Here is a 144,179-nt window from a genome sequence, read left to right as displayed (position 1 = left end):
GGATATTAGAATTGGAAGGGAATATAAATTAAATAAGTAGCAGGAGAGTCCTGAGCTCCAGATCCTTTTGGATCTTGATGATGACAATTAGAGATACGTGAGCCTATGATTAAATCCTTGGCCCTGGGGTTTTTGTGATGGCTCATATTCCATTCTGAAAAATCTAGTGCAACCAGTACTGTTGCTTCGGATACCAACCTAACATTCTGACATGAATGACTTGAAGTTTCCTGTTCTCACTGTATTGCAGAGATAGAGTAGGTAATTAGGAGTGGAGACTAGCACACTGCAGGATAAATGTAGGATATATTAGGTTTTGATAATATTTTTGAGAGTAGTAGATTATCAATTGATATTTTTTCTCTATTTTAAGTAAATATCATTTGCATGAATATAAGGTCAGAAGTTTTATTCTGAATTGCTTAAGTACTGGAGGATTATGAATTGTGAACTGAGATATGTGATTAACCCTTGAATACTATGCATGGGAATAGCCAGCAGGGCTCTAAGTGTTTTATCTTCCCACTAAACTTTAAGATCCAGGAGAGCAAAGTCTATTGTTTAACAAAATTGTGCATAGGATAGAGGAGATTATGGACTATCTAAACTTTACATTTCACCTGCCTCTAACATAGTGTTTTATTGGTGCTTAAAAAAACCCCCAAAACAAAAACAAAGATACTAAAAGTATTGAGGTAAAGGAAAGACAAAGGCCCTTTGATCTGCTTTAGATCAGAAATCTAGAAGATAATTATGAGTGTAACATTAAGGGAAATACTTTGCCTTGCTTCTTTAGTGACAATTTAAAAGACCTTTGAATAAAATCCTTACTAGCTCAGTTGCTTTAAGGATGTATGTCACATTGTAGTGGTCAGGAGAGGTTCTTTGCAGCAGAGTGGCTAAGAGCTGGCCTGATATTGTGGTGCTGATACTTTAGTGCTGAACTGTTTAACAGAACCGACTTTGGGGCTTTTCAAGGAGGCAGGAACTTTGTGGCAGAAATTGGGGACTGAAAACCAGCTTCCATTTTAGTAGATGGAGCTTGTTGTTGTCTAGTAGCTGCTCAGGTAACAGGTGTGACTAGGAAAAGATGGAAATATTGAGGAAGAAATCTTATGATAGTGGAAACGAAGATTCTGTGATTATCAAACACATAGTATATGTGGTGGAGGGGTGTATGGGCTGTTCAGGGAGGGGTAGTACCTTTGGTATGGAGGGCTTGTCGTGCCCTCCTAGGGCAGCTCTCCAGCCTCTGACCCTCACCTGACACCCAGCTCTCACTTGTGGCTCCCAGTAGCTGCTAGCATGTGGCAGCGGCCACACCCCGGGCAACGGCTTCAACAGGCCGGCTAAACCTTGTGAGGGTAGCCATCGGGTTGTCCCCGACCCCTGGTGAACCAGGGCTTTGCTCACCCAGCATGTGAAGACTGCTTCGGCCAAACAGCTGGAAGAAACCAATAAGAAGGTTCAGCGGCTGAGATGGCGATGCAGCAAAGCACTGTGGAGTGCTCAGGGCGTGTTGGAGCACAAAAGACAACAGGGCCATCCAATGCAGCTGAGGAAGTCTCCAGGTGTAATGAGTTTTCGTGCCACTGGACCCAGGCTTCCAACGCCAAGAGAGTGAGACTGTCTCTGTGCAACGACTTTTCCACTTAAATCTTCGTGCACAAGTGTCTTTGTGCACAAAAACGCACAACGACAATCATCATCCTCGGTTAACGAGAGACTACTACCACATCTTACATGCATTTTTCTAATTAGTCTAATTTTTTTTGTCACAATTACTTGTTTCTTAGTATTCTCTGTCAACAGAGTATAAGATCCTGGGAACAAAAGGATTTTCTTAAATTTGTAAAGTAAGATATTAGATCAGGTACAATAATGTCACTAAACCCTAAGTGTCCAAAGGTTTGGTTATGTATAAACATATACATTTAATGTATAAACATATACTTATAAAATTTGGCTGCACATTTTAGTCTTGATCATTACTTTGTGTTTAAGGAGGAGCTTGGAAAGAGGAAGCCATAAATTTTGTATAATGCCAAATGGGGGTTCCATTAATCTAAATATTTTTTTTTTTCTGAGGGTGGTAGTTTTGACCTCGATGTTTTTGGTGTCTGTGTTTCCCCCCTCATCCATTTCTGCATATGCTGTCATCTTTATCTGATTGTCTTCAACACTTAGATCTCCTGTGATGAGTTGTGATTTTTAGACATACTTCATTCATTTATGATTTTCTTTAATTTAAATTTTTAATTATTTTCTCTCCTTCCCACTTTCTCTCAACTAAACAACCAAACCAAACAAAAGCCAAACCCTTATACTGAATATACATTGTCAAGTAAAACAGATTTCAATGGTGTCCATGTAAAAATACACTTTTCATTTTGCACTTAGATATGTTCTCTCTTTCAGCAGATGAGTAGCATGCTTCATCATAATTTCTTTGAAAAGGTAGTTTGTCATTGTATTCATCAGATTTCTTAAGTCTTTCAAGGCTGTTTGTCTTTATGATCTCGTTACCATTTTATTATTTGTTTTTCTCATTTTGCTTACTTCTTTGCTCATCAGTTCATACAAATCTTCCCAGGTATCTCTGAGACCATTTGTCTTTTCTTTTAACAAAGTAGTACTTAATAACATTCATATTTCATAAATTGTTCAGTCATTCTCCTGTTCTGAGCACTGTCTTGCCCCTCTAGTTTATAATTATTTCTCATGACAAAAAGAGGTGCTATAAATATTTTTGTATTTATTAGTAATTTCCTCTTTTCTTTGATCTCTTTTGGGGAGTAGGCCTAATAATGGTATAAATGGATATTTTGGGGCATAGTTCCAAATTGCTTTCCATGAAGTATATACTAGTTCATAGCTCTACCAACAGTATATCAATACACCATTTCCCTCCAACAGTTTATTCAAATTCATAATTTTCCTTTTTTACATCTTTGAAAATTTAATGGTTATAAGAGGAAATCACTTCAGTGTCTATGCCAAGAAGACCACAAATTGGGTCATAAAGAGTTGGACATGACTGAAAATGATTGAATAACTACAGAGAAATTGAGATAAAACTTCAGAGTTGCTTTAGTTTCCAATTCTATAATTATCAGTGATTAATAGCATTTTTCTCATTTTGTTGTTGATTGCTTGAACTTGTTGCTTTGAGATCTGCTGTTCATGTATTTTGATCATTAAAATAAATTGGGGAATGGATTTTTTATTCCTACACCTTTTACAAATTTGAAATATCTCATTTAATCCTCGCATCAACCCTGGGAATAAGGTTTGATTATTATACTCATTTTACATTTGAGAAAATTGAGGTAGGCAGAGGTTAAGTGACTTGCCCACGGTCACATAGCTGATAAGTGTCTGAGGTTGGATTTGGACTCAGATTTCCTGATTAGAGAGTGAGTTTTCTAGATGCTGTGCCACCTAACAGTTCCATTAAATTACTCTTCTTCATCTCATGATGCCACTGTTACTTCTTATTCTTCCTACCAATTTCCCAGTAATGAACCATGACACTTTCATATTAATATGACTGCTTTCTGAGCCCAGTACCTTAGCATAGCTTTTCAACCTCTAAGACTGAATGAAATATATGTACAACTCCATCAGCTCAATTTTCTGCACTATGTAAAAAAATATATGGACAAAAACTTTAACTTAGAAAGAAGAATAGGAATGAAGATTGTGCAAGAAATGGTGAACTTTTTTAGATTGTTTTGAAAAAAATATATTAAAATTTATAATGTGATAATAGAATTTCCCTACTTATGTCCCCTTTTGAACTAATTTGTTTTCTTTTGTTTAGTTTTATGTTTAATTGATACTCTTCTTTTCTTTTTTTTGGCACCACTATCAATTCCACTGCTTCTCATCCCCATTCTCCTCTTTCCTTCAAAATCTCTCTACTTTGTAGCAAATAAAAGAAATTCACACATCCATCATCTTCAAAACTGTATGCCTTGTTCTGATTTCTAATCCATTACTTCTCTGTCAAAACATGGAAAGCATGCTTCACCACTGGTCTTCTGGAATTGTACTTGATCATTAAATTGATCAAAGTTTTAAGTCTTATAAATTTTTTTATAGTGTTGTAGTCAACATGCATTTAAAAGCAACTATTATGTTCCATTTGGTGTAATAAACACTAGATGTCCCAGGTGCTGTACCTTCCTGTTCTTTAATTTTTTTTAATTTAGAATATTTTTCCATGTTTACATGGTTACAGGTTCATGATGTCCCCCAACCCCCCTCCTCTTTCCTTCCCTCTCCCAAAGCTGACAAGCAGTTCCACTGGGTTATACATGTATCATTGTTCAAAACCCATTTCCATGTTATTCATATTTGCAGTAGATTTCACATTAAAACCCCAATCATATCCTCATTAAACTACATGATCAATCATATGTTTTTCTTCTGCATTTCTGCTTCCACAGTTCTTTCTCTGGATGGGGATAGTGTGCTTTCAAATACGTTTCTCTGAATTGTCCTCGGTCATTGCATTGCTGGTAGTAGAAAAATCTATTACATTCAATTATGGCACAGTGCATCAGTCTTGGTGTGCAATGTTCTCCTGGTTCTGCTCCTTTTGCTCTGCATCAATTCCTGGAGGTCTGTCCAGTTCACATGGAATTACCACAAAGAGCTTGACTATAAACATTTTTTACAAGTCTTTTCCCTTTTATCTCTTTGGGGTACAAAACCAACAGTGGTATGGCTGGGTCAAAGGCTAGTCAGTATTTTAAAGCCCTTTGGGCATAGTTCCAAATTGCCCTCCAGAACAGTTGGACCAATTCGCAACTCCACCAGCTGTGTATTATTTGTCCCAATTTTGCCACATCTCCTCCAACATTTATAACTTTCCTTTGCTGCCATATTGGCTAGTCTGCTAGGTGTATGGTGGTACTTTTGAGTTGTTTTCATTTGCATTTATCTAATTATAAGAGATTTAGAACACTTTTTCATGTGTTATTGATATTTTGATTTCATCATGTGAAAACTGCTAATTTATATCCATTGACTATTTGTTGATTGGGGAATATCTTCCTGTTCTGTTGATTTCACTCTGCATCAGTTTGTATAAATCTTTACAAGTTTCTCCAAATTTGTTCTATATATTCTTATACTGTAATATTGCATTATATCCAACCAACCACATTTTTTTCATCTATTCCCCAATTGTTGGGCACCCTCCTTAGTTTCAATGATTGACTTCTGTCTTCTCTCTCTCTCTCACTTTATATATGTGTATGTGTGTGTGTGTGTGTGTGTGTGTGTGTGTGTGTGCAGAGAGCTGGCCAGCAGCCACTGCACAAGAGGGAATATTTACCTGATTATGATTTGAGGAGGAGAACAGAAGCTGGAGGGATATTTAGGGAGACTGAGGCAGACACAAACACAGATCAGATAGCAGGGAGGAACTGCACAGAAGAGCTCCTGTTATCTTTCTTTGTAGGGATACAATGCAGAAAGATAAAAATAATCAGCAATACGTGAATCAGGTATGAGGATAGCAATCAGTTGAGAAATAACCTCTGACAGATTGAGAGTCTAGGCTCTGAGTGCAGTTTGCACTGGCCTGAGGTCAGGTGAGAAGGAAGGAAAGATTAAAGAAAGATCTTTAGAGAGATAGATGGGGCTCCATAGAGGGAGTGATTCCTGGCATGCAGCCAAGTTCCAAGTAAGAGAAAAGAAAGGTAAGAGTGGTAAGAGAGGGTGGATCCTCTGTTTTTATTAGGATAATGTGGTAAGAGGTACATAATGCATATGCAACAGCACACAGTGGATTGCCATTGGTTCAAATGTAAATTACAACAAGTTCCAGGTGTGGAGTATTCTAACCAGGTGAAGACAAAGAAACCTGGATTGGAGCCAAAATGTTAAGAATGCTGAGATCAAAGGTCAAGACCTTTTCTGCTATGCACAGGTCTGACCATGCCTTTCTTAATACAATTCCATAGATCAAACATCTATCTTATACATACACATGTGTGGACTGTTACAGTGTGTATGTACATAAACCCACATACGTGTATATATACATATAATATTACTGTTGGATCAAAAGATATATAGAGTTTAGTGACATTTGGTGTACTTTTTTTTTCTTTTAAAACCCTTACCTTCTGTCTTAGAATAGACATGAAGTATTAACTCTAAGGCAAAAGAATGGTAAGGCTAGGTAATTGGGGTTAAATAACTTGTCCAGGGTCACACAGTTAGGAATTTTCTGAAGCCAGATTCAAACCCAGGACCTCCAGTCTCCAGGCCTGGCTCTCTATCCACTGAGCCACATAGTTTACACCAGTCCAATTTGTTTTAAGAATTATTTTAACAATTCACAACTCTGCCAACAACAAGTGCCTGTCCTCCCACAATCCTTCAAACAGTCCATTTTCTCCTCTTTTGTAATCTTTGTCAATCTGTTTGGTGGGATGTGGAATCTCAATGTTGTTTTAATTTTTGCTACTCTTATTAGTGTAGTGGAGCATTTTCCCTCCAAACATATTGTTGGAGCAACAACCAAAATGTGGTTGTTGATTGTTTGTATTCTTTATTCAAGAATTGTTTGTTCAAGTCAGTTGACCTCACCTACTGGGGAATAACTTGTTCTTCTATATTTGTTTCATTTCCTATGTATCTTGGATAGAATACAGAGGTATTATTCTTAATTATCATATAGTCTCTTATTTTATCTTATAGTCTCTTATTTTATCTTTTCTACTTTTTTGAAAACTCCTTGAGGGAAGCGATTGCATTTTTCAGATTCCTATCTCCTTTATACCTAGCATCATGCTTTGCATATAAAAAGTATACAATAAATATTGACTGAATGAACAAAGGAATGAGATAGCCTCCATAGAGGAAGTCCCTACTTTAAGTATAGAGTTATAGAGAATATGTAACCCTGTTTTATTACTGAAGGGGAGATAATACATTACAAAACATTTAAGAGCCATCCCATCTTATCCATCTTTATTATTGCCACATGGTATCACAGTACTCCCTTGGAATCATCTATTGGTGATGTAGAATAAGTGATTCCATACTCTGCATTTTCTGTCTTAGCCAAGGCATTCTTTATTATTTCCATCTGCATTGGAAGAGATAGACTACAAACACATGAATGTGCCATAGCTAAGATCTTTCTTTGAATAATATTTTAATATTCTACATTCTTTTGAACTTGGTTAAGTAGATAAATGAGGTTAGTACAGATTTAGAAGACAAATGTGAGTAAATAGTAACATATTAACAGGATATATGTTCTCAAAATTGGCCAATGTATTTATTTCTTTTTGATTGATTATATATACTTGTTAAAAAGAGATCTTTTACTGAGGGATATGATAAATTATTTTGAGTGAAAAATATGCAAAAAAAGAGTATCAATAGATATGAATATGCTCAGAAGAATACCAAAAGTATAGAAGAGAAACACAAAAAAGGCAATTTTATTTTTATTTTGTTAAATTTAATATATCTATATGTCTGCTTATATGCTTCTTAAGAAATAAACTAATAGAATTTAATTATCTTATATTATCCTCTTTCTTGTTCTTGTTCATCAAAATTTAGTGAGCTATGTTGAAAAAGAATAAAATTTATTTTGTATGATCTCAGAGGGCAGATCAATTGATGGAAGTCAGAGAAAGGTTGATTTTGGCTCCACATGTATGGAAACAATTCCTAGTGATTAGCTGCCTAAGAATTGAATAGACTTATTTATTACATATTGATCACTGGAGATCTTTGAGCAGAACCTGGAATGACCTCTTAGATATTTTTTAATAGAATCATGCTAGGGAAAGTGTCTAGATGAGATGATTTCTAAAGTTATTTCTGACTCTGGAATTCTATTATTCCCTAAATATACATTTTGAATGTTAATTTTTTTTATTTGAGCATATGGTAAGAGCAACAAGTGTGTGACCTATAGATTAGGCTTACCCTCAGTAATTCTTAGAATTGACTTACATCTCCAATTTGAATATGTGTGCAGTAGTCTGATGAAATGTTAAGATCTAAAACTGTGGAGGAGAGACATTCTAACTCTACCCAAAGCCATCAGAGAGTTAGTTGTGTGTTTAAATGGGAATGAGGGGAATACTTTTTGTTCTCTGAGCAGAAGCAGAATAGCTCTGGTGCTGGCTTCTCTCCTATATAGTCAGGAGTAAATGTAGAGTTTACATGCTTCCTGCTAATCTCCTGAGAGGCCAGCTAAGATAGCACCTCATCTGCCATTTTTCTATCCATCTCTAATATTCACAGAGAAATTCACTGTAATTGGAATAAGTTTAAGGAACTGCAATAGGGATGGAATTTTCTTTTGGTCAAATATAGATTTGAGGTCATGAAAAATGGGGTAATGAAGAGCTGGCCCAAACTTTAGACTTATAGACAAAAAAGGAAGAGGAAGACAAAGGATTCTTTTACCTCTTTACTGGGGGATGTGTAATCTTGTTGTGCAATAAAAAGTTTGAGTACAAGGTTAAATCCCAAAGGAGCTTTGTAGTCTAGAGTGTAAACACTCTCAGTGATCTCTATTCTCTCTGCTTTAATCTGGATATCCTTGGGGAGTGTCTGTTAGTGTATTTTTGAGGTCTTCTATCACTTGTTGGCTTTAGTGACAGGATTGGTTTTGTTTCTTTCCCTGCAGTTTGAGAGGACCCTCTGAGCCTTTGCCCACTGTGAACTTGAGACTATTTTCATAGAATTTCTCCTAGAACAGCTTGAGTGAAGTCCATGGTCTACAAACCTCAGCTTGAAACAGAGCATAATACTCTGTCACCATAAATCTCATCAAAACTATATAGATAGTTTTAAATATATATATATATATTTACATATATATATATATATATATATATATATATATATATATATATATATATATATATATATAGCTGACATCTTCAGGTAGAAGTAAGGTGAGTTTCAGACTATCTCCCCTACTTCTTGTTTCAGACTATCTCCCCTACTTCTTCCTCCCAGACCCATTCTGTGAGATTCTGGGGCACTGAGAAAAGCCAAGACAAGCTGGTTAGAATGTGTTATTTAGGGGGTCAAGCTGTGAAGACTTTCTATGTGGAGAGAACCAAGCTTCCTTTTTTGACTTGGTTTTACTCAGTGAGCAACTCAGATATAGTGTGTCCTTCCCTTCAAAATAGGGCTACGGGTTTTGGTTCCTGGTCTTGTAGAGTCAAGTACAAGAGAGGTAATAAGCTCTGGATATAGAGTCATCCCTTAAGAGGAGCTGGACTGGGAGGGTACCGTTGTCTCTTCATTTAGTGAGTTAGCATCTGGAGTCAGGCTCTTTTCCCTGTTGTAACAGTTTGTCCACAGAAATTGTGACAGACAAGATTAGAGTTCCTGGGTGTCTTGGTGATAGCTATAGTAGACCCAATGAGGCAGGGGATGGGTTTGGAGCAGCAGTATGCTGGTAGAAGTTCAATAACCAACTCTGAAAAAAGTGTGTAGGACACACTTTAAAGTTCAATCTGCATTATTAAAATTTTCTCCATCACTTTCTTAAGTCTAGGCAATCAACAAGAGAATGAATTAAGGCTTGATTTCTAGCACTTGGCCATATCTGATATGTTAATGGTCACAATGAAAATTGAATAATCAGAGGCACCTAGTTGGCTCAGTGCATAGAGCTTCAGGTCTGGAGTTGGGAAATCCTGTGTTCATTCAAATGTGGCTCCAGACATTTCCTAGTTGTGTTACCCTGCGCAAGTCACTTAACTCCAAATGCATAACTCTTACTCCTCTTATGCCTTGGAACTAATACTCAGTATTGATTCTAAAAGAAAAGGTAGGAGTTTAAGGGGGAAAAAAAAGAAAATTTAAAGATCAGTTCTGGTGAGTTGGTTCAAGCTTTCTCTAGTGAAACCCAATTCTAAAAGACCCAGATTGATTTTCCTTCTTGTCAATGGACAATCGAAGGAATGGCTGAGGCAACCTTCTAATGTGATTTTTTTTCTTTCTCCACAGAATGGGCAGAGAAAATGACTCCTTTGTGTCTGAGTTTATCCTTTTTGGTTTAACTGACCAACCAGAACTCCAGATCCCTCTTTTCTTCCTGTTCCTTGGGATCTATGTGATCACTGTGGTGGGAAACCTGGGCTTGATTGTTTTGATTGGTCTTAATTCTCATCTTCATACCCCCATGTACTATTTTCTATTCAATCTGTCCTTCGTAGATCTCTGTTACTCCTCATCTATTATCCCCAAGATGCTTGTGAATTTTGTATCAGTGAAAAACACCATTTCCTATTCAGGGTGCATGGCTCAGCTATATTTCTTTTGTTTCTTTGTAATTTCTGAGTCCTTCCTGCTGTCAGCTATGGCATATGATCGTTATGTTGCTATCTGCAAGCCACTGCTTTACAACATCACTATGTCCTATCAAGTCTGCTGCCTGCTAGCAGTTTGTGCCTACGTGATGGGGTTTTCTGGTGCCATGCCCCACACAGGAAGCATGCTGAGACTGTCCTTTTGCAACAACAACATCATCAATCACTACATGTGTGACATACTCCCTCTCCTGGAGCTCTCGTGTACCAGCACCTATGTCAATGAATTGGTTGTTTTCATTCTTGTGGGCATTGATATTGGAGTCCCCACTATCACTATCTTTATCTCTTATGCTTTAATCCTCTCTAGCATCCTCCATATCAATTCCACTGAAGGCAGGTACAAAGCCTTTAGCACCTGCAGCTCCCATATGATGGCTGTTTCTCTTTTCTTTGGGTCTGGGGCTTTCATGTACCTCAAACCTTCCTCTCTTCTCTCCATGAGCCAAGGGAAAGTATCCTCTGTGTTCTACACCATTGTGGTACCCATGCTGAACCCTCTGATCTATAGCCTGAGGAACAAGGATGTCAAATTGGCCATGAAGAAAATCTTGAGCAGAAAAATATTTTAAGCAGTACCAGGATTAGTATCAGTAAGTGGACTCAAGGTTTTTTCATTTCTTTGCTGGAAATCTTTCTTGGAGAGTTCTTGACCCAAATGCTCTTCAGAGACATCACAGAGAAATGGGGAATTCCAGAACTTTCAATAGTGTCAGAAAATAACATGAATGCTTATATTGAGTATGTTTGTTCATTCAATAAAAAGCAAAGCCTATTCTCAAGTAGATTCAGTTACACCTTGTCTATTAATAATAATAGCTAATATTTACATAGCACTCACTATATGCTAGACACTCTGCTGAACATATAAAAATATTATCTCATTTGATCTTCACAACAGCCCTATGAGGTAGGTAGGTGCTATTATTATTCTCTCCTTTAAATTTGAAGAAGCTGAGGCAAGTAGAAGTTAAATGACTTCTCCAGGGTCACACAGCTGGTGAATATCTGTGGCCAGATTTGAACTTAGGTCTTGTTAATTCCAGTTCTGACTCTCTATCCATATCCATATGGGCAATGTGGTAATGAGCTTCTGTGAACATAGATAGTCTAATCCTCAGATGCAGATGACAGTGCAAAGGGACTACCAGCCTAGAAAGAATGTAATTGAAGGAAGTATGGAGATAGAAAATTTTTAGTGAATATGAGGAAAGAAAAAGCAAGGGTGTATTTAGAGAGAAAAGACAGGCAAGAAAGGAATGATTGTGTATTTTTTCCCAGTTATACCAAGTCAATAAACATTTATTGATTACTGCTATGTGTCAGGCACTGGGCTAAGTTCTGGGCATACAAAGTAACAGCCTACCCCCCAAAAAAACTCCAAATGAAAAATCTCAACCTCAAACTGTCATTGCTCTCATAAATGTCATAAATTGGAGATAATCTGAAAGAAAAGGGCAGTAATATTAAGGAGAACCATGAAAAGCTTGCTGCAGAAGCTGAGATTTGAAAGAAACCAGGGAAGCCAGAAGGCAGACAGGAGGAGGGAGAGAGCTCCAGATATGGATGACAGCCAGTGAAAATGCCCAGAGTTATTGAGATGGACCATCTTGCTTGATGAATAGCAAGGAGACCAGTATCATTGGATTGTAGAGTTTGTGGGGGATTAAGGGGCAAAAAGACCATAAAGGTAAGAAGAGCCATGTTATGAAGAGCTTTAAAAATTAAACAGAGGATTTGATGTTTTATCTTGGAGGCAATAGGAAGTCATTGGTGTTTGTTGAATGGGGAGGACTGGGTGATACTTCTATAGGGTATACCTTCCGTAGTGTGCCTGCCAGTGTAAAAACAATTCAATGTGCTAATGTTTTATCTTTAGAAACCAATAAAATAATGAACTTTTTCTTAAAAGGCCAATTCTGAGAGATTTTTAATTCACATAACATTACATTTACAATCTTATTATTGTTTAGTTGTCAACAATCAGGTTCAACTGGTCTACATACATTCATTACAGGACCCTGGATGGTGCAAAATATTTGTAATATTGGATTAATTGTTCAAATTATACACAAACCTATTTCAAATGGAGTAAGGATGAAATGTGGGTTGGAATGGGAGTGGAAGGGGTGGTGGTGGTAGAGTTTTCACTTTAATAGCTCTGGAAAATATGTTGTTGAGGACTTGGAAGCCACAAAGGGAAAATTGGGCAGTATGCTATTTTGGGTTGACATGCTATGTTTCATATTTAGAGTTCATGACCAAAAGTCACACCAATTTTATTCACTAAACTACAGCCTTTCTCTTCTCCATATACTCTTCCATTTTTCTTCCTTTTATTTTTCACTGTTCTTTTTCATTTCATTTTCATTTTTGTGATTTTCAAGATGGTTCATTTCAAAACCTACACAGGAAAACATGGATTGACCTTAACTCAAATAAAACTTCCTTCATGCTCTGGATGTTCTCCATCTTTTTGCAACCTGCCTATTCTCTGTGCATAACAACTGGGAAGATGACAGGTTTTCTTTCATCATCTTGGCTGCATAGAAAGAATAGATGGCAGATGTTCAATCCTTCATTTGTCTCCTGCAATTTGCCCAATCAGGTTTTTTTCTTTTCTTTTTTCTGGGCTCTGCTCAGGGTCTTATTCCATATAGGATTCTAATATGAAACATGGAAATTTACTCTCCTCTGGAATTTCAGGATTCCCACCCCCCTGAATTTGGAGGGGAAAAATTCTCTTTTATAAACCTCAGATTCTCTCTGCAATTCCAAGTTATGAAGAGATCTGAGGAAGAATCACATCTGTCAGCTCATATGGTTACTGATTTTAGTGCTTTGCTGTGCTTGTGGGAGAGACATGCATGGAAGAGTCAGGGTGAGTCCTTGAGGATTATTGCTCTGAGGGGATACAGAGGAGCTGTGCCTATAGTCCCTTGCATGAGTCACAGGTTACAAAAGAAAAATGGCTATGGGGAGAACTGCTTACTCTTCATCCCAATAATTTAAATCTTCTAAGGGCTTCTTTGCTTTCTTAAAACAACATGCTATTTAAGCAGTAGGCTGAAGAAGAGGGAATAATCATGATAATTGAATCAGGACATATTTATTCTCAAGGTTTTCTGCAAGGCAGCTTTTACCTCTTTGTTCCTCAGGCTATAGATCAGGGGGTTTAGCATGGGGATCACTGTGGTGTAAAATACAGAAGCTACATTCTCTTGGGCCAGGGAGCTGGCTGTGGAAGGTTTTAAATACATGAATGCAGTAGACCCATAAAATAGACCAACAGCTGCAATGTGGGAACTGCAGGTGCTGAAAGCTTTGGACCTTCCTTCAGTGGAGCGGATGCGGAGGATGCTGGAGAGGATGAAAGCATAAGAAACAAGGATTGTTAAGCTGGTTGCTATGATGTCAAATCCAGCCAAAAAGAAAACTACCATCTCAATATCATAGGTGCTGGAGCAGGAAAGTTTCATGAGGGGTAAGATATCACAGAAGTAATGACTGATAAAGAATTTACAATAAGACAATTTTGACATAAGGACTGTCTCTATTGTTGAACCAATGAATGACATTATGTACACTATGGCCACCAGTAGGAAGCAGACCTGATGGGACATGATGACATTATAGAGCAATGGGTTACAGATGGCAACATAACGGTCATATGCCATTACTGTCAGCATGTAACTCTCAGCAACAACAAATACAAGGAAAAAGTAGAGCTGAGTCATACACCCTGGATAAGAGATGGTGTTTTTCTCCAATACAAAATTTCTCAGCATCTTGGGTGTAATAACAGAAGAGTAACAGAGATCAACAAAGGACAAATTACTGAGGAAATAGTACATGGGGGTGTGAAGGTTGGAATTCAGCCCAATGAGTGTGATCATGCCCAGGTTTCCCACCATAGTGATTGTGTAGATCCCAAGGAACAGAAAGAAAAGAGGGAGCTGGACCTCTGGACGATCTGTTAATCCTGCAAGGATAAACTCAGTTGCTGTTGAGTGATTTTCTGCTGTCATTTTCTTCTAAGGAAGGATAGGGAATCTGGGGGATGGAGAGAAGAACCACATTAAAAGGTGCTTCTATTTCTACTCATTTGAGGGTAGGACAAAGTTAGAAACTTATAACCTAGGATTTTACTGTACCCTTGAGATCTGTTTTCATTTCTTTGCAAGAAATGTATTTTTTCACTTTACACAATCTCATGTTCCATCAATGCTCTTAAAACTTGTCCTGGGAAAAACTTCATCCAAGTCTTCTGTGCCAGTCTTTTCTCTCTCAGTACTTTATCCTCTTCTTCCTATTTCCTTTAAATCTGGAATTACTCTTTAATTATTTTTTCTATCCCCTCTGTGACTCATTGACAGATTTTTGGAAGTGTTGGAAAAGAACAATGTTGCTTAATTCATGGGACTTCATAGAAAGCAGTCACCAGGATCTTAGGTGGGGAAATAGCTAGCATTTATATAACACTTTTTGGTTTCCTTTACAACAGCTTTAGAAAGCAGATATTATTATTATTCTCATTTTTTAGTTGAGGAAATTAAGTCAGTATCTTGTATATAGTAACATGGATTTTAAATATCTAAGGCTGGAATTTAGGTCTTTTTGATCCTAGGTTCAGCGCTCTATCCATTGCATCACCTAGCTGCTGACCTCCTTACTTTTGTATTTTAACTTCCTGCAATTGGAAAGGAGATAGTGGCTAGATTTTTCTGAAGATAAGCATGGTTTGAGTTGGTATGAAGTGCTATATTTGAAACAATTTGGCATAATACAGGGCTAGTATTGAAGCAAGGAAAATATAGATTCAAATCCTGCTTCCGGCAGATCCTAGCTGTGTGACTGTGGGCAAATCACTTAACCTCTCAGTGTCTTAGGCACCTTTCTAAAATATGTCAGAGGATTTTATATGCTTCATTGCTGGAGGAAGTTTCCCTTGGAGGTTTTCTACACAAATGAACAGAGGTCTAGACCTTTATCCATCTACTTTCCACCTCCTCAGTCTATCCCCCAACCACAAAGGGTTTTATACACACACACACACACACACACACATGTGTGTGTGTAGGTACATATATGTATATTTATATGTATAGCTGCTATACCTTTCTTTCTATTGCATGTAAATAACTGGACTAGTTATAATTTCAAATACGGAATCCTGCTTTAAATGTTGCTGTTGATAAATATATTTGTGAAAGGCGGGATTTTGTCTTTGTTTTGTTTTTTAACATTTCTATGTGTCTAGGAAATAAATACCTATTTTATAACTGATATTGCACATTGAATACCTTTCTGTTCCCACTTTTTGGAAAAACTCAAACATGAACCTAAACCTAAAGTTTTGTCCTTGGAGCTATAGGTTAGAAATTCAATGAGCCAGAGAGTGTGAGAAAAGGGAGCTCCTTCCCATCCCACACTCCCTGCCCCATCTCCCATTAGAGGCCAGGAAGGTAGAATTCAGTCCATACCACCTGAATGCCTTATAAAAAGGATCCCTTAACGAAAACTGAAATTGGTATAGTACCTATCTTCTGGTGGACCCAGCAGTGATTCTTTAGAATTAGAAATGGGCATGTTGTCTCTTCTGGCCAGACTTTAAGTTCTTATCTTTCAATTTTGTCTTTTTATTCTTTATGCCTGGCACATAGTCAGTATTCAGTAAACTCTTTACTTTCCATCATCTCTCTGGGCCAGAAGCCTAGCCTCCATTCTTCCAGATACAGTTTACTCATAGTTCCCCTTTTGCCCTAATCTGCTGAACCTGCTAAGGCTTTTCACCACTGACTTTCTTAATTCCCACAGACCTGCAGCCTATTTCTGGTGGTTTTAATCCTGTTTAGACCACTCTGCCTTCAGATATCATGATCTTTTCCATAGTCTGAATCTGTTTCAATTATACCAATGCTTGTCTAGTCCTTAGAGGAAGTGGGAGTCAAGAGAAAAGAGCCATTTTTACCTTGGATGATTCCTAACTTGACACTGGCACTGGCCTCAACCAACTCTTGCCTTCTACTGTTTTTACTTTTATCATTACCATCATTTTTGCACTACCATCCTCAGTTGCTAAACGAGTATATACATGACCCACTGGGGTTGTAGCCTTTGTGGCTGCCTACTGAACACTTGTCCCTACTTGTGCTGCCACTGGGCTTTGCTGAACCTGAATCAGTCCTAATGATTGCAAGCTAGGTTGGTGAGAGAACCATTCCAAACTCTAGTGTTGCTGTAACCACCAAATCGAATCACTTCATTAGAATTTTGCTATATTAGAATGAAGAAGTTGCAGGCCCTTCTTTTCTGTGCAAACTATATACCTCAAGAGATGTAGGTATCCCACTTTGGAGACAAATACTTTAGGTGGTTCAGTGGATAGAGAGTGGGGCCTCTCAACTCCAAGTCTTTCTTTCATTAGGCTAAACATCTCTTTAAAAAAAAAATAACAGGTTCTTATATGACATGGTATCCAGTACTCTCACTGTCCTGGTTCCTTCTGCCAGATGATCTCCAGTTTTTAATCATTCTTCATAAAATTGAGAACCAGAACCAGAAACAATGTACATATGAACTGTCCATTTGTTATACCTCATTATCATAATGGCTTCTCCAAATTCCTCAGTCATACATTTCTCTAATTCTCTCTTTTATTTTACTTCCTGCTCAGTTTTTGTTGCGATAGCCTACTCACACCCATCATACTCCATTGTTCTTGGCTGGGATGGCTTGCAACTTTAATTCTTTGGAGATGGTGGATTTTCTAAGATTTTCAGTTATAAAGCATCTCCATAATAATACTGATGTTAAAAGATGGGTCAAATAGCATTACAAAATATGAAATGAGTCATATCTTCACAGAGAAGAAATGATGAGAAGCACCTCAGTAACAGCTGTTTGTATATAGTTAAATTATTGACTAATTAGAACAAAGAGCAAAATGAATACCAAGTTAGAAGAAAGAATAAAAATGAGAAGCCATGGCATATAAGTAAAAAACTCAACTTGAACTATTTAACTAAGCTGTCAATGGTGAACAATGGGAAATGGATAAAAGAATAGACATCAGTACCAATTATCATCATTTCCTAAGGAATTTTATCCAATGCAAACCAGTAACTATAACAAGCAAATCCCAAACTGCTTTAGCCAATAAAAATTTGATCTCTTTATTAATTGGATGTGATATATGGCATTATTATAATGATTTCTTCTACCATATATAAATAAAAAATATATATTTATAAAAATATAAATAATATATGTGTGTGTTTTATCCCTTCTGACTTGCTGTTTGATTTGTTATTAGAATTTTTAAGGTTAAGTTCTATTAGAAGAGAATGAGATCAAATTCAGGTAACTTTCAGAGATAAGGCTATGAGAAATTTCTCAATGAAATAAGAGTTTAAAATGACCATAAAAGAAAAAATATATAATTCCAATTGCATGAAATTAAAGTTTTTTCATGAAGAAAATTAACACAACTAGGGCAAGAAAGGAAACCACTGAATCAGAAAAATATTTGAATCAATTATTTTTGATATGTGTCTGATATTCAAGATAGAGAACTAATAAATATGGATAAGACTAAATGCCATTTCCCAATAGAAAAATGATAAAGGTATATCAAGGAAACTTTATGAAAGAAGAATTTGAAACTATTAACACTCATATAAAAGATACAGACCTAAGTCACTAATAATAAGAGAAATGTAGATCAAAACTACTTTGATGTTTCAACTTATGCCCAGCAGATTCAGCAAACTATTGAAGATGACAAAATATGGGATGTTAATATTGGAGAGATTGTAGAAAGATAACTATTTGTGGTAGAGCTGGGAATTGGTCAACAATTCTAGAAAGCAATTTGGAATTATGCTGAGAAAGTAATTAAAATGACATACTCTTTTATTAAGAGATCTAATTGTTGAATGTATACTTCAAAGAAGCAGAAATAAAAGAAAGGTTAGCTATATAGAAAAAACGCATAGGTATACATTTGGGATAGTGAAGAGTTGAAGCAAAGTTGATACCCATTGATTGGGGGGACAGCAAAGGAAACTGGTACATGAATGCAATGTCCTATGCTGTAAGAAATGATAAATATAAATAATTTGGAGTATCATGGAGAGACTTACATGTACTGATGTAGAGTGAACTAAACAGAACTAGGAAAACAATATACATAAAATTATATATAAATATGAAGACCAAGAAATAAATCACAAAGAAAAAAAGGAACAAGAAGAAAAATCTTATAAAAAGAAATAAAATAAAATGCTTTATAATATGAATGACCAAGATATTTGGCCTTGAAGAAGGGATGAGAAAATTCATCTACCTCTTCCTCTTTGCAGATGTGAGGGATTCTGAGAATGGACTATTTTAGACTCTGTCAATATTAATTTTATTGAGTTATTGTTTTTCATCTTTCATTTTTATTCTCTGTTATAAGAGAAGATTTTCTGAGAAGAGGCACAGGGGAAGAATATATTCAGAAATTTGTTCTAAAAACAAAAGATTATCTATCTGTGTATCTATCTATCTATAATTCACACTTTCTGAAAGAATGAATTCCTATTTTGGTGAATAATGATTTTATGTGTTTGTGATCTAAAATTTCCCTGATATGATGAATGCATATTTAAATTATATTTACTTAATAAATATATAGTACTCTTTTCAAATAAAAATTGTGAGAGTATGTGTTATTGGCTAATCTACCAACATGCATTATTGACAAAATTAAGAAAGAACTTCAAATTTAAGGGACTTATGGAATATGTATAAAGGAAATGTTTGTCCATGAAAAGTCTTACTAATACAGCCAAATGCACCACAAGTTTTAGAACATCACATTATCTATACATTTTAGCCAAATTAGCTTATTTACTGTTCTCCATATACTACATCCCATATTCCTTTTCCATGCTTTTGTGCAAGTTGTTCCCCTAGTCTGGAATGCTCTCCCTCCTCAACTCTGTTTCTAGGAATCTCTATCTCATTTAAGAGGCTTTTTCTAATTCCTTCAGTTGTAAGCTTCTAGGTGGCTTTCAAGGAGAGAAGAACTTCAATTCCATCAGATTCTGAGCTCTTTGAGAATAAGGACTATATTTGGTTTTTATTCTCAGTGCCTAACATGTGGGTGCTTAATAATTTAAAAAATTGAATTATGTTTGAATTAGCTGCGTAGGCTTTTTTCTTAGTGTACTCTATGGACTTGAAGTCTTGACAACTTGGTGAAATATTATATTATTTTTTCTAGCTGAAACAGAAGATGGGAAAGGAGACCTAGGGGTTATGCTGTGATATTGAACTAACAGGTGAACTCTGAAAGCCCCAGGGAACACAATTTCTCCCTTAGTGGTTTGTTGGCAATTAGTAGCAATAGTGACCAGCTAGTTAAAAATTTTTGGGGCCCTGAAACCCATATACATGTAATAAGATTGTAAAGAAAATTTCCCTGTTTTACACACACATATATAAATGCTGTCTTTGACATGTGGTCAGGTTATTCTTTTCTATATATCAGTGCTAAATAGCTTTGCCTTGCTAATAATGCTCTACTAAAATATTACTATTATGCCACTTTTTGGTATAGAGGTGACCCTGAGTTATTGAAGGTTTTACCAACACAAGAAAAATTTTGGCAAATCCATTCAATCTAGAGTGGCTTTGAATGTGAGGTAGAACTAGGCTGTACTTGTGTCTGACATCTGAGGATGAGCAGAGAAGCTCATCACATGATATAAGTTAGATATAAAAACTCCTAAAGACCATTTACTAAGGCACTGAGGTGTTAAGATCTATATGTAGATATGCCTTCTCCACTTAAATCTAGAATCTTTTATTGAATCATAATAAGCATGCTAAAGAATGGAAGCAGTTAGTAGCAGGCATGTTAGCCTATGGAAAGATACCCAGTTCCATTTGAGCAGGCAGGACCTATATTGTGGCAATGGAAGCAGGCAAAAACCAAGAGTGAGGAGTTAGTGGGTTGAAAGCATTTTGTGGCTTTTAGGAGTGAAATGAGACTTCTTGAAAATCAGAATAAATAGGAGAGGGGGTTAGCTTCAGGAAAGATGAAAACCTGGAGAATCTGATGAAACCTTAGAGTTTCTTTGGGCTAAAGGAGATCAGGGAAAGCAGTTGGTCGGAATTAGAAAGGATGTAAAATACATGGAAAGTCATGGAAAAAAGGACCTACATAGGCAATACTTGGTCCTCATATTTAATATATGGGATTACTATGGGGAACCCCCCCCCCAACTAGAACCTCCAAACTTTTTGTTTATAAAACTCAAATTCTTTTAGTATGTGCTTTGCGGTAGTTGAGACAGATAGGTGGTATAGGAATGGAGTCCTACACTAGTAGTCGGGACAACTTTAGTATAAATCTTGCCTCTTTTGCAGCTTTTTTTCCCCTAGCCATATGACCCGAGGCAAACCCTTTAACCTCTGTTTGCCTTAATTTTCATTACTGTAAAGTGGGGATAATAATAGCATTAATCTTGTAGGGCTATTGTGAGGATCAAATGAGATAACATTTGTATAAAGCACTTAGCATAGTAGCTGGCACAATAGGCTATATATATATATATATATATATATATATATATATATATATATATATATATGCTTTCTCCCTTCCTTTTCTGTTGCCCACTAATGTCCAAGGCAGGACTATACAAACTGAGACCTACAGTTATTCATAAAGGACCCTGAAATATATAGATCAAAGTAAGTATATCAGGAGACTGATTGTTTATAGGAAGAAACTAGAGGATTTCTCTATAAATTTAAGAAGCAAATGCCATGACAGGACTTGTTTATGTAGGTTAGCAGTATTTTGCTGTGATGTAATTTTTCTTTTTCTTTTTTTCTGCCTTGCCATTTTGTAAGAGAGGAAGAAGGAAAAGAGCCTCAAGCATGGAAGAACAAACAAGATCTTATAATTGATAAACTGCAAGCAGAACTCAATCAAGCAACTTCAGTTGAGAAGATCAGACAGCAAATGAAAGCTATTCGTGAAGACATTTGACAGCACTCCAGACTAGGGGTCCCAGAACTGTGGACAAATCAAAAAAGATGAAAAGTTCCTTAGAAATGCATGTCCTACTTACATTTGGTGCTGAAAGCAGGGGTATATTATGTAATGATTGAGAAGAGTGAAAAGTTAGAGTATATGTAGGTGTTTATGTATCATGGTACAATGGGAAAAGCATCAGTTTATGAAAATATAGCATGGGCTATGAAAATTATGAGAGACCTACAATTGTTGATACAAGACCCTGAAATATGTAGATCAATGTAATTAGTGTATGAGGACACTGACTGTATGTAGGAGGAAGCTAGAGGATTTTTCTATAAATTTAAGAAGCAAATGCCATGACAGGACCTGTTTATGTAGGTCAGCAGTATTTTGCTGTGATGTGATTCTGCTTTGCCATTTTGTAAGAAAGAACTTGTAGCATGATACAATTGAAAAATCTAGCATACTAGATAGGGTTTATGTAACAGTTTACGGTTTGCAAAGCACTTTACAAATATTATCTCTTTGCTTCCTATAACCCTGTGATGTAGGTGCTTTTATTATCCCATTTTATATATGAGGAAGTTAAGGTTGAGAGAAGTTAAATGACTTGTCCAAGGTCATACAAGTAGAACCTCTCTGAGGTAGGATTTGAACTCAGGTCTTCTTACTCCAAGACTTGCAATCTGCTATACCACCTACCTACCTTAAATGACAAAAATTGCTAGGAAAACTAAAAGCAGTTTAGCAGGAGATAGGGTTTGTTCAACATCTTACATCATATATCATATAGTTTCAAATGGTTATGTGGCTTAAATATAAAAGGTCACATTAAAGAGTGAGAGAATAGAAGACCCCTGGCACAAGTATGACTGGGGTAAGAATTTTTAACTTACAAGTTGTAAAAAAAAAAAAACACCTTTTTATGGGTGAGGAATGGGATATAAGCTTATGATTTCATTAGTGGCGATCATACATACAATTTTGACTACATAAAATGAAAAATCTTTTGCATGAATAAAATCAATGCAACTAGGATTAGAAAGGAAACTTTCAATTGAAGGATGAAAATCTTTGTATCAAATATCCCCGATAAAGAATCCAAGATTCAAGATATATGGAAAATGATCTCAAATATGAATGATAGTATTGCCTGATGGGCAGAGAATTGGCTTCAGAATCAGAAAGACTAAGCTTAAGATACTAATTATGTGACCCTAGGGATTTAACCTCTTAGTTTTTCAGTCAAACCTCTAAATTGCTGAAAGAATGCTGATCTACAATGATAGAGGAACTTTCCTTACTGGGAGTTCCCTATACCAAGGAAATCATAATTCTAGTCTAAAAATCTCCATTCTCCAAAAGATAAGTGGCCACAGGATAGGAACATGAACAGTCTTGTTCTTTTAGAAGAATTGGAAGCTATTAACAACTATATGAAAGATTGTTCCAAAGAATATATAAGAGAAAAGCAAATTAAAACAACTCTGAAATTTCATCTCATATTTAGAAAATTGCCAAATATTACAAAAGAAGAAATTGATCATCACTGGAGGAGTTGAACTTTAGGTAGGCAAACTAATACACTATTAGTGGAGCTGTAAGTTGGTCCAGGCATTTCTGGAAAACAATTTTGAATTATATGATAAAAATCACTAAACTCTTCATATTGCTTAGTCCTACTACTTGGCACAGTCTCCAAGTAAGTCAAAGGTAGAAAGAGAAGTGCTCTCTCTGTCTCTGTCTCTCTGTGTCTCTCTGTGTCTCTCTCTGTCTCCCTCTCCCTCTCCATATACATAAATATATATATATGTATATATATATATTTGTTACACTATTGTTGTAGTAAAAAAAACTGAAGTAAAGTGAAGTTGAGAAAGGAATAGAGGTAAGGGAATTAAGAGAAGAAAAGGCAGAGGTAGAGTAAATGAGAAGAGGAGAAAAATGTAGAAATAAATGGAGACTAAGAAAAAGTGATTTCATATATGCCATTATCATCAATTCAAGGTCCTTGAAGAAAAATAGCAAGACCTTCAACTGCTATGAACTTTCTTATCTACTATACATTTACCCATTAATGTCTTTTGGGGAAAGCTCTGTGGGCCAGAGGTCTAACTTTTATATCTAAATGGATGAAACAAATAAGAACTCAATAAAATTGAGTTAGCGTAGCAAAAACATGTTATACAAAGTGTTAATGATCTTACCTTGCAGTTGCACCAGTAATATTAGTCAACCTTCAGATGGTTAGGACTGATATTGTTGAACATGCAGTAATCAGGATTATATGGAGAAAAAAAAATCTTATGTTTCTTTCTTGAAATTGGGGAAAGAGAATATGATACAGAAGAAAGAAAAAGATGTGGTTATATTTGTCATTCAGGCCCATACAATACAAAAACAGGAAGTAGTAGAATATATTTTCCTTTCTGTTACCACAGTTACTTGAAACCTAGAACTAAATATATACACTGAAGAAAGATGGAATGTAGATATGTACCCCACTTGGGCCTGGGAATTTCAGGGGATTCCTTGGTTCCTATGTTGAATAAATCTATTAATTTTTATCTAGTTCTATCTCTAGCCAAAGGAATCAGATGCCCAGAACCATAAAGAAAAATAGATTCCCGAGATTAGAGTTTGACCTATATATAAAGTATCTTTGGTCTTATATTAGTGAGCTTTGTAGATAATTAGACATTCATGGACAGAAATTGTCTTGGGAGCCCATCACCCCAGAGACTAGGTTCCTCGAGGGAAAAAATAATTAGAGTTTCCATTGATAGCATGTCCTGTGAAGTTCCTGTTAAGTTTTTAGATATTTAATATTCCTTTTCAGAGACCTGAGTAAGCCCTATTCCTGATCAGCCTCGGCTTGGTAGTTGGGATAAATATTTACTTTATAAGTATTATCAATATTGCCATCATAGTAATCACCAAAATTACCATTATCATAATGATAATGATAATTATAATTCAACAAATATTCTAATTATATTTTCAAAGAGCCAACCTGATGGTAGTATATCCAGACCTGGCCACAAAATTGGGAAAGGAAGGCCTACATTCCAATTCTACCTCTGACATATTGACAATGTGAACCTACACAAATCATACAACTCTCCAAGACTATATATAGGGTGTAGAAAACTTAGCTAACCTCTTTTGATAGAGGGAGTTTCCTCACTGAGAATCTCCTTCATAGATGGAATGATAGGTTCAGACAAAAAAATAGTATTCCATTTTTCAGAATTTAGACTTAGGCTTTTAATTCTAGCAAATATGGAAATTAGAGAAAATTTCAAAGTAACTTGATGTTTCAATGATGTTATATAAAAATCTGTCTATTATTTAACTTGTATATCCCTTGCAATGTGACTAACCCACCTCCTTTTCCAGGAATTTTCTGGATGCCATTTCTTAAATTACTTTATTTATTGATCATCATATCTTATCATATCACATCAAGTCTATATTCTTTTTTTTAATTTTTAAACATTATTTTATTTGGTCATTTTCATACATTATTCACTGGGAACAAAGATCATTTCCCCCCCCCCCCCCCCGCCCCCGCCTTTCCCTCTCCCATAGCCGACGCATGATTCCACTGGTTATCACATGTGTTCTTGACTCCAACCCATTTCCCTGGTGTTGGAATTTGCATTATAGTGTTCATTTAGAGTCTCTCCTCAGTCTTATCTCCTCCAACCCTGTAGTCAAGCAGTTGCTTTTCATCGGTGTTTTTACTCCCACAGTTTATCCTCTGCTTGTGGGTAGTATTTTTTAGATCCCTGCAGATTGTTCAGGGACATTGCATTGCCACTAATGGAGATGTCAATCACCTTCGATTGTACCACAATGTATCAGTCTCTGTGTATAATGTTTTCCTGGTTCTGCTCCTTTCGCTCTGCATCACTTCCTGGAGGTTGTTCCAGTCTCCATGGAATTCCTCCACTTTATTATTTCTTTTGGCACAATAGTATTCCATCACCAACATATACCACAGTTTGTTCAGCCATTCTCCAATTGAAGGGCATCCCCTCATTTTCCAATTTTTGGCCACCACAAAGAGCGCAGCTATGAATATTTTTGTACAAGTCTTTTTCCTTATTATCTCTTTGGGGTACAGACCCAGCAGTGCTATAGCTGGATTAAAGGGCAGACAGTCTTTTATCACCCTTTGGACATAGTTCCAAATTGCCCTCCAGAATGGTTGGATCAATTCATAACTCCACCAGCAATGAATTAATGTCCCCACTTTGCCACATCCTCTCCAGCATTCATTACTTTCCATAGCTGTCATGTTAGCCAATCTGCTAGGTGTGAGGTGATACCTCAGAGTTGTTTTGATTTGCATCACTCTGATTATAAGAGATGTAGAGCACTTTTTCATGTGCTTATTAATAGTTTTGATTTCTTTGGCTGCGAACTGCCTGTTCATGTCCCTTGCTCATTTATCAATTGGAGAATGGCTTGATTTTTTGTACAATTGATTTAGTTCTTTATAAATTTGAGTAATTAAACCTTTGTCAGAGGTTTTTATGAAGATTGTTTCCCAATTTGTTGCTACCCTTCTGATTTTGGTTACATTGGTTTTGTTTGTACAAAAACTTTTTAATTTGATGTAATCCAGATTATTTATTTTGCATTTTGTAACTCTTTCTAATTCTTGCTTGGTTTTGAAGTATTTCCCTTCCCAAAGGTCTGACATGTATACTATTCTGTGTTCGCCTAATTTTCTTATAGTTTCCTTCTTTACGTTTATGTCATTCACCCATTTTGAATTTATCTTGGTGTAGGGTGTGAGGTGTTGATCTAAGCCTAATCTTTCCCACACTGTCTTCCAATTTTCCCAGCAATTTTTATGAAATAGTGGATTTTTGTCCCAAAAGCTGGGATCTTTGGGTTTGTCATATACTGTCTTGCTGAGGTCGCTTTCCCCCAGTCTATTCCACTGATCTTCCTTTCTGTCTCTTAGCCAGTACCAAATTGTTTTGATGACCGCTGCTTTGTAATATAGTCTGAGATCTGGGACTGCAAGTCCCCCTTCCTTTGTATTTTTTTTTCATTATTTCCCTGGATATCCTTGATCTTTTGTTCTTCCAAATGAACTTTGTTATGGTTTTTTCTAAATCAGTAAAAAAATTTTTGGAGGTTCCATGGGTATGGCACTAAATAGATAGATGAGTTTGGGTAGGATGGTCATTTTTATTATATTGGCTCGTCCTATCCATGAGCAGTTAATGTTCTTCCAATTGTTCAAGTCTATTTTTAGTTGTGTGGAAAGTGTTTTGTAATTGTGTTCATATAGATCCTGTGTTTGTCTCGTGAGATAGATTCCTAAGTATTTTATTCTGTCTAAGGTAATTTTGAATGGGATTTCTCTTTCTAGTTCTCCTAAGTCTATATTCTCAAAAATAGAATAGTCATTTTTGGCTATTTGGTTTTTTCCTGTATCAGGATGATCTCTTTTAGGCACACATGGAAATTAGTAAAGAGGCCTTGTAAAGCTCTAGGACATAATATCTTCTACAAATAGTGTCATCAGGAGGACTTCACCATCTATAAAGAATCCTTGTTTCATTTACTTTATGTGTAGAACACCCTTCCTAACAGTGGTGAGTCTCTTTGCAAGCATGTTTTATATCTTAATTGGCATTCGTAAGAGTTGTTGAATAGAGTTATATATGCAATTGCATTTATTCAGAAATATGTTAAGACCTTAGTGCAGTGAACCTTTCATGACCTCATGGAAATAGAGTTCCTCTTCCCAGGTGTTTGTGACATACTATTCCTGCTGAGTACGCGAAAACATAGAAATCTCAGTTCAAGGCTGCATAAACAGTTCCAAGAAATCCTGAGAATGGGTTAACTCCCCTGTTCACATTCTGGGCAGGATTGGGGAGGATAGATTGTTTCTCTCGAGAAGAGCTTTAAATCTGGTGTGCTGCTTACAATAAATGTTCATTATCCCTCTTTGATGTTGTTCCAGTCTTTCTTTCTTGCAACTCCATAGCTGTTCTCCAACAGCTCTAAGCTGTCCCCTATTGCGACTCCGTAGATGTCCCCAGCACCTTAGCATATGCATGAGAGATTCCTTATTTGGAGGAAAGCCATTGGTATTTACTGTTTGTTCTAATAAGTCAAATATTTTGAAAATAATCTAACAACTAAGTGCAATAGAGTTGTGCATTTTCTATACCTTTCAGTAGCTTGATTGCCAAGTCATATTTTGCAAAATTATTCATAGAATCTACTTATAGTCTTAAACTATACTCATTAAATATTCATTAAACACCTGTTATGTGTAAGGCACTATGCCAAGTACTGAGCATATAAAAAAGAGGCAAAAGATAGTTCCTGCTCTCAAGGAGTTTAAAGTTTATTGGGAGAAAGCAATATACAACATCAAAATGAAAAATGAGGGTGACAGGAAGGTAGAGAAATGATGGAGAAGGTTGTTGATGATGATGGTGTAGGTTGAGAGATAATGGAGAAATCAAAGAAGTCTCAAATGAGTGAAGCTGGGTGGGAAATGAGAAGACTTGTCTGTCCTGTGCCCTTTCCTTAAATGGAGATTGAAGAGTTTAGGGCCTTTAATAGTGGCTTCTTGACTCCTCCCCTCTTCACAGGGGTCAATCACCACTTCCAAATTGTCTAGCACTGCCCAGGGGCAGTGTTGGTGGGAACCAGTTTGCATTTTCTGGAGGGGTGAATACTCATCAAAAGGGTTCACAATTTATGTGGGTGTGAACTCTTAAAAGAATTCACCAGTTTCTGACTATTTTAGTTAGAAAAAAGGGTAGAGCTCTCCAAGTATCTTGCTGGCTTCTCACCTAGCACTAAGTAGGGAGTGAATTCACTAAGTGGTTTGGAGCTCCTGGAGGAGCTAGTTATCCTAGTTCAAGCTTGTGTTGATTCAATCAAAAGGTAGATAAAGGAGAGTTAATCTGGTCTTCATAATCTAATGAGGTACTTAAATTAGTGTTAACTCAGAATAGAGAGTAAAGAATTCTCTTTCACATAGGCCTGGGATTTCAATTCTACTATTGGTACATACTACCTGGATGATTTAAGGCTTAATTTTACTTCCTTTGGTCTTAGTTTCCTTGTCTGTAAAATGAATGAGTTGTCTTCTAGTTCTGTAATAAAATGAGAACATTTGAATCAGTATTTACTGCTGCCCTCTCAATTGATTTTTTTTTTAGTAGAAATGCTCTCTGTGATTTCTTCTCAAATAATACCTTTATGAGTCCAAAAACTGGGTTTTGTCTAGCACAGATTTGATCCTATACTTAGTTTGGTTCAGTTGCTTTTCTTGACTTCACTTTCTGAAATGGCATTTTCCCTCTGTGTATTAGCATATCAGGAATCAAGGAATCATTGATGATAAAAAAAAAGATTATAGACCCCTTGACAATACTTTTATATACTAAATATCAATAAAGGTCCAAACTAAACCACAACATCCAAAGAGCATTCACAGTTGAAACAGACAGAATGGAAAGTGTCACAGTCCAATCCAACAAACATTTATTAAATGCCTACTGTGTAGGTACTGTGCTAATTGCTGGGGATACAATTAATAAGAAGAGAGACAGTCCTTGTCTTCAAGGTGATTGCAATATTATTGGAGTGGGGTGGGAGGGGATGGAGAGACAACATACAAAAGGAGGTGGGATGGCTGGGATGGTTACCAGGGTGTTATCTTCATTTTTAGAGTTGAAATCAGGAAGAGCAGGAGATATGATGTGGAGTGAGACAAATCCAGTTTCTGCTCTCTAGAAAGGAAGGCATGGGAGTTTGGTATGCTGCCTTCTAATCTTCTAATCAGAGGGGAGAGAAGGATGAGAGATGTGGTGTCAGTCCAGTTTGAAGTGAGCAGCACAGTAATGAGTTTATACTAGGTAGGTCATCTTGTCCATGGAGTCCCAAGCAGAGCAGCAAAGTAGAGTGAACTGAGAGTCCAGCTTTTTCCCTCTTTAAAGGAAGGCATTGGGAGGAATTTGGTCTTATTATTAAGAATAAACATAATGAAAATAAGAAAAGAAGAAACATTATGACCAAATCACTATAGCTAACTATTTTCCTAAATTAGTTATTTTTTACCCTGAAAGATTAGACTGGCTCTTTGTGGTAAACAGAAGCAGGTTACTTGATTTTGGAATCTCTGCAGGGTTTTAATATGACTAAGAAAATTCCTCACCTAGCTTGGCAATATAATTTGGAGAAAGTACAAAAATGGAAATGAAAATGGTTTAGTGGGATGAAAAATAGGACTACTGAAAAGTCTTCCCTTTTTAATGTTCATAAGGGAGAATAGCCATAGTCATTATGATAGTGGGGATGAGAGTGATCACAAATGATTAAGAAGTTCACTTTAACATGGAAGCCATGGTTTATTAATATAAAGAAAGGAAGGCTAATGAGTGATTTAAAGACAGTCATCCAATTTGATGAGGATTTTGAGTTCTTGCTAGATCTACAGTGGATAGAATGAAAAGAAATGGATCTAAACTTAAACTGATCTAATTGAGCATTTATTCATTTAATATATTATGCTCAAGGTACTGTGCTATGTTTTGGGAATACAAAGGCAAAATGAAGAAAAAAACCCTCAATGAGCTTAGTTTAATTTATGAAAACATTTAATTTTGTTACTGATTGGTCCTCTGTAGCTTACTCAGGCTGGAATGGCCTGACCTCCCTGCTAATTGGCATAAAAGCTTTGACCTATTTTATTTCTCTCCTGGGTTTGTTAAACACATATATTATCATAATTGTAGCTTTTGTATCAACATTCATTACAGAAGATTGAAAAGGGAAGGAATTCTATGAAGAATTGGTAAAAATTTCTAAATAAATCAGCATCTAGTATAGTATTCCGTGACTTCAATATAATAATGAGTATAGGGGAAGGATGTTAAAAATATCCTGGAAAATATAGTTCAGGAGAAAGAAGCAAGAGAGGCCAAAGAAATTTGTAGACTATAGAGAAACTTAAACCTCTATATCTTAAATATTTTCTTAAAAAAATGAAGGCTGTACACTTTCTCTTAGAATTGATCCTAAGAATTAGTTCCAAGGCAGAAGAACATTAAAGGCTAGGAAATTCGGGTTAAATGACTTGCCTAATGTCACACACCTAGGAAGTGTCTGAGACCAGATTTGAAACTAGGACCTTCTATCTTTAGGCCTGGCTCTTTATCTACTGAATCAACCAGTTGCCCTCATAAATATTTTCTTCAAGAAGAGAGTTAGAAAAGGCACTAGACATGGGAGCATCAAATGACATCACAGAAAGTAAAATTGATTATATTCTGAAAATAGCTGGTTATTTACACATTAGCTATTTCAGAATCAGCTTTTTTTTAAATAGTTAGATTATTGACTTGTTAGATCTAGAGCTAGAAGAAACCTCAGTCTCTTTGTTAGATAGATGAGGATACTAGATAAGATAGATAAGAGCCTCAGAGCTTAGGTGACTTATTTAAAGTTATGTATGTAGTAAATAAAAATGCTAGGATTTGAATTCAAGTCCTTTGGCTCCTAGACCAGCACTCCCACACTGTACAATTATTTTTCTAAAATTTTATAAAGCTACTCTACCAGCTTATAAGGCCTCTATGTGTGTTTGTGTCTGCGTATGAGCATACACCAATGTGTTTTGTTCTGTTTGAATAGGGTAGGGCAAAAGGTTAGTTATTGAAATATGTAAATTGTTTGTGCTAAAAGGTTTGGACCAGTGCTGAACCTAGTTTTAGATGGTAACAGGCTGAAGGCCAAAATGGTAGGCCTCACCTTGCAGTATGGTGGTTTGAGATGCAATCTGACTGCTTCTTGATGATATAAAATAGTAAATTCATTTATTCACTTTCTTTAACTCAGGAAGGGATGGAGGACCAGGGAAAAGGTGACCCTAATCTTTTCCCTCTGAATCTCCTCCCAAAATCTACAGACCCCATCATGGAGTCATCTTCTTGATCCTGATGGTGCCACTCTGACTTCTTCTTTTTTAAAAATAATGAACCCTTACCTTCCATCTTGGAGTCAATACTGTGTATTGGCTCCAAGGCAGAAGAGCAGTAATGCTAGGCAATGGGAGTTAAGTGACTTGCCCAGGGTCACACAACTGTGAAGTGTCTGAGGACAGATTTGAACCTAGGACTGCCTGTCTCTAGGCCTGGCTTTCAATCTACTGAGCCACCCAGCTGCCCCTGATTCTCTGACTTCTTAACAAAAATCCCTCTCTAGCTTCCTGATCTAACTGGTCCTCAAATTAAATATTTGAAGAGTTATAGTTCATCAGTAGTACATAGGGTGAAGTAACTGAGGAAGTCACCCTCTTGGGCCTGAGCCAAAATAGCTGTGTCGTTGCTCTCACAGACAGGGCTCTGGTAGGGTTCTTCTTAGTTGGTACAAAATCCCTTATGGCATCAGATCTCAGGAACTCAATTGATGACTATGGTGAAGACAGGATGGACCGGATCTTTCACTTGATGACTTGATGACTGGGTGGCTGAATCACAGAAAATAGGAACCAGTGGCTTCCAAATAAAGTCAGGTAACCTTGGACAGACCAATGGCAGGAAGTGATCTCTTCAAAACCTTGAAGAGACAGGAATACTCCCTCCAACTCTATCTGTGAGTTTCTTTTTATACCTTCCTCACACTCTGGAATCTCTCTTTTAGTTCTGTGTATGTGCCAGTCCTCTTCTTCAAAGGCCTGCTCCAGACTTTTGCAAAAGCTACTACTATATTTTCTCTCTGTTACAGTATCAACTGAAGGCTTTACATTTGGGATTCAGCCATTCTCCAAAGTGACTCATAATGAACCCAATTTCTTCTCTTAATCCCTTGTGCATATAACACCCAACTGGGAACCAATCATCCATCAGCGTTTTAATCACTTAAAGTGGGTCCTTAAAATAGGCTCTCTGTTTAACTTAGGAGAAAATGATGTCCTTGCTGATTAATTAAAAGTTGTGCTTTCTGTAGTAGAGTAGTCTTTGAGAACTCTTAAAGTGGTGATGCAAGAGCATCCTCTGTCCATGTCAATTCCAATTCTGCTGCCATAGGGAATCATTGTAAAAAGAGTTGAATCAGAGTCTCTCTGAAGTCCTGTTAATTCTTTTAATGAGTGATAAAGCAATTGGAAAAAGAAAATTCTGTGGAGAGAAAAAGTATGCCCAGTGAGAAGTTGCAGGAATGTAGTTTGAAGGTCAATATAAGGAAGAACCTCCCCACTCCAATCAATCTTCAACATTATTAGTAAAGTGATTTTCTTTTAGTTTAGATTAGACCATGTTATTCCCCTATTTAATGAACACCAGGGCCCACTATTGCCTCCAGAAAAAAAACAAACTGAATTTCCCTTTTCAGTTTTAAAAATCCTTTGCAACCCAGTCTCAACCTATCTTTCAAGTTCACTGTGTATTGTGCTTCTTTCTGCTCTCTGTGATCTATCCAGATTGGCCTTATAAGAATACATGACACATGATACAGTTATTCTAACTCACACCTTTGTTCCTTTGCACTTGCCATCCTCCATCCCTGGAAAGTATTCCTTCCTCACTTCTTTCTCATAGTCTGCCCCCTTTTCTTCAAGACACAGCTCACCATTGTTTTAAACCTTTACCATCTGTCTTAGAATCAATACTGTAGTTCCGGGTAATCATGGCTGCAATCTAGACGCCACACACTTCCTCTCCTTGGCACCGAACGAAATAGACTACATCAAAGGAGCATAAAAATCACCTTTGGCGGAACAGGACTCCCCAGTATCTCACAAAGGTGAAGGTACGTGGGGCTTGAACATTTCCACACTATAATAAGAAGGAGGAAAACCTTGCACAGAAAAGTGAACTGAGCCGCCCTTCCCCCACCACACCTCCCCCACCAAACCAGAGTGAGCTACCTGAGCACTCACCGGGACAGCGAGTGAGTGGGGAATGTCTCTGTCTGGGGGGGGGAGGCACTCCAGGGTCCTTGGGATCTGGGGACTGTCAGGAAAAAACATCTCAGGGAGGTTTCACTGGAGAACCTGGTGCTGATTACGGGGGTCAGCGGAGCTGTACTTGGGGAGGCTGCGTTGAACATATCCGCAGAGCTAAACACCAGGGGCGGACCACATGCTATTTATCTGGGCGGAGCTGAACACCTGGGCAGTGTGGCTGTGATCAGGGACCCAGCGCTCTAAGAAACCTCGGAGGCTGGGAAGAACTAGTCTGAAGCAACATAAATTCACAGAAAAACCGCCCATATAACTCAGACCCCAGACCAAAAAGGCCCAAAATCAAGCCTCCAGGAAGAAAGGGAAAAAAGTGACTATTGAAAACTTTTATGGTGGAAGTACCCAAGGAAAAGAGGAGAATGAGGAGGAAATCCAAAAAAAATCAAAACATGCCTCCCAAAATGGAAACTATCAACAAGCTCTGGAAGATCTCAAACTGGAACTTATCCAAAAGATGGAAACCTGGAAAGAAAAATGGGAGAAAGAGATCAGCAGTCTGACAGATAAGACTGCTCAATTGGAAAAAGAACTCGAAGCATCCAATAGAAGGGCAGACAAAGCTGAAAAGCAAAACAAGTCCCTAACAACCAGAATCAAGCAACTCGAAGAAAGTGAGATGATAAAACAGCAAGAATCAATAAAGCAAACCCAAAAAAATTAATGAATTAGAAGAAAACATAAAATATCTCACTGAGAAGGTCACCGATCTGGAAAACAGAGGGAGAAGAGAAAACCTCCGAATTATTGGTCTCCCAGAAAAACCAGAGATAAACAATATAAACTTGATATTATTCTACAGGAGATTATAAAAGAAAATTGCCCCCACATTCTGGAGCAAGGGGGCAAAATAGAAATAGAAAGGATTCATAGAACACCTTCTATACTAAATCCCCAAAAGACAACCCCTAGGAATGTAATTGCCAAATTCAAGAGCTTCCAAGAAAAGGAGAAAATCCTACAAGAAGCCAAGAAGAGGAGCTTCAGATGTAAGGGGGCTCCCATAAGGATCACACACGACTTAGCGACTAACACACTAAGAGACCGCAAAGCATGGAACACGATATTTAGAAAGGCAAGAGAGCTGGGTCTCCAACCAAGAATCAACTACCCAGCAAAACTGACTATATACCTCCAGGGGAAAGTATGAACATTCAACAAAATAGAAGATTTCCAAGCATTTGCTAAGAAAAGACCAGAGCTCTGTGGAAAGTTCGATATCCAAGCACAGAAAGCAAGAGAAACATGAAAATGTAAATATGAAAGAAAGGGAAAAGGAGATAAATCTTATCTTTTTCTTTAAGTCAAACTCTCTTCTATAAGGACTACATTGACATCAAATTATATATATTAATATGTGGGGAAAATGTTTTGTGTAACTCTCATAAATTGTAGCATCATAAGAGTAGTTAGAAGAAACATGCATAGGGAAAGATTGGGGCATTAAGAAGATTTGGGGAAAGTGGGGACAAAGAAAGGAAAAGGGAGGAGGAACTGTTGATAATACTAAGATTAACTTCAAGAAATAGGGGGGGACTCAATAGAATAATCTTTCCCATATAAAGATACACATGGGAAGGGGAGGGGAAGAACTCTCATATGAGAAGGAGAGGAAGAGAGCATGAAGTGGAATTACTTAAACCTTACTCTCAGTGAAATCAAATCTGAGAGGGAAGAACATCTAGATCCAGTGGGATCCTGAATTCTATCTTATCCATTAGGGCAAGAAAGAAAGTAAAATTAAGGAGGAGGAGGGGAAGGGAGTATAAAAAGGGAGGGAAGGAGAGGGGAAGGGGAAGGGAGCCTAAAAAGGGAGGGGCTAGAAAGGGAAGCATCTCAAGGGAGGGGACTAGGGGGACTGACCTAAAGTAAATCACTGGTTCAAAAGGAGAAAGCTAAAGAAGAAAGGTCAGAACTAGGGGAAGATATCAAAATGCCAGCGAATCCACAAATGACAATCATAACTTTGAACGTAAATGGGATGAACTCACCCATAAAACGTAGACAAATAGCAGATTGGATTAGAACCCCAAACCCTACCATATGTTGTCTTCAAGAAACACATATGAGACAGGTTGACACTCACAAGGTTAGACTTAAAGGTTAGAGTAAGACCTTTTGGGCCTCAACTGATAGAAAGAAGGCAGGAGTTGCAATCATGATATCTGACAAAGCCAAAGCACAAATAGACCTGCTCAAAAGGGATAGGGAAGGTAAATATATTCTGCTAAAAGGGAGTACAGACATTGAGGAAATATCACTAATCAACATGTATGCACCAAATGGTATAGCATCCAAATTTTTAATAGAGAAACTAGGAGAATTGAAGGAGGAAATAGACAGTAAAACCATATTAGTGGGAGACTTGAACCAACCACTATCAAATTTAGATAAATCAAACCAAAAAATAAACAAGAAAGAGGTAAAAGAGGTGAATGAAATCTTAGAAAAATTAGAGTTAATAGACATATGGAGAAAAATAAATAGGGACAAAAAAGAATACACCTTCTTTTCAGCACCACATGTCACATTCACAAAAATAGATCATACACTAGGTCATAGAAACATGGCACTCAAATGCAGAAAAGCAGAAATAATAAATGCAGCCTTTTCAGATCACAAGGCAATAAAAATATTGATCGGCAAGGGTACATGGAGAGCCAAATCAAAAATTAATTGGAAATTAAATAACATGATACTCCAAAATCGGATAGTTAGAGAAGAAATCATAGAAACAATTAATAATTTCATTGAAGAAAATGAGAATGGCAAAACATCCTTTCAAACCTTATGGGATGCAGCCAAGGCAGTACTTAGAGGAAAATTCATATCCCTGAGTGCATATATTAACAAATTAGGGAGGACAGAGATCAAGGAATTGGAAATGCAAATCAAAAAACTTGAGAACGAACAAATTAACCCCCCCCAGAAGAAAACCATACTAGAGATCCTAAAAATTAAGGGAGAAATTAATAAAATAGAAAGTGACAGAACTATTGAGCTAATAAACAAGACTAGAAGCTGGTACTTTGAAAAAACAGACAAAATAGGCAATGTACTGGTTAATCTAATTAAAAAAAGGAAAGAAGAAAGGCAAATTAACAGCATCAAAGATGAAAAGGGGGATCTCACCTCCAATGAAGAGGAAATTAAGGCAATCATTAAAAACTACTTTGCCCAACTATATGGCAATAAATATACCAACCTAGGTGATATGGATGAATATTTACAAAAATATAAATTGCCTAGACTAACAGAAGAAGAAATAGTTTTCTTAAATAATCCCATATCAGAAAAAGAAATCCAACAGGCCATCAAAGAACTTCCTAAGAAAAAATCCCCAGGGCCTGAAGGATTCACCAGTGAATTCTATCAAACATTCAGAGAACAGTTAATCCCAATACTATACAAACTATTTGACATAATAAGCAAAGAGGGAGTTCTACCAAACTCCTTTTATGACACAAACATGGTACTAATTCCAAAGCCAGGCAGGCCAAAAACAGAGAAAGAAAATTATAGACCAATCTCCCTAATGAATATAGATGCAAAATCTTAAATAGGATACTAGCAAAAAGACTCCAGCAAGTGATCAGAAGGGTCATCCACCATGATCAAGTAGGATTTATACCAGGGATACAGGGCTGGTTCAACATTAGGAAAACTATCCACATAATTGACCACATCAACAAGCAAACCAACAAGAACCACATGATTATCTCAATAGATGCAGAAAAAGCCTTTGATAAAACACAACACCCATTCCTACTAAAAACACTAGAAAGCATAGGAATAGAAGGGTCATTCCTAAAAATAATAAACAGTATATATCTAAAACCATCAGCTAATATCATCTGCAATGGGGATAAACTAAATCCATTCCAATTAAGATCAGGAGTGAAACAAGGATGCCCATTATCACCTCTATTATTTGACATTGTATTAGAAACACTAGCAGTAGCAATCAGAGAAGAAAAAGCAATTGAAGGCATTAAAATAGGCAAGGAGGAGACCAAATTATCGCTCTTTGCAGATGACATGATGGTCTACTTAAAGAATCCTAGAGATTCAATCAAAAAGCTAATCGAAATAATAAACAACTTTAGCAAAATTGCAGGATACAAAATAAGCCCACATAAGTCATCAGCATTTCTATATAATTCCAACACAGCTCAGCAGCAAGAACTAGAAAGAGAAATCCCATTCAAAATTACCTTAGACAAAATAAAATACTTAGGAATCTATCTCCCGAGACAAACACAGGATCTATATGAACACAACTACAGAACACTTTCCACACAACTAAAACTAGACTTGAACAACTGGAAGAACATTAACTGCTCATGGGTAGGACGAGCCAATATAATAAAAAATGACCATCCTACCGAAACTCATCTATCTATTTAGTGCCATACCCATGGAACCTCCAAAAATTTTTTTTACTGATTTAGAAAAAACCATAACAAAGTTCATTTGGAAGAACAAAAGATCAAGGATATCCAGGGAAATAATGAAAAAAAAATACAAAGGAAGGGGGTCTTGCAGTCCCAGATCTCAGACTATATTATAAAGCAGCGGTCATCAAAACAGTTTAGTACTGGCTAAGAGACAGAAAGGAGGATCAGTGGAATAGACTGGGGGCAAGCAACCTCAGCAAGACAGTATATGACAAACCCAAAGATCCCAGCTTTTGGGACAAAAATCCACTATTTCATAAAAACTGCTGGGAAAATTGGAGGACAGTGTGGGAAAGATTAGGTTTAGATCAACACCTCACACCCTACACCAAGATAAATTCAAAATGGGTGAATGACTTGAACATAAAGAAGGAATATTAGGAGAACACAGAATAGTGCTTTAGTGCTTTAGGCACTCAGAGATATAAATTTCCCCAAGTACTACTTTGGATGTATCTCATAGATTTAGATATGTTATCTCCTCATTGTCATTCTCTTCAATGAAATCAGTAATTGTTTCTACAATTTGTTTTTTGACCTATCAGTTTTGAAGAACTAGATTATTTAGTTTCCAATTACTCTTAAATTAGCATCTCCATGATTCCTTACTAATTATAATTTTTATCACATTATGATCTGAAAAAATTTCTTTTTATTTTTCTCCTTTTCTGCACTTCTTTGCAATATTTTTATGCTCTAGTACATGGTTAGTCTTTGTATATGTACCATGTGCTTCTGAAAAGAAGTTATATTCCTTTTTGTCCCTGTTCAGTTTTCTCCAGATATCTATACACTTTAATTGTTCTAATGTTTCATTCATTTTCCTTACTTCTTTCTTATTTATTTTTGGCTTGATTTATCTAGTTATGATTGGAGAATGTTGAGGTCCCTTAGTAGTATAGTTTTACTATTTATTTCCTCATTTAACTCCTTTAGTAATCTTTAGAAATCTGGATGCCATACCATTTCGTGCATAAATGTTTAGAATTGATATATTTTTGTTAATAGTACCTTTTAAGAAGATGTAATTTTCTTCCTTATCCAATCAATTTTTCTTCAGCTTTGTCTGATTATTACTACTCCTGCTTTTTTTTTTTACTTTAGATGCTGTAAAATAAATTCTGCTAGTCTTTTACCTTTATGTGTGTTTGTCACCATGGTTTAGATGTGTTACGATTATGTTTTTTAATCCATTCTATTATCCACTTCCATTTTATGGGTAAATTTATCCCATTCACATTCAGAGTTTTGATTACTAGTTATATATTGCTCTCCATCCTATTTTCCCTTTTAGAACCTGCTCTATTCCCTTTCACTCTGTTCCTCCTCACTAGTATTTTGCTTTTTATCACACCTCCCCATTTCCCCTCCCTCCAATTACCTCCCCCTTCCCTTGTATTATTCCCCTTCTACTTCTCTATAGGTTAAGATAGAATTCGATACCCCGATGACTATACTCATTTCCCCCTCTCTGAGCCAGTTCCAATGAGAATAAAGTTTAAGCATTGCCCATCACCATTCTTATCTTCCCCTCTCTATAATGATTTTTATGGCTCTTTATGTCATATAATTTATCCCACTCTATTGCTCCCCTTTTCTCTCAGTGCAATGCTCTCTTTAACCCTTTGATTTTTAAATATATCATATGCACGCATATGTTTGGATTTCAATTTTTTTGTTAAGTTCTGGCTTACTCCTCAGGCATGTTTGGAAATTTCTATCTTATTGAATGTCCATTTCCCCTTACTGAAAGAATATACTCAGTTTTTCAGGATAGGTGACTCTGTGTGTAAACCCAGATGTTTTGCTTTCCTGAATATCACATTTCATGCCTTCTAATCCTTTAATAAAGAAGCCACTAGGTCGTGTGTGATCCTGATTGTAGTTCCTTAGTGTTTGAATGGTTTCTTTTTGGCTGCTTGAAGTATTTTCTCCTTGGCTTGTGTGCCCTTGAATTTAGCAATTACTTTACTGGAAGTTGTCATTTGATGATTTATTTCTGAAGGTGACCTGTGAATTTTTTCAATTTCAATTTAATATTCTTGTCTGAGGATAGCTGGGCAGTTTTCTTTGAAACTTTTTTCTATTATGATGTCCAAACTTTTTTTCTTTATCATTGCTTTTAGGTAGTCCAATAAGTCTCAAATTCTCTCTCCTGGATCTATTTTCCAGGTCAGATGTTTTTTTTTCTGTAAGATATTTCATGCCCCCCCCCCATTTTTATTTCTTTGATTCTGTTTATTCTTTCTTGATTTATTATGAAATCATTAGTGTCTAGATGGTCAATTCTGATTTTTAAGATCTGATTTTTCTTTGGCAGTTTTTGGTTCTCCTTTTTCACTTGGCCCATTTCTTCTTGCATTGCTTTCATTTCTCTTCCCCACTTTTCCTCTGCCTCTCTTAATTGGTTTTCGAAGTCTTTATTGAACTCTTCCAGAATCTGTGCCCAATCCATATTTTTCTTTTGTATTTTTTGTGTTTGCTTTGCTTTCACTATCCCCTTATGTGTGTGTACCTCGCTCTTTGTCTCCATAAAAAGTCTGTAGAGTTAGGTGCTTTTTTGTTGTTTGCTCATTTTAACTACATTTTTGTAGGTAGTCCCTGTTTCCTGGGAGGTTATGTTACCCTTTTACACTTCCGTCTTTCCTTGATGCTGCTGTTAGCTTATTTTTTGGTGTTTCTGCCAGTTTTAGTACTTCCGTGGTGGTATGATGGCCTGAGGGCTGGGAGCTCTGAGGGCCTTCTCTCATGGTGGATTCAATTAACCTTTGAGATGTTGATAGATTAAAGTCTTGCCTCAGGCTTGGGTGTAAACTTTTGATCTCATTTTGAACTTGATTAGGTCAGGGGCTGCTCAAATTCTAGCCACAGGTTTAGGTGCAAGTCTTTAGTTTCACTGTGTACTTGATCCACTCCGGCACTCAGTTGATTTCCCTGTCCTGGAGCTCCACCATGAGCTCTTGTTAGAAAGATCTGAACCTTCCTTGGGTCAAACAACTACTCCAAGCTGGGGTCTATGTCCTCACCACAGGCTCAAACTAGAACTACTGGCTTCCTCTGAGCCCACAAAGATTAGCCCACTTCAGCACAGAGTGCCCTGGGCTGGGATTTGAGACCTCGCTACAAGTTTGAAACCTCAATGGGTGTAGGTTGGATTGGACCTCTATTTGTCCAGGCATGGTCTCAGGATCTGAATGTTGATTTAGGCTTAGATTCCAAACCTGGGACAGCAGATGTGGGGTGGGGGTTTTTGGCTTGCTCTTGACTTGCTCTTCATTTTTTCCCATAGTCTTTCTGACTGTACTCCATTCTCACCCCAGTTCCCCAGATGTTCTTTGCCCATCTTTCAAATATTTTCTTTTGAAAGTTGTTTCTGTTTCCCTATTGGTTCTTTCATGCCTGTATTCCTTTTGTGTCATTTAAAAATATATCAATTGGAGGGGATTGTGATGGTGATTTATAGCTCCTCTGCCTTACTCTACCTTCTTGGTTCTACCCCAGGGATGACTGGAAGGGGGCAACTTAACATATCCAAAACTCTATTTTTACTTCTAAATCCTCTACTCTTCCTAACTTTCATATTATTGTCAAGGGTATCACTATCTTCCCCATTTACTTGGGCTTACAACCTGGGTTTTATCCTCAACTCCTTTCTCTTTCTCACTCCATCTCCATAGTCAAACAATTTCTATGTCATGTTGATTATACCCTTTAAAATTAGATCTTAAATAATAAAATATTATATTTTAAGAGATTTATTAATGATCATTAAAAATCAAGGAATAAAGAGGGTACAAAATAAAAACCACGTGCCTATGACTGATCAACCAGTTCAAACACTTGCCTTACCACCACCAAGCGTGGGACCGGAAGTAAAGAGGTGGGACCTTCTAGTTCCCCGCATAATATCCCCTATCTACAGGAATTATGTAATGACAGCAAGTCAGTGGGCTCCTGGAAAATATAGTTCTTTTTTAGGGTAACAGATTTTCAATTATACATTCTCCCCTGAGATCCGTCGAAGACTGGTCTCTCCAATGGATCTTTTAAACATAACCAACTTTGAAATTTTAATAATTTGGGGATAAAAGGAAAAGAGAACAAAACCAATGATTGCTAGGTGCATTGACAAGAAGCCAATTAGGGGGCAGCCCCCTTTGGCATAAGAGTATACATACAAAACCAATGCTTTCAACCCCACACAGTTCAAATCATCACATCCCAAAGTTCACTCTGGATCTTGTGGTGCAGCCTGTGGTCTGTGGAGGCATCTTCATGGTGCCTTCTCCAAACAGTTCATTTTCTGAATTCGGAGAGGTATCATGTTTCTTAACCTAAAATTACTCTAAAAAAGAATTTAAACACTGAAGGTTGATTGAACATTTAATTTGAGTGTATACTCTAATGCCAAAAGGGGACTGCCCCCAACTGGCTTTTTGTCAATGCATGTAGCAGTTATTGGTTTTGTTCTTTTTTCCTCTTATCCTCAAATTATTATAATTTCAAAGTTGGTATGTTTACAAGACCCAGTGGAGAGACTAGTCTTCCTCGGGCTTCAAGGGGGGGAGATATAAAATGGAGATTTGAACCCTAGACTTCAACCCCCAGAAGTCCTTGGTACTTCCCAGAATTCCCTATAATCTCATCTGAGTCTCCACCTGGGCAAGATCACAAGGAGTAATTTAACTGGCAGCAATGCCTACTTTTCCCTCTCCCATTTGCAAGGATGTAGTGAGTAAGCTAAGCACAGGGGTTCTGAATTGACTAATCAGTCCGAGGCACGTGGTTTTTCTTATTTTGTATTTTCTTTATTCCTTGATTTCTAATAATCTTTAATAAACCCCCTAAAATATAATATTTCTATCACAAGAGACCAATTTAATTTTTACAAAGTGAAGATCCAATAAGATCTAATGGTGAGGACACCAGGCAGAAAGGTAATTATTTGCGTTATTTATTCTGATTCCACATTCTTCCCTTAAAAATAGGCTTTTGTAGGCAATCAGATTTCTCTAGCTTCTTCCCCAAGAGAGTCAGCCACTTGATTCCGTGGCACTCTACATTCTGTTTCAGGACAGAAATCCAAAAGACACCACTACATTTTCCTCCCAAAGATCAACTTTAGGAGTCAGCCCTGAGTAGTCTAGTGTCTTCTACAGGGTAAGAAGGTAGGAAGTCATAGGACTTCAAACTATGCTAGTAACTGTCATGGCAAGGAAGGACAATTGATCAAGGATATTTTAGTTGAGGCAAATCATTGAGGCAAATCTTTCTCTTTCATTCCTAACAACTTGTCAGGCAGATTCCCATCTAATCTATTCCTTATATTTCTTAACATGAATAAAAATATTGGAGTTGGGCAGTACAGATAGGAGGCAAGGGAAAGAGCATTGTATAATACCACAATATGTGATTTTTTTCCCTTACTTGCATCTATTTAGATATAGCCTACTTAGCAATCATGTCAGATTTGTGAAATGATGGTTACCCACATTATTGTGTAAAGGAATACAATCTATTATAATAGAACTACTGTAAACTGTCAGTGGCTACTGAAAGCATAATGTTGATGCGGGTATTTCTATGGTCAGAAGAAATTATTGGTAGAAAAAAATTTGTGAAGCTGGAACAATATTTGAGATATCTGGAGATAGACTTGATTTAGGTCTGTTTCCTATACCCTGAAAAAAATGAATGGATATTTCATCATTGTTGGTCTCTGTGATAAGGCGGATGAGGAGAATGAAAGAGGATGTTAAAATTAATTTTGTAGCTGGACTTTGAATATAGTAATTAGGTGGTTCTATTAGGTAGTCTCCAGGGATTTAATTTCTAAATCCCAAAATGAATTATTAAAGTAAATGGAATTTATGATAGTTTATTTACAGTATTTACAATTGAAAGAAGATATTAAGGAGAGAGAGAGAAACAGAGACAGAGACAGAGAGACAGAGAGAGACACAGAGAGAGAGAGAGAGAGAGAGAGAGAGAGAGAGAGAGAGAGAGAGAGAGAGAGAGAGAGAGAGAGAGAGAGAGAGAGAAACTCTGGCTTCTTCTGATATCAGTTAGAATTTCTAAGCCCCAGCCAGGGGAAGAGAGTCTCAAGACAATGGGCCTTTTCTGGAGGCTTCATGCCTCTAGAAAGGTGGAGTCACTAAGTTAGCTTTTCACTCACCAACATTGACAATCTAAAAGAAGTCCGAGTGTCTGTCTTCTGGTCCCTTCTCAAGGGTCTGTCTTCCAGTTGCTCCTTTGAGTTAGTGCCCAAATGAATGCTCTCCTTCTGCCTTTTGGTTCTTTTTTTAAAGATCTTTTTCTCTTGTGTCACCTCCCCTATTTTTCACATCTACCAATCACAGCAGACACTTTTCTCCAGGACTGCCCATTCTTTAGTTCCCACCTTCTCTGGTTGGATTATATCTTTTTGGGTTACTTAACACCTTTTTTGTTAAGTTCATCTTTTGTAGTTACTTAACATCTTTTTGTAGTTAAAATCTAAAAATAGATTGTAGATTACAATTCTAGTTTCACTATAAAGAAAGAGCTAAGTACTTTCATTGTTACAATCAGAAGATTACAATTTTTATCTTTACAATAAAGAGCTAAGTATCTTCATTGTTACAATCATGAGATAGCTAAATCCAATCTTCACAAGGATGAAGGTAGAATTAGGGAGCTGTGGCACTCTGTGCTCAGAATTTAGAGAAATTTACCTAATCTCATTTGAAAACACTTTTGTATGTGGACTTCACTTTTATTTTCAGTAAAACTCAGCTATACTAGCCTAAAAAATTACCAGGACATATATTTGGTTTAGGCAGTGACCATAAATTCTGCCACAAACTATGGAGCTGTGGGTAGTTCTTATAATATAAAACCATTCCCTGAGAAGCAATGATTCTCAATAGTACACATAAAATATTGAGACCCATCAATTAGATTGTGTTTTACAGGGAAGATAGAGAACAAGACCACCATATTCTGAGCCAGTAATAGAAATACTTGCTCCTGGATAGGTTACAGTAAAAGCACACAGCAGAAGAAATAGTTGACTATGTGAAGAAATCCTGTTTCCTGTTGTCAATTATATGTTTTTATAATGGTATTTTGACAAAGGGCAACGGGCATGTGTGTGATATAATAAACCTTTTGTCATTTTCTTGATGAGAGAAAATTAAATTAAGCTGAATATCAAAACAGTCTTGATAGGTCCTTACAAATGTAGCAGGACTATGGATAGGCTGAAGTTATGATTCTGTAGGCCAATGAGAGGAGCCAGAAAGGCTGTCAGTTTTGAACAGGAAGAGATTCTTATTAAGGTTTGTGTTAGATACCTTGTTAGTGAATGGATGTACTAGGTTTGCTAATTAGTAAGATGATGTGGGTTTGTCATGTCCAGGCCAGATATTAGATGTGAATATGGGAATTTTGGGGAAGAGAATCTGGTACCTTAGAATAAAATTCCTTAATTTTATGATTAGATAATCTTGTCATCTATTCAGAATTGTTTTGCCTAATTTTTCTGAAGTTCTAGTAATGATCTTTAAAAAGCCCAGCTATGATCTGGTTTCACTAAAGGAAACACAAAGAGGGTGTCTATTACAGCTTAAGGCATGCATAGAACTACATGGTGGTAGTGGTATCAAGAGAGATAAATGACCCTACCCCTGTGACTTTGAAGTTCTTGTAAGTGATGGACAAATATGCATTGGAAGCCTTATAGTAATGAGGAAATAGACCAGAAAATTCCTAATTGGGATTGATTTTGATGAATCAACTTTGTTTCTTTTTGGAGTACAAAGCTTTTGCACGAAAGATAGGTCATAGCAAGGGCTATATCATTTAGATTGGCTACCCTGCCATGCACTCACCCTGCAAGCATAATGTAAGACTTGAAAATAATATTTCTACCCAGATATATATTTTATAAAGTTTATTGGAAGGAGTAGACAAGAATTCCTCTAAGTAACCTGACCATGTGGTGCTTAGCCTGCATGTCTCTTCCTCATTCATTTCTTCCTCACCTGTGTACTCTGAATCCTTACTTCTTTCTTTCAATTCTTCTGTGGTTCTCCCTGATTCTGCCCCAAACCTTAACTTTTATTGGTGTATAGAACATACACAGATGCAACCCTGGCGCAGCTGTGGTATGTCAAGAATGTTTGATAGACATGTAAAGTTCCTCAGGAGGGGGAGGGGATAAATTTCCTTGACACATCCCCCAATGATCCTTTGGGAGACCTGTCTTCCCAATGGATCATTTAAATATAACTCTTACAACTCCAAATACGTTCTAGCTAAAAATACATACAATATTGCATTTTTCTAAGAGGGAGTTATAATAGTTAGAGATGGGAGTAAAATACAAAAACTGATTGATAAACGCATTGACAAAATGCCAACTAGGTGCATAAGAGTTTACATTCAGAATAAGTATGTTTAATCCCCTTCAGTTCAGTTCATTATATCCCAAAGTTCAGTCTATATCTTTTGATGCAGTGTGTGGCTTCTTAAGGCATTTTTATAGCACCTTCTACAAAAGGATCCACTTTCTTGATTTTGGATGTTGGCAAGTTTCTTTTCCTGAAATTTATCCAAAAATTTTTAAATCTTGAATTTTTAGGGTATTTACACAATCTCCCCTGAGGAGGGTGTTGACAAACACTAGAATCACACTGGGATACATGACTGAATTATGAGGTATATGAAACAATTGTCAAAAGAAAAACAAAACAAACCACCAAAAATCCCAAATAAAAGTAAAAAAATAATGATATTCTGTATAAAAATAAGAGATACAGAAATGAAAAAAATCTCAAGTGTATAAAATTCTGAGTAAAAATTAATAAAACTGTAGCAGGTTCTTGAATCATTGGCAAGGCTCCATTAAAGTGACTTATGTCCCACAAGCCTGTAGAACAATAGCAGCAATATAGCATTTTACCCTTTTGCAGCCAGGACTATAGAAAATTGCCAAACTATGAGAGAAAGGACTAAGTTTTAGCAGCAATTGGGAAAATCATTCCCTGGTCTGATTGTACTGCCACTGTCAAAGACAGGGAGAGCCAGAATTATAGACAACCTGAGGTATTTGACTCAATGCATGGTTGATGGGAGTCCTGCATCTTAACAAAAGTCAAGTGCCACAACCTTGATTCACACACTAGGTTCAAGTCCTTTTGAATTGGTATAGAAGTTCAACAATCCTCCCTGGATTGAATTTTTGGTCCTTTTTGACCTGGTACTACTTGACACTGTATAATGGCCCTTCTCCTGAAATCAGACATAATCATTAAACAAAGTCCCACAATATTTATCAACAAATGGCAGGTTTCCATAGTCAAAAGCCTTTTGGATATTCATATTACTAGGGCTAATAGATACTGTAAACTTTATACTTCAAGTAAAAAACACTAATACTGATTTCATGTACTTCAAGTATCACCAAGGTTAGGAAAAAAGAAATAAAAAAATCAAATATCCTATTTCAAACATAATTAAAAAACCACAATTTCACATTTCAAATGCCATGTGACAATGTGTTAGCCAAGGAGAGGCACAAAACAAAAGGTGCCCACTCAAAAATGAAATATATATTACTCTTAACTTGGCCAGGATCCACAGGGTGAGTGTACAAAAATTTTTTATCAGGTAAAAACCTTTTAAAAGCAGTAGTACAATAACTAATACGGATTCTAAAAAAATATCAAAATCCTCAAAATTATAAGAGCCCATTTAAGAACAATAGCAAACAAACCCATTATCATTAGGATTCACATGACTTGCTGTGTGACATCCAAAAATCTTTGAAATCATGAATACTTGTCATACATTCTACAGATTTAGCCAGTCTTTCAATGTTGGCAAAGATATTTTTAACAAAGTCTATCATTACCATAATTCTAAAATTTGGTAGGAGAGAACCCCCCCAAAAACCTCTATACTGTTGGAAGAATTACAAATATAATAAATCTATTTTGAAGCTACTAGGCTTCACAGGAAAAATCATTCCCAGCACTGGATGAGATTATAACACATCACAGGTCAACCAAGCCATTTGGGAACCTCCCTCCCTCTTGGTATGAGATTGTAACAGTGTAACAGAACTGTCTCCAATATGTCCCACCCATTTTCACATGGAACTGAGGTCTAAAAAGCAAAAATCACTTCAGATATGTCATCCATTACATTTACAATAAATGTAGAGATGGGAAAATATAACAATGTCAAGTCACTTTACTTCAACTACAAATATACCCTTACTTCTTGTTACAAACAACTAAGAGGCAGGCAAATAAATGATCAGAGATAGGGATGCTCCCAGATATATGAAAATCATGTCTGAATACCCATTAAAATCAATTGAAATCATTAGACAATTAAATTCTCCAAAACTGTTATACAGGTTGAAACCAGTATGATGGAGTCCATCCATCTTCTCTGTGTGACAATCAATAAAGTAAAAAAAAAGAACAAAATGCTGTTTATGGGCTTTTACAAAGATATTCTTCTACAGTACAATCATAGTCATAGGGGAGGTACAAATAAAGACAATGTAACAGAAAATTCAATTTTGATAACTTATGAAGTTGTTAACAGTAAATCACATACATCTTGTATTTAGAATTAACAGAATATTTCAATTTTGATAACTTACAAATCATTTAACATTAAATTACATACATCTTTTATTTAGAATCATGTTAAATGCACCTCTTCATTCTGGGGAGGGGAACAAACTGCAACAGTTAACATCAATAAGGCAATTAGGTCTGAAAAGGCTTAAAATTCACATCCAGACTCTTTGAGGTTCCTTCCCCTCCTAAGTACCACCATTCATCACAATTCCTTTGTCCACATCCCTGGGCTGAGGGGGGTTCCCACACTGAGGACAGGTGTTCAGGTGTGATTTTTGATTTTCCTCATGGGAATAACTATTTCTCCTATCAATATTACTATTCCTGAAACTTCTATTCTTATTCTCCTGATTCCTCTTCTTACAATTCATAATCATATGATCAACCTTTCCACAAAAATAACATGTTAGTGGTTGTTTTGTGGATTCTTGTAAGGGAGCTATGATCTCTCCTTGCTTTACCTTCACAACTGTGTCAGTTAATTCTTTTATTTCCTTCCTCAATGTCTCTACTAAAGTAGCATTCTCCTTATCCTTCTCACCCTGTTTAGAAGTCAATTCCTTTATTCCCTTCCTTAATGCTTCCACTAAATTAGTGTATTCCTTCTCCTTTTCCTTATGTCCCTCAAAAGCATAAACTGCCACTCTTAATTTTTCAAGGTCCATAGAAGACCGATTTGGATAGCTAGTCATAAAATAATTCCTAACTACCTTACAACTGGTTTTGTCAAATTGTATTGTGATTTATCTAAGGTCCTGCTCTCTATCCAGATCAAGCTCAATATATCTTCCTCCCAGCTCAATAAGTCTATCCATAAATTGGGTGGGATTTTTGCTATCTTCTTTCTGTGGAAAGGAAACTAGAAATAAGTTTGGAACTTTCTTCCACTGTTTTGGAACAAGCAACAGTGGGAATATCAAGAGAGAAGAAATTGTCAAGACTGACAGTTGGTGGGGGAAGGGGCAACTGGGAGTAGCAGTTGGGTCTTGTGACTAGCACTTCCTGCCAGGTTTCACTTCCTTTCTGGTGTTGGAGGTGGGAGGAGTGTTGGCTTCCTAGTCTGGATTCGAGTGCCTCTTCTCAGTTTAGCCCAAAGACACAGGCCCAATGAGCTCTGAAAGTTAGAACTTTCCTTGGTTGCTTGCTGTCTACTGCTAAGTTTCTGAATTTGATAAAGCTAACACAGATATAGAGTAGACGGGTGTGGGAGAAACCCTTCAAAAGCCTGTGAGGCCAGGGCTCAGCTCCAAGCTAAGGAAGGCTCCAACCTTATTTAGGGACATCCCTCATCCCTCTTTCCTGATACCTCTAAAATCCAAACTGGTTATTAAACTTTATCTTATTTGAATGCACAGTCAGATAAGTGGATTATCTTTTCTGGGGCATAGATGGAGCTGAACATCAGTTTAGTCATTCAATGACAAACAGTCCTTATTGGACCCCTGCTGCTACCTCTTGGCAGGGGGTATCTCTCCTTTGCCTCACCGAGCAATATTCCCTCTCTCCCCTCAACTCCTCCATACCCTGATACAAACCTTCCTTATCCCCTGTTTTTCCAATCCCCCCCCCCCCATCTTTCACAATAAATATCACATTACTTAAGCTTTTCAAATTTAGTTCATGTAGCAGGACTTTCAGAACAGGCTCTCATAGATTTTAGCAATGCATTTCTAGCCTGGCATTCTTGTAAGTAATCTTGGTCTGAATTTGGGTCCCATTTGGGATCTTCAGTTGGCCAATGAGCTGTTCCCTCTCCTTGGGCCTCATTAACAAGAGAAAGAATCTTATTTCTTTCCCTTTCTGTTAGAAAGACCTGGAGCAAATCTTCGACATCAAGTCATGTGGGATTATATGTGTGAAAAATGCTTTCAAACTTATTTATCACCACCACAGACTCAGCTTTATATGCAGGTGTTTTATCTTTGAATCTCTCAATGTCCTGTGGAGAAAAAAGTGTATGATGTCTAATGTTTACTAAATCTCCACATACGTTATATGTAGGGACAACTCTTAGAGGGAAAAGACCTTTATTTGAATCATCTGTGGCAACTGCTGCTTGGCCTGTGTTCTGTAGTTCAATAGAGTGGGTTGTAGTGAGGCTGGTAGGAGAAGGGGGTGGGGTGGTGAAATGGAACTGGTCAGCAGGTGAGGAGACAGAGTGAAAGGATTGGGGATGGGACTGGGGGCAGGATGGAGAGGAATGGGAGCAGGGTGAAGAGGAAGGGGGGTTTGACCAGGTATGGGGTGGAAAGGTCTAGAGGGATCACAGTAAGGTGGGTAGGAAGAAGGGTAAAGAAAAGGACTGAAGTAGGGATGGTATGGGTGGGGATAGGGAAGATGGATGGGCAAAGGAGGGTAGAGAGGTAGATTGGGAAGAAAGGAGATGGGAGGAGTGGGGGATAAGTGAGGTCTGACAGAGAGAGGAGCTGCGGGGTCCAAGTCCTGGTTTGGGTCAATATGAGGAGAAACCTCTTCACAGGCCAGGTGGGATGATAGAGTATGTTCCTTGCTATATTTCACTGAAGGAATTAAGGTATAATGGTTTGGTTCCAAAGAAAGAATGGTTTTCTCACTGGAGGGAATGGTTGATTTATCAACATGTTATGCCCATAAATACCAATATTTATAATCTTTGTACTCTGATTTTAATGGCCAACTTAAAATCTTTTAAGATCTTGAAGTCAAAAGAGCCATTTTTTGACCAGGTAAAAGATTTGTCCATCCATGCCTTACAAAGCTTTCTAGCTTCTTTCTTTGTCATCCAATTCTCCTTAGGCAAATTTGGATGACTCTAGGAATTTAAAAATTTATACAGGGCTGAATCTGGAGGAATATATCCTGATTTCATTTGATGTGTTGCAGTATTTCCCATATTGTCTAGGCTGTATGTCCTATTTAAGCTAGTTTGAGCATTGCTAAATGATCAACTTAAACAATGAAAAGTTCTTAAACACAAAAAAATGGAGACACAAAGTTCTTCAATGTTATGGTGGGAGACAATAAGAGGTTTAAAACAAAAAGCAAATGTAAGGAAACAGTAATTTTTGCAAAGCAATAGTATCAATAACAAATGTGTATTTAGTTATAACAATATGCATTTATTATATTTATTAATGTTATCCATAATTAAGGATATCCATTTATTATAGTTGTTATTATTAATTAATAATAATGACTAATAATAGTTATTGAAAATTAACAATTATTGTTATTGATAGTATTATTAATACAAATGTGTTGTAAAATCTCTCCTTAATATTGCATGTAATTAATTTGATTTAATGTTGGCTTTGTTCAATTTTAGAATTTTGTTTTTAATTTAAATTCAATATTGTAAATATTTACTATTAATAATCCTTTTACTTAAACGAATTCAATTTAATAGCATTATTTCAGATCACTAGTAGTAGTAGCAATGGAATTCTTTTTCATTTTCCTGCAGTTTCAATTCTCAACAGTAGGTGGCACTATAAATGAGTGTAGAGTGGAAGGCACCTGTGGGTAGAACTATCTCAAGCAAGCAGTCAGATAAAGAGAAGGCAAAAAATTGACTTTTAATATGCTAAAGAAAGCAGGCAGCCTTCCAAGAAATATTTTCATATGCTAAATAGTCAGGCATTCTGCAAGGGAAGTTTGACTTTAGATATGCTAAAGAAGGAAGCCACTCTACAAGCAAAGTTTGGGGGGGGAGGGAGAGAGAAAAAATGCAGCCTGAAGAAACAAATTAAAAACAAATGCCCTTTGATGGGGGAGGGAGAAGGGAAAGAAAAATGGAGTTAAATCCCTTACCCTGGAATAGCCATTTGTTTTCAAAGTTGGGGGGGGCATGGAGTTCCTAACCCTAGTGCACAGCCTGGAAGGACCCCCAGGATTAATCTAATGGGTGTCGCCAAGCAGGTCCTGGAAGCAGTTGTGCACAAGGAAAGTGAGGCAGACACTGGGTTGGTAAATATCTGTTGGGTCCTAGTGCCCCTTGGTTTAAAAAACAACAACATTAGGTTCTGTTTGGAATGGGCGGGGTCTTACATCAATTCCTAGGGGGCCAACCATGTGCGCTGTTCCCCCAGTCTGCCAGGGCCATTCTGTGAGGGGGCCCCATTCTTTACTGCCCCACTCTTGTCTAAAACAAGTCGGGTCAGGTGTGGGGGGGAACCACATGGGGAGAGTGCAGAGGCTGGGAAGAAACCGGAGTCTGCGTTTTTCACACCCACAGGATCCTGCCTTTTAATATAAAGTAGTTGACCCCCTGCCTGGGTCCCCGGTTCTGTTTAGGACAAAAGAGTCCTTCCTCTTCTCTACTGCCCCAGGGAGCCCCTAACTCTACTGCACAGCTTAGACGTACTCTCAAGATTTGTTCAAGGGGTTCCCCCTGGCCTACACTGCACTGGGTTGAAAGAAGGAAATCTAGGACCTTGCCCGCTATGGAAAATAAAAGAGCAGGAGTTCCTGTTGGGTCCTAAAGCCCACCTGATTCTGTATGGGCAATAAGGCCCCTTCACTCATATTCAAGCCTAAGGAAAAAAAAAAGGTGGGGGTAGGGAGTGGGGTAGGGGGGAATGCCACCAGGGAATGAGCTTTTCTTACCAATCCAATGTGATCTGATCTGGGAAAAACAGCAGTCTGTTCCCTCTCTCCACCAAGGTTTGTTATGTATATGAAGGCAGGCCAGCAAACTGAAGTGGCTTCTGTCTTACCTAAGATTTACCTAAGACTCAAAACTTCTCTCAGAAGAAAATGAAAGGTTGTTCTTAAACCAATGTGGTTGCCATCCTGTAAGACTCGAACCCAGATATACATTTTATAAAGTTTATTGGAAGGGGTAGATAAGAATTCCTCTTAGTAACCTGACCAGGTGGTGCCTAACCTGCATGTCTCTTCCTCATTCCTTTCCCCCTCACTTGCCTTCTCTGCATCTTGACTTCTTCCTTTCAATTCTCCTGTGGTTCTCCCTAAACACAGGATTTTACCCTAACCTTAACTTTTATTGATGTACAGAACATACATAGACTCAACCCTGGCATAGCTGTGGTATGTCAGAAATGTTTGATAGACAGCTAAAGCTCCTCAGGAGGGGGAGGGGATAAACTTCTTTGACATAACAGTTCACATCCATAAATGGCCTTGATGGCTTTGTTAGCCTCAGTGGAGTGGAATGACCAGACAGACTGAGCTTACAACCAGGACTGGTGGAATCTTTCTGCAGATTTTCATAGTGTTTGACCTTCACTGAATGGACAGGCACTGTTCCTCTAGCCAGTGCAGCTAGGTGGAGGTACACCTTTGGCAGTAGGGCTTGAAAGGTACCTATCACCTTTAGATGAAATACCTTACATGGCTTTCACTGTTGTTGCAGCCTGGAAGCCAACCTCATCTCATTATATTCTGTATCAGCCATACTACTTCCCAGCAAATCTGATTTACTATTTGTTCCCTGAATGAATATGTAATCTCCCACTTCCTTGCCTTCTTTCACTACTTTCTCTGTATTACAAAAGCCTGAGAGTTTCTGAAATCTACTTGCTAGGAGTCTATTTGTGAAGTCACTGCAGACTCTGTTTGGAGAGGGTATTCTTGCATTGTGTCTAGCTGAAGCATTTACAATGGATGTCTCTGTGGGGGATGAGATTCAGGCTCTGGGAATGGGGAAGGATAGCAGAGTTTGGATATTAGAATTGGAAGGGAAATATAAATTAAATAAGTAGCAGGAGAGTCCTGAGCTCCAGATCCTTTTGGATCTTGATGATGACAATTAGAGATACATGAGCCTATGATTAAATCCTTGGCCCTGGGGTTTTTGTGATGGCTCATATTCCATTCTGAAAAACCTAGTGCAACCAGTACTGTTGCTTCAGATACCAACCTAACATTCTGACATGAATGACTTGAAGTTTCCTGTTCTCACTGTATAGTAGAGATAAAGTGGGTAATTAGGAGTGGAGACTAGCATTCTCTGGAAGATAAATGTAGGAAATATTAGGTTTTGATAATATTTTTGAGAGCAGTAGGTGATCAATTGATATTTTTTCTTCTCTGTTTTAAGTAAATATCCTTTGCTATAATTTGAGGTCAGAAGTTTTAATCTGAATTATTTAAGTACTGGAGGATTATGAATTATGAACTGAGATATGTGATTAACCCTTGAATACTATGCATCTGGGAATAGCCAGCAGGGCCATGTCATTGGGCCCAGATGCTCAACTGAAGCTACACACTTATGCAATATTGTGTATGATAATTATCTAAGTGTCTTATCTTCCCACTAAACTTTAAGATCCATGAGAGCAAAGTCTATTGCTTAACAAAACTGTGCATAGGATAGAGAAGATTATGGACTATCTAAACTTTACATTTCACCTGCCTCTAACATAGTGTTTTATTGGTGCTTAAAAAAAACAAAAAAACAGAGATACTAAAAGTATTGAGATAAAAAAAAGGCCCTTTGATCTGCCTTAGATCAGAAGGCTAGAAGATAATTATGAATGTCACATTAAGGGAAATACTTCGCTTTGTTTCTTTAGTGACAATTTAAAAGACCTTTGAATAAAATCCTTACTAGCTCTTCTGTATGTCCCATTGTAGTTCTCTGCAGGGAGGAGGTTAGGAGCTGTCCTCATGTTGTAGTGCTGATACTTCAGTGCTGAGCTGTGTAATTGCACACCGATTTTTAGAACTTTTCAAGGAGGCAGGAACTTTGTGGCAGAAATTGGGGACTGAAAAACAGGTTCCATTTTAGTAGATGGAGCTTGTTGTCTAGTAGCTGCTCAGGGAACAGGTGTGTCTAGGAAAAGATGGGAATATTGAGGAAGAAATCTTATGATAGTATAAACAAAGATTCTGTGATCATCAAACACATTATATGTGGACTGCATAAAGATCTGGACTAGAGAAGAACAATTTTGTATATTAGTATTAATTACAGGTATCACATATATGAACAATCTAGAAGCAAACCAGAAGAGGATAGTAGAGGAAATTAGTAGAGAATATAGTTTAAAATATCTTAGGATTCTCCAATGGATTTTGAACCTTGGACCAGTGGTATGAATTATTGATTTGGTAAACAAGCAGGCCTTTATGATAGTTGGTAGCATAGAATAAAAAAGCAGCACACTATAGTGAAAACTACCTATAGAACTTTGGCCAAAGGTCTTGTAAAACCTGATAGACTGTCTGGTCATTAATATCCCTTCCAGCTCTAAATTTCTAGGATTCTATAATTATTTTTTATTTCAGAGGAAGCCACAAATAGCTAGTTCTTTTTGTGGTAAAAGAACTAAGAAAACCTAGAGAGTAGTACTAGTGAATTTGTCCTATGGTTGTCTTCCTTTCAATGGCATTTATCAACTAGATGTGTATTTAATTCCTGTTTGACAAGGTGAAAATCCTTGGGGAATTTTCTCTGCTCTGGTTTATTAAATGAAATTGAAAGTTCTTTGTGGTTATGTATAAAATAATTCAAGATGGAAGTCAAGATGAAAAAAATTCTTGTGGAATCAAAATTATATAGGCATATTATTGAGTAGAAAAATATAACAAGAGAAAGGAAAAGAGAAGAAACTTGATAACTGGAAATGTTTAAGCAAAGTAAAGACACAATGATGGTCAGTAACTATCTGCTGAATCAGTAGGCAAGTATGTAGACTCCTGATCACATGTTACTCTTGTTTTAAAGCCTAAACTGAGAAAATAGAGTTTTACTAAAATTGTTAATTTCACTGACTTTTAGTTTTGGTTCACTGACATTTTGTGTGGAGGAATCCTGGGACCAGAAGAAATCCCTTAATGTACTTAATACATCTTATATGCATTTTTCTTTTAGTCTATATCACAATTACTTGTTTCTTAATATTTTCTTGATAATTACTTTGTTAAGGAGGAATTTGGAAAGAGGAAGCCACAAATTTTGCATAATGTCAGATGGGGTGGGGGTTCCTGTAATCTAAATATTCTTTTTTCTCAGGGCTGTAGTTTTTGGTGTCTATGTTTTCTCCCTCATCTGTTTTCCCATATGCAACTATCATCTTTATCTGATTGTCTTCAACACTTAGGTCTCCTGTGATGAACTGTGATTTTCAGCATTACACTTCATTCATTCATGATTTTCTTTCATTTAAATTATAAATTATTTTCTCTCCTTCCCATTTTCTCTCAACTGAAAACCCAAACCAAACAAAAGCTAAACCTTTGTACTAAATATACATTGCCAAATAAAACAAATTTCAATGGTGTCCATGTAAAAATACACCTTTTATTTTTCACTTTGGTCTATTCTCTATATCTGCAGATGAATAACATGCTTCATCATCATTCCTTTGAAATGATGGTCATTGTATTCATCAGAGTTCTTAAGTCTTTCAAGGCTGTTTGTCTTTATAATCTTGTTGCCACTTTATTATTTGTTTTCCTCATTCTGCTTACTTCTTTGCTCATCAATTCATACCAATCTTTCCAGGTATCTCAGAGCACATTTGTCTCTACTTTTAACACAATAGTATTTAATAGCATTCATATTTCATGAATTGTTCAGTCATTCTCCTGTTGTGAACACTGCCCTTCCCCTCTGGTTTCTAATTATTTCTCACTACAGAAAGAGGTGCTATAAATATTTTTGTATTTATGAGTCATTTCCTCTTTTCTTTGATCTCTTTTGGGGAGTAGGCCTAATAATGGCATAACTGGATATTTGGGGGCATAGTTCAAAATTGCTTTCCAAAACATTTATACTAACCATAACTCTACCAACAGCACATTAATACACCATTTCCCTCCAACAGTTTATTTAAATTCATAATTTTCCCTCAAATGGGGTCATTAAGTGTTGGACATGTCTGAAAATGACTAACAACAAAAAATAAGATGAAACTTCATAGTTGCTTTAGTTTGCAATTCTATGATTGTCAGTAATTTAAAGCATTTTCCTCATTTTGTTGTTGATTGCTTGAACTTTTTGCTTTGAGACCTGCCTGTTCTCCCCCCCCCCCTTAAAATAAATTGGGGAATGGCTTTTATCCTTACAGATTTTATTCTTATACCTTTTTACAAATTTAAAATATCTCATTTAATCCTCACAGCAACCCTGGGAGGAAAATGTGATTATTATACTCATTCTATATTTGAGAAAATTGAGGTGGGCAGAGGTAAAGTGACTTGACCAGGGTCACAAAGCTGATAAGTGTCTGAGGTTGCATTGGACTGAGATCTTCCTGATTCTAGACCAAGTTTTCTAGATACTGTGCCGCCTAATAGTTCCATTAAATTACTGTTCATCTCATGATGCCACTATTACTTCTTATTCTTCCTACCAATTTCCCAGTAATGAACCATGACACTTTTATGTTAATATGACTACATTCTGAGCTCAGTACCTTAGCATAGCTTCAGCCTTTAACTTAGACTGAATGAAATATATTATGCCACTCTATCAGCTCAATATTCCTCACAATATATGTAAATGACTAATGCACTTTCCATAGTAATACAGAGGAAAAATAATTTCTTTTTTAATGAACTTAATCATTGAGAAAAACTTTAAGTTAAAAAGAAGACTAAAAATGAGGACTGTATAAGAAATAGTGAATTTCCTTTAGATTGTTTTGAAAAAAGCATATATTAAATTTGACGAGGTGATAATAGAATTTCCTTACTTATGTCACCCTTTTCTCCAAATTTTTCCTATGTAGTCTTTTAAAACATTTTTTTAAACATTATTTTATTTGGTCATTTCCAAACATTATTCATTGGAAACAAAGATTATTTTCTTTTCCTACCCCCCCCTCACCATTTCTCCCATAGCCTATGCACGATTCCACTGGGTATCACATGTGTTCTTGATTCGAACCCATTTCCATGTTGTTGGTATTTGCATTAGAGTGTTCATTTAGAGTCTCTCCTCAGTCATATCCCCTCAACCCCTGTAGTCAAGCAGTTGCTTTTCATCAGTGTTTTTACTCCCACAGTTTATCCTCTGCTTGTAGATAGTGTTTTTGAGATGCCTGCAGATTGTTCAGGGACACTGCATTGCCACTAACAGAGAAGTCCATTACCTTCGATTGTACCACAGTGTATCAGTCTCTCTGTACAGTGTTTTCCTGGTTCTGCTCCTTTCACTCTGCATCACTTCCTGGAGGTTGTTCCAGTCTCCATGGAATTCCTCCACTTTATTATTCCTTTTAGCACAATAGTATTCCGTCACCAACATATACCACAATTTGTTCAGCCATTCCCCAATTGAAGGGCATCCCCTCATTTTCCAATTTTTGGCCACCATAAAGAGTGCAGCTATGAATATTCTTGTACAAGTCTTTTTCCTTATTATCTCTTTGGGGTACAAGCCCAGTAGTGCTATGGCTGAAGACAGTCTTTTATTGCCCTTTGGGCATAGTTCCAAATTGCCCTCCAGAATGGTTGGATTAATTCACAACTCCACCAGCAATGAATTAGTGTCCCTACTTTGCCATGTCCCCTCCAGCATTCATTACTTTCCTTTGCTGTCATGTTAGCCAATCTGCTAGGTGTGAGGTGATACCTCAGAGTTGTTTTGATTTGCATCTCTCTGATTATAAGAGATGTAGAACACTTTTTCATGTGCTTATTAATAGTTTTGATTTCTTTGGCTGAGAACTGCCTGTTCATGCCCCTTTCCCATTTATCAATTGGAGAATGGCTTGATTTTTTGTACAATTGATTTAGCACTTTGTAAATTTGAGTAATTAAACCTTTGTCAGAGGTTTTTATGAAGATTGTTTCCCAATTTGTTGCTTCCCTTCTGATTTTAGTTACATTGGTTTTGTTTGTACAAAAACTTTTAATTTGATGTATTCCAAATTATTTATTTTGCATTTTGTGACTCTTTCTAAGTCTTGCTTGGTTTTAAAATCTTTCCCTTCCCAAAGGTCTGAAATGTATACCATTCTGTGTTTGCCTACTTTTCTTATAGTTTCCTTCTTTATGTTCAAATCATTCACCCATTTTGAATTTATCTTGGTGTAGGGTGTGAGGTGTTGATCTAAACCTAATCTTTCCCACACTGTCCTCCAATTTTCCCAGCAGTTTTGATCAAATACTGGATTTTTGTCCCAAAAGCTGGGGTCTTTGGGTTTGTCATATACTGTCTTGCTGAGGTCACTTACCCTGAGTCTATTCCACTGATCCTCCTTTCTGACTCTTAGCCAATACTAAATTGTTTTGATGACCGCTGCTTTATAATATAGTCTGAGATCTGGGACTGCAGGGCCCCTTTCCCCTATGTAGTCTTATAGTGCAATAATATTGCATTATATCCAACCACATTTTGGTCAGCTATTCCCCAACAGTTTGGGACCCCTCTTAGTTTCTATTTCTTTGCTACAAGGAAAAGGGCTACCAAAATATTTTTATGCATATAAATGATTGACATCTCTCTCTCTCTCTCTCTCTCTCTTTCTCTCGCTCCACATACCTATAGACATATCTATATCTATAGATTTATATATATATATGTATACACACCTGTAATATTACTGCTGAATAAAATAATATATAAAATTTAGTTACATTTAGGGTATTCTTTTTTTCTTTTAAAACTCTTGCCTTCTCTTTTAGAATAGAGACTAAGTATTTAAGGCTAGGTAATTGGGGTTAAATAACTTGTCCAGCATCACACAGCTAGGAATTGTCTGAACTCAGATTCAAACCCAGGACCTCCAGTCTCCAGGCCTGGCTCTCTATCCACTGAGACACATAGTTTACACCAGTCCAACTTAAGAATTATTTTAACAATTCACAACTCTGCCAACAACAAGTGCCTGTCCTCCCACAACCCTTCAAACAGTCCATTTTCTCCTCTTTTGTAATCTTTGTCAATCTGTTTGGTGGGATGTGGAATCTCAATGTTGTTTTAATTTTTGCTACTCTTATTAGTGTAGTGGAACATTTTTCCTCCAAACATATTGTTGGAGCAACAACCAAAATGTGGTTGTTGATTGTTTGTATTCTTTATTCAGGAATTGTTTGTTCAAGTCAGTTGACCTCACCTACTGGGGAATGACTTGTTCTTCTATATTTGTTTCATTTCCTATGTAGCTTGGATAGAATACAGAGGTATTATTCTTAATTATCATATAGTCTCTCATTTTATCTTTTCTACTTTTTTGAAAATTCCTTGAGGGAAGTGATTGCATTTTTCAGATTCCTATCTCCTTTGTACCTAGCATCATGCTTTGCATATAAAAAGTATATACAATAAATATTGACTGAATGAACAAAGGAATGAGATAGATAGTGTGAACCTTAAAAATTTCTCAGACCCTACTTCATAAGGTTGGATTGTAAACCTTAAAAAATTCCCAGGGGGCAGCTGGGTAGCTCAGTGAATTGAGAGCCAGTTCTAGAGATGGGAGGTCCCAGGTTCAAATCTGGCCTCAGACACTTCCCAGCTGTGTGACCCTGGGCAAGTTACTTGACCCCCCATTGCCTAGCCCTTACCACTCTTCTGCCTTGGAGCCAATACACAGTATTGACTCCAAGATGGAAGGTAAGGGTTTTAAAAAAATTCCCAGACCCTACTTCATAAGGTTGGGTTAAGACCATTCCCCATTGGGACCATTCACCATTTGGGCAGTGAAGGTACTTGATCAGGAATCAGGATCAGGACCTGATCACTTTATCAGGAAGTGAGAACTCTACTTCACCATACTTAAGCATGCCTTAGGGGAAGATAAAGTTGTAAACTCTTTACTGAATAATGAAAAGTACTTAAACCCATACTTATAGTAAGACAAAAAGTTCTTAAGCTGTGCCTATTTTTGGATCTAATACAAAAGGGTGCTAAGTACCTATAAAGATCAGGCAACTTATGAACTTACAAGGAGCAAAGAGGTGAGAACTTACTCAGAGATTCTAGTCTACTCAGGTGTGAATTACTCAAAAGATCAGTCTTCTTAGGTGTGAACTAAGAATGGTCTGTCCTTTGAAAAATGTCTACTGTGATTGGTAGATGGGAGAACTTAGGGGAGGTGACATAGGAGAAAATTCCCTTTATAAGGAGATGAAAATCTGAGAGCAGAGAACAGTCTCTTAGAAGAGTCTCTTGACTCAGGTTCTTGAGAACAGGCTCTTGGGACAGTCTCTTGAAGACAGTCTGAGGGAGGCTAACTCTGGCTGGAACTCCCTCTGAGGAGACTCTGTCCCTCTGAATCCTTGCTTGGACAGATCTTGTGGTGAGTGATAAAAGACTGACTGATCCCTCTCCTCCTAGGCTGGCTCATGCCGGCCTAGGCTGGTATAGTCCTTTTCTCATTATTTCCTTTCTCTCTCTCTTTCTTAATTGCTCATTTGTATTAATTAAATCTCTATAAAACCCAGCTGACTTGAGTATATTGAATAATTGGGAATTTTCCCCTGGTGACCACATTATATATTGATTTAAAAACAAGACACTGTAGTGAAAACATATTTTCTGCGGTCACAATTTACTCATCCACTCTTTTATCTACAACAATTTAAGTCATCTACTATTTTAATCACCACAGTTTATGACCTCAACTATTTTAATTATTACAATAGCCTCCATTGAGGAAGTCCCTACTTTAAGCAGAGAGTTATAGAGAATATGTAATCCTGAAGGGGAGATAATACATTGCAAAACACTTAAGAGCCACCCCATTTCATACATCTTTATTACTGCCACAGGGTATCACAGTACTCCCTTGGAATCATCTGTTGGTGATGTGGAAGAAGTGATTCAGTACTCTCCATTTTCTTTTCTTTTAAGGTACCTTTTCATATTTTTTATTTTTCCCATTTGAATTAGTTTATTTAGTCAATTATTTAGAACATTATTCCTTGGTTACAATAATCACATTATTTCCCACCCTCCCTTCCACCTTTGCAGCCAATGCTTAATTTCATTGGGTATTACTTGTGTCCTTGATCAGAACCTATTTCCATGTTGTTGATGTTTGCACTAGATGTTCATTTAGTCTATATTACCAAGCATATCCCTTTGATCCATGTTTTCAAGCAGTTGTTTTCTTTTGGTGGTTTTACTCCCACAGTGTTTCCTCTGAATGTGGATAGTGGTTTTTCTCATAGATTCTTCCAAGTTGTTCAGGATCACTGCATTGCTGCTTGTAGAGAAGTCCATTACATTCGATTGTATCACAGTGTATCAGTCTCTGTGAACAATGTTTTCCTGATTCTGCTCTTTCATTCTGCATCAATTCCTGGAGATTGTTCCAATCCCCATGGAAATCCTCCACTTTATTATTCCTTTGAGCACAACAGTATTACATCACCAACATATACCACAATTTTTTCAGCCATTCCCCAATTGAAGGGCATCCCCTCATTTTCCATTTTTTTTTGCCACCACAAAGAGAGTAGCTATGAATACTCTTTTTTGTTTTTTGTTTTAGATTTATTTTTATTTTTTATTTATTTTTAAATTTTTATTTGGTCATTTCCAAACATTATTCATTGGAAACAAAGATCATTTTCTTTTCTTCCCTCCCCCCCCCCCACCTCTCCCATAGCCCACGCGCAATTCCACTGGGTATCACATGTGTTCTTGATTCAAACCCATTTCCATGTTGTTGGTATTTGTATTAGAGGGTTCATTTAGAGTCTCTCCTCAGTCATATCCCCTCAACCCCTGTAGTCAAGCAGTTGCTTTTCATCAGTGTTTTTACTCCCACAGTTTATCTTCTGCTTGTGGATAGTGTTTTTTAGATGCCTGCAGATTATACAGGGACACTGCATTGCCACTAACAGAGAAGTCCATTACCTTCGATTGTACCACAGTGTATCAGTCTCTCTGTACAGTGTTTTCCTGGTTCTGCTCCTTTCACTCTGCATCACTTCCTGGAGGTTGTTCCAGTCTCCATGGAATTCCTCCACTTTATTATTCCTTTTAGCACAATAGTATTCCGTCACCAACATATACCACAATTTGTTCAGCCATTCCCCAATTGAAGGGCATCCCCTCATTTTCCAATTTTTGGCCACCATAAAGAGTGCAGCTATGAATATTCTTGTACAAGTCTTTTTCCTTATTATCTCTTTGGGGTACAAGCCCAGTAGTGCTATGGCTGAAGACAGTCTTTTATTGCCCTTTGGGCATAGTTCCAAATTGCCCTCCAGAATGGTTGGATTAATTCACAACTCCACCAGCAATGAATTAGTGTCCCTACTTTGCCATGTCCCCTCCAGCATTCATTACTTTCCTTTGCTGTCATGTTAGCCAATCTGCTAGGTGTGAGGTGATACCTCAGAGTTGTTTTGATTTGCATCTCTCTGATTATAAGAGATGTAGAACACTTTTTCATGTGCTTATTAATAGTTTTGATTTCTTTGGCTGAGAACTGCCTGTTCATGCCCCTTTCCCATTTATCAATTGGAGAATGGCTTGATTTTTTGTACAATTGATTTAGCTCTTTGTAAATTTGAGTAATTAAACCTTTGTCAGAGGTTTTTATGAAGATTGTTTCCCAATTTGTTGCTTCCCTTCTGATTTTAGTTACATTGGTTTTGTTTGTACAAAAACTTTTTAATTTGATGTATTCCAAATTATTTATTTTGCATTTTGTGACTCTTTCTAAGTCTATGAATATTCTTGTACATGTCTTTTTCCTTATTATCTCTTTGGGGTACAAACTCAGCAGGGCTATGGCTGGATCAAAGGGCAGACAGTCTTTTATCGCCCTTTAGGCATAGTTCCAAATTGCCCTTCAGAATGGTTGGATCAATTCACAACTCCACCAGCAATGAATTAGTGTCCCTACTTTGCCACATTCCCTACAGCATTCATTACTTTCCTTTGATGTCATGTTAGCCAATCTGCTAGGTGTGAGGTGGTACCTCAGAGTTGTTTTGATTTGCATTTCTCTGGTTATAAGAGATTTAGAACACTTTTTCATGTACTTATTAATAGTTTTGATTTCTTTAACAGAAAATTGCCTATTCATGTCCCTTGCCCATTTATCAATTGGAGAATGTCTTGATTTTTTGTACAATTGTTTTAGCTCTTTGTAAATTTGAGTAATTAGACCTTTCTCAGAGGTTTTTGTAATGAAGATTGTTTCCCAATTTGTTGCTTCCCTTGTAATTATGGCTGCATTAGTTTTGTTTGTACAAACCCTTTTTAATTTGATGTAATCGAAATTATTGATTTTACATTTGGTGATTTTTTCTAGCTCTTGCTTGGTTTTAAAGTCTTTCCTTTCCCAAAGATATGACAAGTGTTTGCCTAATTTGCTTATAGTTTCCTTCATTATATTCAAGTCATTCACCCATTCTGAGTTTATCTTGGTGTAGGGTGTGAGATGTTGATCCACACCTAATCTCTCCCATACTTTCTTCCAATTTTCCCAGCTGTATTTTTTTTTAACAAATAGTGGGTTTTGGTCCCCAAAACTGGGATCATTGGGCTTATCATAGATTATCTTGCTGCGGTCACTTACCCCGAGTTTATTCCACTGATCCTACTTTCTGTCTCTTAGCCAGTACCAAGTTGCTTTGATGACCACTGCTTTATAGTATAGTTTGAAATCTGGGAATGCAAGTCCTCCATTCTTTGCATTTTTTTCAAGATTTCCCTGGCTGTCTTTGATCTTTTGTTCTTCCAAATGAACTTTATTATGTTTTTTTCTAATTCAGTAAAAAAGGTTTTTGGTAGTTCAGTCAGTATGGCACTAAATAAGTACATTAATTTGGGTAGGATTGTCATTTTTATTATGTTAGCTCATCCCACCCATGAGCAATCAATGTTTATCAATTGTTTAGATCTAGTTTTAATTGTGTGGAGAATGTTTTGTAGTTGTGTTCATATAGTTCCTGTGTTTGTCTCAGCAGATAGATTCCTAAGTATTTTATATTGTCTAGGGTGATTTTAAATAGAATTTCTCTATCTAATTCTTGCTTCTGAAATGGGTTGGAGATATATGAAAATGCTGATGACATATGTGGGTTTATTTTGTATCCTGCAACTTTGCTAAAGTTGTTGATTATTTCAACTAGCTTTTTGGTTGATTCTCTAGGATTCTTTAAGTAGACCATCATATCATCTGCAAAGAGTGATAGCTTGGTCTCCTCATTGCCAATTTTAATACCTTCAATTTCTTTTTCTTCTCTAATTGCTACTGCTAGTGTTTCTAGTACAATGTTAAATAATAGAGGTGATAATGGGCATCCTTGTTTCACTCCTGATCTTATTGGGAAGTCTTATAGTTTATCCCCATTGCAGATGATTTTTGCTGATGGTTTTTAGATATATACTGTTTATTATTTTTAGGAAAGGCCTTTCTATTCCTATACTTTCTAGTGTTTTCAATAGAAATGGTGTTGTATTTTATCAAAGGCTTTTTCTGCCTCTATTGAGATAAACATGTGATTTTTGTAGGTTTGCTTGGTAATATGGTCAATTATGTGAATGTTTTTTCCTAATATTTAACCATCCTTGCATTCCTAGTATGAATCCTGCATGGGTATAGTGGATGACCCTTGTGATGACTTACTGGAGTCTTTTTGCTAGTATCCTATTTAAGATTTTTGCGTCTATATTCATTAGGGAGATTGGTTTATAGTTTTCTTTCTCGTTTTTTGACCTGCCTGGCTTTGGGATCACTACCATGTTTGGGTTGTAAAAAGAATTTGGTAGAACCCCTTCTTGATTTATTCTGTCATATAGTTTTTTTTTAAATATTGGGATTAATTGTTCTTTGAATGTTTGATAGAATTCCTTTGTGAATCCATCTGGACCTGGGGATTTTTTCTTAGGGAGTTCTTTGATGGCTTGTTCAATTTCTTTTTCTGATATGGGGTTGTTTAGATAATCTATTTCTTCCTATGTTATTCTAGGCCATTTCTATTTTTGTAAGTATTTATCCATATCACCTAGATTGCCATATTTGTTGTCACATAATTGGGCATAATAGTTTTTAATGATTGCCTTAATTTCCTCTTTATTAGCAGTGAGGTCTTTCATCTTGGATACTGTCAATTTGGTTTTCTTCTTTGCTTTTTAAAATTAGACTGACCAGTACTTTGTCTATTTTATTTGTTTTTTTCAAAGTACCAACTTCTAGTGTTATTCATTAAATCAATAGTTCTTTGACTTTCAATTTTATTAATTTCTCCTTTGATTTTTAGGATCTCTAATTTAGTCTTTATCTGAGGATTTTTAATTTGTTCACTGTATAGGTTTTTAATTTGCATGCCCAATCCATTGACCTCTGGCCTCTCTAATTTGTTAATATATGAACTCAAGGATATAAATTTCCCCCTGAGTACTGCTTTGGCTGCATCCCATAGGTTTTGAAAGGATATCTCATCATTTTCATTTTCTTCAATGAATTTAGTAATTATTTCTATGATTTGTTTTTTAACTAAACAATTTTGGAGAATCATACTGTTTAATTTCCAATTAATTTTTGATTTACCTCTCCATGTTACTAATTATTACTTACTAATTATTATTTTCCTTGCATTGTGATCTAAGAAGGCTGCATTTATTATTTCTGCTTTTTTGCACTTGTTTGCAATGTCTTTATGCCCTAATACATGGTCAGTTTTTGTGAATGTACCATGTGCTGCTGAAAAGAAGGTGTATTCCTTTCTGTCACCATTTATTTTTCTCCACATATCTACTAATTCTAATTTTTCCAAGATTTCATTCACTTCTCTTACCTCTTTCTTATTTTTTTTTTGGTTTGATTTATCTAGTTCAGATAGAGGAAGGTTCAGGTCTCCCACTAGTACAGTTTTTCTATCTATTTCGTCCTTGAGTTCCTCTAGTTTCTCCTTTAGAAATTTGGATGCTATGCCATTTGGTGCATACATGTTGAGTACAGATATTTCCTCACTGTCTATACTGCCTTTTATCAGGATGTAATTACCTTCCCTATCTCTTTTAACTATATTTATTTTTACTTTGACTTTGTCAGATATAATGATTACAACTCCTGCCTTCTTTTCATCAATTGATGCCCAATAGATTTGGCTCCATCTTCTTACTTTCACCCTATGTGTGTCTACCTTCCTCATGTGTGTTTCTTGTAAACAGCATATGGTAGGGTTTGGGATTCCAATCCACTCTGCTATTCACTTGCTTTTCATGGGTGAGTTCATTCCATTCACATTGTGAACTTGGAAATTACTCCACCCAAATTAGACATACTTTAGGGGAAGATAAAGTTGTAAACTCCTGATTGAACAATGAAGGTACTTAACTCATACCTTATAGTGAAGCTAAAATTTAAGCTGTCTATTTTTAGATCTAATACAAAAAGTGTTAAGTACATATAAAGTTTAAATTAATCACAAAAAGGTCAAGAAGGTAAGCTTAACAAAGAAGTGTGAAGTACCTCATAAGATATAATCTAACCAGAGAAGGTGTGAACGAAAGAGTGGATAGTCCTGGAGAAAATCTAATCAAAGAAGGTGAGAACTAAAGAATAGGCAGTCCTGGAAAAAGCACTTACTGTGATTGGTAGTTGTGAAAATTTAGGGGAGGTGACATAAGAGAAAATTTCTTTAAAAGGAGGCTAAAAAGTCAGTCCAGGCAATTGAATTCAGTTCGGAGTACAATTTGGTAATTGAGTTCAGTGAGGACTGAAACTCAGCCTGGAGGATCCCACTCAGACAGCTTCCTTGGAGACAGTCTTGTGGTGAGTGATAAGACTGACTCCATTTCCCTTGGGCTCAGGGAGGCCACTTTGGATAAGGCCTTTAACTACTCCCTGGCTCAGCCTGAGCCAGAGTATTTTAAGTTAATTCTCTGTCTGTCTGTCTGTCTGTCTGTCTGTCTGTCTGTCTGTCTCTCTCTCTTTCTCTCTCTCTCTCTGTCTGTCTGTCTCTCTCTCCTTTCCTTAATTCCTTCTTTCTATATTAATTAAAATCACCATAATTCCCAGATGACTTGGGTATTCTATTATTTGGGAATTTTCCCTGGCGATCAGTTATTTAGATTTCAAGTCACAAAGCTAAAATTATCTCACAATATTCAGAGTTATGATTACTTGCTGTGTATTTCCCAGCATTTTTATTTCTACTCCTGGTCCTGCCTTTTCTTCTTTCTCTATTTCCTTCTACACCAATGTTTGTTTTTAATCAGTCCCCCTAGTTCCCACTCTTATTTTACTTCTGTTTCTACCCCCTTCCTTCTTATTCCCCCCTTATTTTCTTTGCAGTCTTTTAAAAAAAAACTACCCTCCACCCTCTCCCTCATTTATACTGCTTCCCTCCCCACCAGTCCATTTGTTACCCTTCTTCTACTCCTCTAGGGTGTGAATCTATTCTCTGCCCCAATGGATTGAATTGTTCTTCCCTCTTTGGGTCAATTTCAATGCACGTAAGAGTTGAGTATTTCCTATCTTCAACCTCTTTACCTTTCTAGTGTATTGATGTTCTCCCACCTCCCGCCATGAGCTTCTTTGTGACATATAAATGTACCCCCTTTTGTTTCTTTCCCCATTTCCTTTAGTATTAACCTCTTTTTTAGCTCTAGTTGTATATATGTATATATACACACATATATGCATTTATGTATACATATATCTATATACCTATTTATGTCTTGTCATTTCATCCTATACAGTTTGTCACTGTTTCCTCTAAGTGTAATTCTTCTAGCTGCCCAGGTGATAACAATTTTTAAGAGTTACCAATGACCTCTTTTCTTATAGGGATACATATCATTTTAACTTTTTGATTTTCTTTAAAAAAAGGGCTTTTTTTTTGGTTTTGTTTTGTGTTTCTTTTTTCCCTTTTTAAAAATTACCTTTTGATGATTCTCTTGAGTTTTGTGCTTAGGCATCAAATTTTCTGTTCAGGTCTGGTCTTTTCCTTACAAAGTCTTGGAATGCTTCTATTTTCTTGAATGACCATACTTTCCCCTGTAAGAATATAGTCAGTTTTGCTGGGTAGCTGATTCTTGGTTGTAGACCTAGTTCCCTTGCTTTCCAGAATATCATATTCCATGACTTTTGGTCCTTCAGTGTGGATGCAGCCAGGTCCTGCATTATCCTCACTGTGGTTCCATGGTATATGAATGACTTCTTCTTGGCAGTTTGTAATATCTTTTCTTTGGTCTGATAGTTCTTGAATTTGGCTATAACATTCCTGGGTGTTGTCAGTTGGGAATTAAGTACAGGAGGTGATCTGTGGATTCTTTCAATCTCCACTTTCCCCTCTTATTCTAGAATATCGGGGCAGTTTTCTTGGATAATTTCTTGTAGTATTATGTCCAGGAATTTTCTTTTGTCATGGTCTTCTGGTAGACCAATGATTCTTAAATTATCTCTATATGTCTGTATTTATATGTCTGCATATATGCTTCTTAAGAAATAAACTCTAATAGAACTTCAGCATCTTGTATAATCCTTTCTTGTTCTTGTTCATCAAAATTTAGTGAGCTATGTTGAAAAAGAATAAAATTTATTTTGTACGATTTCAGAGGGCAGATCAGTTGATTGAAGTCAGATAAAGGTTGATTTTGGCTCCACACATATGGAAAAAATTCCTAGTGATTAGCTGCCTAGGAATTGTAAAGACTTATTTATTATATATTGATCACTGGAGATCTTTGAGCAGGTCCTGGAATGACCTCTTACATATTTTTTAATAGAATCATGCTAGGGAAAGTGACTAGATGAGATGATTTCTAAAGTTCTTTCTGACTCTGGAATTCTATTATTCCCTAAATATTAGTTTTGAATGTTAATTTTTTTTTAGTTGAGCATATGGTAAGAGCAACAAGTGTGTGATCTATAGATTAGGCTTACCCTCAGTTATTCTTAGAATTGACTTACATCTCCAATTTGAATATCTGTACAGTAGTCTGATGAAATGTTAAAATCTAAAACTGTGGAGGAGAGACATTCTAACTCTACCCAAAGCCATCAGAGAGTTGTGTGTTTAAATGGGAGTGAGGGGAATACTTTTTGTTCTCTGAGCAGAAGCAGAATAGCTCTGGTGCTGGCTTCTCTCCCACATAGTCAGGAGTAAATGTAGAGTTTACATGTTTCCTGCTATTCTCCTGAGAGGCCAGCTAAGATAGCACCTCATCTGCCATTTTTCAATCCATCTCTAATATTCACAGAGAAATTCACTGTAATTGGAATAAGTTTAAGGAACTGCAATAGGAATGGAATTTTCTTTTGTTAAAATATAGATTTATTTGGGGTCATGAAAAATGGGGTAATGAAGAGTTGGCCCAAACAGTGGACTTTTAGACAAAAAAGGAAGAGGAAGACAAAGGATTCTTTTACCTTTTCACTGGGGGATGTGTAATCTTGTTGTGCAATAAAAAGTTTGAGTACAAGATTAAACCCCAAAGGAGTTGTGTAGTCAAAAGTGTAAACACTCTTAGTAATATCTATTCCCTCTACTTTAATCTGTAACTCCTTGGGGAGTGTCTGTTAGTGTATTTTTGAGGTCTACTATCTCTTGTCTTTAGTGACAGGATTGCTTTTCTTTCTTTCCCTGCAGTTTGAGGACCCTCTGAGCCTTTGCCTACTGTGAACTTGAGAATTTCTCCTACAACAGCTTGAGTGAAGTCTACAAACCTCAGCCTGAAACAGAGCATAATACTCTGTCATCATAAATCTCATCAAAACCATTTCTGATCTGGGACTGTGTGAGTATAGATTCAAAAAGGCCCAATGCTGACATCTTCAGGTAGAAGTAAGGTGAGTTTAAGACTAGCTCCCCTACTTCTTCCTCCCAGACCCATTCTGTGGGATTCTGGGGCACTGAGAAAAGCCAAGAAGAGCTGGTTAGAATGTGTTATTTAGGGGGTCAAGCTTTGAAGACTTTCTATGTGGAGAGAACCAAGCTTCCTTTTTTGACTTGGTTTTACTCAGTGAGCAACTCAGATATAGTGTGTCCTTCCCTTCAAAATAGGGCTACGGGTTTTGGTTCCTGGTCTGGTAGAGTCAAGTACAAGAGAGGTAATAAGCTCTGGGTAGAGTCGTCCCTTAAGAGGAGCTGGACTGGGAGTGTACCATTGTCTCTTCATTTAGTGAGTTAGCATCTGGAGTCAGGCTCTTTTCCCTGTTGTAACAGTTTGCCCACAGAAATTGTGACAGACAAGATTAGAGTTCCTGGGTGTCTTGGTGATAGTCATAGTAGACCCAATGAGGTAGGGGATGGGTTTGGAGCAGCAGTATGCTGGTAGAAGTTCAACAACCAACTCTGAAAAAAGTGTGTAGGACACACTTTAAAGTTCAATTTGCATTATTAAAATTTTCTCCACCACTTTCTTAAGTCTAGGCAATCAACAAGAGAATGAGTTAAGGCTTGATTTCTAGGACTTGGCAATTTGATATGTTAATGGTCACAATGAAAATTGAATCATCAGAGGCACCTAGTTGGCTCAGTGCATAGAGCTTCAGGTCTGGAGTTGGGAAATCCTGTGTTCATTCAAATCTGGTCCCAGACATTTCCTAGTTGTGTTACCCTGCACTTAACCCCAAATGTATAACTCTTACTTCTCTTATGCCTTGGAACCAATACTCAGTATTGATTCTAAAAGAAAAAGTAAAAGTTTAAGGGAAAAAAAGGAAATTTAAAGATCAGTTCTGGTGAGTTGGTTCAAGCTTTCTCTAGTGAAACCCAATTCTAAATGTCCCAGATTGATCTTCCTTTTTGTCAATGGACAATCGAAGGAATGACTGAGGCAACCTTCTAATGTGATCTTTTCTTTCTCCACAGAATGGGCAGAGAAAATGACTCCTTCGTGTCTGAGTTTATTCTTTTTGGTTTAACTGACCAACCAGAGCTCCAGATCCCTCTTTTCTTCCTGTTCCTTGGGATCTATGTGATCACTGTGGTGGGAAACCTGGGCTTGATTGTTTTGATTGGTCTTAATTCTCATCTTCATACCCCCATGTACTATTTTCTGTTCAATCTGTCCTTCGTAGATCTCTGTTACTCCTCATCTATTATCCCCAAGATGCTTGTGAATTTTGTGTCAGCGAAAAACACCATTTCCTATTCAGGGTGCATGGCTCAGCTATATTTCTTTTGTTTCTTTGTAGTTTCTGAGTCCTTCCTGCTGTCAGCTATGGCATATGATCGTTATGTTGCTATCTGCAAGCCACTGCTTTACAACATCACTATGTCCTATCAAGTCTGCTGCCTGCTAGCAGTTTGTGCCTACATGATGGGGTTTTCTGGTGCCATGCCCCACACAGGAAGCATGCTGAGACTGTCCTTTTGCAACAACAACATCATCAATCACTACATGTGTGACATACTCCCTCTCCTGGAGCTTTCGTGTACCAGCACCTATGTCAATGAATTGGTTGTTTTCATTGTTGTGGGCATTGACATTGGAGTCCCCACTATCACTATCTTTATCTCTTATGCTTTAATCCTCTCTAGTATCCTCCATATCAATTCCACTGAAGGCAGGTACAAAGCCTTCAGCACCTGTAGCTCCCATATGATGGCTGTTTCTCTTTTCTTTGGGTCTGGGGCTTTCATGTACCTCAAACCTTCCTCTCTTCTCTCCATGAGCCAAGGGAAAGTATCCTCTGTGTTCTACACTATTGTGGTGCCCATGCTGAACCCTCTGATCTATAGCCTGAGGAACAAGGATGTCAAATTGGCCATGAAGAAAATCGTGAGCAAAATAATATTCTAAAGATCACTGAGATTAATATCAGTAAGTGGACTCAAGGTTTTTTCATTTCTTTGCTGGAAATCTTTCTTGGAGAGTTCTTGACCCAAATGCTCTTCAGAGACATCACAGAGAAATGGGGAATTCCAGAATTTTCAATAGTGTCAGAAAATAACATGAATACTTATATTGAATATGTCTGTTCATTTAAGACAGAGAAGAAGAAGGGAACTTCAACCTCTCCTCTCAAACAGATCCATTTCCACCTTGGAAATTAATAATAATAGCTAACATTTACCTATGTAAAGTGATATGATATCACTTACTATATGCTAGACAATGTACTAAGCATTTGAAAATTTCATCTCATTTGATCTTCACCATAGCCCTGTGAAGCAGATGATATTATTACCCAACCCCCTTTACAATTTATAAAATTTCAGCAAACAGAGTTTTAAGTGAATTGTCCAGGGTCACACAGCTAATGATTGTCTGAGGCCAGATTTGAACTTAGGGCTTCCTAATTCCAGGTCTGGCTCTATATCCACTGCATCACCATCTGCCCAAATTAAGTTCTTATTTTATCAAATGATTTCATATAAATACTCTTTTAAGAAGTGTGTTTCCCTGGTGGATTGAATCCTTACTGTATTCCACAAAAATGCATGTATCTCTTTACAAATAGGCCCATGGGGGAAAAATTCATATTTTCCAAAAAGGTTTTTCTTTGTGATTTCTTTTTATTTACTGAAGGGATCATCTTCCTTTCAGTGGCTCAACTTTATAAAGTTAGCATTATTCACAACTACTTTTTCTCCCTTACCCCATATCAAGTCATTTGCCAAATGTTATTTCTGCCTTCATAACATCTCTTGCAGCTGATTTTTTCTTCTATTTATACTCTATCTTAGTTCATTTATGGTGTCACTTTCAGTTATGTCTGACTCTTTGTGACCGCATATGGATTTTTCTTGAGAAGATACTGGAGTAATTTGCCATTTCCTTCTGCAGCTCATTTTAGAGATGAAGAACCTGAGGCAAACAGGGTTAACTGATTTGCCCTGGGTCACACAGTTAGTAAGTATTTGAGACCAGATTTGAACTCACAAAGAGGAGTCTTCCTGACCCCTGGTCCTGCACTCTACCCACTGTGCAACCTAGATACCATTTTAGTTTATTATCTTTTCCCTTGATTATTATAAGTCACTCTGCCTCCTGTCTTCATACTTTTGCACTGATTATACAACATACCTAAAATGCACTTGTGCTTCCAAGAGTTCCTCTCTTCCCTTTAAATGCAGCTCAGGTACTATCTTCTGCTTGGTCTCTCTTGATCTTCCCAAAGCTAGTGATCTTCCTCTCAAACTACCTTATATTGACCTACTTTGTTTGTATATAGATGAAGATTCACTTTATACTTATGCTATATGCCTTTATATATGTATTTGTCTCTCCCATTAGAATGGAACCTCATTGTGAGTAAGGATTGTTTAGTTCTTTGTATTTATATGCCCAATGCCGAGCAGAGTATCTGATCTTTCTAGCTGTTAGTGGGTCCTTCCTTCCATTTGTCTTGTATTTATTTTGTTTATTCTTGTGTATGTACATACTATCTTCCATGATAATATGTGAGTCCCTTTAGTGCAGGGGCTTTTCCATTTTTATCTTTGTATCCTCTGCATATTGCATAGTGGCAGGTCCAAAAATAAGTGCTTTAATAAATGCTTGTTGAGTGAATGCTTCTGGTTCTTAAGAAAGAACTTTTTTCTTGCAAAAGAAAAAATTCCAATTTTAATAACCCTTGGCAGAATACCTATCTCCCTATGGAGAATCTAGTAAGAAGAGGAATGAGCAGGGGGACTAACTGATGAATTGGTAATGTAACAAATGATGGAAGGCAAATGAAGTTGGATGGGAAGAGGCCCAAAGGAGGTCCAAATGCACTGTGGTAGTGTAAAAGTAGGCCTTCTATAGAAAGTTGTCTTTGACCCCAACAACTCCACATCTGCTACTGCAAAGGTGTAGGATAGCAATAAGAATTGGCACTTGTCATATCCTTCTCCTAAGCCTGTCCCTATATCTTACATTCCCTCCTGCCTTCACTGTCCTTCATTTTCTCATCAGAAGATCTTGCCCGTCAAATGAAAATCAGTAGTCAAAGCTCTCAAACTGGCAGTGTTCCAAGTTAGGCAATCCTCTTAAGCATATGTGATTCAAAGAGGGAGTAATTAGAACAAATTGCCAAGGGACATGGAATTAGATGTTCAAAGATTAAGTGTGTAAGGCTGTGAGCTCTAAGAAGGTCCATTTGTTCTTACCTACATTAGTGTAAAATAAAACATTCAGACACATACACTCATGTATACTTTTAGATGCTAATTGATTTATTCATGTCTTTCTAATGGTGATCTGATATAGAATGGGGATAAGAGCAGATCTTGGAACCATCACAGAGAAATAGGGGGATTACAGAGCTTTTAATACTGCCAGAAAAGTAGGAAGAATGGGGCATTGTGGAGTACAGAGATAGCAGGTGGAGTCTCGTGCTGCATATGGGATATTCTCATGGGATACTTCTGTGACACTAGAGTTGTTGGAAGCCTCTGAAGTGAGTGGCAGCTGATTGCATTGGAATTTTTGTCTTGGTATTTGGGGAGTTAAACAGTAGGAATGGGGCTAGTGTGGCATCAATCAGACTAGTTCCTCTCTCTCTCTCTCTCTCTCTCTCTCTCTCTCTCTCTCTCTCTCTCTCTCTCTCTCTCCTCCCTCTCTCTGGGAGGAGTATATGGCAAGAAAGAGTTGTATGAATGTAGGCAGAGAGGCCAATTATGACTGAGATGTGGTGTGTAGCAGCTGCACTTTATGTCTTTCCCTCATGTCTATCATTGGCTCATCAGAAGATATCACTGTTTGGGGTCCTGATTTTTTTCCCCTCTGTATCTTAATTGTGCTGAGTGAAAGTACTCTAAGGTCAAAGATATCTTGTACCAGAAGTGGAAGAATAGGTTAAAAACTATATGAAGTATACCTGCTGAGCTTACTGTCTTATCTCCTGTTACTTGAAAGGAGGCTTCCTTAACTGCAGGGATTGGGATACAAGGAGCTTTTGTGATGTGCAGCTTGCCATTCTCCCAGAACTCCATTTCATTTTATATATTTTTTAAAAGTTTCCATAAGGAAACTCAAGGCTGGTGAAATGAGAATCTTATTTGAGGCTTCTCTTTCTTTAGTGTGATGTACTATTCTCAGGCTATGCGTGGGATCTTCCTTTACCATGACTTAATATCTTAGACACTGTCTCAAACAGGATGGGATCCTGCATCTTCTGTCATAATATATTGTTCTAGGAGCTGGTGAGACTATATCCATGCCAGGAAGGTGATTATTTTTTTCTTATTTTTTTTTGTAATCATTAATTATTTTAATTTCTTGGTAGTATAGTAATTTTCGTAGATAGGTGTCATTGAGTTGGGACCAGAATAGGAGAAGAGGAGGGAAAACAGTCTGGATTGTTGTTGGAAATTTTCACAGTTTATTTATTCACCTTAGAATTCTCTCCAAAATATAAGCTTTTCTTTTAACACCAATATTATTCTGGCAATATCGTATAACTGCATATCATGAAATACTACATTGTATAAAGAATGGAAGTTGATCACCTAACAGACAATGGAGAGGTACATGGTAGTCATGAGAAGTTTTCTACTCATTACAAACGAGGCATTATTCAGAAGCAGTAAATCACACAAATGTCCCAGAAGGGGGGGAAAGATGGCATAGTTCCATAGGGAGAGAAATGGGATAAACAATGGGATAAACAAAAAATAAAATGAAATGGATAAGTATTCATGTCTTATTGATATTCACATAATTTCAAGAAAATGAGAAAGTTTTCAGTATGTCGAGAACAGATATATCAGTTTCTTGTCTTTCTAGCTCCAGTCCTGAGCACAGTGCCTGCAATACAGTAGGTGCTTAACAAATAATTCTTGACTAATTGATTGGGGGGCATTTTCTGTGCACTGATTTTTGGGTGGACATGGGCAAGAGTCCCACAAGTTGGGTAAGCCTGAATAGACACTTAGATCTGCAGCATTGGAGGAAATTCTCACATGATGAAATCACAGATTTATTTGTGTTTTTTGGACAGTTTAACAAATGTTAATGGGACAATAACAGTGTTCCCATATGTCTTAATTTTTGGAATTATGGCAGTTTAAAGTTATTTTCTATAAAAATTAAGGCTATTTTATTGATATCTCCTTTTTAGATCATCTTTGTTTCTGAATATATCCCTCTCTCATCTCCTATCCAGTAAGTCATTCCTCATAACAACAACAAAATAAACAAAAGAATAAAAAGCAGTCCAGCAAAATTTATATACACATAAACTGAGGATGCCAGTATGTGCATATTCTATACTCATATCCCTCACCTCTTCAGAGAAGGGAGGAAAATGCTTTTTCTTAACTCTAAGATTTGAGATTTTTGATTACTATAATTACATAGCGTTCAGTTTCTTTTTCTATTGCTGCAGTCGTATATATTTTCCTAGTTCTGCTTACTTAACTACATTGGTTCATATGTCTTCTTATATTTCATTAACATTTCATATATGTTTTTATGATTCAATAATATTTGTTTACATTTATGTGCTATAATTTATTTATTTATTTCCCAAACAATGGACATCTATTTTGCTTTTTATTATTTGCTGTAGAAAATTGCTGCTATGATTATTTTGCTGTTCGTAGGACCTTATTTTTGTCTTTGACCTCCTTATGGTTTATACCTTATCAGGAAGACCTCTTAGGACAAAGGGTATGGAAATTTTCAGTTCTTAAACATGAGAACAATTCCAAATTGTTTTCCAGAATTGTTGGACCAATTCATAGTTCCACTCATAGTGTTATTGTTTCCTTGAACATTTATTATTTTCATAATTTTCCACTTTTGTCAATTTGCTGGGTATGAAATGAAATCTCAGAGTTTAGCTATTTTTTGTGATTTCATTTTCCATTAATATAATAAAGGAGGGTTATTTCAATGTATTTTATATTCATTAAATAATATTACTTTACTATGAAATTATTTATGTATCAGTTATTTAGCAGTTGCTTATGTAAGAGTTTTTGTTGGCTCAAGGTGCCAGATTGGCAAAAATAATAAAAAAAAACCCATAGACAAGCAAATCAAAAGCCCCTTTAAAAAGGGTTGTGGACAATTAATCTTTCTTTTTCTGTTTCCAATGAAAAAAATTGTGATTGGATTATGTTTCTTTTCTCCTTTCTCTCTTCCTTCCTTCCACAGTTCTATTACTTAATAAAAAAACTTCCCCCAATGGTTTTGGAAAAATGTAGTATAAAACTAGAATTCTTATTGGAGACAACTTTGCAAAGCTACTTTGAGCAATTCTTAAGACTCCAATGGATACTGGGATTCAATGTGCATTTGTATCCTTCTCATCTATGTAAGAAAATATGAAGAAGTATTTATTACTGTCATCAGTTCCGCAGTAATCATCAGATTATTGCCAGATTGGAGTAATAAAATCCAATTCTCTGGGATCTCACTATTATCTATTTCATGTTAGTAAAAAAGAAGGGACTTTAAAAGACAATCTAATCCAACCCCTATACTTTTTAGATGATAAAACCGAGACCATAGAGATGAAGTGGGTTGCCCAAGATCAAAGAATTATTTGGTAATTTTAAGATTTAGGATAAGGTTTCAGGACTGTTGATTCCTTACAGTATAAAGAGAAAACTACGAAGAAGAAATTGTAACTGTTTCTGTGCTCTCTAGAAACCTGAGTTGGGACTCTGTTGGGTGGCAGTGAACATTCATTCATGGCAAATTCTCTAGAGCAGTGATGACTAACTTTTGGCATGCCTGTAGAAAAGGACATGCACAGCGCTCTCTGTGGGCATGTCTACAGTTACCCACCCAAGTTTATTATTAGAAAGCCAGAGGGACTCGAGGTGGAGCTGCCACCCATCCCCTCTCCATGGGCCAGGGGACATTCCTCACTTTACTGCTTCTCTGCCCTGCAGCCCAAAGGAAGTGCTTCCTCCCTCCTCTGTCTGGGGTAAGGGGGGGGCAGCCAAGGGGTGAGGGGTGTGTGGCATGGCTCTTGGTCTCTTGGGGGGATGGGGCATAGTACTTCATCTCTGGGTGGGGCGGATAAGACACTTGGTAGGGGGTGGTGGTGGAGGAGGTGGGGCTGGCACTCTATCTCTAAAAGGTTCACCATCAGTGCTCTAGAGGATATTGCTGTTACATTGTGAGAAAGAAATATTCTCTGTTTTTTTTAAACCCTTATATTTAGTCTTAGAATCAATACTAAGTATCAGTTCCAAGGCAGGAGAATGGCAAGGGCTAGGCAAGTAGGGTTAAATTACTTGCCTAGGTTCACATAACTAAGAAATGTCTGAGGCTAGATTTGGACCCCAGACCTCCTATTTCTAGACCTGGTTCTCTATCCATTGAGTTGCCTAGCTATCCCTTATACTGTACCTTAGTTAACAGATTTTTCAATTTTACTTAAACTTTTTTTTGAAAATTTTATTTAATTAGTCAATGTAGAACATTATTCCTTGGTCACAAGAATCATATTCTTTCCCTCTCCTCCCCCACCCCTTCCCATAGCTGATACACAATTCCACTGCGTTTTACATGTGTCCTTGATCAGAACCTATTTCCATGTTGTTGATATTAAACTTAATTTTTAAGTAAAGATGAAGCTCTGATCATTCTATCTTACTGCTACTCATTCTTTGCCATATTCTAATTGTATGGTTCCTTTACCATTCTTTCCCTTCGTTTCTTCTATATATTGCTTAATGCCATCAACATAGCCATGAAGGATTTCATTACAATTTGATGTTGGCTTTCATTTCTACAGAACATTCTATTTATTCTTCCCTGATTAGTTCTTTATCCATTTCATAAGGCCTCCTTTCCAAACCTTTTTTGTCCTCAAGCCTCCTATATGACACCTTCTTCTTCCCTCTTAGCAGAGAAACTTGCCTTCCTTGTATTTTTTGAGAAAATGGGTTATCTAGAATGAGTTTCATTTTTCCTGATATCATACAATCCAAATTTACTCCCCAGCATATCTCATTCTCTTTTCTGTTCCTCTATTCTCTAACAAAGAGATGGCCTTTCTCTGGTGAGAGGCTAATCTCTCTATTGTGGGGAATAAGAGCTTTAGTCCTCCTGTAGAAATCTTTAATACATATTTTGCACAGGATAGTAGCAAACCATTAAAAAGAGTGAAAATAGTCTCAAGAACTTAACAGAACTTTAATCCAATTGTGATAATATTAAATACTTACTGTACCAAAAATTAAAAACAAAGAGTTCTTCTCAAGATTAATGCTTTCCAGATGATCTAGTCACATAGTATATATAGTTGATTTTTTTCCAATAAATTTTTTTTAGTTCCATCTTCTATATCTTCTCAGAATTTGATTTCAATCATCCCCTTTTCTTATCTTTAATCTTTTATTGACTGGATTCTTCTCTACTGCCTACAAACAGGCCCAAATATCTTCTATCCATAAAAATTCCTCACTATGCCATACCCTGAAGATATCATTCTATCTTCTTTTCAGAATCAACTTGAAAGAGTTGCTTAGTCTTGTTATTCCCACTTCTTTACTCCCCTCTCTTTTCCCAGTTTCTTGCAATCTGTGTTCTGACTTTATTTCTATATTGGAAATACTTTCTCCAAGGCTTCCAATGACCTTTAAAAATTTTATTGATACATTTTATTCACATGTTATTTTAATTTCCAAATATATCTCTCAGCTCTTCCTTCCCCAGAGAACTATTGCTTGTAATAAAAAGAGAGAAGAAAAATTAGTTCAGCTGAACTAACTATAGTTATCAATAAATCCATTTAGATAGTACATGCCATATTTCATATCCATAGTCTTTCACTTTGATAGAGAAAGGAGTGAGCTGCTTTTTTCCTTTCTTAATCAGTACCAAGATTGGCCATTATAATTACATAGAATTGTTTCTTTTTTTGTCATTCTTACCACTGACATTATCACCAAATAAATCCATATTTCTCTGTATTCTTTGTATTCATTGTTTCTTATGATAAAGTGATATTCCATTATACCTATGTTCAGCAGTTTATTAATTATCCAGTTGAAGTGTATGTATCTTATTAATAGTTTTTATGACTATAGACATGCTACTATAAATAAAGACCTTGGTTTATATCTTTTTCTGCCTTCTAATTTTAAAAAAGATATTACATTTTATTTTATTTCTCTTCAATTCATGTAAAAACAATTTCCAACATTTCCAAAGACTATTAAGTCTTGAATTCTCTCCCTGTTTCCCTCCCCTCAATCCTTTCATTCCCCTTGAGATGATAAGCAATCCCATAGATTTTACATGTGTAATCATGTAAACAAAATAGGAGGGAAACTCAAAAAGAAAAAAAAATAAGTGAAAAAGTTTGCATTGGTCTACTTTCAGACTTTGTTTTTTTTTCCTCTGAAAGTAGATAGCATTTTTTTTATCATTTGTCCTTTAGGATAGTTTAGGATCATTGTATTGCTGAGAATAGCTGTTATTCACAGTTATTCATTATAAAGTATTCCTGTCGCTGTACGATATTCTTTTGGTCCTGCTTGTTTTATTCTGCTTTAGTTCAAGTATTCCCCAATTGATGGATATCACTTCACTTTTCAAATCTTTGCTCTCCTAAAAAGAGCTGCTTTAAGTATTTTTGTATATATAGGTCTTTCCCCCTTTTGTTTTTTTTATCTTTTTGGGATATAAAATTGGTATTGCTGGGTAGAAGGATATGTACTACTTTATAGTCCTGTGAACATAGGTCCAAATTGCCCTCCTGAATGATTGAGTTCAGCTCACAACTCCCCCAACAACAGGGCATTAGTGTTTCCATTTTCCCATATGCCCTCCAAGTTTTGTCATTTCCCTTTTCTGTCATAATATCAATCTGATAGGCATAGGGTGGTATCTCAGAGTTGTTTTAATTTGTATTTCCCTAATTAATAGTGATTTAGAGCATTTTTTTCATGATTATAGAGAGTTAAGGACTTACAGAACTGCCTGTTCTTATCTTTTTGAGCACTTATTAGTTGGGGAATGACCTATATTTTTATATATTCAACACATTTCTTGATATATATATTTCTTAACATTTCTTGATTTCTTGGGAAATGGGACCTTTATTAGAGGCATGTAAACAATTGCACCATTATGATTACTATGTATTACTTTCCATCCTATTTACCCCCATTTAGTTTCTGACATCCCCCTCTCCCAATTTGCCTGGTTTTCTCTCAGCCCCACTCCCTTTCTTTTAACCCCTTCCCCTCCTATTTTCCTGTAGGGTAAGATAATTTCTATACCCCATTGATTGTGTACATTCTTCCCTCATTGAGCCAATTCTGACAAGATTCACATGCTGTCCTCCTTATCTTCCCCATCTTCCCCTCTACTGTGAATGCTCTTTCATGCCTCTTTTATGTGCAATAATTTACCCCATTCTATTTTTCCCTTTCCTTCCTCCTAATGCATTCTTTTTTCTCATGTCTTAATTTAATTTTTTAAATCTTCCCATAATATTTAACTCACACCCTTGCCTTCCATCTATGTATATTCCTTCTAACTGCGCTAATAATGACAAAGTTCTTTGACATTACAAGAATTATTTCCCCATGTAGGAATGTATATAATTTAACCTTACTGAATGTCTTTTGATTCTCTTTTATGTTTACCATTTTATGATTGTCTTGACTCTTGTATTTGAGAGTCAAATTTTCCAATCAGATCTGGTCTTTTCATCAGGAATGTTTGAAAGTCCTCAATTTCTTTGAATACTGATCTCCCCCCTCCCCAAAGGATTATGCTCACTTTTGCTGAATGATTCTTGGTTGAATTCCTAGCTCTTTTGTCCTCTGGAATATCAGATTCCAGGCTCTCTGATCCTTTAATATAGAAGCAACTAAGTCTGATGTTATCCTGCCTGTGGCACCATGATATTGAATTGTTTCTTTTTGGCTGCTTGCAATATTTTCTCCTTAACCTCTAGAATTTGGCTAATATATTCCTGGGAATTATCTTTTTGGGATCTCTTTCAGGAGCTGATTGGTAGATTCTTTCAATTTCTGTTTTGTCCTCTGGTTCTAGAATATCAAGGCAATTTCCTTTGATTTCTTGAAAGATAATGTCTAAGCTCTTTTTTTGATCATCGTTTTCAGGTGGTCCATTAATTCTTAAATTATCTCTCCTAGATTTATTATTTTCTAGGGCAGTTTTTTCCCATGAGATATTTAATATTTTTCCCATTGGCTATAACCCTTTGCACCCCTATGTGTCTCATTTTGCATTGTGAATATTTCACCTTTCTGTCATGTGGTGATTAGCATCTCTTCTATGATCATGATTGGTTATTATACTGAACAGAATTGCTAAGTTTTTCACAGTTGTTTGTCATTATAATAATTTTATCATTGGGTAAATTGCTCTCTTAGTTCTGCTTACTCTGTACCAGTTTGTACATCTTCCCAAGTCTGTCCAAGTTTATCCTCTTCATACTATCTTATGATGAAACAGTATTTCATTCCATTTATATACCATAACTTGCTTAGTAATTTCCCACATGGTGATGAGTACCATCTCAATCTGGTAAATTTCCACGATATATTTGGTGGATTTTCTTTTGGTTTGAGTGGATGGGAAAGCATAGTGTATTTCTTTTTGCTATGGTGCCATCTTGGCCCCACTCTGGGTATGTCTGCATAGTGGATAAAGTGGTTGGGTGTATCATCATGAGGATGGTATTCATGTTTTGGTCCTCTAGCATTGTTAACATATCAATGCAAATAAGATCCAAAAGGTTGTTTCTACTAATATTCTTTAGGTAAAGAGTTCAATGGAGCAGAACTTCCTTTTGAATACAATTGCCATGGGCCTCATACTTCTTGCATACATAGACTTCCATTTGGGGCCAATTTATCTGTTTTACACAGAGTTCATCTTGTGTTTCCTTTTGACTCAGGTATCCAAAATTACCATGGAGGTCATTCAGAGTCGTGGCTCTTCTTGGCAGCCATAATTACTTACTTATACTTTGCATAGGATCTCATGTAGTTTAATATTGTTCCTCATAGCAAAGCTGTCAACTTCTGCCTTTCCCTTAATACTGTTTTGTTTTTAGGAGTGGAATAAAAATCTGGCGAACTCTTCCAGTGTTTAAGAAAGCTTGTGGCATGCTGGTCTTCTTGTCAAGAATGGTTATTGGTTATGTATATATTAAATAAACTTTCTGCTGGAAAAATAGAAGTCTTTAGGTTCAGACTGAGAACTGAGGGCATCCCTTTCATCTAGGTTTTCTGCTTTGGTTTATTATTATATTGCAGACTTCAGGAAGGACTGGTGGCCAAATTTGAGAGCCTGTTCTACTTATGGGGGCAGAGTCATACAGCTTCCTTTGGTTTCTGTATTTGCTACTTGTTCAGTACAAATTTTAGGGTTCCTGACCAGATTATCAACTTTAGGGAAAAGTCCCTTCCTCATATGACCCAGTAGTGGGTAGTGAACAACAGAACTGCCAGCTAACATTTCTTCCAATTCCTCACACCAAGTCTGGCTCCTTTATGTTTGATCTGGGACCTCTTGCTCTGCTGCACAGCCTTGGCAGCCTTTATTTCAGTTCAGTTAGAATGCTCCAAATGGTGAATAAACTCTGGAAATACAAAGCTATCTTTTGTCCTATGCCAATGGTCTGGCAGAATGAATCACTATGATTTCTTCTTGGATTTCCCCTTCAGGACTCAATCTGGTGCATTTTCCATATCTGTGTGAAGTAGTTTGGGAAGAATTTGACCTCCTTCTATACTCTTATCTTGACTCTTATCCCCTCTGATCCATTTTTTAAAAATTTAGAATATTTTCCCCTGGTTACATGATTCATGATTCATCTCTCCCTTTTCTCCTTCCCTCCCCTCTTCCAGAGCTGACAAGAAATTCCACTGGGTTATACATGTACCATTGTTCAAAACCTATTTCCATGTTATTCATATTTGCAAAAGAGTGATCTTTTAACATCAAGTTCCTCTGGAGCAGAAAAATCTATTACATTTGATTATATAACAGTATATCAGTCTCTGTGTACAATGTTTGCCTGGTTCTTCTCCTTTTGCTCTGCATCAATTCTTGGAGGTCTTCCAATTCATTATTCCTTTCAGCACAATAGTATTCCATCACCATCAGACATCACAATTTGTTCAGCCATTCCTCAATTGAAGGACACCCCTTCATTTTCCATTTTTTGCCACCATAAAGAGCATGGCTATAAATATTTTGGAACAAAGAGATTATTATCTCTTTGAGGTACAAACATAGCAGTGGTATGGGTGAGATCCATTTATTTTTGATTGACCTTAATTTTTTTCTCCATATGGGAAGAGGGACTGATAAAGGGAACTAATATTTGAAAAGTGGCACTTATAGATAAGGAGGTTCTGATTGCTTATGTATTTGTTATGGGAACTTTGGGAGGAAATAGAGTCCTCCATATTTGAATTCATAACAGAGAAGAAAAAAGGTAGATAACTGTCACCTGAATTTTATGAATACAGATTCATAGAAAGATACTTAGAGCTTTCTACTTCTTCATCTAAATTCTCTAGGGTTAAGAATAATAACAAGGTTTTAACACACACAACAGTTCAAATGAGGAAGAAAGGGGAATTGCCCAAGGAAATTAATTTGGATACACATAAAATTCATTGACCAACTAAAAAATTAAATCTGTAGGTCTCTCTATATATATAGATATGATGAGAAGAAAGGTAGGTCAGAAAGATGAATACAAAAGAGATTTCAAAAAATTTTGTTGAGGGCAAAAAGGAGATGAAAGAAAAGATAAGGATATTGCTTTAGGTGGATAGGATTATAAAAAAGGATTATGGAGAAGAGGTGGAGCTACTTTTTGTATTTTCTTTTAAAGAATGATCTTTGGACTGGAAGATATTGAATAATAATCATGACATAGGAATTGAACTGCATAATCAGAGAAAATCTACCCTTCCTCAATGAGTTTAACTTAACAGTAATGGACTGCATCTTAGGGGAATTATAGAACTTCCATTTCATTTATTCTACATTATAAAAATGTTTCTTATGTCCTTTGAGTTTTTAAAAAAATTTTTTTTGGAATCTCTAGCATTACACACCAAGATCCTGTGCTCTTCCAGAAGCCCTTTTTATAACAAATAATTCTAATGAAGTACAACAAATCCACAGATTGGCTTATGTCTAAAAATGCATGTCTCATTGTGATTATATTTGATAGACATAAAGTCCTATGCTAAAGAAAAAATAACACCTTACCACAGAAATACAGAATAGGGGAATTTGGAGAATAATATTTGTATTTTTGGCCTATAAATTGGGCCACAAAGCCAAAATCCTTTACTGATTTTTACATATATTCTTAGGTGTTGATATATGCTACAAGTCTTAGCATATATTTAGGTTTCTATTTCTTGGTGGGTAGTCTCCCCTTATTTCTAAGCTTCTTTTCCCCTTTTGAATCACATCCTCCTAGGTATAACCTTCAAGGCCACCTCAGATGAGATTAGTCATGTATTCAAACTAGGGGAAGTTTGATGGAAACCCATGCTTAGTTAGGAAGTTAGCACACTTAGGTGTTGTAGTGGATAAAGTGATAGACTTGTAGTATGGAAGTTTTGAATTCAACTTAACTCAGACTTTTAAGCAATTGTGATCTTGGGTAATTCACTTAACCTCTTTCTGTCTCAGTTTCCTCATCTATAAAATAGGGTTAATTATGGTACCTACCACCCAGGGTTGTTGAGAGGATCAAATGAAATAATATTTGTAGGAGTGCCTTACACACTGTAAAGAACTATATCAACGCTAACTATTATTATGCCATCAGAGTGTGAGTTCTAAAACATATAGCTATATGAATGTAATTGAATATTACTGTGCTGTAAGAAATTATGAATATGGGAAATTATGAATATGACTTTTTGTCTTCCTTTGTTTACTGATTTCAGCAAATAATGAATTTTTGTTTTTGATGATGTAAGTTAAATTGACTCTTTTTCTTACCTAAACTATCTTTGCCTTCATCCACAGGGGCAGTGAATCTGGAGACTTTAGCAAAGGCACTACAAAATTTTGGGGACTTTCCCTGACCTTGAACTGGAGAGTGTCAACATGGATTTTTGGATGACTCAGTTTATCCTTACCTTTGAGTAATCCCAGTGCCAAGTACCCCATTTTGGTTTGAACATTAAGCACCTTTTTGTGTTGGAGGCTTCTCTATTGGATGATAATTTTCCTCTTATGAAGCCCAGTTTCTTAGTTTGATCTTTGCCTTTGATTTGTTACAGCTGATGCTTCTTAATGCCCTAGTTGCTAGTTGCAAAGAGGTTTACAAACCTGTTTTTGATACCTAATTATCCAGAGGATATAAGGACTCCCAATTTCCTTTCCTCTTTGGGGGAAGTATTTAGTGTGTTTTATCTCTGGGTGGAGTTGGCATCTAGTACAGTGTCTCCTCCCAGAAATGTGGTTCCCAGAGTCCCAGGGCCTTTGGTTTTGTATGGTATTCAAGTTTGACTCTGTGTAGTGACCAAATACTTGAACCTTATCCCTGTTTCTAATGAAAGAGTGGGTTTTATTGATTACTTGGTTATTCTGTGTTATTTCCAAGTTAACAAGGATTATGAGAAGAAGAGGAGAAAGAGTGGTTGCTGGGAGGAGCCATCTGAATCGTGGCTGCCCTATGTGATCTGGGAGGAAGAAGGAGTGACCTTCTTGTCTACTTCTCCTGTTCCAGATGTTGACTGCTCAGGAGTGTTTTTTACTCAATCATTACCTGCTTTCATTTGACCCCTTAAAGTGTTCATTCTGCAGTTGATGTTTGGATGCTCCTTGTTTTTATCCCAAATATTTACTTCCTCTCAAGTCATTAAGCCAAATTTCTCCCATCAACCTTTGATGTATAAAATAGTTGATAGCTATTAGCCAAAGAGTAGGAATTTTCCCTTTTCTTTAAAGAGACAAAAAAAGCATCCCCACCAATCTCCCCTTCACTCCAGTCCTCACCCCCAGTCAAGACTGTCTTGGGGCTATACTCATAGGGACAAAGAGAGGGAGCCAGAATTGTCTCCTACAAGTTTCACAGAATTGTTTGAGGCCAAATATAAAATGATTTCTCAGGCTTGTTTTATTTCCATTTTTCAAAAGGACAGAAAGCCAGTAGTACCATGCTGTGGGGAAAAGCTGCCACAGATTCAATTCTGACAGCTTAGGGTAGTAATTTTTTTCCCTTAACTTCAAAAGCACAACCAGTGGGGTGTGGGGGGCAGGGATTGGAGAGGGTGGTGAAAGTTGTGGGGGTTGGGACGGAGGATTCTGGGCAGGCTCAGTAGCCCAGCTGGAGGGCATCAATTTTAAGTGCCTGGTTTCCATAGTGATTCTACCTTAGCAACCTAGCAACAGTCCCAGTGTTTGAACTTGTTGACAAATCCCTCCTGGTGGTTAGACTTGTAAAGCACCTGCTTCCTGTTAGTAAAGCACAATTTGATCTATTTGCCAGAGGCTGGGGGAGATACACATATCTCACTGATTTAGGATTTATCTCATGTACCACTTATAGGACAAATATGAAATCAGATAAAGCCATGCTATTTGGTGTGGTATTTTTGCCTTTTGGAGACTGTCACATCACCACTGAAACATGTGACATGGACTAAATGAGACACCTTTTCACTGAGTGAAATTATACTAGGAAAGGGAACAAAGAGGAATAGATTGGCTGAGAATTGGACAGTGACCTTGTTGCCTCACACCTCTATACTTGTTTCTATAACATATTTCAGAATGCAGAAAACTGGTTCCAGATCTGCTGAATAACACATATACAGTCCTTTTAGCCCTAGACAACATGGGTGTGAAATTCTAACAGATCCTGTGTGTCTTCTTTTTTTAAAAAGATTTTTGTTGGATTTTTTGCCATTTTATCTCCTCAATTTCTCCTTGTATTCCCTCTCTTACACCCAAAGAGCTAGTCATCATAACAAATATTTTTTAAGAAAAAAAAAGAGAAAGTAGGGAAAAAACTCTGAGCAAAATTGATCACTACAATAAGAATTGGAATACACAAATGTTCACATCTGTGGACCCCCACCTCTACCAATGAATTGGATGGAGATATATCTTCTAATATTTCTTCTTTGAGGCCAAGCTTATTCTTTGTAATTTTGCCACATTCATTTTCAATAGTTGTATGGTGAATGGTTTTTTAAAACTTAGATTGTAGTAATTGCATATATTGTTTTATTGGCTCTGTTTACTTCATTTTGCATCAATTGTATTCATCATATTCATGATTTATTACAGCTCAGTAATATTCTATTACATTCATAGAATGGTATCTTTCAATAAATATCTCCAACATTGTAATAAGTGTTGTTCTTACATAGATATTGCTCGTTCCTTGTCATTTGAACCTAAGTTCCATCAGGCTAATATAGATTGGTATGTGAAAAAGTTAATTTGAAGAAGATTGCCTTTTTAAAAGTGGTTTGGAGACCTTAATACATATCATGGAGTGACATGTGTAATGGGAAAAGGATAGAGATAGGATAAGATTTAAGAGAAATGGAAGGCTGTCTTTAAGGCACATACTACGAACTCAAGGGAAAGGATTTTAGTAGGCAGAAGGCAGAGGAGGAACAGTTTGGAAGTGACAACTGCTAGAGTAGTGACTTCCTGTAGAAGGTTGGGCTCTTCCTGTCTGGAAGGGTGGAGGAAAGGCTGGCTTGTCAGAGCTCATCTACCTCAACCTGACTGGGGAGAAGGAGTAAAGCCCTAAATCATCTTTGGAGGTACTCTGTTTGACTGGGAAACATCTAGAACAGGATCTGACCGTACCTGCTGTGCTTTCCAGAGATTTTCATCTAAAAATCCTGTCAGATCGGCTTTTAGGTTTTACCTCTCGGACCCCCTGGGGTGAACTTAGCCTTTTATATCAATCATAATGGTTTTCAGAGACAGCTTTTGAACTTAATCTAACCAACTACTGAGGGTGATAGATAGGTAGTTTAGTCAGCTTTTGGGGAACACCTAAATAGAAATAGGGAGCTGGTAAGTTAGCTGGAAGACCAGAAGGCTCTCTTTCCCGAGGGACAGAGAGGATTGTGGAGAACTAGCTAGATCCCTTAGAGTTAGGGACCCCTTGTTCTGATCCTCAGTTTTATCTCCTCTTATAATAAAAGAGAGATTTTTAAAAATATATCAATTATCTCCAAGGCATTTGTCGACTGGCCCAGTGAGAGAAAGTTATTCTGTTTCACTCTCACTGACTGTAGGTCAGAATACCGGGAGATCATGACTGGGTATTCAAGGGAATCCCCAAGTGGAAAGTATTCTATCCAGTCTAGATCTGGGTCTCCCCTTTATATCTTTTTTTTACATGGGATTAAAAAGCTTAACATTTCAGATTTCATTGAGAGTGCCATGATTTTTAGATAGTCCTATTATATTCTCCCTTGGTCAAATCACATAATTAAGTATGTGCTTCAATTTCAGGTTCTTTATCTAGATAGACTGGCAAGCTAAAGTGTGTATTGTAGAGTATAACCAGATAATGGGAGGACTGGCAATAATCAAATACATGATGATTGGTGGTAGGAATGTGAGAGGTTTGGCCTAAAGAAGAAAAAACTTAGGGGAAGATGATAGCTGGCTGCAAAGATCTGGAGCACTATTTATGTGGAAGAAGGTTTTCATTTTTCTGCTTAGGCCTAGAGGCAGAATCAAGAATAATAGACAGAAGTGAAGAGGCAAATTTGAGCTTGATATAAGGAGCAAACTACATAATGAAGTTTTGAAAATTGGGCTGCCTCAGATGGTAGCAAAGCATTCCTAATCCTGAATGTCTTCAGGTAGAAATTGGATGGCCACTTGTCTGGAAAAGATCCTTGCTGGAGAGATCCAATTCTCTCTTTGAATTTTCTTTCAGTTCTGAAACAGTAATTTCTACAGTTGGAAATCAACATTGCCTGATGATCTGGGTCCATCATATATAACAAAAAGGTTACTTAACTATTGTGGAAGGTAAATTTCTTGAATTGTCTATATAAACCATGGTAAAAAACAGGACTAACCATTCTTTCAAACTTATGAAGTGCACTCTCTTTCACATCAGAAAAAAATCTGAATGAAATATAAATAGACTAGAATATAGCAAAATGAGACTATTTGCAGATAGTTCATCAACCAAATGCTAAATGTACATTACCAAAACTGAAGTGTGGGAGGAAGTATTTAAAATGACTGAGTCAAGAAGACTATTCTCTGCTTAGACCCAGTACTCAGGCTAAGGATGGTCGGTCTAAGGAGAGGAGAGGCAGACTGGTCTTTCTAGAGCATAGAACTTTCAGTTTGAAAGACCTACATTCAAATCATGCTTCAGAAAGTAGCAATGAAATTCTGAACATTTCCTTTAAACATTCTCAGGCTCAATGTCACCATCTGTGATATGGGGATGAAAATAGGGTAGCATCCCTTGGGTTCCATTTAAGATATCCTTTGGGATAGTTCAATTGCTATGGAAGCCCATGGATGATGCTTGGAGTGGGCCTGTTTCTGGATAGGCATGATAGAAAGTTCCTTCCCCTCAACCTTAGAACATGTGCAAATAACCTGTGACTGCCACCTGTTGGCTATGATGACTCACAAGTTCATATTACATGGAATCTTTTAATTGACTGCTGAACCAGGACTCTGTAGATACAATGAAGAGGCAATCTTTACTCCCAAGTCTCCTTCTTCCCTGGTGTCTGTCTTTTGAGTGAGAAGGATAGTTGTGAGCTGTTTAGATGGGGAGGGAGTGGCTGCCCTAATCTATCAGTTGGTCACTGTGCATCCATGAGTATCTGCCTCTTCTATTTCTTTTGTGTCTATTTTTTCCTGGTTTTAGGTAAATGAGTATATTGTGGTGGAAGTGTCAAACAATCAGAGGAGCCTTCCACTGTCAATTCAAGTTAGTGGCAAAAAAAGGGCTTACATTCAGAAGTGGAAAAAGAATTCCTTGAAGATTATAACAAGAGACTCATGAGGTTGTAACTATGAGGAATAAAGGTTATGACCCCAGACAGGTACCAACACAGAGTTTCAGCTAATGGAAACCACAGGAGGACTCTATGAAGAGAGAAAAGGACATTCCTAGTCAGGATTTGGGAGTTACCATTTGGCTATGCATATTCTTTTATATCCATGCACCTCTTTTCCTTTCTTTAAGTTTGAGTCTGCTCTCCTTAGGGACTTTGTATATGTACTTTGAAGGGGAGACTGTACTTCCTGATGTGGGATGATGATTTTGTAACTACTGTTCTTGCTATAACTTCTTAGGATAAAAATGTCTTTTTTTATTAGCTAATTAATGCCAACTGGTAAGCACAGTAGATAGTTTTGAGTGATAATGCTAAAAACTTCAACTCCTCACTCAGTATTACCCCTAAAATTTTCAAGGGAGAAGTAATTATTGCAAGCTGGGAAGTAAGCTTGCTAGTATACTGTGAACTGGGAAATTGAACCCCTTAGAGGATTGTACAATAGTTAGGGTTATTGTGAATAACAAATGAGATAATATTTATGAAGTATTTTTCACAGCTTAAGTTATTTTATATAAATATTGGCTATTATTTTATAGATACACTCCAGTTTAGTATAACTCGGCTCTCCTGTAATCCTCATCAATAATCTGAAATCTGTGGAAAAAGGTAGCTGATATAGATAGTGATATTATTTAAGACTTAGCAATTGTCAGAGGGGTATAACTCTCCTATTTTGGGGAACAAAAAAGAAACTTTTCCTCCCGGCAACTGGAAACGTTGAGTTAGATTCTAAACTTTTATTTGGAGGGATTGCTTCAAAGGCTTTCTTTCTTTCTTTCTTTCTTTCTTTCTTTCTTTCTTTCTTTCTTTCTTTCTTTCTTTCTTTCTTTCTTTCTTTCTTTCTTTCTTTCTTTCTTTCTTTCTTTCTTTCTTTCTTTCTTTCTTTCTTTCTTTCTTTCTTTCTTTCTTTCTTTCTTTCTTTCTTTCTTTCTTTCTTTCTTTCTTTCTTTCTTTCTTCCTTTCCTCCTTTCCTCCTTTCCTCCTTTCCTCCTCTTTCCTCCTCTTTCCTCCTCTTTCCTCCTCTTTCCTCCTCTTTCCTCCTCTTTCCTCCTCTTTCCTCCTCTTTCCTCCTCTTTCCTCCTCTTTCCTCCTCTCCTCCTCTCCTCCTCTCCTCCTCTCCTCCTTTCCTCCTTTCCTCCTTTCCTCCTTTCCTCCTTTCCTCCTTTCCTCCTTTTCTCCTTTTCTCCTTTTCTCCTTTCCTCCTTTCTTTTGATTTTCCATATTTTTCCCAGTATCCCTTCCCCTATCCCTTATAGAGAACCATCCCATATGACAAGTAGAAAAAAAAAGATGAAAAATCAGTCTCAAAAATCAATACATTTAAAACATGTGAAAATATATGAAACTATGCAAAGGAGTGCATTAGGAGTACTTTTTCATATCCTTTCATTTGACCCATGCTTATACTTTTTACTTTTTTTTAATATTCAATTTTGATTTTGGGGGTATGTGGTTTTTCTTTTTATTTTCATTGTTGAAGTCACTGTGTATATGGTTTTCTTGGTTTTGCTTACTTCTCTATATTCATCAAACTTATAATTTCTTATAGCATAGTATTATTCCATTCCACTCATATCACAACTTGCCTAGTTATTCCTGAATCACTGGGCAACTAGTTTGTTCTAATTCTTAGCTATAACTAAAAGTGTTGCTCTACAGTTTTTTTATGTATGGGGGAGAATTTCTTTTTCTTACTGACCTTTTTGTAGTATAAGCCGAGTGATAGAATCTCTTAGTCTCAATCTATGAACATTTTAGTCTATTTGCATAATTCCAAATTATTTTTCAAAATGGCCCTAATAATTCACAGATCCACCAACAATTCACTAGTATGCCTTAGTTTCTTATGTACTATCAATCATTGACTATTACTATCTTTGTCACCTTTGCCAATTTTCAGGATATGAGTAAAAACATCAGAGGTTTTTGATTTTGTATTTCTCTTTTTCATGATTTGCTGTATTCTTCCATGTTATTGTAAATAGTGTGCAATTCTTATAAGAACTATTTGTTCATATCTTTAAACCATTTATCTAATGGGGAATGGCCTTATAGTATTATGTATATATATATATGTATAACTTGGATAACAAACATAATTAGAGAAATTTAATGCAAAGCTATGTTCTCATTCGACTACTTTTCTTCTAGATGCATAATTTTGTCTATTCAGAAGTTTTTTGGTTTTTATGTAATAAAATCAATTTTATCTTTTGTAATTATCTTATTTTAAGAACAAAAAAATTTCTACCCATAAAGGCAAATTGAATCTATGATAGCCCTTTCTGTATTTTGATATTGATTCCCAGGTACTTAAAGCCTTTTGTAGTTATTTGGAGTATGATTTCTCTTTCTATTTTTGCCGTGTGAATTTTATTTTTTTAATAGAAATGCATTTGAATTTTGAGTATTAATTTTGCAACCTGCAACTTTGCTGAATCCATGAACTATCTTGATTAGTATCTTTTTGGATTCTCTAGGATTTTCCAAGTGTGCCAACATATCATGAGCAGATAGAGATAGTTTTGTCTCATTACCTGTCTTTATGCTTTTGATTTACTTCTCTTTCTTATTGTTATTACTATCATTTCCAAAGCTATATCAAACAATAATGGAATGATTAGGTATTCTTCTTCTCTTCTATATTTATTGGAAAAGATTCTAGTTCATTCCTCATGAATATGGATTACTTTGGATTTTAGATTATTTATATACTATTGAAAAAGGTCCCATTCTGCCAATACTTTGTAGGTTTTTAATTTTTTATCATAAATTGTATTTTGTCAAAGGGTTCTGCATCTATTGAGAACATAATATTGAATGGTTTTGTTTTTAACATTAGTATATTGATTGTTTTCCTAATGTTGAAAATCCTTGCATCCCTCATATAAATCAAATTTGATTGTAATGAACGATTGTTTTTTTTAAAAAATTTATTTAATTAAATGATTTAGAATATTTTTCCATGGTTACAAGACTCATGTTCTTTCCCTCTCTTCCCTTCCTAATCCCCTCCCATATCTGACGTGCAATTCCACTGGTTTTAACATGTGTTATTGATTAAGACCTATTTCCATATTATTAATATTTGCACTAGGGTGAGCTTTTAGAGTCTATATTGCCAGTCATATGCCCATCGACCCAGGTGATCAAGCAGTTGTTTTTCTTCTGTGTTTCTTTTCCCAAAGTTCTTCCTCTGGATGTGGATAGTGTTCTTTCTCATATGTCCCTCCAAATAGTTGTCAATGAATGACTTCTTGAATAAGTTAGTGTAGTGTGTTTGACAGGATTTCATTTACAATTTTTGGACTTATTTATGATCCTGATCTATAGTTTTCCCCTTTGTATTATTTTTCCCTATGTATTAGGACAATATTTGTCTATTAAAGGATTTTGGTAGGGAGCTTTCTTTCTATTTTTGAGAATAATTTGTGTCATAGAGGGATTGATTGTTTTTTTAAAGTTTAGTAGAATTCTGTGAATCCTATGGAATCATAAATTTCCTTCTTACCTCTTTCCACTTTGGTAGTTCCTTTACAGAGTTTTGTATTTTCTTATAGGTCATTTAATATTTCCTCTATGAAGTTAGATGCTATCATTTGGAATAAATAAGTTGTTAATATTCATATTGGATTTTCATCTGTAGTTCCTTTTAGCACAATATAGTTTCCTGGTTTATGTCATTTTAGATATGGAAAGTTTTTAATCTAATAGCATGATTATAGAACTTTTTTAGGGTTCTCCTGATGCATAGTAAATTTCTTATTTTTACTCATTTTATTCAGTATGTCTTTGTTTTTTAAAAAATGTTTCTTTTAGGCAACATATGGGATTTTGTCTTATCTGAAATGTTACTCTTTTTCTTGTTTGTTTTATTGATTAGTCCACTCACATTTAAATTTATAGCATTAGGTTTATAATTTCTCTCTAATATTATTTTTCCTAATTAGTATTTTCTCATCATTTTCTATAAATGCAGTACTATTTCTTTTCAGCTATTTTAGCTTAATCTAATTTAAAGCAACCTATTCTCACCAGCTCTTTTTCTTATATTTGTTTGTTAGTCTATTACCTAGTTTTGGAGTTTTGCTTATTAATTCTTATATTTTTTATTTTATCTAGTTATTTAGTTATTCTTCTCTATTTGTCAAAAAGTCAAGTAGTAACACTATTCTATTTTTCTCTTTCAATTTATTTTGTTAGTTTTTAAATATAATTTTCTATGCCTTTTTATAAAAAGAATTACTTTCATTCATTCTCTTTATTCTTTTCCATTTCTGACTATTCTAGACACTTATTCTTTAATTCATGGCCTTTCTACTTATTTAATTCTTTGTTTTTTATATTCCTTAGAGAATTAAAACTTCTGAGGTATATTTTTGGGTTCTCTTTTTTAAAGAGTTACTGTTATTGCCTTATATTTTTCCCTTTAACTCCCCGCCCCCCTTTCTTGTACCTCATTCTTAGAAATGCCAGTTCCTGCAGGTGATAGAGAGTATATTACTCTATGGTAGGAATCTTCCTATGCCCTTCTTGTCTCATTCAATGTCAAACTTTGCCCTTTGCTTGGTTGTTTTTTCTCTATTTGATTTGAAATGTCTTTCCTGAATCCAAGCCCCTCCACTTTTCAGTTACCTCCAGGATTTCTAATTCTCCCTCTCCTGACTCAGTATGAATAGACAAACTATGCATTAAATCCCTGCATACAAGAAATGTTGTAAAGTTCTTTTATAGAATATCTCTCTTCTCCCAGAGGAGCATTCATTCAGGAGTGGATGGATATTGACTCATAACCAAATCTTCAACATATAAGAGTTAGAATTCATGTAACATTTAAGGTTTGCAAAGTACTTTACAAATATTATCTCATTTTTGATGCTCACAATCACCCTGGGAATTGCTATTAATAGGGAGTTGTTATCAATATTCTCATTTTACAGTTGTGGAAACTGAGACAGATGGAAGTTCAATGACTTACCTGAGGTCACACAACTAATAAGCCTCTGAGACCAAATTTTAATTCAGGTCTGAGACCAAATTTTAATTCAGGTCTTCCTGACTTCAGGTCTAACACTCTATCCAATGCACCACCTAATTTCATAATATTTGGCAGACTATGTTAAGGAGAAATTAATGCTGTTCTATATGATTCCAGAAGGCAGAATTAAGGCCAAAGTATATAATTTACAAGGAAAATATCCTAATCCTTCGAGCTATTAAAATAGAATGAAGATTATATATATATATATATATATATATATATACACACATACATAAAAATATATGTATATAAAGTTTCCCATCAGTGGAAGTGTTCAAGCAGAGACTAAATGAGTTGTTGATATCATAGAGGAAATAAATTTTTAGTAGTGATTAGGTTGGGTGACTTGTGAAGTATCTTCTGTTTTTGAAATAGGAATGACATCTTCTACCTGCCTCCTTCTTAGGTCAAGTTTTGGCTCTAGGAGAAAATAAAGGAGAACATCAGAGGAAATTGTTGCATCTTCTGTGCTAGTATATTTACAATCCCTGGTGTATAGTAAGAATCTGAGTTAAAAAATTAAGCCTCTAAGGAGGTAATGCAAATTTCGTGATTCAGGGTATACAATAAAGACTCCCTGAAGATATGATCTATTTGAGAGATTCTGTGAAAGCACCTGCCTTTGTGTTCTGATTCAAGTCCTTGAGACCTCTGAATCCAGAATAAATCCCACTGTGTCCTGTCACCTGCTCTCTCTGGTAACAGTGATAGTAAAGCTTTAGTTTCCTTAAATGCAGAATTGGGATAAAAATAGCACTTGCCTCCCAGGTTTGTTGTAAAGATAAAATGAATTATATTTATAAAACTCTTAGCATCATGCCTGGTCAAAGTATGTGATTAATAAATGCTATTTCCTTTCCTTCATCCTTTCATTCTTTCCTTCTTTCCTTCCTGTCTTCACCTAACTCTGAAGACAAATTCAAAAACTTCTTAGGGCAACTGTTTGGCTCATAGGAACTTTTACAGAGAGTAGTCAGTCATTGGGAATCTTTACAACAATGAGTTCCAAAGGGGACTGAGCTAAGAGTCCACAAGTTTGTTTCATTTTTTCATTCAAGAAGCATTTATTAATCATCTACTATGTATCAGGCACTGTTGATAATGCCTTGCCATTGGAGGATAGGGAATGAAGAACTGGTTTCTCCTCTAATATGCCTTTTTTCCTGTTCCCACAGATGCTGCTCAGAGGAAGATGGCCACAGTAAATGACTCCACTGTGACTGAATTTGTCCTTTTAGGTTTAACTGACCAACTGGAGCTCCAACTCTTTCTCTTTTTCCTATTCCTAGGGATCTATGTGGTAACCGTTGTAAACCTCAAAATTTCTCAGACTTATGAATGTTAGGGATTTCCCCCATTGGGGAATCTTCTACTTTAAAAAATTCCTTAGCAGATGGTGAGAACTCTGCTTGAGTGTGGGGGCTCCTAGCTATGGGAGTGTCCCTGCTCCACCCTACTTAAGACTGCTTTAGGACAGAAAACTGTTTGCTAAACAATGAAAGTACTTTGATCCATGCTTATGGAAGGGACAGGAAGTTCTCTGAGTCATGACTGTTTTAGAATTTATACAATGGGATACTAAGTACCTATAAAGGTGGGGCAACTTGTAAACTACTTAAACCTAAAAGGGTGATAACTTATTCAGAGGTTTTTTCTTAATGAAATGTCGACACAGCAGCATTTTTTCCTGACTTACTAAAGAGATTAAAACTACTCAGCTGTGAATTCAAAATGGGCGGTCCTTTAGACACATCTACAGTGATTGGTAGATGTAAGGACTTAGGGGAGGTGACAGAGGAGATTTTGCCCTTAAAAATAAGAGCTCAGAGAAGAGCAAGGAGATCTCGATTTCTGATTCTCATTCTGAAGGAGAGCTCCTTGAGGAGCTCCTCTGAGGGGCTCTGTCCCTCTGGGGTAGGAGCTCTGGAGGCTCTTGAGAGAGAGAGGCCCTTTGAAACAATCTCTGGCTGGAAGACTCTTTGAGGACTGGTGTCACTAGTATCCTTGTTTAGTCAGACCTTGTGGTGAGTGTTAAAAAAAAACTGACTGATTTCTCTTTTAAGATTCAGGTCTAGGCCATATTGGCTTGAGGCCCTTCATACTTATTCCTTTCTTACTCTCTCTCTCTTTCTTTGATTACTCATTGTATTGTTAATTAAAATCTCTATAAAACCCAATTGACTTGGGTATTTGACTAATTGGGAATATTTCCCTGGTGACCACCTTATATTTGATTTTAAAACCCAAGACACTTGTAGTGAAACATATTTCTGTGGTCAACTTTACTCACCCTCTCTTATATCTATCACAATTTATATCTTCCACTATTTTAATCACTACAGTTTAAGACCTCAACCATTTAAATCTCACACCATTGTGGGGAATCTACTCTTGATGATTTTAATTAAGCTAAATCCACACCTTCATACCCCCATGTATTTCTTTCTCTTCAACATGTCTTTAATAGATTTGTGTTATTCCTCTGTCATCATCCCTAAAATGTTAATGAACTTTGTGTCAGAGAAAAACATCATCTCCTATTCTGGGTGCATGGCTCAGCTGTATTTCTTCTGTGTCTTTGTAAATTCGGAGTCCCTTCTTTTGTCAGCCATGGCCTATGACCAATATGTTGCCATCTGTTACCCACTGCTTTATAATATTAAGATGTCCTCTCAGATCTGCTCCTTTCTGGTGTCTGGCGTATTTGTGATGGGGTTTGCTGTTGCCTTGGCCCATACTGGATGTATGCTGAGGCTGTCCTTCTGTGCCAGTAACATCATCAACCATTACATGTGTGACATACCCCCCTCCCCCCAGAACTCTCCTGCACCAGTACCTATGTCAATGAATTAGTGGTTTTCATTGTAACAAACATTGAACTTGCGGTGATTGGTTCTGCCATTTTCCCCTCTTATGCTTTAATTTTTTCCACTATTCTCCGCATCAATTCCAATAGCGATAGGTCTAAAGCCTTCAGCACTTGCAGTTCCCACTTAACTGCTATTTTTCTTTTTTTTGGGTCAGGAATTTTTGTGTATCTTAAACCTTCTTCTTCTAAGTCTATGAACCAGAGAAAAGTGTCCTCTGTGTTCTATACCATTGTGATTCCCATGTTAAGCCCTATGATCTATAGCCTGAGGAACAAGGATGTCAAATTGGCCATGCAAAAAACCTTGAGACCAAGAATGATCTCTTAAGGGCTCTGTGAGTGTTCTTAAGAGGACTTAAAGACCTATTGATTTTATTGGACTTTCTTCATGGATACTCTTCTTGACTACAATTTGAATTTTAAGCCATAGTCTGAAATAGGTTCATTTATTCCTTAAAGAAGATTTTATCTAACAAAAGACTATCTGGAAATACTATTTTACTTAATATGCTTTTCTAGGATGCTTAATTCTGATTGTATTCACAAATTTTAGTATAACTTTTCATAATAAAGGCTGTAGGGAAAGTTAAGGACTTGTCATTTTATAAAGAAGTAATCACTATAAATAACATTTATAGATGAGGTTGTATTTTCCTTGGACAAATGTTATCTGCTATGGACAAACCAGAAGAAATGTTAATGTTGATAAAGGAACTGAAAATTATATTAATTTCATTGAGGATTCCTAGTGCTTTTTCATTACAAAATTTCAATTGACATCATTTGTTGTCTTATGATGTTTTTTTTCAAGAACACATAGAAACCATGTTGAGATTTTCTGAAAGTATTCTTTATAATATTCTGCTACTCTTCTGCATTGAATATGCTATCATTCAATAAAATTTATTACAGTGCTTCTGAAATACATCTTTAGGGTAGGCAGTATAAATTTGGTTCTACATATTTTCTTGTATTTGTCTTGTCTAGGGTATTAGGGAAAATACTGGCCCAAACAGGTTTAGAGAATTTATGAGAAAACAATGGGGAGAGAATGCCCCAGAAATAGAGGAGGTAGTGTGGATCCTTAAAGATCCAGGCTACTGAAATCAAATCAATGAGAGGATGTGATGGATTTTATAGTTTCATTGTGGAATTGGAGGAATCTATCTTAATTTGATCTGCATATCCATCTAGTAGCAGAATGAGAATATCTTAGGGGGTCCTGAAAAAGCAAGAAATTAGAGAACCTTTTCAAATGCTGATTTTTGATATTATATCTCTGGTGCTGGAACCTAGGTCTCAGAGAAATCATAGTTTTGAGGATTTTAAATATGGGTAGAAGTCTGATGGTCAGATCAGAAATGAGTAATTCTTTGGATAGCAAAAGCTCATAAGAGAAGTTGGTTTCTACTAGGGTAAGGGAGAAGAACTTGCTGAATAAGGAACTTTGTAAATTGGAATGTAATTATAAACGAACCAACAAAATGACTGTGTATTGGAGTTGTGAAGTTGCAGGATTCCTCCCTTCATTCTTAGAAGACTATTGACAACCCCCCTCCCCCAACAAAAAAAACACAAAAAAACAAAAAACACAAAAAAACAAACCAAAAGAAAACCATTAATAGAAAAATACAATAATGACTTGAGACTGTGTTTTTTTCCCTCTTCCTTGAAATAGCAACTCTCCCCATTCAAAGGAACTCAAAAGCACAAATGCAAACAAGATAGAACTTTCATTTCCTTTTTCTTTAAAAAATTAAAAAAAAAGGGGGGGGCAGCTGGGTAGCTCAGTGGATTGAGAACCAGTCCTAGAGATGGGAGGTCCTAGGTTCAAATCTGGCCTCAGACACTTTCCAGCTGTGTGACCCTGGGCAAGTCACTTGACCTCCATTGCCTAGCCCTTACCGCTCTTCTGCCTTGGAGCCAATACACAGTATTGACTCCAAGACAGAAGGTAAGGGTTTAAAAAAATTAACATGCCTTTATTTTTTGTCTCCCTTCTATTTCCCCTTCTCTGGAAAAACAACACTAACTGCAAAACTGTTGTATGCAGAATTAGGCAAAACATTTCCACTCTGGCCATGTCCAAAAATCTTTTTCTGATTCTTCATATTTAGTCTATCATGTGAACATCATTTTCATCAGGTAAAACTGCTATCACAAGAACTATTTTCCTGGGGTTTCATGGGAAATAAAAAAAGATGACTAGTTGCTGAAACTAAAATATCCAAGGATCACATTTTATAATCAATCCTCAATTGTCCTAAGTTAACCTCTAAGTCAAGGCTGGTAGGACTAAACAACTCCCCTTCCTCACAATCCACTCTTCTCAACTGGTTTTCTGTAATTTCTTTTCTGCCCCTGGTTTTTATTTTCATTTTAATTAAGACTGGACCTAGAATTTCATGGTAGAAGAGAACTCTCTTTACCAAAAGCAGATCAACATCTGCTCTATGTGACTCAGTTTTAGAGAGTTGCCTGGAGCACTTGGATTTCAAGTGATTAGTACAAGGTCATATAGACAATATTTTGGACATCTTTCAGATTTCTGAGGCCAGCTCCCTGTTAATTTTGTCCTCCTGCCTCTCCTGGATAAAAATATTTGTGAGTGGATCTAGGGGACTCATGAGGCACAGTCTATCTCCAATCCACAGACTCCTTTGATCTCACCCTGACTTTTTCAAGAATCACTGGTGTGATTGGTCACTCCTACTGGAAAATGAAGTAGGTCATTACCAGCTCCTGCTATAGAAATGCTCTGAATTGGTCAGACTTAGCATCAGTTCATGACCCAAATGTATTCAGTCTTCACAGTCTCCTATAAAAAGTGTTGCAGATGAAATGAAAGAATTGCTCTAATATTAACTATAGGTATGCCTTGAAGATGTTGAGAGTTTTGTTCCAGGCTATTGCAAAAAGTAAATATTTCAATAAACAAGTAAGAGTGCATATAAAACCATGTTTATACCATATGATAGTCTATATGTATATACCTTAAATTAAAAATATTGGACTTCCGGTCAAGATGGCGGCTTAGTGAAAGCTAAAGTTCAGATCTCCGGAAAACCCTTCCCGACCGATCTCAAACTATAAGCTCCTAAGGCGCCGAAATTCAAGACGATTAACAGCATAGACCCTGGGAATCCTCCTCCTGGACCTGGACCTGGATCAGAAGGTACGGCCCCCCTCAAAAGCCAGAACCCGAGATCACTTGGACCTAAGGGGTAGGAGCGCAGAGTCCAAGGCTCCGGGAAGCCACAGTCCCGCCCCGCTCAGAGAGCAGGGTCGCTGTCTGAAACAACAGCAACCCTCAGGGCGGGCAAGACAGCCTCACTGGCTGGATCCTGCTATCCAAGTCTCAGTGAAAGTCCCTGCCCTCGGAGTTCCAGGAAGCCGCAGCCCATCTCCCCGCAGGCTGACGAAACAGCTTCACGGCCAGCTATTCTGAAGGCAATTTCCGGAAAGCAACCCAACCCAGAGAACCGGGGGAGAGTGTGGCCCCCTGGTCCGACCCTTCCACTCCAGTTCCAGTGAGGCATACTCAATTTAACCCAGGGAAACCTCATAGAACCGACAATCTGCCCAGGACCAAAGCCTCTGAACACCAGACAGAGACAAGAAAAGCTAATCCTCCACATTCAGAGATGGCAAACTCCACAGAAGCACAGAATCCCCAAAATACCAAGAAAAATAAGAAGAAAGGGGAGACTTTGGACACATTCTATGGAGCCAAAATACAAAATACAGAGGAGATAGAAGAAGATATTCAAGAAAATGCTCCGAAACCTTCCAAAGGAAATGGAAACTCTCCACAAACCCATGAAGAATTTGAATCAGAAATGACCAAAAAGATGGAAGCCTTCTGGGAGGAAAAGTTGGAAATAATGCAAAAGAAATTCACGCATCTACAAAACCGGTGTGATGAAACTGAAAAGGAAAACCAGGCTTTAAAGGCCAGAATCAGGCAGCTGGAAGACAACGATCGTGTAAAAGAGCAAGAATTAATAAAGCAAAGCCAAAATACCAAGAAATTAGAAGAGAACATAAAATATCTCACCGACAAGGTGACAGATCTGGAAAATAGAGGGAGAAGAGATAATTTAAGAATAATTGGACTCCCAGAAAAGCCAGAAATAAACACCAAACTCGACATGGTGATACAAGATATAATCAAAGAAAATTGCCCAGAGATTCTAGAACAAGGGGGCAATACAGCCACTGACAGAGCTCACAGAACACCTTCTACACTAAACCCCCAAAAGACAACTCCCAGGAATGTAATTGCCAAATTCCAAAGCTATCAAACAAAAGAAAAAATCCTACAGGAAGCCAGAAAAAGACAATTTAGATATAAAGGAATGCCAATCAGGGTCACACAAGACCTTGCAAGTTCTACTCTGAATGATCGTAAGGCATGGAACATGATCTTCAGAAAGGCAAGAGAGCTGGGTCTCCAACCAAGAATCAACTACCCAGCAAAACTGACTATATACTTCCAAGGGAAAGTATGGGCATTCAACAAAATAGAAGACTTCCAACTTTTTGCAAAGAAAAGACCAGAGCTCTGTGGAAAGTTTGATACCGAAAATCAAAGAGCAAGGAATACCTGAAAAGGTAAATATTAAGGAAAGGGAAAAAATGCTATCTTCTTCTTTTACTCAAATTCTCTTCTATAAGGACTACATTTATATCAATCTATGTATACTAATATGTGGGGGAAATGTAATGTATAAATAGGGGGTAAAGAAAGACCAAATAGAATAATCTTTCTCACACAAAGATTCACATGGGAAGGGGAGGGGAAGAAAACTCCTATAAGAAGGAGAGGAAGAGAGGGTTTTTTTTTTACTTAAACCTTAATCTCAGGGAAATCAACTCTGAGAGGGAAAAATATTATGAAAAATGCTAACCATAACCTGAGTCTTCAGTGAACTTCAACCTTTTGCTGGTGTCATATTTTGGTAATTCTTGCAATATTTCTACTTTTTCATTATTATTATATCTGTTATGGTGATTTGTAATCAGTGGTGGCAAACTTAATTGATAAAACACAATAATACTGATTTTAATCTTTTACATAGACTGCTCTCTGACTGGAGGGAAAAAGATGGTGTACCTCAATTAGTTAAAATGTTTTTGATCATATGTCCCCCTTAGATTTATACTAATTTATAAATTAAATAATGTATTACTATGTACATATGTACATAAAATATATGCAAAAATATATTTTAAGAAGTTTAAAATGATATTATAATTAATGTATTTAAATTATTAATGATATCAAAATTTTTTTGTTCTCGCTAAAAATATTAATAATAAGAGTATATAGTTTTCTTAGAAAAAAGCACCAAGAGTAGCTCTCTTAAGGAGGGCCATATAGGACCTACCCATTTACCCTCTAATTGGTTGATTATATTCTCCTTACTATACTATACACAGTCATGCTATAGTTCTCCCTTTGATTACACAGATCTATGCTACTCTGCTTTTCTGGGTAGTATTTGACCAGGGCTGAGTAGAGTGGGATTATCTTTTCTCCAGTCCTAGACAATATACTTTTCTATCAATGCAGCATTAGGAAGCAACATGGCAAAGTGGATATATTACTTTCTTTGGGGTCAGGAATTATGCCTCTAGCTTCTGTGACCGCAGGTAATTCATCAATCTTTCCCTGTCTTAGTCAATGCTTTAAGGCTACAAATTCCAGAGAAGTTGCTGACCTGCATTGGTGGAAGGAGTTCCATGCCTGGAGGTCTTTACACAGATGATATCATATGTGGGCAACTCTTTACCCACCAAATTACATCAGTTATTTTCAAGGTCATGTTTTATTGACTGGTATGGTGACTCATTGATTGTAACTCTCTAAGCTTTTTATAAAACTTCCCTCATTCTGTACAGGTACGGCTGATTTTTTGTATACATAGAGTATTGGTTTACAGGTATCACTATTACATTTTATTTTTTATCCCATTGTTCTAAGGTGTTGAGTTTTTTTATTTTTGGTTTTATCATTCAACATGTTAGTGTATTATCTAATTTGATGCTGTTTATAATTTAAATTTTTTAGTTGATACCAATATACCCCCTACTTGAATCCCATGTTGTACAAAAGAAAAACTGTTAATCAAATCTGTTAACCTATGTAAGATTTAAATTAATATCAGTAATCCCAACTATTATATTTATAAAGTTTCTTAATAATCACTTGAAATAGAAATAAAATAAACTAAAAGAAATAGAAATTCAAACCTAATTATCTGACAAAAAGTAAACCCATGTAAGTTCTCTTGCCTGCCCAAAAAGCTAGCTTCTGCAGCTTTGATTAGGGGAAAAAGAGAGAGAGGGGGCAGGGTCACACACAAACATTATCTCCAAAACTTAAGGACTTATGATGAGAATGAAAGTGGGATGCTGAGATATAGAGTTCTGGCAAACAGATCCCAATTACACACATAGTAACCTCAATTACTAGTCTTGTAACCTTCTATACTTTTAGCTCTCTATTTCTCAAGTCAGTGGGTATTGGAGAAGGGAGAAAATAAGTTTCGCAATCTCTTCCAGTCAGACTAATAACAACAATGAAACTTGACTGACTTTCAGTATTTTTCTTTTGGACCATTATAATCATTGCATATATTTTTCTCCTGGTTCTGACTTCACTCTGTATTAATTACAGCAATGCTGCCCCTCTGCAATCCCCCACAAAGGTGTTAATTTTATTGTGGAAAAAAATTCCATAAATTTAAATCATGACTTTTCCAATTACCATGGCTTAAATATCTCCTTCAACTCCCACACAGTAGCAAGGAGGTCCTAGAAATGGCATTACCTTGAACAAAGTATATTATCAAGACCACATACCTGAGATATTTAAATAGCTCAAGATGCCTTTTAACCACATGCTTTGCAAATAATTCTTGTGCACAAATTCTCATTTGGGTATAATTTGTATGCTTTGTGCTTCCCCCCGAGAAACAAACTTGTGCCCTATCCATACTGTAGATAATTCTAGCCTTTTATTTAGCATTTTCTTGTGAAAATGGCAGAGAAGAGGTTCATCTCCTAACCAATAGAGTTTACCTGGTGGACCTCCCACCTCAAAGTCTAAAAAAATGCTTTGAGTAAGTTGCTTATCTTTTTTCCTTTCCTTATAAGTTTTTTAATGTGAAGCCAATATAGAACTAATAAAACATAGTTTTATTGTTTTTCATTAATTTTTTTAGCACGGAATACTGTTTGGAATCTGGATTAATCTTTCTCCCTTTACTAAACATATATAGCAAGAATAATACATAAAGAGGCTTTATACACACAAAAGTGAATTCACCAATTCCAAGCTCAGCAAGTAGTTTTTGGGAAATATTAAATGAGTAGATAAAAGTCAATCTCTATAAACTCCATGAAAAAATCAAGTCCTATTTTTTAAATCAACATTTTGCAAAACTATCTCCCTATCAATTAGGCTTCTTGTGGTAAATGCTCTTAATAATGAAGATACTTAGTTTAACAAAATCAGAAATATCTTGGGAACTCTAAATTACTCCACCCTACTTAGACTGTACTTTAGGGGAAGATAAAGTTGTAATCTCCTGATTGTAACAATGAAGATACTTAGTCTGACAAAATCAGGAATGTCTATACCCATACTAAAGGATTAAGTATTCAGGACGATAGTCTTTGACCAACATGTGCAGAAAACAGCTGACAGAACCCTGGGTTGTCCTAACTGAAACTTAAGCTATCATTGGTACAGATGAGACACAGGATAGTGATGTAAGACCAACCATATATTTTGTTTCACTTCCTCTCTTCGGGGTCTTTTCCCAGAGAGGTGGATCTGGCTGGTCATTTCCTGTGAGCAGGCCTGGGTGCCAGTTCGATCCTGGAACTCGAGCCTGGACGAGCTCCCTAACACAGCTGCCTTGAGACAGTCACATGGTAAGTGATAAGACTGACTCCCTTTTCCCTTGGCTCTCAGGGGCTTGGCCAAGGCCTTTGAACTCCTGTCTGGCTCAGCCTGAGCTACAGCAGTTTAAATTAACTCTTTTCCTCTCTCTCTCTCTCACTCTCTCTCTCTCTCTCTCTCTCTCTCTTAATTTCTTTCCTCTATATTAATTAAAATCACCGTAAATTTCAAGCTGACTTGGGTATTTTATTTGGGATATCCCCTGGTGACCAATAATTAATATAGATTTTTAGGTCACAAACCCTAACTTATCCTTTACAGAGCATTTGGTATTAATGGTACTTTCCCTGAATATTAGGGAATATTACTCATCCCCCCTCACACAGGAAACAAAGAGATAGGGACACATCATCTCTCAAAATCAACATATCTAGCTATGAGGTCTGATCCCTAACTATTTCACCTCTTCAGCCTTTTTTTTCCTCAGTGAAACAGGAGGGATGAAATCTTAACTGGAGTTACAAGAACCAGACTGTGAAGGCTGCAGAAAGAAGCAATCAGGACTAGCAGGGAGACTACTCCATATCTGATGTGTAGATTTCACAGAAAACAAAAACAAATAAACCCTGACCCACAACAAAACAAATGAGCAGCAATTGTATTTATAAAATTCATTCATTGTAGGGTGGTAGAAAGGAAGGAGAGGAATAGTAAGGGGGGGGGACAGTCAAAGAATTCAAATCAGTATAGATATAGGACTGGCAAGTGCTAGAAAACTAATATAGAAAATTCCATGATCATTTTAGACTTATGTTTAAAATCCACAGACACCTGACAAAAAGATTCTGGCTTACAATTTTAAGAAAATAATAAAATTCCATATCCTCACAGAGGATTATAGGAATGTTCAGAAGGTCCTTAGTTTTCCTGGAGGATTGAGTGGGGAGGTGGGAAACTGGAAGCAGACACTAACATTTCCTTTTCTAAGCCATCTTCTCTTTGGAGGCAACTCAGTGGGCTGCAACAATCTTCAATTTGGCAGAGATGGGTGAGGCAAGAGAAACTTTTGGGCCGAGCACCTCATGCTCAGGGCAGGCTGCAGGTAGACCATCTTGTGAAAAAATCATGTTGCTTATGAAGATCACTGAGGGGAAGAGGTGCAACTGGAAGAAGTAGACTTTCCAGAAATCTTTACTTCATTGACACTAATGATGAATAGAGGGAAGAAGATGGAGAAGAAGCAGCTAATAATGCTGTAAGAAGACTATATTGCTATGAGGAAGACAGAGAACAAGTCCATAGTAAGGTCAATTCCTTTCACTATTGAGTAATCACTATGGCATTTGTACAAGAGACTGACCAATTGGTTAATAAGATGGACTAGGAATAGACTTACAAATGTTTCCTGAATTAGGAAAAGGGAATATAGCAAAAGATAAATATATAATGATCTTGCTGATTCTTGGAAATGGTTGAGGTTTTCCTCATATGTCAGGCTTGGCATCCTGAGACCAAGCAGATGATATTAACAACTTTGTTCAACACAAAGAGGAGAAGCATGTGGAGAGCACTGAAAATAGAGGTAAGAATAAATTCAAGCTAAGACCAACCATTTCCATGCTCAGAAGAATCTCCAATAATTTGGCCTGTTGTTGACTCATGCACAGGGATACTCTGAAAATTAAGAAGAGACAGACAAAATATGCCTCCATCCCAAATTCTGCACTGGAAAATTCTGCTCGGTATCTGGGGCTTACTCTTGTGTTTATGTTTCTTGCTCTTGGCATTCTCCATGCTAGAATACTACTTGCCCTTCTTTGATGCTTCTCTTCCCCATTCTGTTGGATCTGTACATTCAGTGTGAAGATTGTGTAGATGCCCTAGATGAAATCCTTGATTCTTCTGTCAAAAACATTTTGACACTGTTAGCCATCTTTACTTCTGCATCATTTCTGCCACCCAAACTACCAATGACAGAGAAAGGAAGAAAAACCCCTTTCCCCAATCCCTGGAAACACAGAACCTACTCCCTATTCCTATTCTCCTCCACAGGTCAATTTGTAGAGCTATTCCCCAGGTCCAGGCTGGGCTTCCCATCATGGATATATCTGAGTTACTGGACTGGGAAGTTATTGGGAATGTTTGTGTCAGCTACAGGAGGAAGAGAATAAAGGAAAGCTAGTTAACTCAATGTTAATAAATCCTTGATGATTAAGATTGCTAGATACTTTTTTTGTTACCAGCTCCACTTATGTCTTGGCTTTCAAACCATATCCTTTGGGTGATGAGGTGGAACCTTAGAACCTGTACTGGAAAAGAAATGCAGACAAAATTGTCCCTGAAAATCCTTCTCAGCATACTATCAGCCTTTACCAGGCTAGTGGTTCCATTCTACATAGGATAGTACACATGACAGTCAAAAGAAGACACCTGGAGAAGGAATACCTTGGCTCATAGACACATCCATTGGTGGATTAGGAAAGGCATGAAGGCATGTACTTGTTAGAGAAATAGCCTTAGAAAACTTAGATGATGCAGCAATACCTTTCCCATATCTTGGAGACTCACCTCGATCATATTCAGATTTTGTTAGCTTCTAGCTATTTAAAAGGAGAGGGATCGTAGAATGAGCTACATCTACCTCTGGCAAGTAGAGATGGTTCCCAAATAGGACATAAGATTGAAGGTTGGCTTATCATTGTCTACTGTGGCTAGACCCTTTTTAATTCAGTATGTTCAATTCCAAATGGTCATTTAGATTGGATTGAGAAGATGATTTTAGGTTTGTACCCCCACCCCCACCTTAGTCCAAACTGACTCTCTTTACTGGTAAAGCTTTCAGTATGGATATATATGATATATATGTATATGTGTATATATATATATATATATATATATATATATATATTATCTCAATTTGGAGTTGAGCACAGACATGGATCCTAGGAGAAAGGTGAATCATTACAAGCAGTTGGCAAGGGATCTGGAGTTTTGGCTTTCTTTCCCTTCTTGTTAACTTCCTCTGATCTAAGAATGAGAGGAATTAATACCTTGTGTTGCTTCTATCAATCCCTTCTCTTTTGGTAGATAATTAAGAAGGAGTCTGACAGACACCTTTTTGCCATACCCTATCATCCCATTTAGGGATGATACTATTGAGCCTATAGTGTCTAATTCTTTCAGAATTACAGTTGATCCAGAAACTGCCACATTTCAGGGGACTTCAAACTATGCTTATGTTCTAGCTGTATAGCTTTGAGATTCTTCTGATGCTCCAATGATTCAATTTGTACCTTAAACAAGTCACTTAACCTCTGAGAATAATTTTTGCCAAATCAATAAAATATTTGAATATAATGGTTTTTGAAGTCCTTTCCAGATCTAAATCTTTGATCCAATGATCCTTCTAGAGTGGGTGACTTTAGACTTCTAGAGTGGATGAAATTATAGGTGACTATAATTTGAAACCTTGAAATAGGAAAGGATGGCTACTCTGATATTAGTTGGCTGAAACAATAACTTGATAGTAGTGATGGTACATTCCCTGAGCCTATGAATTGTCTCGTCATGGTCCTTAACAGTGACAAGGGAAGGAGCAGCCCTTTCCATGGTAGTAGATCTATTATGTTTATTCTTTCAGAACACTTGCTGAAGTCATTGGGTATAGTCTCAGAACCAGAAACACATCAGAAATGTAACTGAAACTGTGAAAAATTCTCTCATCATGGGCTTACCCTTTTCTGGAACACAGTCCTTACAGAATGAGACTTTAACATATGAGATAATGTATACACATATGTTAGCTATTTGTTATTGTTATTATCCTATTCTTGTCTTTTTCAAAAGAGTTTCAAAATAGAAATAGTACAGGGACAAGTCACTATCCTACTATTCTGTGATTGTTAGAAATGCCAGGAGGCATTAATTCTGGGAGATAAATTACATTATTAATTGACTAGTCAAGAATAATTAATATAGTCAAATGATTTTCTCAGTAATCAAAAGATCAAGTGCCCTCACAGAGATCCACAAAGAGATACTTTGTGAGCTCATTATTCAGCCCCTCCCTGGATATTCCAAGACATTTCTAATTGGTAAATAGCCAAAGGAGAGGTGGTCAATCAAAACTCTCAACTTTTCCCTATTACCTGGGTGATGGAGGGCAGTCACGTATTTAGTAATGTATCTATTCTAAACCAGTTTTTTTTTCCTGATCAAGATAAACTTCATTATCTTCCTTTTCTACTTATCATTCTGGAGAGGGGGGCATTCTTTGGAGTTCTCAAGAGCAAAGGAATGTGTAAAAAAAGGTCAAAGAAGTGATTTGAAAATAATTTTTCTCAATTCTCTGTCATTTAATGTTTTGAATACTTTTGTTCAGGCAGGTAAAATAATTGCTTTTGGTTCTTGAAGGAAAGTATTGGGAAATAAACTCAACTTTCATAGGATTTCTGAAAGCATCTTTGGGTTCATTCCAGTAATAAATAGGAAGATGAGAATGACATTTACCTCATCCTGTTCTTACCTCATTTTAATTTCTTTTGCTAGGTATTGTCAATTGTGGCTAGACCCCCCCCAATTACATGTGTTTAAATCATATTTAGTTATATTTCTTTTACATTTTTTTCTTAAAACATCATTAAAAAAACCTCTTGCTTTTTCTCTTCCAGCAATTCTAGAAGAATTTGTATTCAATTTGTGTTTTACTTTGAGTTTTTTTTTTGTAGATTATTAAAAATTTCTTCTTCTTGGTTTGGATCCTGAGCATTCCTGACACCATAACAGCTTATTAAGGTAAGATTCTTTTTTTTTTTCATATTAAGGTCAAATTCTGAACAATTCTGGAGGGAAAGTTTGGATTGATCCTGTTGATTTCTTAAGGTTTTGAGTATTGTTATTCCACGATTTCAAGGGATAGCTGAGGCTGGGGATCTGAAAACTTCAATTCTCCCAAAGTAGTCTGACCCATGGCAAAATCTTGTTGACTCTCTGGCTTGGGCTTTGCAAGTTCTTGACCCCAGGGCTTGGGTCGGAGTAACAGTAGACTGCTGCTGGACTTAACCCATATCAGTTAGCTAGAAAGCTCCTTGCTGGTTCAGAGTCACAAAACTGTAAACCCCTCTTTGGTCTGGGATTTCTGCCTTGGGTATTCCTCTGCAGGCATTAGACTGGGCTTAAAGTTCTACTTGATACCCCTCTCTACTCCTGGTGTTGGGGTAGTTGTGAGCCATACTGTTGCTCTTTATTGTGGCATTTTCTGTTCTCTTTTCTGTAGCTAAAGCGCTTTCACTGCTTATGATGTAGATCCTTCAGACTACCCTATGTCCAGAACTGGTCTGTGGGAGACCAAGCTGCTCTGTTATTAGCTTGTTGCTCTATGAAATCTATTTGATCTAAAATATTTATATTTTAATTTGTTTAGAATATACTCTCAAAATATCTATCTTTATTCTTTTTTGATGAGGAAGTGCTAGCTTTTCTATAGTTGCTTCGAGATCTTAGTTGTATAATTGCCACGAGTCTTCTGATTCTTAATATTGTATGAGTTTTTGATTGGACACTATTTGGGTCTGTTGTCATAATTTTACTGTGTGTTAGGTGTACATTAACAGGTATTATATCAAAGTTAACTTCTTTAAATGTAACTTTAAAAAATTGACTTCAAGATGCCAGCCTTTTCCTCAATAATTTATGGATCTTACCTGATGAAAACCAAGGAATTTATTAGTGTTGCTTTGATCTATTGGCTTATTTGATTTCAAATAGTTTCATAGCCTTCTTACAAAGCACTATAAGGCAGATATTACTATTTTTTACAGATGAGAAAACTAAGGCAGAGAGAGGTTAAGTGATTTGCCCAGGGTTATAGAACTAGTAAGTGCAGGAGAAGGGATCTGAATCCCAGGATAGCATTCTGGGCCTGGAATCAGAAAGATCTAGTTTTGGGAATCATAGGCATGGAGATAACTGAACTCATAGGAGCTAATGAGATCTCCACATGAGATAGTAAAGAGAAAAGAGAAGAGGTTCTCTGACAGAGCCTTGATTTCTCTTATCCCGGTTCAAGGATCCATGAGCTGTTTGTGGTGGAGGTCTCTGCCTATGTACACCAAAGACTGAGAAGGAACAGACATACAAGTAGGAGGTAAACCAATGATACTGTCCTGGAATTTTATCACTCTTGGCTTTGCTTAATTGTTGGCAGTGGTATTGTCAGTGCTAATATCACTCTTACTTCTTACTACCACTTCTCCTCTTCACTTACCTCTCTCAACATATTCTCTCTATGTATCCACATTAAAAGTACAAAAATAATTTCAGCTTTGAGCAGTTTAGCACTGTTCTTGGAATAGTGCTGCTCCATTTTGTTGCTACTCTCATCCCCAGAGGTCGATGGATCAGTTATTTTGTTTACTTGCCTTTTCTCGATCATATTGTAAGTTTATTGAGGACCAGGTCTGGGCCATATTGGTCCCCCAAGGATCAATGCCCAGGATCTTTCATGTAAAAGGTGTTTAACAAACATTTTCTGAGATGATGTAAAGAAACAGAAGTTGCTTAATTTCTAGAAGACTCTTTTAGGCTGATAGTTTATGAACACTTTTCAAATGTTTGAGGGTCACGTCAATGAAGAATTAATGTTACTCTGTGACTCCAGTGTAGAACTAAAGCCAGTGGGTTGAACATGTAGGAAGGCATGTTTTGGTTTAATTTTAAGGAAAAAACATCTTCAGTATTAGAGTCATCCCATAAAAATCAGATAAGTGATTCATTGGGCAACGAATTTCCATAACTGGAGTTGTTCAATCACAGGCTAGATCTCTACTTATTAAAGATGTTGCAGAGTTTCTTCTGCTAAGAATTATGGACCTGGTGACTTGTGAAGGTCCTTCTGCATCTAGAATAGGCATGGGATTTTCCATTAGGTTAAGCCTAACCTCCAGAAGAAAAAAACCATAAGAAAATCAGAGAAGTCTATTCTTTAATTTTCATTGGTAATGCAGTCCTTGGTGTGCAACCAGAATTTGAGTAGAAGATTAACTCCCTGTGGAGCCAATGTAAAATTCAAAGTCCCAAGGGTAACATACAAAATTATTAGTTTCTACTCCTTAGAGGACCTTTCCTCTTTGGGGACCATAGGAAAACTTCTTTGAGTTTTTATTCTGATCCTGAGACCCAGAATAAGTCTCCTGTGTTCTGTCATCTGCTGACTATCAGAACAATAAAAAGAGAAACTGACTGATAAAGCCATACTTTACAGTTGTGCTTCTTAGCTCAATATCTCCTAGAGAATCTCAGAGATTGGCCTCCAGGGTTGCATAACTGAATTAGAACCTATAGGAACATCACTGCCAATCTCACCAAAGCCACTTCCTCAAGAACCTGGGGAGTGAGGAGGCAAGAAAGCCCACTGCTGATGGTGCCAGCCAGAATGAGGGTGAATTTTAGAAGTCTCTCCTGATTCCTCTTTTTAAAGCAATGACCATGGGAACCCAAAGCTCTGTGAAAGGCCTCTTCTCTAGAAGTGATTAAAGTGGATTGGTAAGTGTGCCCTGGAGAATATAGAGAGATAATTAACTTCATGGCATAGATAGAACTTTGTGAATGTGCCACAAGGCGAGAGAATCTTGATGGCTGTCCTGGGTCCCAGGAGTTCTCAGTTTGTAAGCATCCTAGTGAGCCTATTTCCTTATTCCAAAAATGGGGCCATTGGTTTTGGTTCCTGTCTTGACAAATTCCTGCACAAGAGAGCTTAAGAGTTCTGGGTAATCTCACCACACAGTAGTACCTGGATTAGAAAGGAAACCGTTTCTTCTCTCCCACTCCCTTGATCTTCCAGCAGTTTCAGGTTTTACTTTGGTCAGAAAGTATTTTTGTTTTTTATTTTTGGCAACAGTTTATCTCAGAGACTGTTACAGAATTGGTCATTGTCAATTCTGTTGACAACAAGGACAGGCTTGGCTTAATAGAGCCAGAAAGGGAAACATTTAGAGTCTTCCAGTGTGCATTCCCCCTTTGACTAATGGGTGGTGAAATATGTTTTCACTTCTTACATAGCTCTTTTTTTCCTATCCTCACAGATACTTCCCAGAGAAGAATGGCCACAGGAAATGACTCCTCAGTGACAGAATTTTTTCTTGCAGGTTTAACGGATCAACCAGAGCTGCAGCTTTTTCTCTTTTTCCTGTTCTTAGGGATATATGTGGTCACTGTGCTGGGGAACCTTGGCTTGATTATTCTGATTAGACTGAATTCCCATCTTCACACTCCCATGTATTATTTCCTCTTCAACCTGTCCTTCATAGATCTCTGTTATTCTTCTGTCATAACCCCCAAAATGCTAATGAATTTTGTGTCAGAAAAAAATGTCATCTCCTATTCAGGGTGCATGGCTCAGTTGTATTTCTTTTGTTTTTTTGGACTTTCTGAATCCTTGCTTTTGTCAGCCATGGCCTATGATCGTTGCATTGCTATCTGTAACCCATTACTTTATACTATCACAATGTCCTCTAAGGTCTGCTTCCTATTAGTGACTGGCGTATATGTGTTGGGATTTGCTGGTGCCATGGCCCATACAGGATGCATGCTTAGACTGTCCTTTTGTGACAACAATATCATCAACCACTACATGTGTGACATACTCCCCATCTTGGAGCTTTCCTGTACTAGCACGTATGTCAATGAGTTAGTGGCTTTCATTGTTGCTAGCATTGACATTGGAATGATCAGTTCCACCATTTTCACATCTTATGCCTTCATCTTCTCCAATATCCTCCGCATTAGCTCTTCTGGGGGTAGGTCTAAAGCCTTTAGCACTTGCAGCTCCCATATAGTCACTGTTTCTCTTTTCTTTGGCTCAGGAGCTTTTATGTACCTCAAACCTTCTTCTGTTGGGTCTATGGACCAGGGAAAAGTGTCCTCTGTGTTTTATACAATTGTAGTGCCTATGCTAAACCCCCTGATCTACAGTTTGAGGAATAAGGATGTCAAGCTGGCTATGAGAAAAACTATGAGACCAAGAATGATCTTCTGAAGAAAATCAGTGTCAGTGACCACAAGGATACTCATGGTTCTATTGGCTTTTTTTTTTTTGGAGTACCTTGTTTTAGGAATCCTGGCTTGGATGCTTTCCCCCCACCACTGGAATATTTAATCAATCTTCTGAAAACAGTTAAATTTGTGTTTTGCAAAAGAATTTATTTTCCAAATATTTCTCGGGAATGGTCTTTTTAGGCAGTGTGCTTCTCTAGAGAATTTAATTCTGACTCTAGTTCTAGAAATTTCATATGACTTTTCATAGACTAGAATACAAGGGAAAAATTTTAAAATTTGCAAGGAGGTAGGTGGTATAAAGTTTATAGCATATGTTATGTTTATCTTGGTTAAGTGGCAACTGCTGTGGGCAAACCAGGTAGAGTATTGGTGTCAATAAAAAGATTATATAATCTGTTCATTTTATTAGTGTTCTTTTTTCCTCAGTAGGAGGTAGGAATTTTTACCCTTCCTCTCAAGCAGGCCAATTTGTTTTAGAGAATTTTTCATTAAATTAAATTAATAGTATCATAGATTATGAGGTAGGAGGGACCACAGGGACCAACTATTCTAATATCCTAATTTATAGATAAGAAACTGAGGTCTAGAGATGTTCAATGACTTGCTTAGGATCACAAAGTGAATACGTGCCAGAGTGAGGACTTGTATCCAGATCTTCTTGACACAGGCCTGTTCTCTACCACACATACCATGCTGCCTCACAAAACAATGCAAGAAAAAAAGATTTTCATATAATGTTCTTTCAAATGATTCATTTGCAGCATAGTTAATTCTACTGCTATTCATGATAATTCCATGTATTTCTTTAGACATATTTTTTATAGAGTGGAAAAAATCTTACTTTTTTTTTTCAAGGAGGCAGGGAACACAAAATTTAGAAAATTTATTCTGTTCATCTCAGGCAAAGTATAAGAAAAAATGCTGGTGAGATTTATAAGGTATGTTGGACATATAAGAAGCTCCAAACAGTGGGAAAGAAGGTCATTGTGTGGAATCTAGGACATCCTGTCTGACAGGAAATTTCTAAGGTGTAGCAGGGAGGATTACAGGTTCCTAGCCCCCATATCATAACAAAACATTACTAGGAACAGGGGATTCTGGATATACCTCTAAGATCAGACTAAGAATCATTGTAAGAACCTAAAGAACACATTCAAGATCACAAGAAAGTAGACAGTCACTTTGTTAGCCATTGCTCTAAAACCCAAGTATTAGAGCCTAGATGTCAGAGTACTCAGCATCTTGCATAGATTTTGTAGGAGCAGAAGTCTTCCTTGATCACTGATGAGGGAAGTACTGAACATTAGGATCTTAAAAAAGAGACATATTTTCACTATGTTCCAAGGGGAACAGTGGCTGACATAGGAAATAGAAATTTGAGAAGTAAAGGAAGGGAGCTGCTGAACAAGGGGCATTTTGAGTTGGAATGCCATCATAGTGAATCAATGGAATGATTATGTACCAAAACAGTAATTCAAACAGTGATCCTCCCCTGTTTTGGGGAAGGCAATTGATGGACAAAGGAGTTAACCTACTGGTTACTTGCGATAGTGAGAGATAATTTTTTTTCTTTTCCCTGTTTGGAAATGAGAACCATTCATCTCTGAAGAAATCAGAAGAGAGAATGTAAAGCATCCATAACTATTGTTTAAGTGAGATAAAAAAGTTTAATCCCTGACATTTTTCCTTTGGAGGGCCATGGGCTACATGAGTACTAGGGAAGTAGGGAGTGAGGCAGGGTAAAATCAGGAGCAGAAACTAAGACAACTTTCTCTGTGAATACTTGCTTGGGTGTGCATTTTGTTATGAGAGCAATGACAGGTGTGCATAAATGCACAGGTCAGGAGTCTTTGGTGCCCTGGGACTTACTTGATGATTTTTTCTCATGGATACTAAATGTAGTGTGTGGGTATGTGCATATGGGATAGTATTTGTGGACCTTTTGCTTGTAACTTGTCATGGCCCTCCTAGTATATCCTGGTATGGAACTAGTAATAGGATCTAAATGATCTTATCTGCCTAAGAACAAGTCATGCAGTACACAGAGAACTAGACCTGGAGTTAGGAATGGTTGCGTCCAAATCCTGCCTCAGACTCTTAATGGCTGTGTGACTCTGGGCAAATCACCTATCCTCTTTCATCAGTTGCCACCTCTGTAAAATAGGGCTAATAAATAGCATCTACCTCACTGAGTTGTTTGGAAGATCAACTGAGTTAACATATGCAAAGTGCTTTTAAACCTAAAAGAGACAGAGAAATGCTAGCAATATCTGAATCTTAGATATATGATCTTAGCTCTATTGTGATTGCTGGCCAACAAGCTAATTGAGGTGGGGTGGAATTAGCTAATTGAGACAACAAAATTTCACCAGACTATTAAGATTCTGAAGCTAAGACATTGGAGAGGTGCTGCGTTTGTGGGAGTATAATGGTGGGTTGAATTTTGAGTGGGCTTATTACCCTTTGATCTAGTTATTGCTCAGGATTCAGTATCCACTGACATTTTTTCTTCCTGAGAAAGCTAGGTTGTGATATTTCATAGTATAAATTTCTTTCACTTGCAAATCCATCACCATATTTGTTTACAAAGTTATATTTGTAACTTTCACAATGGTGGGTTATATTGAAGATTTTTTCTTGTAGGATGCAATTTGACAATATTTTTTAAATGCAAATTTGTCTGTAGGCCAGTTAAGTTGTTTCAAATAATATCTGTATCATTGTATTTCAAAATATAATTTTTGTTGTAATTTTATTTCTGGAGTGATAATATATACAGGGCTAAAACAATTTCTGTGTGCAGTTGTGTTGCCTTGTATTATTATTTTATTGAACAGTGAACTATGAACTAACATGATTACAAAAAGTACATTGCATATGTGATTGTTATTATAAAAAGTCATAAATTATTGTAGTACTAGGTTGAATAATCACCATGAACATTCAATTATTGGAAATATGTCACATTCCAATTCTCATAAGGTAAAGCTGTAGATGACTTGAATTTAGGACTTCTGAATTTAGGGTTCAAGTCAATCAGATATCTGCTCTAAGTCCCCCACTAATATGATGTGCCCCATGAGAGCAGAAGATCATTAGATGGCATAAGGAGAGGTAAGCCATCTTAGATGGGAAAAAATAGAGCAGGTTAAAAATGGGTCCCATAATTGACCACTACCCTTTCAGTCCAGGCTGGAATCATGAGTCTTACTGTAATTCTGAGGTTAGTGCTCATTGAGAAGAATGTGTTTAAAACAATTAAAACTTATATAATTTAAGTCCTAAAGTATTGTTGGAACAGTAAAATGCATGAGAGTTTGAAAATATCCTAACAAATACTATACAATATTCATAAGACATAAAGGTTATCACCCCAAGGCAGCAAAAGAAAGATGAATACTTCCTCATCAAATAAAAGGAAGAGAATTCATATATGGTCTAAGCAGATTAAAAACTCAGAGAAATGTTTTTTGAAAAGTTCAAATCATTTCACTAATATTAATGACTGACAATAGTTACATGCCATCGGATTTGTGAAAAGGTATGTGAAAATAGCTTGCTTTTGGATGGAACCTAGGAAACAGCTAAGATTCAAAATGGTACTCAAAAACCAACATCCACATAGACTCAACCAACAATGAATTGGTAAAGAAGAATCAAATAGTTGGGTTATACATTGAACATCAATAATATATAAATGAATAATTTTGAGAACTCCTATAAACTGATGAATAATGAAATAAACAGAGACAAGAAAGCAAATTACACAATTAAAAGAAACAACTTTCTCCTGAGGGTTACCCACTTTTTCCTGCTTGTGACTGGAAATCCTTCCCCCCAACATTTCCCAATTGAAAAAGACGATTGAAGACCTGAGAAACCTGAGAAAAGACATTTTGAATCTGTCAGACTTTACCTCAGCTCCTGTTGCCTTGGGTCTGAACTGTGGCCAACGGGCCAAAACCAGGGTCAGCCAACCTGACCTTCTCTCAGGGGACTTAGGTTGCCAAAGCCTGAGTTCCCACCAAACTCGAGGTGGGAGGGAAAAGGGTTTTAGATAGAGACAGGGACCCCCTTTCCACCACTTTCCTGTCCCATTCTTTCCCTGCCAGTTTTTCCTTTGTATTATCCTGATTGAGTTGACATTAAAATAGTTATCTTTTCCCCAAGCTGTGAATCAAGTGTGAGTAAAGAGATCAAGGGGACACCTTTTGGTTTTGAATAGTGTAAAGAAAAGATTACAGCACAAGATGGCTTTTGCAAGAAAAAGCAAGAGATGGAATGTTGAATGAATTGCCAATTAACTGTGAAGATAATTCTAAATCCAATCTTCATACAACCAGAGGAAGAGAAGATTCCAAAGAGAATCTGGTCAGGAGGCAGTTAAGAAGCCAGAAGCTGGAACTGAGGCACTTCTTCCTTTCTGATGGTTGGAAAGAGGTTGATAGACAGACTTGCTCCTGATCCATGATTACTTATTAACTGGCAGTCTCCCTGCCACCTTCTGTCTTTTCTAGAGAAAGTAAGGATCAGGTCACTGAACCTCTTGTTTCAGTGAATCCTTGTCCAAGGCTAGGACTAGGGCTCTCATCAGCTGCACTTTTGTGGGCAGGACTTCTTGCTTTTATTGAAGAGAACAAAGGTTGAGGGACTAAATTCCATGCCTCAGTGACAGGGAAATCCTCTTTTATCATGTCCCTTACATCCATGGACTACTGACCAGAACTTAGACAAAGATTCTTTTTTTGAAAAATTTATTTAATTAGATGATTTAGAATATTTTCCCATGGTAACAAGACTCATATTCTTCCCCTCCCCCAAACCCTTCCATATCTGATGCTCAATTCTACTGGGTTTCACATATGTCATTGATTAATACCCATTTTCATATTATTAATATTTGCACTGGGGTGATCTCTTAGAATCTATATCCCCAGGCATATCTCCATCAATCCATGTGATAAAGCTTCTGTTTTTCTTCTGTGTTTCTTTTCCCATCATTCTTCCTCTGGATGTGGATAGTGTTCTTTCTCATAAGTCCCTCAGAATTGTGCTGGATCATTGCATTTTACTAGTAGAGCAGTCCATTACATTCTATTTTACCACAGTGTATCAGTCTCTGTATATAATGTTCTCCTGGTTCTGCTCTTCTCACTCTGCATCAATTCCTGGAGGTCGTTCCAGTTCACATGGAATTCCTCCAGTTTATTATTCCTTTGAGCACAATAGTATTCCATCACCAGCATATACCACAATTTGTTCAGCCATTCCTCAGTTGGAGGGCATCCCATCATTTCCCAATTTTTTTCCACCACAAAGAGCATGGCTATGAATATTTTTGTACAAGTCTTTTTCCTTATTATCTCTTTGGGGGTACAAACCCAGCAGTGGTATGACTGGATCAAAGGGCAGACAGTCTTTTAGTGCCCTTTGGGCATAGTTCCAAATTGCCTTTCGGAAATAGACAAAGACTCTTAAAATTTTTATTTTTTTTTAGTTTAATAACAAATTTCTGAATAACTTTCCCAAAGTTATATGATCCAACTTATCTCCTTCCCTTTTTCCCTCTCTCTTCCCAGAACTGGCAAATAATTAAATCTGGATTATACATGTATTATCACGTAAAATGTATTTTGATATTATTCATTTTTGTAAGTGAAAAATCTTATAAAACCAAAACCCCAAAACATATTCCTAAATAAACAAGTGATAAATCATATGCTTTTATTGGCATTCCTACTCCAATAGTTCTTTCTCTGGAGGTAGATAGCATTCTTTGTCATAAGTCCCTCAGAACTGTTCTGAATCTTTGCATTGTTGCAAAGTTTATCACATTTGATTATTCCATAGTATTACTGTTACAGTGCACATTACTTTCTTGGTTCTATTCATTTTGCTTTGCATCAGTTCATGTAAGTCTTTCCAGTTCTTTCTGAAATCATCCCATTTATCATTCCTTATAGCATAATAGTATTCCATCACCATCATATACCACAGTTTGTTCATCTATTCCCTAATTGAGGAACACCCCTTTAGTTTCCAATTCATTGCCACCACAAAAAGAGCAGCTATAAATATTTTTGTACAGGTAGGTCCTTTCCCATTAAAAAAATCTCTTTGAAATACAGACCTAATAGCGGTATTACTGGATCAAAAGATATGCATTCTTTTATAGCTCTTTGGGCATAATTCCAAATTGCCCTCCAGATGGTTGGATCAGTTCACAACTCTACCAGCAATGCATTAGTATCCTAGTTTTGCCATATCCACATCGGCATTTATCATTTCCCTTTACTGTCATATTGGCCAATCTGATAGGTATGAGATCATACCTCAGAATTGTTTTAATTTGCATTTCTTTAATTAAGAGTGATTTAGAACATTTTGTCATATGATTGTTGATAACTTTGACTTCCTCATCTGAAAACTGCCTATTCACATCCTTTGACCATTTGCCAATTGGGGAATGACTTGGATTCTTATAAATTTGACTCCATTTTTAATGCATTTGAGAAATGAGACCTTTATTAGAAAAAATTGTCATAAAATATTCCCAGTTTTTTGCTTCCCTTCTAATCTTGGTTGCATTGGTTTTGTTTGTAAAAAGAATACCTTTTAAATCTAATATAATCAAAATTATTCATTTTATACTTTGCTAAGTTCTCTGTCTCTTTGGGTTTATCAAACACTAGATTATTAATGTTATTTACCCCTAAATGATTCCATTTGTTATAAACAAAAATTAATCTGGAGGCTTATTACTAGATTTGTAAGTGTTCTTAGTAAAGAGAGAGAGAGAAAGAGAGTAATTGATTTCAGCCTTTCTAACTTTATGTAAAAATTCAGTTCTCCATTGCAGCCAGCCTTTAAGCCTGTGCCTGTCAGAGATGGCCTGGTGAGGTAAGAGAGCAGGGAGAGAGAAGTCCCAGAAAGCCAGTTAGTTCAAGAGCCTAGTCCAGAGAAGAGAGCTCTCTACTTCTCTCACTGTCTTTTTGAACCTATAGCTCCTCCCTCCATGATGACTTTGGGGGATGTTGGCTACCTTGGGGGACATAGGCCCAACCAGTAGACATGTGACTCTGTGACTTCCATGTCTTGCCACTGGGGTGCACAGGATCATGGTCCCCTAAATATTTTACTTCACACACACTGATCCACCCTTCCAAGATTCTTGATTGTAATACCTGTGCCCCAATGGAAGGGAATTCTTTCCCTTTTGTGGTCAATCAAGGCTTCTTCTACCTGTAACAATACAAAATGGTTTCTAGTTTCTTATAGGGTATATGCTTATTAATCAGAATCCACATTTTACAGCATTTTCAGTAGAATATATAGTTTCTGCACAGAGGTAGGTAATGGCTGCTTTACTAATCCATTTTTAGTCCTACATCTAGGCTAATACTGAGTTCTCTTTTTCTACCCTTAATTTTCTGACTAAGATTATTCTTTCATTTGAGACCCAGGTCCATTTTATTTAGCTTGAATTTTCACTATTTTTTTTTGCAGCCAATGATCCAATGACTTGATTTATTACACCAGGCCTCCCTCCACCCCCAAGGCTCTCCTCACAGGAAATGCCATTGGCTTTTCTCCTATCTCAGTTCCTACCTAGACTCAAGTTCTCCTGTACTGAGTTTCCTGACTTCACAATTGGGGTTTCTTCTTTTGCTTCCTTTCTTGTTCTCATTCTTTAGGAAATTCTAGAGTACTCATTATTCCAGTACCACATTCTTGGTCAGTGCATTTTAGATTTTGTTTAGCCACACAGTTTAGCTATTACCCAACTATTACTCACTTAGGTTAACAAGTTTCTTTGTTTTTCTATTACATGTAACAGTCATAAGTAGCTTTCTACATATAGTATTCTCTGACCACCTTTAATTCTTGAAGGTCTATCCTGAGTAATACGATTACTGAGTTAAGCGTATGACCATTGTTATGAATTTTTTGTACTTGTCTCCAGAAAAACTGCACTAGTTCATAATCCCACCAGAAATGCTTCAGGGTAGCTGTTCATAGTATGTCAAATTAGGTTTTTATTTATTTTTGAAAATGAGATGGATATGAGGTGATAATTTATACTTCAACACTTCAAAGAGCTGTAATTTATTGGCAGGAGTACTCCTTCCATTGATGCAGATTGCAATCCTGTTATAACTTAATAGATGCTCTTCAAAAGTTGTTGTGGCCAGAAAATCAATCATTCTTTACACAACTTGTTGAAGAGCTTCCTGGTATTTGGCTAGGTTGGTCTTTGAACAACTGATATATGGTTCATTACAGGGTCTGGGCTCAATGATTTTTCATCTTGGTGGGACCTACCAGAGGCTATTGTCACTGGCATAACCTATGGAGATTTGGTTTTACTTCTACAACCACAATGAAACATGGTATAGGGCTTTTGTGGTGAGATACCTGGTACTTCTTTTATTTTGTGTTTCTTGATTATTAACATGACTGAACATTCATTCCTATTTGATATCCTGAGATGCCTATTCATATCCTTTGACTATTTGTCAAATGGAATTTGGAATCCTTCTGTATAAATGTATATCAATTCCATATAAATTATGTAATTTTTATTCTGATTTTCCTTCATGAAAATCGATGCCATAGGAGGATTATTTAAAGAAATTGGTGGTTAACTTGAAAAAGAGAAAACTGATAGGGATCACAGTGGCTCTCTGTTTGCCCAGGTACCTGAAGGGCTATGATGGTGGAAAAAGGGATTAAAGTTGTTCTGGTTGACCACATAGAGAAGAATGAAAAATAGTTTAAAATTGTAGATAGCTAATTAAGGGTCCCTTTATAATAATAGATATGAAAAGCAGAACAGGAAGATTCTATTATAGCAAAGATAGATTTGTTATTCAAATATAGATAATATTTCTTTACTGGAGGTGTCTAAGTGGAGCCTGGATGACAATTTGCCAGTGATGGTTGAAGAGGGAGTTCCTATTAAGGTATAAGCTATAATCAATTTCTAAGCTCTAATCCAACTCAGATTTGGTGATCTTGTGTAATCTTTTTCTCAAATCTCTTTTTTTCTTCCTCATAACTTTTGAGTTTTGTTTTATTGTAGAATGGAAGTAAATATAAATTCTATGATAATGAAAATGTAAAACATAAATACAAAATTGTATAATACAGAAATATAAATACAAAAATGTAAATAATGGAAGCAAAATGTATAATGGAAGTAAATGCAAAAAAACTAAATGTAAAATGGAAGTAAATCTTTAATTTCTTGGATAAATAAGTATTAATTTTCTTCCTGCATTTTGGATAAATATACTATTCTTTTTCTTCTAACTTTTAAAAGGTTAACTTGTTGATACAGAAGAAGCTGTGACAAATGGTATCAGATATGGATCTAAATTTATTTTTGCCATATTGCTACACAGTTTTCCTAACAGCATTGACTGAATAATGAATGATTCCTTTCCTTAAAGTTGAGCATAAACAGGTATATAAAAAACACTAACCTTTTCTATATATTTAGTTGTATTTATAGAATCAGTATTCTGTTCCAGTGATTGAATTTTTGCCTAGTATCAGATAGCTTTGGTATCAGATAGTAACTGATTGGCTAGGAGAGGTTAAGAAAATATAATACTAGGGGGTCACTGAATAATAATGTGCAAAGGATTAAGGTGAAAACAATTACTTTGCCTTCTGTCTTTCCATTACTATTTCAGGGACCTATTTGTCAGTCCACAATGAAATTCTGATTCTTTAGTTTTAAACGTGAAAAGTCCCAAATTCCCGTTCAAAATCTTGCTTTTGGGAGCATATAATTTTATACTGTATTGGTTACATGCCTCATAAGTCATATACCTATAATCAGAAAGAGATTCTCTGACAATAGACCTTGTGATTCTCAGGCCTTAACTAGGAAGGTTTGCAAAACAATGACTGTGCAAAAACCACTAGAACTGTCACTGGATTCTCATTGCAAAGAAAGGAACACAAAGAAATACATGAGTTTGGGTTAGCCACGAATTATCTATTAACAGTAAAATTAAGTGAGTTAAAATTTAACATATCAAAGGATAGGAATGAGCTAAAAAACATTTGTCAGACATAACCAACTGAGGGATGATAAAAGGAGGGGGATAAAGAAGTAAATAATTCCATATTCACTGATACATTTGTTTTTACTGTAACTCTAGTCACATGGGTAAGCTGAAAAAAAATGAAGAGCAATCTTTAAACTTTTTGGATAGTCCTGTTGTTTTTATTTCTCCCCTAGGGTCTGAGAGGGCAAACTATATCTCAGTCACTGCCATTGGAACTAGTACAAAATCGCTTCTGGCCACTTTTCATCTTTGCTACCATTTGTCACTACCACTAGAGAAGGGAGAGCCCAGTATCTCTCCCTTTAACTTTCTTTGATTTAACTCTTTCTGTGATTGGCTAAGTCCTGTTCAAATCTCCAAGCCATGTGACATTTCTGTGGCAGTAAGAGATGAGAGAAAATGAAAAATCTTTGTAGCCTTTATGAGTTTAAGCAATTCTTCCTACTTGTGGGAGAGGAGGAAATAATGTACTTCCTCTTTGAGGAGGGTGGTCATAAATAGGAAATGACAAAGGCTTAAAAATGGGATATATGTCAAATGATGGTGTTGCTAACAAAAATAATGAATGAAGAAGAATGAAGAACAGGTCTTGGAAAGGAAAATATTTTCAGTTCTGAACATCTTGACTTTGAGGTTTTGGAGAGACATCCATGCAGATATATTTTCTGGCTTTTGGAGATTCTATGATGGCATTTGGTGGAGAAGAAAGGGCAATTATGCAAACAGCAGAGACAGAATATTGATGAAGAATATGGTGTGGAGTGAAAAGAGGGCTTATGAACAAACCAGGAACATATACTCTAAGGAGTTTGGAAGAAGATGAGGGTATAACAAAAGAAACAGAAAATGGTAAGATGAGCCTTGAGAACACAGTGTTTTGACTGGTGTAATTAGAGCAATTCTTTTTTTTTTTTAAACCCTTACCTTCCGCCTTGGAATCAATACTGTGTATTGGTTCCAAGGCAGAAGAGTGGTAAAGGCTAGGCAATGGGGGTTAAGTGACTTGTCTAGGGTCACTCAGCTGGGAAGTGTCTGAGGCCAGATTTGAACCTAGGACCTCCCATCTTTAAGCCTGGCTCTCAATCCACTGAGCTACTACATTTCTTAAGCCTCTCCTATGTTCATTTTTCCTCAAAAGATATTTAGACTGTCCTCAAGACTTGAATAGCTCAGAAGACTAAGCGTTTGGGAAGTTTACATTCCTTGAGTAAAAATGGCCACAAAAGGCTCTCAGGTTTAAATGATAGATCTTCATGGTCTACTCAAACAGGAGAGATTTGTGAAGTATGTGAAAAGAGATATGTGAAGTATGAAGTATCACTAACCTTGATAGATGTCCTTATTGAATATCTTTCCTCTTCTTTGGCTAAATATATCTTTTATTAATTATTGAATAATCTCTGAATATCTCATTTCAAGTTCTGACATTGAGCCTAAACCACCTGTGGAGTAGACCAGGCTAGGTCTAGCCCAGAACAATCCACATAGTTGTTCAAAATTGGAATGGAATGATCTTATCTTGTTGATGTGATGGGGGGAATGGGTACTGCAGAAAAAAATGAGACCAAGTTAGTCTCTATATTTTTGATAGTTATTTTCGGGTTACCTCTAGAGATGGTGATTATTTAATCTGAGATGCCCCCCAACACTGGCAGAAATAGCTACTGCTTACATATGGCAAATAGAGCTCATGTGTTGGCATAGAGGAGTGCTGGATACTGTTGTGGTTGTTTTAGATTTGTGTCACCCTAGCATAAGGTTGTGTTGTTTTTTCTTCATTTTCAAAGAGGACCAATGACATTATGGAGTGATATCTTGACTTATAAATGAATTGGATTTAAGTGAGAAAGAGTTGTACAATTGTCAGCTTCACTCTCTCTTCCAGAGTCATATTAGCAAGACAGAAGTCAGGATGTCTGGCTGATGGCCTGGGATGCAATGGATGACTTCAAGGAATAATTTGATGTCCTCCCTATTTTAATAGACCCTTTAGTAGACCTTCCATAGGGACTGTGATTAGTTACTATTTACTAACAAACAAGTCATATAGTTCACAATTGAATAATTTCTAAAAATAAGTCTTCTCATAAAACTCTGTTATATTAACTTGTCAGCATAGTTTGAAGGGGGTTCCATCTATATGTCATGGGCTTCAGTAGAAAATTCCATCCTATATTAAGAGCCCCGCCATTCTGTATTGCTTCCCTCATGAGCCATGTTAGGCAGACATGGCCCTAGGCAAGAGTTTTGGACTACGTTGGGCTGCCCTGGACATGTTGTTAAAGTGGGTGCCTTAAAGGTAGGATGGATGGGCTGATTGCTATTTGTCTACCTTATTGTTTGGTAGCATCATGACCAAGGAGCATACCAAGAGTGTGGAGTTCCAGCAATGAGATAATGCACTGATGCCTGGACTGACCAGGCATGTAAGGATGGAACTGGGCACTGTAGGAAGATGTACTCTGGAGAAGGTGGGAGATCTCAGGCTATGAGAAAGTTCTGGGATCCTATTCGTTGGAGGAGGCCAAGTCCACCTAATAAATAGTTATTGGTTCAGATCTTTGGCTTAGTTGTTTTATTATGGATTGCATACATTTCTGGCATTATTAACCATGACATATTCCATCAAGCTCTGAGTGTTCCCTAGCACCATCTTCAGCCACTTTCATGGCCATTGAAACAAGTTGTTCTCATCTGCTCATTTCATGAGGGGAAATCTTCACATACTTTGGTATAGACACCTCCCTCTCCTTCTCCCTTCCCACTCACCAACAGGTTTGGGGCACTTCGGTTACTCTCAAGATCATTTGCTGAGATGGTTTACTGGGGTATGGCTGCTGTTCATGCTGCAGCTTCTTGGAGCCATAGGTGAGAGCTGAGTGCCAGGTGGACACCGAAGGTGAATGAGAAGCCCTCACACTGGAGATGGTGCTCCACCTTGAATATTTATATACCCCAGCAAAAGGGTAGGGTTATTACAAGAAAAATTTTGAGAGACAAAGTTCCAGGCATGAATCCATTTATTAGCAAGACTAGGAATTACCAATAAATGGGGTAAATGGTCTCTTAGTCACTAAAGACCTCAATCTTTTATATGTTTAAGAAGATAAATGTACGTTCTTCTGAGTTATAATTTTCACATGTGCTTGATATTACATTTGGACTTCCTCTTCTGAAACCCTCAACCACAAAAAAGCCATCGATTTCAGGAACTTGGGAGCTGCCACAATAATTTAGATTGAATCAGTTTGACATTTTGGTGAAGCAAATTTCTCTGGAATGTGGGTGAGAGGTGAATTTACAAGAATGGAGCTACAAGTCACAAGACAAGGCTGGAGACACAAATAACCAGAATATTATCATGACCCAAGTGACCCTAGGTTACTGTGTAAACTTGCAATGATAAGGAACAATTAGGGGGAATCTAGCTTGATTATATCTTTTTTTTAACCCTTGCCTTCTGATTTAGAATAGGTACTAAGTATTGGTTCAAGGAAAAAGAACAATAATGAAACCTTGTAATAAAGAGTGGTATGAAACATTGAAAGAAAATCTCAATGTATGAATAAACATTTATTAAGTACTCAGTACATGCAAAATTCTGGGAGTACAAATGGAAAAATAAGAAAACTTCTGATCTCAGGCAGCTTACATTCTATTAAAATTAAAAAAAATCTCAATTACATGTAGTAGTGTTTAACATTCATTTAAAAAATTTGAGTTCCAAATTCCCTTTTACCCTTCCTCTCTCCTTGAGAAGACAAGCAATTTGAAATAGATTATCTATCCATGTGTAATTATGCAAATAATTTCCAAATGATTTCAGATTCCATCCATTCTTTCACTTGAGGTGTATAATATTCTTCAGCATAAGACCTTTGGAATTGTCTTAGAACATTCTATTGCTCAGACTAGCTAAGCCACTCACAGCTTATCATTGTGCAGTATTGCTATTGCTGTATATTGTGTTTTGGTTCTGCTCACTTCATGTAAATGGAAGCTTACATTCTAGTAGAAGAAAGATAACACATATAGGTTTTTAGCTGCAAGTTAGATGAAAAGGCCTTGTGGTTCTTAAGGTCCAATGGCAGAGTATCTTATTTAATGTCATTTCCTCTAATAAAAAATTGTTTTTGATGGTGAATCATTTGACAGTGCCAAGGACTTTGGTGAGTTTCTTTTCAGGATGTTTAGCAATTATGACTGCTTAAAACACAGGGATTGTAGTGCCTGTAAAGAGATCTCCTTTGCCAAAATGCATCTCCATAAAGGTTGCTGCCCTACATTTTGGCTAATGGAACTACATTGGAATCAAAGCTGGTGGTATGGGTTGTGGTGTTTGCTTTTCATAGGACTCTTCGGCTTACCTATCATTTGGTAGCATAGTTGACCATCAGTGTTGGTGATGAAGGGCACTTTACTCCTAAAAGTTGTTCCTTTCCATGATGGCTTAAAGGAAGAAGTTGGAACTAGGACTGCTGTTCTGGGAGGCACTGTCGTTCTTGGAGCTCTGGGGATATTGATTAGAATTGTCTGAAATCAGGATGATCTGCTTTAGGAAATCATAAAGTGGAAGCTGGATGATTAGCAAAGATATTGTAAAGGCAATTTTTTTTGATTGGATTACATAAACTCTCAGGTCCTTTCTAATTCCATCAATTTGTAAACAGTGATTTTAAGGGAGGAGAGTTAAGGTGGAGGTTCAAGTGAAGTGTTATGAGAAATCTCAGGAGAGATACATTATTTTTACCTGGCTAGATTTTGGAAGGATATAGAAGATATGGCATTTAAAGACCATTTGAGGCATGGAGTATGGCAGAGTATGGCACAGACATTGGAAAGTGCAGGATAAGAACAGAAGGAGGAGAGTAGAATAGTTGGACTGGAAGATAAAGCATATGAAGTAGAGTATGTAGTGTGGGTAGTATGTAGTATGAAGTGTGAGATATAACTGGAAATTTAGGTTGCAGACAAATTATAGAAGGTCTTGAAGTCCAGGATGAGGTTTCCATCTTTCTAAAAATAATTCCTGATTCTGAAAAGCCTTCTTTTGACCACTTACTTCACCCAGCTACCATCATATATCTTTTCTCACCTTCAAAGTACAACTTTTTCTAAAGTAATCTATACTCAATACCCTCAACATTTTTCCCACCTCATTTTACATTTTGATGTCTTCTCCCCACTTCTGTTAATTAATTTTTGTTCATTAATTTTATTCTTTTGTTCATTAATTCAGCAAGTATTTAATTGCTTTCCAGAATGATTGTATTGATTTACAGTTCTGCCAACAATGCATTAGTGTCCTTGTCTTTCTATAACTCTTCCCACATTGAGTATTCTCATTTTTTGTCATCCTTGTTAATTTACTGGGTATGAGGCAAAACAGCAATGTTGTTTGTATTGTATTTATTATTTGTAATGTGGAACGTTCTTTCATATTGTTATTGTTTGTAGTTTTTTTGAGACCTCTGTTCATATCCTTTGAGCACTTGTCTATTAGAGAATGGTTTTGGTCTTCTATAGTTCTGTTAGTTTTCTCTACATCTTAGAATTAAAAACTTATCTGAACATTTCAAGTTTCACCTTTTGCCTATTTGAATTCTTATATTAGAATTTTGTTCAAATGCTTATTTTTTTGTTCAAAAGCTTGTTGATTTAGTGTGATCAAAATTATCCATTGTAATTATCATTATCACTTATTTGGTTAAGAATAAAGCTCTTACTTGTCGCTGTGAAAAGTATATGATCATCTTCCCTTTTACTTTTTGACACTGTGATTTTTAATATTCAGGTTGTATATTCAATTTAAATTTATCATAGAATATAGTATAAATTGCTGGCTTCAGCCTTATATCTGTCATATTGTTCCAGTTTCCCCAATAGTTCTTATCAAGTAAGGAGTTGGATTTATTGAATATTTGTGTTGTGGAGTATGACATGTCAGAGCACAGGAAACTTGAGATTTTAACATGGTGTAGGCTACATAGAGGGAGTATAATGACCATGATCTAGGAAAGTTTTACCTGTCCTCTAGACTTAGTCCAATTTTTCATTGGAAAAAGCACCTGTGAAAGGGTTAATGCAACTTTAGTGAACATATTCTGGCTTGAATCTTTCTGAAATAAAATCCCAGAGGCAATGTAATTAGAATTAAGAAAAAATCCAAAAAAACTTTTCTTGAGTTTTGAAATGCTCAAGTAAGAGCCCTTCTTGACTCTTCCAGCAAATCCAATTTTTAATTAATCACCAAGGTCCTCATCTCCATCAGGATCTCTGGAGAACCTGTCTTATGGGACAAGATTCCAATACGTTGGTTGGTTTCTCTTTGCATTTTGTACACAAAGGATTAAAAGAAGGGATTGGTTGTTAACTGTGGAGTAGCAGAATCCTAAGTGTAAGTTTTGAAGTAGAGTCAATGCTGTTTGTCAAATGAAATACCCCTGCAATCTTTTACCTATTTTGGAAGCACAAGCTGTATATTGATCTCTTACTCATTTTGAAGATGCCATTGTTCATGATCTCTCAAATTCAAGATAGGGGCTCCCTAATCATTCCTATCCATAGTAAAAATCCATGCCTCTAAAAAACATCAAATTATATTGCTTTTTTAAAAAAAAATTAGGGGTGAGCATGGTATAGTAGAAAGGACCTTGGACTAGGAGTCAAGATGGCCTGTGTTTGGATCTTAAATCTATTATGTTTGACTCAAATTGTGTTTGAATCTGGATAAGTCACTTAAGCTTTTTGGACCTCAATTTCTTTATCTGTGAAATAAAGGGGTTGGCTTAGCTGAAAGTTAAGTTTTTATGCCCTAACATTCTATAACATGTACATGTAATTCTCAACTACTTCATTCAGAGATTATACTTTTTTTAAACTCTTACCTTCCATCTTAGAATTAATACTGTATATTAGTTCCAGGTTAGAAGAGTGATAATGGCTAGGCAATGGGGGTTAAGTGATTTACCCAGCCTCAACTCAAAGTGTCTGAGGCCAGATTTGAACCCAGGATTTCCTATCTCTAGGCTGGCTCTCAATTCACTGAACCACTGAGTTTCCCCCTAAATTATTATTTGTTGGGTTAGCAGTACAAATAAACTAGAGAATGTTGGTATTATCTTAACATTTCATTGTGCCCTACTTTTGAAATCTCAGATAAATATCTTTAGCAAAATTAAAAGAATAGTAATTGTATTACATTTTTGAAGTACATCAAAATGATAATTTAATAAAATAAAATCATGGGTAACATGTTTTAATTGTTGATACAATTTTACAACAATATTTTCCTATTAAAGTACTGCAAAGGAAAATAATAAATGTTGGAGGGGATGTGGCCAATTTGGGACACTAATATATTACTGGTGGGTTTGTGAATTAATCCACCCATTCTGGAAGGCAATTTGGAATTATGCCCAAGGGGCTTTAAAAGACTGCCTTCCCTTTGATCAGCAATAACACTACTGGGCTTGTACCCCAAAGAGATTATAATGAAAAATGTTTACACAAAAATATTCATAGCCACTCTTTTTGTGGTGGCAAAAATTGGAAAATGAGGGGATGTCTCTCAATTGGGGAATGGCTGAACAAATTGTGGTATGTGATAGTGATGGAATACTATTGTGCTGTAAGAAATGATGAATTGAGGATTTCTCTATGACTTTGAAGAACTTCAATGAACTGAGTGAAATGAGCAGAACCAAGAGAAAAATATACACAGAAAGTGAAACATTGTGGAACTATCCAATGTAATGGATTTTGCTACGAGTAGCAAAACAATGATCTAGGACATTCCCAAAGGACTAATGAGAAAGAATGCTATCTATCTTGAGAGAAAGGACTGTGGGACTAGGAACACAGAAGAAAAACATATGATTTATCACTTATCAATTGTTTATATGGATGTGTGATTTGAGGTTTTGGTTTTAAAAGATTGCTCTATTGCAGAAATGAACAATGATAATGAACAAATGATAACATTCATATAATCCAGTGGAATTGCTGGTTGACTCTGGGAGGGGGGAGAGAAAAGGGGGGAAAAGAAAATGAATCATGTAAACATGGGAAAATATTTTTAAAAAATTGAGTTGTACCAAATCTTTTGTTGTACAGTGATCTCTCACTTGTCATGGGAGTTATGTTCCAGATGCCCCCACAATAGGTGAAAATCCACAAAATAGAAGTGTTATATTTATTTTATTATTTATATATATTTTAAGGCTTTATAAACCCTTCCCACTCTCCTATAAACCTTTCCCACACTCTTATTAACCTTTTCCTCACTCTTATAAATGATTTGTATGCTCTGAAACACTTTATACACTCTTGAGCCTATGTAATTTTAACAACATATAAAATTTTATAAGGTTAATCAACAAAGAAATACTCTACCATAACTTGAATGAAAATCCTAAGATATAGGAAAAACTCCACAATACAGAATTAGATCTATATTTTTTAAAAATCTAAGATACAGTGAAGCTGCAATAAGTTAACCATGTTATAGTGAGGGCTGACTGTATTGTTCATAGTAGTTTGACCTAACATTATCCCACACAATATAATGAGGTAGTGTGGATATGCATTTTGATGGCAATTGTCAATGTGCCCCTTTTTTAGAGAAGAGAATTTTTAAATTTAAATTTATTACTATAATTGCATAAAATTAACGATTATGACATTTTAAAAACAAATTTGAATAAATAGTGGTTTATTGGTGACTTATTAAGAATTTGGTAAAGCAACAAGAATTTTTAAGCAGCCAATATGAGACATTTTAGAAATCCTAAGAAATAATTAAGGGATAGCAAAAGGAGTTAACTTCATAAAATATAGTATACTATTAATACTTAATGAATAAAAATTAATATTTTAGTGAGCAAAATAGTTTTTGTATCATTAACATATTTTACAATTATTTAATTTTTCTTTAAAAATTTTTATGTTTATGTTTCATAAAGTAATATTAGTATAGTGTATGTATATAGTTTGTAAATACACAAAATATTTTTCTTATAGCAGTGCCCTGTCAAAATGATCTTGAGAATTCTGGCCTACATGGACACTAAGAATTTAAGTGTTTGGGGGTGGCATGCTCTAAGCCAAACTGCCTTTCAATAGCTCCTTATATTGACTTGAAATCTGTCTTGAGGATTATACCCACTATTTCTTGTACATACCCTCCCCCAAAGCCAATCAAGCAACATAAGATGAAAACACATGTTTTCTATTCTAAATTTATGATTTCTGAGGTTTTGAAGACAGTAGTTGAGATGTTTAGTCTAGATGGTACAGTGGTCTTCACTCCAAGTGGGGTGGAATGTTTGGGGGTGGGGTGGGCTCCAGGGCTCCAGGGCAGAGTTAGGATTTCCCTTTTCCTTTTCCCAATCTAATCTTGAAGCTACGGAGGTGGCAGTTCAGAACTGGCCAAATTAAAATCACTTGAATATGCCGCAATCATTCATTTTGGAATAAGGAATGGAGTCTAAGCTAAGCTTGTCTCATGCTTAGATGTGGCAACCAACTGCCTCAGCTCCGAATTAGAAAGCTTTTCCACCTCTCCCTTGCACTGCCATATTCTCCCACCAGCCATGGGATCCCCACTTCTGGTACCTTCACACTGCTTAATTTAGTTAATCATCTCTCCCTCACCAAAGTCTCTCAACTTTCTGCTTTCTATCTTTTGTCCTCTAAGATCTGTCTTTTCTTTATTGTAGGACAGATCTCATGGTTTATATTAATTACATTAATCCTGACCCAATTATATCATTTCCAAATGACATGACTGTCAACTATTCTCAATAAATTATGAATGGATGAACAAGTGCTTGTCATTGGACTTCACTTCCTTCCCTCTATTAGAGCCTATCTAGAGTCCATAAGTACTACCATCTGAGAAGAGCAACATGCCCACTCATACTATTTGGATGAGAAGGGAGTCAATAACTCTAATCCCTTCAGAAAAGCTGGTGGACTAACGGTTCTTGCCATCTGCCCCACTGTTGGGTCCTGTCTCATGGGCCTCATCATCTGCCCTGCCTCTACATCCTCTTGACCTCCTGAGGACTCTGTGACCTATGAAGTTCTCTAAACACCTTTGCCATAAGATTTGCTCCTGGACTCATAGGATCTGCAGGTCTTTGAGGCTGGTGTGAAGCTGAACTTTTAGAGTCTTTCCTTCCTAGACTGTGTGCTCCTTGAGAGCAGAGACTCTTTTTGTATGTGCAGTGTGTCTGGCACAACACTTGGTACCTAGTAATCATTTAATAAATATTTTCCCATTTACTCAAGATATGTAATTAAAGTGCTAAGTTGACATATTAAAACCTGAGAAGACATAATAAAAAATTTAAGTGGCTTAACCTTGTTAAAGAGCCTGGTTTACTCTTGGTCATGCCTGTGACACTCATAGAATGTCTATTTCATCATCCTCTGTAATGGATATTGCTTCATATATGTTTCAGTTATTTTTTAATGATCTGTTTCCTTATGATTATTAGAAAGTGAAATGGACAGAACTAGGGCCAATTGGTTTATGGAAATATAGACTTGAGAAAAAGATTTCCTTACAATTAAAGCAAGTCAAAACAGAATAGGTTGCCTCATTATTATTATTTTTTTTTTGTTGCATATAAGTTTAATATTGCTAACACTTCATTATCTATGGTAACTTTTTTTTAAACATTATTTTATTTGGTCATTTTCATACATTGTTCATTGGAAACAGATTTTCTTTTCTTCCCCAACCCCCTGACCCCCACCCCTTCCCTAGCCGATGAGGGATTCATCTGGGTATTCCATGTGTCCTTGCTCTGAACCCATTTCCTTGTTGTTGGTATTTGCATTATGGCGCTCATTTAGCGCCTCAATCATGTCCCCTCAACCTCTGTAGTCAAGCAGTTGCTTTTCCTCCGTGTTTTTACTCCCTCAGGTTGTCCTCTGCTTGAGGATAGTTTTTTTTTTTCTCTCTCATAGATCTCTGCAGGTTGTTCAGGGACATTGTAAAGCCATTACTGGAGAAGTCCATTACATTCTCTTGTACCACAATGTGTCAGTCTCTGTGTACAATGTTCTCCTGGTTCTGCTCCTCTCACTCTGCATCACTTCCTGAAGGTTGTTCCAGTCTCCATGGAATTCCTCCACTTTATTATTCCTTTTAGCATAATAGTATTCCATCACCAACATATACCACAATTTGTTCAGCCATTCCCCAATTGAAGGGCATCCCCTCATTTTCCAATTTTTGGCTACCACAAAGAGCGCAGCTATGAATATTCTTGCACAAGTGTTTTTCCTTATTATCTCTTTGGGGTACAAACCCAGCAGTGCTATAGCTGGATCAAAGGGCAGACAGTCTTTTAGCATCCTTTGGGCATAGTTCCAAATTGCCCTCCAGAATGGTTGGATTAATTCACAACTCCACCAGCAATGCATTAATGTCCATACTTTGCCACATCCCCTCCAGCATTCATTACTTTCCTTTGCTGTCATGTTGAACAGTCTGCTAGGTGTGAGGTGATACCTCAAAGTTGTTTTGATTTGCATCTCTCTGATTATAAGAGATCTAGAACACTTTTTCATGTGCTTATTAATAGTCTTGATTTCTTTAACTGAAAATTGCCTATTCATGTCCCTTGCCCATTTTTCAATTGGAGAATGGCTTGATTTTTTTGTACAACTGGTTTAGCTCTTTATAGATTTGAGTAATTAGACCTTTGTCAGAGGTTTTTGTTATGAAGATTGTTTCCCAATTTGTTGCTTTCCTTCTAATTTTAGTTACATTGGTTTTGTTTGTACAAAACCTTTTTAATTTGATGTAGTCAAAAATTATTTATTTTGTATTTTGTGACTCTTTCTAAGTCTTGCTTGGTTTTAAAATCTTTCCCTTCCCAAAGTTCTGACATGTGTACTATTCTGTGTTCACCTAATTTACTTATAGTTTCCTTCTTTATATTCAAGTCATTGGTCCATTCTGAGTTTATCTTGGTGTAGGGTGTGAGGTGTTGATCCAAACCTAATCTCTCCCACACTGTCTTCCAATTTTCCCAGCAGTTTTTATCAAATACTGGATTTTTGTCCCAAAAGCTGGGATCTTTGGGTTTGTCAAAGACTGTCTTACTGAGGTCATTTACTCCAAGTCTATTCCACTGATCCTCCTTCATGTCTCTTAGCCAGTACCAAATTGTTTTGATGACCGCTGCTTTGTAATATAGTTTGAGATCTGGGACTGCAAGGCCACCTTCCTTTGTATTTTTTCATTATTTCCCTGGATATCCTTGATCCTTTATTCTTCCAAACGAACTTTGTTATGGTTTTCTCTAATTCAGTAAAATCGTTTTTTGGTAGTTCAATGGGTATGGCACTAAATAGATAGATAAGTTTGGGTAGGATGGTCATTTTTATTATGTTAGCTCGTCCCCCCATGAGCAATCAATGCTTTTCCAATTGTTTAGATCTAGTTTTAATTGTGTGGAGAGTGTTTTGTAGTTGTGTACATATAGTTCCTGTGTTTGTCTCGGCAGATAGATTCCTAAGTATTTTATATTGTCTCGGGTGACTTTAAATGGAATTTCTCTTTCTAATTCTTGCTGATGAACTGGGTTGGAGATATATAGAAATGCTGATGACTTATTTGGGTTTATTTTGTATCCTGCAACTTTGCTAAAGTTGTTGATTATTTCGATTAGCTTTTTGGTTGATTCCCTGGGATTCTTTAAGTCAATCATCATATCATCTGCAAAGAGTGACAGCTTGGTCTCCTCATTGCCAATTTTAATACCTTCAATTTCTTTTTCTCCTCTAATTGCTACTGCTAGTGTTTCTAGTACAATATTAAATAATAAAGGTGATAATTGGCATCCTTGTTTGACTCCTGATCTTATTGGGAAGGCTTTGAGTTTTTCCCCATTGCAGATGATGTTTGCTGATGGTTTTAGGTATATACTGTTTATTATTTTTAGGAAAGGCCCTTCTATTCCTATACTTTCTAGTGTTTTCAATAGGTATGGGTGTTGTATTTTGTCAAAGGCTTTTTCTGCATCTATTGAAATAATCATGTGATTTTTGTCGGTTTGCTTGTTTATATGGTCAATTATGTGGATGGTTTTCCTAATATTTAACCATCCTTGCATTCCTGGTATGAATCCTATCTGATCATAGTGGATAACCCTTGTGTTGACTTGCTGGAGTCTTTTTGCTAGTATGCTATTTAAGATTTTTGCATCTATATTCATTAGGGAGATTGGCCTATAGTTTTCTTTCTCTGTTTTTAACCTGCCTGGCTTTGGGATCAGTACCATGTTTGTGTTGTAAAAAGAATTTGGTAGAACCCCTTCTTGGCTTATTCTGTCAAATAGTTTGTATAGTATTGGGGTTATCTGTTCTTTGAATGTTTGATAGAATTCATTTGTGAATCCGTCTGGACCTGGGGATTTTTTCTTAGGGAGTTCTTTGATGGCTTGTTCAATTTCTTTTTCTGATATGGGGTTGTTTAGGTAATTTATTTCTTCTTCTTTTAGTCTAGGCAATTTATATTTTTGTAAGTATTCATCCATATCACTTAGATTGCCATATTTTTTGCCATATAATTGGGCATAATAGTTTTTAATGATTGCCTTGATTTCCTCTTCATTAGAGGTGAGGTCTCCATTTTCATCTTGGATACTGTCAATTTGGTTTTTTTCTTTCCTTTTTTTAATTAGACTGACTAATACTTTGTCAATTTTATTTGTTTTTTCAAAGTACCAGCTTCTAGTCTTATTTATTAAATCAATAGTTCTTTGACTTTCAATTTTATTAATTTCTCCTTTGATTTTTAGGATATCTAATTTAGTCTTAGTCTGAGGTTTTTTAATTTGTTCACTTTCTAGTTTTTTAATTTGCATGCCCAATTCATTGACCTCTGCCCTTCTTAATTTGTTTATATATGAACTCAAGGATATAAATTTCCCCCTGAGTACTTCTTTGGCTGCATCCCATAGGTTTTGAAAGGATGTCTCACCATTGTCATTTTCTTCAATGAAGTATTAATTGTTTCTACGATTTGTTCTTTAACTAGCTGGTTTTGGAGAATCATATTGTTTAATTTCCAATTAAGTTTTGATTTTTCTATCCATGTACCCTTACTAATTATTATTTTTATTGCACTGTGGTCTGAGAAGGTTGCATTTATTATTTCTGCCCTTTTGCACTTGTTTGCAATGATTTTGTGCCCTAATACATGGTCAATTTTTGTGAATGTACTATGTACTCCGGAAAGAAGGTGTATTCCTTTTTGTCCCTATTTATTTTTCTCCATATGTCTACTAACTCTAATTTTTCTAAGATTTTATTTGCTTCTCTCACCTCTTTCTTATTTATTTTTTTATTTGATTTATCTAGTTCAGATAGGGGAAGGTTCAGATCTCCCACTAGTATAGTTTTTCTATCTATTTCATCCTTGAGCTCCTCTAGTTTCTCCTTTAAAAAATTTGGATGCTCTGCCATTTGGTGCATACATATTGAGTACAGATATTTCCTCGTTGTCTATACTGCCTTTTATCAGGATGTAATTACCTTCCCTATCTCTTTTAACTAGATTTATTTTTACTTTGGCTTTGTCTGATATCATAATTGCTACTCCTGCCTTCTTTTTATCATTTGATGCCCAATAGGTTTGGCTCCATCCTCTTACTTTTACCCTATGCATATCTACCTTCCTCATGTGTGTTTCTTGCAGACAGCATATGGTAGGGTTTTGGATTCTAATCCACTCTGCTATTCGCTTGCGTTTTATGGGTGAGTTCATTCCATTCACATTCAGAGTTGTGATTACTAGCTGTGTATTTCCCAGCATTTTGATTTCTACTCCTGGTCCTGCCTTTTCTTCTTTCACTATTTCCTTCTATACCAATGTTTGTTTATAATCAGCCCCCCCTCCCTTATTTTACTTCCCTTTCTACCCCCCTCCCTTTTTATTCTCTCCCTTATTTTTCCCTGTAGTCTTTTTAAAATCCCCCCCTCTCCCTTGTTACAAGGGAATCACTTTAAAAGACTGATATATATTAATTTAAGATCGCCAAGGAATCAGCTATGTAATTCCTAAATGAAAAACTCAAGTCAGCCGTCAGCCTTTTTTGGAGTTTAATTACAATAGGAGCAAGAAAGGAATTAGAGATATATATAGAGAGAGAGAAAGGGGAGAGAAGGGAATAGGGCTTAAATACCCCTTCTGTTTAGGCTGGGCCAAAAGGCCCAAGCCCTTAGATAGCTGGGGCAAAGAAAGGAGATCAGTCCCTTTCACTCACGTGTCCAAAATGGAGAAACAGTCTCAGAGGCCCCCACCTTCAGCTTCCTTCAGAGCAAGCTTCCTCAGAGCCCAGGAACCACACCGACCAAAAACTCAATCCTCCTCCTCGAGTCTCCAGACCCTCCTCTCTTTAAGGAAACCATCCAAGTTGCCTCCCCTCAGTCCTCACATCTACCAATCACTCTTCATCAATTTCCCTGTCAATGGAGGCTCTCGCTTAACCCAGGACCGCCCATAGGTTTCTGGCTTTTGCACATGTCTGTTGAAGGTCATATTTTTCAAATGATTAAATCTTTACTCTTTTGTTACAGCCCTTTCTAAATCCTGTTAACTTGAGTATGGTAGAGATTGGAATAATTAAATTTTGATCTAGGCTGCAGCCCTTACTCAATCCTATTAGGACTGAATAGGGTGGAGATTTATTCCAAGTATCTCCATTGTATCAATTCTAAAATCAATCAAGACTCAAAGAAATTCCTGTTCTATGCTTAAGCATAGGTCAAAGTCCTTTCCATTGTTCAGCAAAAGGTTTTCTGTCCTAAAGTAATCTTAAGAAGGGAAGAGAAGGAACCTCCCATGCCAATGGAGTTCCCATTCCAATAGACTATCAGTAAGAAATTTTCCAAGTATGAAATATCCCAATGGTGAAATTTCCAACATTTATAAGTCTAAGGAATTTTGAGGTTTACACCCTCCCTTGTACTGCTTCCCTCCCCACCAGTCTGTTTTTTGCCCTTCTACTCCCCTATAGAGCACAAATCTATTCTCTTCCCCAATGGATTGGGTTGTTCTTCCCTCTTTTGGTCAGTTTCAAAGTATGTAGGAGTTGAGTATTTCCTGTCTCCAACCTCTTTACATTTCCAGTGTATCAATGTTCTCCCCCCTCCCGCCATGAGATTCTTTGTGACATATAAATTTACCCCCATTTGTTTCTTTTCCCATTTCTTTTAGTCATAACCTCTTTTTTTTAGCTCTAGTCATGTATATAAATATATATATACATACACATGTATATGTATTGATGTATGCATATATCTATATACCTATTTATGTCTTATCCTTTCATCCTATACAGTTTGTCACTGTTCCCTCTGAGTGTAATTCTTCTAGCTGCTCAGGTGATAGGAACAGTTTTTAAGAGTTACCAATGACCTCTTTTCTTATAGGGGTATATATCATTTTAACTTATTGAGTCTCTTATAAATTTTTTGTTGTTGTTTTGTTTGTTTTTCCCCCCTCTTTTTTAATTACCTTTTGATGATTCTCTTGAGTTCTGTGGTTGGACATCAAATTTTCTGTTCAGATCTAGTCTTTTATTTATGAATGATTGGAACTCTTCTGTTGTGCTGATTGACCATACTTTCCCCTGTAAGAATATAGTCAGTTTTGATGGGTATTTTATTCTTGGTTGTAGACCTAGTTCTCTTGCTTTCCGGAATATTGTATTCTATGCCTTTCAGTCCTTCAGTGTGGATGCAGCCAGATCCTGTCTTAATTCCATGGTATCTGAATGGCTTCTTCTTGGCAGCTTGTTATATCTTTTCTTTCATCTGGTTGTTTTTGAATTTGGCTGTAACATTTCTTGGTGTTGTCAGTTGGGGATTAAATACAGGG

The 144,179-nt window shown here is 36.6% G+C and overlaps 5 protein-coding genes and 1 pseudogene across 5 annotated transcripts; 4 read left to right on the top strand and 2 right to left on the bottom strand.

The window, feature by feature from the left end:
* The first annotated feature begins 8,967 nt into the window (after window positions 1-8,967).
* Window positions 8,968-11,079, top strand: LOC100017637 (olfactory receptor 145-like). Its single transcript, XM_001371097.4, has one exon. The coding sequence runs from the start codon at window positions 10,013-10,015 to the stop codon at window positions 10,943-10,945; it is 933 nt and encodes a 310-aa protein (XP_001371134.3). The 5' UTR covers window positions 8,968-10,012; the 3' UTR covers window positions 10,946-11,079.
* Window positions 11,080-13,471: 2,392 nt separating this feature from the next.
* LOC100617546 (olfactory receptor 151-like) lies at window positions 13,472-14,401 on the bottom strand. Its single transcript, XM_007495056.3, has one exon. The coding sequence runs from the start codon at window positions 14,399-14,401 to the stop codon at window positions 13,472-13,474; it is 930 nt and encodes a 309-aa protein (XP_007495118.2).
* A 56,593-nt stretch (window positions 14,402-70,994) lies between these two features.
* LOC100017567 (olfactory receptor 8B8) lies at window positions 70,995-73,792 on the top strand. The gene has a single exon (XM_056794542.1). The coding sequence runs from the start codon at window positions 72,202-72,204 to the stop codon at window positions 73,132-73,134; it is 933 nt and encodes a 310-aa protein (XP_056650520.1). The 5' UTR covers window positions 70,995-72,201; the 3' UTR covers window positions 73,135-73,792.
* A 23,863-nt stretch (window positions 73,793-97,655) lies between these two features.
* On the top strand, window positions 97,656-100,949 carry LOC100015190 (olfactory receptor 145-like). Its single transcript, XM_007495055.3, is given in 3 exon segments — window positions 97,656-98,664; window positions 99,732-100,173; window positions 100,176-100,949. Coding segments are annotated over 3 exon segments (936 nt in total). The 5' UTR covers window positions 97,656-98,554; the 3' UTR covers window positions 100,560-100,949.
* An 8,204-nt stretch (window positions 100,950-109,153) lies between these two features.
* LOC100617530 (etoposide-induced protein 2.4 homolog) lies at window positions 109,154-110,076 on the bottom strand (annotated as a pseudogene).
* Window positions 110,077-115,956: 5,880 nt separating this feature from the next.
* Window positions 115,957-119,731, top strand: LOC100017532 (olfactory receptor 145-like). Its single transcript, XM_056794541.1, has one exon. It carries the CDS (start codon window positions 116,167-116,169, stop codon window positions 117,175-117,177), a length of 1,011 nt encoding a protein of 336 aa, XP_056650519.1. The 5' UTR covers window positions 115,957-116,166; the 3' UTR covers window positions 117,178-119,731.
* The last annotated feature ends 24,448 nt before the right edge of the window (window positions 119,732-144,179 follow it).

The sequence above is a fragment of the Monodelphis domestica genome, chromosome 4, assembly GCF_027887165.1.
Source record: "Monodelphis domestica isolate mMonDom1 chromosome 4, mMonDom1.pri, whole genome shotgun sequence".
In the NCBI taxonomy this organism is placed as follows: domain Eukaryota; kingdom Metazoa; phylum Chordata; class Mammalia; order Didelphimorphia; family Didelphidae; genus Monodelphis; species Monodelphis domestica.
This window is presented reverse-complemented; position numbering and strand designations above follow the sequence as displayed.

What these genes read in the sequence shown, in the direction of transcription:
- LOC100017637 (XM_001371097.4), top strand. Translation starts at nt 10,013, where the DNA reads ATGGGCAGAGAAAATGACTCCTTTGTGTCTGAGTTTATCCTTTTTGGT.
- LOC100017532 (XM_056794541.1), top strand. Translation starts at nt 116,167, where the DNA reads ATGGGTGGTGAAATATGTTTTCACTTCTTACATAGCTCTTTTTTTCCT.
- LOC100017567 (XM_056794542.1), top strand. Translation starts at nt 72,202, where the DNA reads ATGGGCAGAGAAAATGACTCCTTCGTGTCTGAGTTTATTCTTTTTGGT.
- LOC100617546 (XM_007495056.3), bottom strand. Translation starts at nt 14,401, where the DNA reads ATGACAGCAGAAAATCACTCAACAGCAACTGAGTTTATCCTTGCAGGA.